The sequence below is a fragment of the Arctopsyche grandis genome, chromosome 11 (assembly GCF_051622035.1).
Source record: "Arctopsyche grandis isolate Sample6627 chromosome 11, ASM5162203v2, whole genome shotgun sequence".
Taxonomy (NCBI): Eukaryota; Metazoa; Arthropoda; class Insecta; order Trichoptera; family Hydropsychidae; genus Arctopsyche; species Arctopsyche grandis.
The window spans coordinates 24,636,258-24,780,436 of NC_135365.1; the positions used below are offsets into that span (position 1 = coordinate 24,636,258).

General features: G+C 33.6%; 8 protein-coding genes across 8 annotated transcripts; 4 read left to right on the forward strand and 4 right to left on the reverse strand.

The window, feature by feature from the left end:
- Positions 1 to 12,874: 12,874 nt before the first annotated feature.
- LOC143918609 (uncharacterized) lies at positions 12,875 to 14,014 on the forward strand. Its single transcript, XM_077440549.1, has 6 exons — positions 12,875 to 12,972; positions 13,162 to 13,353; positions 13,441 to 13,567; positions 13,634 to 13,702; positions 13,765 to 13,854; positions 13,936 to 14,014. Exons 1-6 carry the CDS (start codon positions 12,875 to 12,877, stop codon positions 13,990 to 13,992), a joined length of 633 nt encoding a protein of 210 aa, XP_077296675.1. The 3' UTR covers positions 13,993 to 14,014.
- Positions 14,015 to 16,496: 2,482 nt separating this feature from the next.
- On the forward strand, positions 16,497 to 17,355 carry LOC143918610 (putative gustatory receptor 28b). The gene is made up of 4 exons (XM_077440550.1): positions 16,497 to 16,784; positions 16,863 to 16,931; positions 17,072 to 17,161; positions 17,245 to 17,355. The coding sequence occupies exons 1-4, from the start codon at positions 16,497 to 16,499 to the stop codon at positions 17,353 to 17,355; spliced, it is 558 nt and encodes a 185-aa protein (XP_077296676.1).
- Positions 17,356 to 21,723: 4,368 nt separating this feature from the next.
- LOC143918611 (putative gustatory receptor 28b) lies at positions 21,724 to 22,587 on the forward strand. The gene is made up of 4 exons (XM_077440551.1): positions 21,724 to 22,011; positions 22,091 to 22,159; positions 22,304 to 22,393; positions 22,477 to 22,587. Exons 1-4 carry the CDS (start codon positions 21,724 to 21,726, stop codon positions 22,585 to 22,587), a joined length of 558 nt encoding a protein of 185 aa, XP_077296677.1.
- Positions 22,588 to 35,959: 13,372 nt separating this feature from the next.
- LOC143918840 (insulin-degrading enzyme-like) lies at positions 35,960 to 38,985 on the reverse strand. Its single transcript, XM_077440914.1, has 11 exons — positions 38,859 to 38,985; positions 38,571 to 38,780; positions 38,280 to 38,485; positions 38,064 to 38,208; positions 37,752 to 37,983; positions 37,527 to 37,653; positions 37,123 to 37,351; positions 36,914 to 37,048; positions 36,618 to 36,827; positions 36,387 to 36,545; positions 35,960 to 36,299 (listed from the first exon to the last, which is right to left on the reverse strand). The coding sequence occupies exons 2-11, from the start codon at positions 38,766 to 38,768 to the stop codon at positions 36,192 to 36,194; spliced, it is 1,749 nt and encodes a 582-aa protein (XP_077297040.1). The 5' UTR covers positions 38,769 to 38,780; positions 38,859 to 38,985; the 3' UTR covers positions 35,960 to 36,191.
- On the reverse strand, positions 38,910 to 47,742 carry LOC143918612 (insulin-degrading enzyme-like). The gene is made up of 10 exons (XM_077440553.1): positions 47,714 to 47,742; positions 47,452 to 47,640; positions 40,460 to 40,548; positions 40,283 to 40,368; positions 40,090 to 40,211; positions 39,843 to 40,012; positions 39,657 to 39,779; positions 39,366 to 39,568; positions 39,071 to 39,271; positions 38,910 to 38,996 (listed from the first exon to the last, which is right to left on the reverse strand). The coding sequence occupies exons 1-10, from the start codon at positions 47,740 to 47,742 to the stop codon at positions 38,910 to 38,912; spliced, it is 1,299 nt and encodes a 432-aa protein (XP_077296679.1).
- A 359-nt stretch (positions 47,743 to 48,101) lies between these two features.
- Positions 48,102 to 52,327, reverse strand: LOC143918613 (insulin-degrading enzyme-like). The gene is made up of 16 exons (XM_077440554.1): positions 52,287 to 52,327; positions 51,986 to 52,155; positions 51,801 to 51,923; positions 51,510 to 51,712; positions 51,215 to 51,415; positions 51,003 to 51,140; positions 50,715 to 50,924; positions 50,425 to 50,630; positions 50,207 to 50,351; positions 49,895 to 50,126; positions 49,670 to 49,796; positions 49,266 to 49,494; positions 49,057 to 49,191; positions 48,761 to 48,970; positions 48,530 to 48,688; positions 48,102 to 48,441 (listed from the first exon to the last, which is right to left on the reverse strand). The coding sequence occupies exons 1-16, from the start codon at positions 52,325 to 52,327 to the stop codon at positions 48,334 to 48,336; spliced, it is 2,637 nt and encodes an 878-aa protein (XP_077296680.1). The 3' UTR covers positions 48,102 to 48,333.
- Positions 52,328 to 57,745: 5,418 nt separating this feature from the next.
- On the forward strand, positions 57,746 to 59,664 carry LOC143918927 (uncharacterized). The gene is made up of 4 exons (XM_077441045.1): positions 57,746 to 58,006; positions 58,073 to 58,305; positions 58,381 to 58,597; positions 58,688 to 59,664. Exons 1-4 carry the CDS (start codon positions 57,746 to 57,748, stop codon positions 58,895 to 58,897), a joined length of 921 nt encoding a protein of 306 aa, XP_077297171.1. The 3' UTR covers positions 58,898 to 59,664.
- A 269-nt stretch (positions 59,665 to 59,933) lies between these two features.
- vri (nuclear factor interleukin-3-regulated vrille) lies at positions 59,934 to 83,528 on the reverse strand. Its single transcript, XM_077441044.1, has 2 exons — positions 82,782 to 83,528; positions 59,934 to 63,095 (listed from the first exon to the last, which is right to left on the reverse strand). The coding sequence occupies exons 1-2, from the start codon at positions 82,827 to 82,829 to the stop codon at positions 61,833 to 61,835; spliced, it is 1,311 nt and encodes a 436-aa protein (XP_077297170.1). The 5' UTR covers positions 82,830 to 83,528; the 3' UTR covers positions 59,934 to 61,832.
- Between the last annotated feature and the right edge of the window lie 60,651 nt (positions 83,529 to 144,179).

The window sequence follows — 144,179 nt, forward strand, 5'->3', positions numbered from 1 at the left end:
TCCTGAGAGACCAATCCCTTATAAGGCGATACTTAGGCGATATCAAGACATTCTGGACTGAGCACTGTGTGTGTATCTCCTTAATCATCAATAAATGCTGTGACACGATTTTGGCCTTTAACTTGGATCCTCCACCCACCCCTACGCAACAATATGTTAACTAGAATAATTTGAAGAATAATAAAATTATAAAAAAAAGTTATAAATAAAATTACTTATTTTTGGTACTTAGTACCACTGCTCTAAATGGCCGCAAATCAATGAATTAAATAATTCACATTAATATTCTATAATTTATTTCAAATTCCAATCATAAAAATGGAAGTTCATTATTGCTACCATCAAGTAAATTGCAATAATTAAACACTTAGTTATTATCAATATTCTTTTGTATGACGGTTACAGAGTATAATAAAATAGAACACTTTGTCGGAAATTCCAGTTGTATAATTCTCACAACCGTCATGGATTTCCAAGAAAAATTCCATAAAATTTTAAGAGCTGATACTCCATTTGAAGGACTATCACCGGTCATTATAATCGGTCGTTTTTATGGAATCCTTCCTTACACCTTTATTATGAAATATCCACATTCAGCAATAAAATTAAATACTTCGCTATTAATCTTGTCATTCACATACGGAATCATTTACACGTTCTGCTTAATAGTTTGGTCACAAACTGACGAAATTATTGTATCGCCGCAAAACTACTCTTTAGTTGAACAAGTGAGCACCTATTTTCCAATCATAACTAGTTTTGTTATTCTGTGTCTCCTTGGAGTGTCTTTTCAATATAAATATACATCATTTGCTAAAGCTTTTGACCTGTTTACTGCTGCCGACTTAATATTTAAAACTATTGGCAAACAGATAATTTACAACAGTATAAAGTTAAATCTGATAGCAGGCATTTTAACTCAGAATGCTTTCAATTTAATAAACATTCTAATCCATACACATTTAACCAGATCGTGGAAAGTCCCTCCGAGCTCATATATGGTGGTTGTCACATACGGCCCTGAATTTCTATTTACAATCATTCTTATGATATTTTGTGCTTTAAATCAAATGTGCACATTATATTTAAATGAAATAAGCAATGTTTTAATGACGATTGCGCAAAATCGCCTCAAGTATAACGTTGAGTGCTCCATACTGCCAGTGGACAGCCTATTGAAGATACAAGTTCAAAACTTCAAAAGTAAATATCGTCAGGTATCTGATGTTCAGAAGATACACGAGTTGTGGAGAGCTTATGATATGATCTGTGATGCTTCTAGCAATATAAATGAATTGTTCTCGTTCAAAGTATTGATCATATTTACTGGCTCCTTTGTATCTATAGTTTTCAATTTGTTCCACGCTCTAATGTCTATATCCAAGTTGAAAGATGAAAAAGCTTCAGTGATGCTCGTGTTGGCTTTACACCATTGTTTTGTTTATATGACTATAATTACAATACCGATAGTGATGTGCGATAGATTTAAACAAGCTGTAAGCTATTTTGTATATGTATTGGCATTCAAATGTTATTGCAATGTGTTTATTTCACATTATTTATATTTTCAGACTAAAAATGTTGCGGTTTTAGTGAATCATATAATGATACACGAATCTGATTTAGAATTGTCAACAAAAGTAAGTTAAATGTTTTATACATACATATATAATGTTTTGAACTGAATGTTGTCCTCAATTTTCTGAAGGATTAGATTTTGTTTGGTAGTCCAATAAAATAAATGTCACGGTAAAAATTGTATAGCTCAAATTATTTCCTGTAAGAAAATATAAAAAAAAACCCAAATGGACACTATTGTGTGTTAAAATTCTCATAAACATATTACAAACTACTATTTTTGATAAAATTTCATTCATGTTGTGCAGTGATTCAGTCTTATTGCACAAAAATTTCAGTTACATCGTTTCTCTTTGTATATGAATCAAAGAGTACCAAACTATACGGCTTCAGGATTATGTGTTATAGATAATTCTTTGCTTTTTACGGTTAGTGGCACAATATAAAAATTTATTATATATGTGTATGATATTTACTATTTAAAATAATTAGATTTTTATATTTATATCATTTCAGATTGTCGGGGCTACAACAACTTACATAGTTATACTTATACAACTTTCTGCATTAAAATCGATTGACTTGAGCTTTATTGTCTCTGAAAATGTTACTGGATCCTAATTTCATCAAAATTTTGATTCATTTATATTACTACAAATTTGATGCTTAATAAATTTTTAATTCTAAATGAACCACTTTTAATTCCCCACTTAATTTAATAAGAAAAATCAATTTATTTGCATTTCATTATGTATACATTAGTGCTAAATTTAATGCTAATCCACATTAATTATGTTACGATTATCAAAACAATATATTAAATAATATTAACTTCGTCTTATTCGTCTTTACCCACATTTCAATATAAAATTGGTGTCCTTACCTCTCGAAATGGGTATTTAAAGATTGCTAATTTAGTACCATGAAAGTATTTCTGTGTCATTAAAAATAATTGACAGCCTTTTTTTAAATCAAAATCATCATCAGGAATCTGAATTTATTTCCTTAAACTAAGTACATATGTACATACTAGGGTTTCTGTATTCCCGGACTTTTTCAATTCCCGGGACACGGGACGGAACCCGGGATAGTTCCCGGGATTCCCGGGATCCCGGGACACATGTAAAAAACTTTTTTTTTCAATTTAATATATTTTTTATTAATAAAAAAAATATTTATTTATTTACAAAATATAAAAAAGTAAACAATACATAATATATCTATTAACTGGTAAAAATGTAATTGTAAAAGTAAAATTATTTAAAGAAGCTTCTTAAGAATACTAAAATATTTAAATGAGAATCCGAAAGCCTATTTCTAGATTTGGTACAAAAATTTCCAGCAATGGAATAAACTCTTTCAGTTTCGGTCGAAGTTGAGAATATTTTACGATTCTTTGTGTATTTGATTTATTATTTCCCTTCGTGCAGTCTTGAAAATGTTGTATATTTTCAAGATTTTTTTAAATCCAATTCCCGGGATTCGAGATAAGAATTCCGGGACACGGGACAACAAAAAATCCATGAATTCCCGGGAATGTTTGTCCCGGGTCAGAAATCCTAGTACATACATAGATCAAAAATGGATTCAGAAACTTAAAAGCTGACGTGACAATTGATTCAATTCAATTCTTCAATTCTTCCATTTGACTTTAAGGTAAAGCCACTGCATTTATAAATAAAATAGAACAAACCTATGCTTATCGTTTAGTTCAATGTGCTATTAACTTATATATTCCATAAGTTTCCACATTGAAATCGAAGTTGATTATTTCATATTTAATTTTGGATCCTGGTCCTCTGTAAAGTGAGATTTTTTTATATACAATTGAATACAAATTAAAAATGTTTTATTGAGAATAAAGAATAAATCATATTAATATTATACATACATGTATATATATATATACATATGTAGATTCAATCAAACACAGAACACTCAAAGGTCGTTTAATTCGCAAATTGTAATCATACATAAATCATTCATGGGTCGTTTTTAGTAAATTGTATCAAAATTATCAAGTATGTCGTTGTGGCTCCAATAATCTGAATAAGTTAATGAATATTGTCCAATGATCAATATCGCATGAATCATTATATTAATAAACAGAATGCATAAAAATAATGTATTTTAGTAGTAGAATACACAGGAATGGCGTTCCTGCAACTGATGTGTGGTTTAATATTATTTTTTCTTTTTTTATATTTTATATAGATATATACCAGGAAGGCCTGACAGGTAGACCCCAATGCGCCTTTTTAGACAATTAATTATAAACATTGCAGCATTTTTATTATATAAATCACTGTATTTTGAGAGGCTAAAGAACACGAAATTCACAATTAATTCATTCATTCATTAATTATTTAATCCATTGAGACATGGATTTAGACTTGTACATAAATCAAATTCAGATATTTGTCACAGCGGGTAGGATGATTTTTGCCAGTTTGAGGAACCGTTTCAACAATGAAAATCAGATAAATTGGCAAACTCTGATAAGAAACGATTGACTTGGAGTCACAAATATCTAAGTCTAACCAGCAGTATTAAATATTAGCACGGGTTAGAACTCAGTAATCTCTCGGTGCTAAACATAAAGACAACCACCGAGCCATACTGCTGGCTAAATATGTGATTAAATAAATTTTTCAATTCAATATTAATAATTGATGAATCAGTAACCAAAAAACTGCTGTCATAGTGTATGTAAGATGCTGTATTGAAGGTATTGGAATGAATAAAAAGCTTAACAAAATGTGAGACCCAGCACCCCCTTTTCTATAAATAACGCAATGTATAAAACTAAGTAAAATACTCACAGTGAACATTAAAGTGCCATCAATATCAAATAAACCAAAAGCTGAGAAGGCCGGAGACGTGTGCAACATATGCATAGATATATGATCCAACTAAAAACTTTAAAATAGTAAAAATTATGCTGAAAGACAAGACGATGATAAAAAAATACACACCTTTATTGCAATTACTTCATTTGATTCATTCATCATCATCTGGCTGATCAAAATTGCAGTTTTTTTTTGCCTAAAATTATGAATTCAATTTTACAATCGATTAGGAAGACTATAACTTGTTTATATATATTAAATACCTCTCGCTTGCAACAGTTACAGATTAAAACTGGTATTGTCATCCATATAATCTGCAACATTGTTTGATGTATGGAATACACAAACATTATATTGTGCGAAGATTGGTAGGAATCTTTATCCGACAATCTGATTAGAATGAGCATGTGATACAAATTGAACACCAAAGAAATGAACGATGACATGAAAATTCCTAACAACTTAAGAGAGTAGGAGCTATCTATATTGCTACAAGCATCACATATCTTAGTGTAAATCTTACAATATAAGGATATCTTATCGATGAAATTCATGGTATTAACCGTGCGATGTTGTAATCCATCGCCCAAGGATACAACATAAACGTTTCCATTTAAGTTTCTAACATGAATGGCAACTTTAATCTCTTCGTTTAATAATTCAAGATATCTAATACAGACATTTATCAGCGACGTATATATCACTAGGAACACACCAGTCACCACAGCAGGTGTGTACATGGACATCCTCAGTTGAAAAGAAGGATTCTTTGTTCCAAGATTGTTCAAGAAATAGTGTACACACCCATAAGTCAACTGAAATAGGTATAGAGTGACCACAGCTAAGCAAAATCCGATCTTAATAGATCTGTAATTGATTTTCTTATCGAGATTCTTAAATAGAAAGTCCACACATTCATATTTTTCCAACACCGTGGCATACATATTCATCTTATGAAATGCGAGCGCGTAAATAAATAACATAAACGAGTAAGCAAGTTGAATTCGACAAAAATCACCAATTCTGTATAGTCCGTTATACTCTGCATCAGGCACAATGCTCTCGTTGCCGACGGTGACTGTAAATACACAGTATGAATATAATGCGAAATAAGACCATGAATATATGAAAATAGGAATGCTTATTTTGGCGCTTGAGTTTCCCTGTTGTATCGTGTAAACGAAAGGTGCCAATCCGAACAGTCTACCAACGAATAACAGTGGAGAAAAAGCGTTCAATATTGTATTGGTTTCAAACATTTTATCAAATACTCTTCTTAAAAACATATCTGAATAATTGTTTTTCCAGTTATTTGTAGTACTATCTTTTTATCAACCGTAATTCTATAAACTGAAGTCCTTCTATCAACTGAAACCATGAAGGTTATTATCGAAATCAAACTATAAATCATTATTAGTTCTATCAAATTTTCTAATGAACATTTTCATGATTACTTATAAACTAGTGTGGTGCTCGATGAAATATCATCGCATGGGTTATAGCTAGAGACACGTATTTTGGGCATCTATTTTTGTCAATTTTTGCATTTTAGCGTTTTAGGGAATTAAAAATGTTCAATTTTAGCATCTATTTTTATGAAGAGTTTAATTTTAAATAATAAAAAATTTCGATGAATTTTAATAAAATTTATATACATATATACAATTTAAAGACAACACAACGATTAAAAAATAATAGAAAAATTCAAAAATGTTTTGAAATTAAAATTACAATGAAAAAAACATGAATATAAAAATACAAAGACAAAAAATATGAAAATAAAAATATAATACCAATTAAAATTTATTAAAACTCAACATGGAGCATATTTCTACAGATTCTTTTTTGAGATTCGTGCGACGATCGGTAAAAATTATATTGTATTTACTAAAATACCTTTCAGTATCCACACCATTGACGGGATACGAAATAGTTTTTAGAGCTGCACAACCAAACTCTTAATATTTAATTTTTGTTGCCATCAATAATAGCAATATATCCGGCGTGGATTCACTTTTTATATTCTCTATTAATTGTCTAAAAAAGTGCTGATATTCTTCCAAACATTGAGCCTCTGTTAATACATTAAACAATGGCAGGTTTCTAAAAAAACAAAACTGTTTCTTTAACATTAATATTAGATTTTGTACCTGCCACAAATGGATTGAATAGTTTACTATAGATTGAATGTTTGGAGGAATAGATTTGTCTCATTTAGTCGTGAGTGCGTGTCTAGTTTTAAGACGCTCTTTTGAGCAGCCTTTTGGATACACAGCTCCAACTGTCTTCTTTTGTTTACAGTAGTAGACAAAAACAGTTGCTTGGTTTCGACACGAAAAACACTGTCTATGGTAAACTGCAAGCTCTGTTTTATCCCCTCAATTACTTCACATAATAAATGGGCAAAGGGATAGAAAGACCCTTTCTAAATTGTCTATTAATTTTATAAATTTTATGCAAATTTCAATTTTGTTTGTTATTTTAGCATCTATTCGCATATTATACGAATTTAGCATCTATTAGCAGATATTCCGAATTTTAGCATCAATTAAGCATTAATAGCAAAATGCCCAAAATACGTGTCTCTAATCATAACCCATGCGATGCTATTTCATCGGGCACAACACTAGTTTATAAATAATCATAAAAAAAACAATAGCATTATTAATAGTAGATAAAGTAAAAATATCAAATGAACAGAATACATAGTATGGAATGTCTTGCATGTATATATAATACATACATATGTGTGTACATACACTTAACCAGCAGCGTGGTCTAGTGGTGAATGTTGAATTATTTCGTACTTGATGTTACGAGTTCGATTCCCGCTAAGTCTCGCTATTGGCCTGACCTTGATTTGTCAAGGTCGATCGTTTCTTATCAGAATTTGCCAATTTTTCTGATTTTCATTGAAACGATTCCTGTAAAAATTGGCGTTTCCTTCCCAATTTTCTGTTGCGAACCTTTAGTTATTGTTATATCTTAGGTTTCGCCATATTGCTCACCATAGATGTCTCTGTGGTTGTTTATCGAATATAAAATTCGGATTGTTACATGAAAGTTATTCATCGTTATTTATCGTATTAATACGATGTTTGTAATATATGTATACTGACAATATATGTGAGATATTTAGATTTACATGTATCTATGTAATAATTATGTGGACCAGGAAGGCGCATTTGGGGTTTACCTGTTAAGCCTTCCTGGTATATTTGTATATATGTACGTGAAAATATGTATTTAAAATAAAAATAAAATAAAACAATTTTATTGGAAAATTGGAAATACCTATGTACATACTAAATATTGAAATTATTTAAATTAATATAACATAAATTTATTCCAACCAATGATTGTAATTATGTTCCACTTAATATCAAAAGAAATATCAGAAATCCCATTAAAAATAATTTCCGGCTAAGTCAATTTGGTTGTACATATTTCGTAATGAAAATGAACCCATTAGTAATCATTACAATAATTATCGTTGCGATCGTTTATATAAATTAAAATTGTGGGCTCAATGTATTCAATTACGTACATACTTTCTTCACCAATTAATAGTTACATACAATGTCGCATCGAAAATGGATACACAAACTATTCAAAACCGACACTGCTTTAGAAGGAATATCGCCAGTTATTTTATTTTGTCAATTGGGTGGATTTTTTCCATTTGAATTCGACATAAAACCTCCACATTCAGAAGTAAAAATCAACATACCCATGCTAGCCGTTTCATTATTATATGGAATATTTTACTCACTTAGTGTGGTTAACGTCCTACTGACCGGCGAACTTGGTGCAACGAGTCAAGATTACTCTATGATCTTAATAGCAAGCGACTACTGTCGGATTTATATCAGTTTCATCATCCTGTGTCTCCTCGGAATATCGTCATATTATAAACGTAAAATATACATTACAATTTTCGACTTGATTACCAAAGCAGAGTTAATATTTTCAACTATTGGAAAAAAGATAAATTACAACGTTATAAAGTTTAGGTTTGTGGTTGTTGTCCTCGTTTACAATGTTTACAACTTTGTAAATATTTTTATTTATTTTTATCTGACTAGTTCGTTAAAGAATTCGAATAGTTTATATTTTATCGGCGTTACTTATGTGCCCGGAACTGTTTTTACAATGCTCCTGTTTTTATTTTGCGCTCTGAATCGATTATGTATTTTATTTTTAAACGCAATTAACGATAATCTATTGACGATTTTGCACAAGCGTTCGAAGCAGAATCTTTCACCAAAAAAGGCTGTATTGAAAGTTCGACGATGTAATCACGGCAAGTTTCACGAGATGTCCGATGTACAAAATGTACACGAGCTTTGGAAAATATACGATATGATCTGTGATGCCTCTAACAAAGTAAACGAAATATTCGCCTTTAATGTGTTGATTATATATACAGATTCATTTATAGCTGTTGTTTTCAATTTATTCAACGCTATAATGTGTCTGGCGAAGATGAGTAGTGCAGATAACTTTTGGAATAATACATTGTTTTTTATGACTTTGCACCAGTGCGTTATTTATTTAAATATATTAACAATACCAATTATTTTATGTGAGACTAAGAAAAGAGCCGTAAGTTTTATATTATATTTTTTTTTATATTTACCTGTGTTTTATATATTTTTGAACATATGTCTTGCTTTCAGGCTAAAAATGTAGCAGTTTTAGTAAACCAAATAATGATTAACGAATTAGATGTCGAGTTGTCAACAAAAGTTAGTTATTTGTAGAATGCTTTCGATACATTTTATCATTATATGTATGTATGTACATGAAATGGTTTATTTAATTTTATTTTTAACATATTAGTCACGGTGACATTACAGAGTAATCTAATGCAGTGCTTCCCAATTACTTTCATGTCACGACCCTCTAAATTTGAAATAATTAATTCCCGGCCCCTAAAAAAACTTTTTTTCTAGTTAAAAGGTTTATTTGGCAGTAATTATTACAATTATAATACACATATTTATATTCAGTACAAAATTATAGGAACTTGCTTAAAATCATTTTTCTAATATACAATCTATACACACATGAAACAATTTAATGCGATAGATGAGGTCGCATGTTTTTACATAACAAATCGATATCGGGTTCAATGTCAGAAATGCTAACTCGCAAAGCATCTTCCAAAGTCTCCGTGGAAAGGCATGACCTTTGCTTATGTTTTAATATAAGAAATGACGAAAATGCTATTTCGCAAAGGTACGTAGTCGCGAAAGGAATAAGAGTTACCAGGGCTTCTTTTCCAATAGCAGGATATTCTTGCTGTCGCCTTAACCAAAATTCCGAAATACTTTTTTCATTAAATTCCACTTCAAGCAAATTATCTGATCTGATATCGATCAACTCTTCTTGGGCTGTCCACGTAATATGATCATATTTTAAGGACTTGGCAAATAGTCTTCTTATCCAATTGTTCCTTTCATCCTCATTCAAGTTTGGGAAATATTTCCTTAAATATATACATATATACATTCCCTAAATATGTAATGTGGAAAAATATTCATAAATGAATATTTGTACTTTCTATTGAATATTTTCGCGGCCCCCGCGAGAAATCCTACGGCCCCCCAGGGGGTCGCGACCCCCAATTTGGGAAGCACTACTCTAATGCGTCACTGTGACCAGTCACACAGTCATAACACAAATAAAGGTATATAAAATATCCGTGCTGGACATTTATAGTTGATGAAATCAACCACGAGCGTTGTTCCACAACCATTCAACCAGTTTAGCGCAACTTACACTAAACAGGTAAATTTTACCAGCAACCCGGTTGAGCAGATATATCGCTCTAGATATTGGAGACGTTGCCAAAATATTTGTGCGAGCCACAGGAGGAGAAAACAAATCACGATTCCTCAGGTCCCCGAACTTACTAGATGTATAAAACTAAAATTTATCAAGGAAATAGACTGTTCGGGATAATCCACTTCATTCAAAAAACTAGCAAATAGGTTCATCTAAACAAGTTCCATAATATATAGAAATAAATAAACATCTACAAACAAACAAATATAATCTTGAATTTTTATGCATGTTTTATCTCCCTAAAATAAAAAAAATAGTACAAAATTTTAGAATCGTCATCAAAAAAATTGTATCTGATTAATACAATATATGTATGTATATATTATACTCTTTCAGTCAACATTATATTTTCGAAATTTTTAAAATCTCATAGTTGAAATTATGTATGTATAAAATTTTTCACATTTGTACAGTGTAAACACATGTATTTTATAATTACATTAATTAACAAGATAGATACAGATACGAACAAATCTTCGGAGCCAACGCCGATTAATCTGACCAATCATTCTTATTTCAATCTGGCTGGGTTTGGAAGAATCAATCCGTATATTTGAAAAGAGGGATGCGGTGCATCCGCTCTAAAATCGCCAGACAAATTGAACGACAGATTAACGGACGGCTGTTTTAAATGCAATTCTCATCTTCTCGAATGATAGATTGCACATCAGATGACGGGTAACCTTTCGATGTGCACAGATGCAATTATTAAAATGGTAATTATTAAAATTGAGTTGGATCTTTCAGGCGAGTTTAATAAGGCAAGATTCGATAAGTTCCGAATCTTGCCTTATTAAACTCGCCAGAAAGATCCAACTCAATTTTAATAATTGCATCTGTGCACATCGAAAGGTTACTCGTCATCTGATGTGCAATTTATCATTTTAGAAAACGAGAATTACGTTTAAAGCTGCCGTTCTGTTAATTTGGCGATTTTAGAGCGGATGCACCAAACCCGAAAAGAGATATCAATCAAATAAAATATTTCTACATACAATATACATATACAGTATGGGGTAGAAATAATCTTGAAAATGAATACTTTAATTAAAAAGTAAATATCCACTAGCTACGTAAAAGCAAACTACACAATATATGTATATATGTAGAGGTAATAATTAGTTCATTTCCAAGATGCTAATCATCTAATCATTTGAACTCCATCTCATACATATTATATTACGGTCTCCCTCACGGGACAGATCTTAAGTTGAAAGTATATATAATATATATGAGTGGCATGCGGTGAAATTATCTCTCTTTTTGTCGTACAGCCTTGTTTAATGTGCGCGCGCAGAATACGGGAGGAAAAGCCTGTTCCTCTTGTTCCTGTTGTATCCTGCTCGCGCAAATTAAGTGAGGATGTACGACGGGGGGAGAGACCCTTTTTTTATCTTTCGACTTAAGATCTTTCGATTTTCGATCTTTGCCTTCCGATATTTGCGTTTTCGGGCGTTTCACTTTCGGTCCCGTGAGGTAGACCCATTATATTATATTACATTATTATTTTTCAAAATTTACTCTTAAATTTATAACGATTTTGCATACATATACCTATATGTACATATGTATGTATTTATAAAAATATGATTTAAAATTACAGTTACACAGATTCTCGCTATATTTAATTCACAGAACACCAAGCCATTCAGCTTCAGGATTATGCGCTCTTGACAACACTTTACTATTTACTGTTAGTATGTTTGTAATCTAATGTAATAATATTACATAATAATTTATACGTTTACATGAAAATAATTTACATTTGATTTTAGATTATCGGAGCAATAACGACATATATAATAATATTAATACAATTTTCTACAATAACTTTCAATCCAAAAAATGTGGATTATATTGTTTCTGATGGTTTGAATCAATCATAATTTAAAAAGTACTGGTTCCTAATTATATAGACAAAACCTTCAATGGGCTCCATTTCATTCAAACCGCATTGAATATTGCTACCCCCAAATATGATAGATTACTCTTTTGATATATTGACAATATAATTACAAACGTGGTTTCAATTTTCATGTTTTTTACAAATAATTGCCTATCGGCTTTGCTGCCTTCCCCATGTATTCTAATTTCCCATTATAGACGAACATTATACTATAATTATCTTACTAAATGTGTGTACATTTAATGTGTAAATTAATATAAAACAAAATTTATGACTTATAATTGACAATTATGTATGTAATTGAAATTCAAATATCACTCGAAAACCACCAAAAATACAAGTGCACTATTCAAACATGTTTATAAGAAGGGTTTTTGATAAAATATTCGAAACCAAAACAATATTAAACGCTTATTCTCCAGTCATATTCATTGGTAGATTGACTGGATTGGCACCGTTCATTTATACAATACAACAAGGCAACTCAAGCACCAAAATAAGCATTCCTCTTTTCATATATTCATGGACTTATCTCGCATTTTATTCGCACTGTGTATTTACAGTCACCTTCAATGTTGAAAGTATGGTACCTGTTGGCGAGAGTAACAATCTAAGCAGAATTGGAGATTTTTGTCGAATTCAACTTTCTTACTCGTTCATGCTACTTCTATACATATTGTCATATCATAGGATGAATTTATATCCAAGAATATTGGAAATATATGATCGTTTGGATTCTCTATTTAAAATCATTGATTTGAAAATCGACTACAGATATGTTAAGATCAGGTTTTGTTCAATTTTGTTGTCCCAATACCTGATTCAGGCCACTTATATGGGTGTGCATTTTTTCTTTGAGCATGTCACCCCTGGAACTCAGTCTCCTTCCTTTTCTCTGAGGATTTCCATGTACACACCTGCTGTAGTGACTGGTATTTTCCTTGCTATATATCTTTCGTTTATAAGTGTCGGTAATAGATATCTTGATTTATTAAACGAAGAAATCGAGACCACAGCCCGTACTAATAATTTAGACAGTAACGTGTCTACTTTGTCGTTGGGCGATGGATTAAAATATCATATTGTTAATAGAATGAAGATTACCGATAAGATATCATTATATTGGGAAATTTATAGTCAAATCTGCGAAGCTTGCAACTATATCAACAGGTCGTTCTCCGTGAAAGTTTTGGGAGTCATTTTATGTTCATTCATTTCATTAGTTTTCAATTTGTATAACTTGTTCACTCTAATCAGAGGGTTGAATGACGATTTGAACCGATCCTCGCATTATTCAATGTTCATATTTTCAATACATCAAATAATGTTGCAAATTATATCGATGACAATACCGGTTTTCATTTGCAATTGTAGTAAACTGAAGGTATTTTATTTAAATGAATTCTGAATGTGTTCTGAATTGATTATTGAAATGTATGAATAATTTTAGGCAAATAAAACCGCAGTTTTGATTAACAAGATGATGATGAATGAGTCAAATGACGCACTTGCAACAAAGGTGTGTATTATTTGTCGTCATAATATCTTCAGGCTTAAATATAACCATTTTTAAAAATTTAGTTGCATCAAATATCAACGCATATGTTGCATACGTCGCCGAACTTCTCAGCGTCTGGTTTATTTGCTATAGATAACTCTTTAATATTTACTGTGAGTATCTTACATTATTTTATGCATATGTACACTGTCAAGTAATCAATGATTCATTAGATGTAATGTCGCTCATTTCAGATCATAGGTGCCACAACAACATACTTGATTATTTTGATTCAATTTGCTGCAATGTAGTAGTTACAATTGACCACACATGAATGTTCTAGGTTTGATTAAATCCTTGAAATATGTATGTGATTAAAAATTATAAATATAATAAATGTTTTTTTTTTCTTCAAATTGTGTTCATAGTATTCTATGTTGTGTCGATGGTTCCGGAACCATTATTTATATTTAGTATTTACATAATTTGGAAGGAGGGGAGCTGAATGGATAAACAAATTTTCATTCCAGATTCAATAAAACCTATTAAAGGGGTATACAGTTTAATTTCAACTATACAATCTAGTTTTTTTTCATCATAAATCTCTTGAATTACATCATATACATATATAATATCAGAATCTGCTTACATACATATATGCGGCAACGCTCGCCTTACTACATATAATAGTCGTTTCGATTCGACTATTATATTATAAACAGTATCTCTCTTATTCATATTATGTTTACCTATATACATATGTATAAAAGTATTTGAAATGATTTGTTTCGAACGTTTCAGACGGACAAACTCATCGAAGTATGTGTGTTCTCGGCAAAACAAGACTTATTAAAGGGGTATACAATTTAATTTCAACTATTCAATCTAGTTTTTTTTTATCATAAATCTCTTGAATTACATCATATACATACATATATTATATCAGAATCTGTGTATATGCGGCAACGCTCTCTGTACTATAATAGTCGTTTCGATTCGACATACATACATACATATGTATGTACATTACAACTAAACCACTGTCAACAAAATGTAAGAATGTAATTACGAAAGAAAAAAACTTCTATATATACTGTTTGCTATTAATTTTCTTATAGGAAAATTAGTCTCTTGAGGGTTTAGTGCAATCTATTGAAAATTTATTTATTATTTTTTTTTTCTATTGGTGTTTTATATTGTTTATATTTATGTAGGTAGGTAGGTAGTTTTTACCATTTTTTTCATATTAAACAATTAAGTATAAATAATAAATTCAATATATTTAAAAGGTATGTATTTGAAAAAAAATCGACCGCGTGAGGATCAAACACAGCACCGACACATATGACAACATGCGATGATATTTCATCGGGTACAACACTAGCATACTCAGAGAAATGTAATAATAATATAAAGGCCCTTACGAATAAATAATTGTTGTCAATATTAAGCGGTACGTCTCTACATATAAATACGCTACAACGCAAGGAATACAATCGGATCAATTTACTTATAAAAATGTATCCCATGTTGTTTATTGTGTGTTTTTGAACGTATTGTGCAATTTTTACCGATGCTTGCCCATTTTGCGAGTAATATAAACAAACAGAGAAGTTTTTAACGCACATACATCGAGCACCAAGCATCAAATACGACTGATGCTAAAATTATTTAGGATTGTCTGTGGACAATCGTCACTTGACAACAATATGACGCCTAAAGCCACTTCTATTAATATAACATTTCTCTGAATATACTTCCATAATAATGATTATGAAAAATATTCTAGTTTTTTTGTCTTTTTTCTATGGAGGAAAGAGGTCAAGGCACTACTTATTATCTTTGATATAACAGAAATACTATCAATTAAATACATAATTTAATTTCAATTATAGTTTTGTTTAATTTCATAATGGATTCATTAGTATCGACCTTTTTATACTTATGGTATTTTTTATTTAGTAATGACTTTAATTGAATTATAATTATCATTTTACGGTGAATTTTTTATTCAGTTCTGTTAACCTATGTTTTAATATACACGACATCTAGAGTCACAGAAATGCTTCGAAGATGGATCCGCAAATTTACAAAAGCCGACACAGCACTAGACGCAATATCGCCAATTATATTTTTAAACCAATTGGCCGGCTTCCTTCCATTTGTCTTCAACATAAATCCTCCAAATTCACAAATGAAAATAAGCCTATTCTTATACATTTTGTCAATTACATTTGGTATGATCTACACATGTTGCACAATCAAAGTATCACTGTCTGGTGAAATGATTGTATCGGCTCGAAATTATTCTATGTTGCTTCGATTGGGTGATTATTCCCGCATTTACATCAGTTTCGTTATCATGATCATCACTGGATTATCACTGCAGTATAAAAATAAAACATACCTTAAAGTTTTTGATCTGTATGTCGGCATTGATTCCGGATTCCAAACCATCGATCACAAAATACAATACAGATTTTTAAAAATGCGATATATAGGATCTTTCTTTTTTCAAAACATTTTCAACTTAATAAATATTCTCTTTCACGCACATCTCACCAGCTCGTGGAAGGAGCCTCCTAGTTTTTCCATGATCATTGTAACTTATTGTCCTGGACTTTTTTTTGCTACCCTCTTAATAATCTTCACGTCTTTAATTAGAATTACAAATTTATATTTTAATGCAATGAGTGATATTTTAATTACTATTGCTCGAAAGCGATTCAAATACAGCTTTGACTGTTCAATACTATTGATAGATAATGTATTTAAAGATCATATTTGACAATTAAACCAGAGTACATCCAGAGAAATGTCTGATATACAGAAGATACACGAACTGTGGAAAATATACGATATGATCTGCGATGCTACAATTGGGATAAACGAATTATTCTCGTTTAAAGTATTAATCGTATTCACCGGCACATTCATATCGATCGTTTTCAATTTGTTCCACGCAATGATGTCTTTGACCGAGTTGAATGGGGAAGACGCCTCATTTCATACAATATTACTTGTGATGGCTTTGCACCATTGTTTGGTCTATTTATTGATAATGCTAGTACCAATTGCAGTCTGCAACGTATCTAAACAAGCTGTTAGAAATTTCAATATCATTTTTGACATGTATCTTAAATATTTTGTTTATTTTAATAGCTAGATCTTATAATTTCAGGCTAAAAATGTTGCAATATTAATAAACCAAATCATGATTCATGAATGGGATGTAAATTTGTCAACAAAGGTGAGTTAATTATATTGGTATCAAATAGTTTTGATTCCAATTGATAAGATTTGATTATGTGGAAGATAAAACAACATACTTATTTATGTTATGAAATGTGAAATGGTTTAGTACATATTCTTATTAAGCTTTAATTACAGTTGCATCATTTCTCAATGTACATGATTCACCGGAAACCAAATTACTCAGCTTCAGGATTGTGTGTTTTAGACAACTCTTTGCTTTTTACCGTAAGTAATACATTTAATACAATGTATTATATGACGTATCATAATTGTATGTATATATTAATTGCTATTTATATTATTTTTAGATAATTGGTGCTATTACTACATATATAGTAATATTAATACAATTCTCCACAATAAACTTCAATCCCAATGTTTTGAATTTCATAGTTTATGATAATACTACTCGATCATAATAAATATAAGTATTTACTAAACTTTGTAATGCCTTTTTCTTAATGTTAGAATAATAAAGAGTTCAAAAGTATATATATTTCAATTTGTACTAAATTTTCAGGGCAGTGGTTAAGCTAACTCTTAATGAGACGTAACGTCTACCATGAATTAAAATTTTTGGTTCAACTGATTGTCCGTTAATTCTGTCTAGTGTACACCCTTCTCAAGGAGAAATGTTTTAATTTCTGTCAATAAAGAAGCGAAACGTTTTTAAACGTTTCCTCTTGATAACCAACGTACCTTGTTATGTAGCAGATGTGCATACTCACTTTCTATTTTAACTAGCAAACACTCAAATCAAAGATAGGATATACTGTGTACAAAGATTTTAATATACTGTAATCTAAGCAAAAATATATATCGACACATTCCTGAAAATTTACCTCACTCTATTTCGATCACTGACGAAACAGTTGTTGAATGCTTGCCTAGTGACAAAACAAAGAGTTGTTATATAATTGAGTAAGCTCAGCTAAGCTAAACCGAATAATTAAATACTCATATATTGCATTAATATCTAATTGTCTCTTAATATAGGAATTAACCAGAAATTACATTGGCTACCATCGGACTGGGGTATGCTCAAGAGTGTGTCACGACATAAGGTCCAAAGCTATAAGATCCAACGACAAGGGCACCACGAAAGAAGATCCACCCGTTAGAATGCCCACCTGCTAAGTGATCCAGACAGTAAAAAGCCCAGATAATAAAACGTCCAACCGAAAAACATCCACCCTTTTAAAGGTCCAGCCACAAAAAGTCCGAAAACATAATATAAAGCATAGATAAAGTAATATTGTTTAATAAAACGCTCCATATTTACATAAATCGGATATCGAGTCAATTTGACTCGATACTCGATTGAATACTCGACGGGTTTAAATTTTTTAAAATTAATTTCCGAATATAATAATAATGTTTGATTAAATCATTGCAGCACCTGACATCGAGTCAGGATCGCAAACATTTATTTTTAAGCAGAGTTTCTAAACCGGGCAGCAATTTTTTTTTTCAAATAGTTTTTTTTAGCAATCCAAACTTTTACGTATGCAGGGCTCCTGAACTAAGGTTCGCAAATCGTCATTATGAAACTTTGCATTTGATAAAAATGAGCAATATGGCAAAGTATGAAAACGATCGGATTAGATATATGAGATATAAAAAATTACCACTAACACGAAAACCATGTGAAGTTAATAAGAGGTAAGTAAAAAATGGGAGATTCTTTGGTTTTCGATTTTTTCCCCAAAAATTATGTTTTCAAATCCTACGTATTCAGAGTTTCTCAACTGAGTTCCGCAAAAAATATTTCCTAAAAAGAGTAAAATCTTACGTATGAACGGATTCTAGACCAAGGTTCGCAAGCCCGTCTTCATGGGTTCTGCTATTCACTTTGTTTCACTTTGTGAACTATTGAAATTAGCTTAACCCTTTGGCTGCTACGAGGTTTTTCAATGTCCAAGCGAAAAATGCTAACATTTGTAATTATTTTGAAAAAAAAAAATATAATATTTTTATTACATACTTACTTCGCCGAACGCGCGTAATTTTTGAAATACTTTATATAAATTTTTAAGAAGCAGTTGTGGACTCGCGCTCTCTCTTTCTGTCTTGCTTTTACATGCGTGCGTACGAAAGAGATACCTACATATATACACTTAATAAGTTTTGACGATTGTTTTCCCGACGCATTATTTTTTTCAATAATCTATTTTTAGACATCGATGTCTCTTTACAACATGCAATACATATGAAACAGGTAGCGGTCTTTTTCTCTTTCTTTCTTGGTTTTAATTGTTTACGTGTGAGCGAGACACACAAGGATGCGAAGTTTCAAATAATCAAATAATTTTTCAACATGTATCATAAACATTTTGTATGCATTTCAGTTGCATTTGATTGATTGCACGAATTCGTGACGTCTCGTGACCTATATAATTGAAAGCGGATTTCTATTGTTTTTTGTTACTATTCCATTTATTTTAGCTCTGCAAAATGATAACGGTCAGTGAAAGTGACGAAAGCGAAATAATAGCTCCTCGCCGAGGAACTCGACAAATCAGCAGCTCTGATTCTGAAAATGAATTTATCGACAATAATCAATTCCCAAGTAATAACTCCTTATATGACAACGAACCCGAAATTGACATTGATTATGAACCCGAAATTGACTCTGATGATGAACCCGAAATTGAAGAAGCATTTACCGAAGTATTTTTGGATCAAGATTTATCCGATAATCCTCAACTACCACCATTTGTAGAAATCCCGGGCCCGAAATATCCACCACCAACTGATGCGTTGCCAATTTCGTACTTCAATTTATTTTTTACCGAAGAATTATGGCAGATTATTGTTATGGAAAGTAATCGATATGCCCAACAATATATCGATTCTAACACTTTGTCTCTTCATTCAAGAGTGAAAAAATGGCATCCGACAACAGTGGGAGAAATGAAAGCTTTTTTTGCTATAATCATGGAAATGGGTCTTACTGTAAGACCAAATATATTATCATACTGGTCCACAAATTCTAGATGCATTCCGTGGTTCGGAAAAATGATGGCAAGGGACAGATTTATACTTTTGCTAAAATTTTTACATTTTACGAATAATGCAAATTTGTATCCTTCCCAACATTTGTTAACTTTTTCGGGCGGAACAAACGAACATAAACGAAATAAAATCATTTTGAATTTTATCCCATTATCTATGTTTTCGTTATAGAACTGGGATAAACCCAGTTCTTTCATTTTTTTCATAATGTTTTGCTGTAGATGAAAAAAACAGCCCGTCATTTGAGCATTTGTCCATTGAGTATAACAGTTATCGCTAAATATCGATGGTAGTATTAATGTGCGCGCGCAGAATACGGGAGGAAAAGCATGTTCCTCTTGTTCCTGTTGTATCCTGCTCGCGCAAATTAATTGAGTATGTACGTGAGTATGTACCGTTTACCATGCACCATTTTTTTTTTGATCTTTCGACTTAAGATCTTTCGATTTTCGATCTTTGTCTTCCGATATTTGTTTTTTTCCGTAATTTAACATTCTGTCTCGTCACGTAGACCCATAAAAATCTGCCTACCTATGTAGTAGGTAGGCAGATTTTGCCATTTTTTTTTCATATTAAACAATTAAATATAAATATTAAGGAATTTGAAAAAATTCGACCGCGAGCGGATCGAACACAGGACCAGCACCTATCTTTTAATTGTTTCTTTATTTGATAACTTAATATGCCAACATCGATGCGATGATATTTCATCGGGTACAACACTAATACTACCACAATAATGATTATGAAAAAAAATTCTATTGTTTTTTCTTTTTTTTTGAGGAAAGAGGGAGGGGACAAGGCACTACTTATTATCTCGAAGATAGCAGAAATACTAATAATTTCAATTAAAATATATAATAATTTTGATTAATTTCATAATGGATTAATTAGTATCGATTTTTTATTTTTTATATAGTAATTACTTTAATTGAATTATAATTATCATTCTACTGTGAATATTTTATTCAGTTTTGTTAACCTATGCTCTAATATAAACGACATCAAGAGTCACAGAAATGCTACGAAGATGGATCCGCAAATTTACAAAAGCCGACACAGCACTAGACGCAATATCGCCGATTATATTTTTAAGCCAATTGGCCGGCTTCCTTCCATTTGTCTTCAACATAAATCCTCCAAATTCACAAATGAAAATAAGCGTATTCTTATACATCTTGTCCATTGCACTTGGTATGATCTACACATGTTGCACAATCAAAGTATTACTGTCTGGTGAAATGATTGTATCGGCTCGAAATTATTCTATGTTTCTTCGATTGGGTGGTTATTTCCGCATTTACATCAGTTTCGTTATCATGATCATCACTGGATTATCACTGCAGTATAGAAATAAAACATACCTTAAAGTTTTTGATGTGTATGTCGGCATTGATTCCGGATTTCAAACCATCGGTCACAAAATACAATACACATTTTTAAAAATGCGATATATAGGATCTTTCTTTTTTCAAAACATTTTCAACTTAATATATATTCTCTTTCACGCACACCTCACCAGCTCGTGGAAGGAGCCTCCTAGTTTTTCCATGATCATTGTAACTTATTGTCCTGGACTTTTTTTTGCTACCCTCTTATCAATTTTCACCTCTTTAATTAGAATGTCAAATTTATATTTTAACGCAATGAGTGATATTTTAACGACTATTGCTCGAAAGCGATTCAAATACAGCTTTGACTGTTCAATACTACTGATAGATAATGTATTGAAAGATCGAATTCGACAATTAAACCAGAGTACACTCGGAGAGATGTCCGATATACAGAAAATACACGAGCTGTGGAAAATATACGATATGATCTGCGATGCTACGATTGGGATAAATGAATTATTCTCGTTTAAAGTATTGATCATATTCACGGGCACGTTCATATCGATCGTTTTCAATTTGTTTCACGCCATGATGTCTTTGACCGAGTTGAACGGCGAAGACGCCTCATTTCATACAATATTACTTGTGTTGGCTTTACACCATTGTATTATGTATTTATTGATAATGCTAGTACCAATTGCAGTCTGCAATGGATCTAAGCAAATTGTGAGAAATTAAAAAATCTTTTTTGACTTGTATCTTCAATATTTTGTTTATTTTAATAGCTAGGATCTTACACTTTCAGATTAAAAATTTTGCAATATTAATAAACCAACTCATGGTTCATGAATGGGATGTAAATTTGTCAGCAAAGGTCAGTTAATTATATTGGTATCAAATAGTTTTGATTCCAATTGATGAGATTTGATTATGTGGAAGATAAAACAATATACACACTTACATATTTTATTTTGTGTGAAATGGTTTGGTACATATTCTTATTAAGCTTTAATTACAGTTGCATCATTTCTCTATGTACATGATTCACCGGAAACCAAATTACTCAGCTTCAGGATTGTGTGTTTTAGACAACTCTTTGCTTTTTACCGTAAGTAATACATTTAATACAATGTATTATATGACGTATCATAATTGTATGTATATATTAATTGCTATTTATATTATTTTTAGATAATTGGTGCTATTACTACATATATAGTAATATTAATGCAATTCTCCACAATAAACTCCAATACCAATGTTTTGAATTTCATAGTTTCTGATAATACTACTCGATCATAATAAATATAAGTATTTACTAAACTTTGTAATGCCTTTTTCTTACTGTTAGAATAATAAAGAGAATAATTCTGTCTAGTGTACACCCTTCTCAAGGAGAAATGTTTTAATTTCTGTCAATAAAGAAGCGAAACGTTTTTAAACGTTTCCTATTGATAACCAACCAGGGTTGTAGAATAGCCGGTACGGCGTCCCGCTACTATTTATCAGCACCGGTACGCGACCCGCCATAAAAAATTTCAAAAATCAAAATAGTATAAAACTTTAATTACCACTTTTGAAATATATTTTTCACCCAAGCTTGATGAGAAAGATCTCTGTCGTGCATAAAAATGCTGTCAGGATCAAGGATACCACATGTGAGGCACCAGATGTGTCTTTAGCACATTTTAATATTGGTCCCCATTCATGGACCCATTAACGAAATAAATGGGCTCTGGACCGTTTTTTTCGTTTATGACGGCTCAAACCATTGTCTAGGGTGGACGTTCAGTTGTACTATCGATACATGAGGGTAGGTAGGTACATAGTTCTCAAATTAATTAACAAACAAACGCCTTTGTGCCATGAACTGAATGATACATTCATCACTCGAAGATTGCTTTGAGGATACATTTGATGCATTTCTTGCATTATGCAAAAAAAGGGTCTGATTTTTTTTGCATGATCACGAATAGTTACGCAATAAATTAAGGAGTAATGGGTGCGTATAAAAAAAAAGCATTCGGTAGATATGTGAAAAATGTGAACGTTGGTAAATAAAAACGATGTCAATGTAGATGAACTCTGGAAGTTATTATACATATGTAGTTTTCTGAGTTTGTCACTAATCTTTGTTAAATTAAAGTAATAATGAATTGCATGTTTCTAATTTTTCTTTTTATTTGTAGTATCGTTATGTTTACTAATTTTTAATACCATTCCAGCTTCTAAATTAACTTCCCTTTTCCATTTGTTTCCTTTCCTGGTAAGGTGTTGGGCTTCCACCTTTTCGTGGTCCTCACCGAACAATACTTTTAAATCACCTTTAAAAGTACTGACAAAGAAGAGTCTTCCGGCATGTAGCGTTTTCGACCTTAGAGTCATTTAAGTAGAGTCGAAATTAATTATGTAAAAATGCATGTATTGTAAAAATTGTAAAAAAAATTGCAAAAAAAAACCTCAAAATTTAGCTCTACACCACTGTAACCAACGTACCTTGTTATGTAGCAGAAGATGTGCGTACTCGCTTTTTATTTCAACTAGCAAACACTCAAATCAAAGATAAGATATACTATATTTGCAAAGATTTTAATATACCTACTGTAATCTAAGCAAAAATATATATCGACATATTCCTGAAAATTTACCTCACTCTATTTCGATCACTGACGAAACAGTTGTTGCATGCTTGCCTAGTGACAAAGCAAATAGTTGTTATATAATTGAGTAAGCTAAGCCAAGCTTAACCGAATAATTAAATACTCATATATTGCATTAATACCTAATTGTCTCTTAATATAGGTATTATCCAGAAATTACATTGGCTACCATCGGACTGGGGTATGCTCAAGAGATTGTCGAATAGACAAACATTTTCCTATTCACTTGAATATTTTAAAACAATGTTATCTCTCGGTTCAGCCATAGGATTATTCAATGAGGATAGTAATGAGGTGGTGGATGGATATGTAGAAACCATTCGAGGTGCTTTACATGCGCTCTTTATAAAAAAAGTATGTTATCATTCAACTCTTATATATGCACATGCATACATATGTACATATGTATGTACTTTCTGTGTTAATTCTTATTTTTATCTAAATATAAATTTTTATTTTTGAAGACACTGGCTCAACTCTTAATTTAGGTTATGAGTAGAAAATTGACAAATTGTAATATTGATGACTTTCTGGCTTACATATGTCACCGTGACTAAATCTGAATATATGGATTTACTTTAAAAATCTGGTTTTCAGTTTAAAAATTATGTAATTCGACTTTCTTGGCTTTGTACGAACATACATAGCACATACTATCCCTTATCGCGGTCAATACACTCTCATACTCCCTCGTCAGACAGATGCCCGAACTCCTCTGGAATGCGCTCCTATTCAAGAGAAACACACCACGGCCCCTAGACAAGGACAACTAAACAATTTAAAAATGGAAATAGGGACATTAAGGAGATCGCACGAAAATAACATGATGATATCCCGAAGTCGATGGCGGGAAAAAACGACAAAAACAACGGGTTTCTTTCGGAAAATTACCTGTTTCAACCCCTTGACCATCACGAAGGTCCTTCTTTGTGTATGGTTGGATTTTTCTGAAGTGATACATTGTGAATTGCTTGAACCCGGTCCAACCGTTAAGTTTTTCAATGAAAAATCAAAGAACTATTTCAAAAAAGCCTTTACACTGGCGTATAAATGGTGTATACAGGCTCGTGATAGAAAATGATGGAAATTATTTTGTTGATTAGTATTTAAGTTTTTTGATGAATAAATCTTTTTCACTAGAAAAAAATTTTTTGACTACTTTCCGTACCCCTAATATTATATTATATCATTATATGTATTGATTTATCAAGGTAATAGACCGTTCGGGATAATCCACGTCATTCAAAAAACTAGCAAATACATACCTAGGTTCATTTAAAAAAGTTCCATAATATAATATATAGGAATAAATAAACTTCTACAATCAAACAAAAATAATCTTCATAAAAATAATGTTCTATCTCCTTAAAAGAAAAGAAAAGAAAATTTTAGAATCGTCATCAAAAAAATTGTATCTGAATAATACAATACATATGTATTCTTCAGTCAACATTACATTTTTGAAATTTTTATAATCTCATCGTTGAAATAGTGTATTTCTAAAATGATCCATCATATTTTTACAGTGTAAACACATCTATTTTATAATCATATTAATTAATATTTGTACTTATAAAATATTTAAAATTACAGTTGCATGAATTTTCATTATATTAGATTTGCAGAACACCAAGCCATTCAGCTTCAGGAATATGCGCTCTAGACAACACTTTACTATTTACTGTTAGTATGTTTGTAATCGAATGTAATAATTTTACATAATAATTTATAAGTTAGCATTAAAATAATTTACATTTGATATTAGATTATCGAAGCAATGAAGACATATATAGTAATATTAATACAATTCTCTACAATAAATTTCAATCCAAAAAATATGGATTATATTGTTTCTGATGGTTTGAATCAATCATAATTTAAAAAGTTCTGGTTCCTAATTATGTAGACAAAACCTTCAATGGGCTCCATTTGATTCAAACCGTATTGAATATTTCTAACCTCAAATGTGATAGATTACTGTGTTGATATATTGACAATATAATAACAAACATGGTTTGAATTTGATGTTTTTTACAAACAACTTCCCATTATAGACGAACATTATACTATAATTATCTTACTAAATGTGTGTTTGTCATAGTTATGTAAATTAATATAAAATAAAATTTATGACTTGTAATTGACAAATAAAAGACCAGAAATCAAAATATCACTCCAAAACCACCAAAATACAGGTGCACTATTCAAACATGTTTATAAGAAGCATTCTGAATTGATTATTGAAATGTATGGATAGTTTTAGGCAAATAAAACCACAGTTTTGATTAACAAGATAACGATGAATGAGTCAAATGACGCACTTTTGATATTTGTTATCATAATATGTTTAGACTTAAATATAACTATTTTTTACTAATTTAAAAATTTAATTGCATCAAATATTAGTTGCATACGTCGCCAAACTTCTCAGCGTCTGGTTTGTTTGCTATAGATAACACTTTAATGTTTACTGTGAGTATCTTACACTCTTTTATGCATAGGTACACTGTTAAGTATTCAATGATTCATATTAAGATGTAATTTCGCTCATTTCAGATCATATGTGCTACAACAACATACTCAATTATTTTGATTCAATTTGCTGCAATGTAGTAGTTACAATTAACCACCCATGATTGTTCTAGGTTTGATTCAATCCTTGAAATATGTATGTGATTAAAGATTATAAATATAATTAATGTTTTTTTTTTTAAATTTTATTTAATTGTCTATAAAAACATGCAATAGGTACTACCTACCTACATATAAAAAACCGGTCTCCGTGACGAGACAGAATGTTAAATTACAGAAAACGCAAATATCGGAAGGCAAAGATCGAAAATCGAAAGATCTTAAGGCGAAAGATCAAAAAAAAAATGGTGCATTGGAAACGGTACATACTCACTTAATTTGCGCGAGCAGGATACAACAGGAACAAGAGGAACAGGCTTTTCCTCCAGTATTAATGTGCGCGTGCAGAATACGGGAGGAAAAGCATGTTCCTCTTGTTCCTGTTGTATCCTGCTCGCGCAAATTAAGTGAGTATGTACGTGAGTATGTACCGTTTACCATGCACCATTTTTTTTTGATCTTTCGACTTAAGATCTTTCGATTTTCGATCTTTGCCTTCCGATATTTGTGTTTTCTGTAATTTAACATTCTGTCTCGTCACGTAGACCCATAAAAAACTGCCTACCTACTACATAGGTAGACAGATTTTACCATTTTTTTTTTCATATTAAACAATTAAATATAAATATTAAATTAAACATATTTAAAAGGAATTTGAAAAAATTCGACCGCGAGCGGATCGAACACAGGACCAACACCTATATTTTAATTATTTCTTTATTTGATAACTTAATATGCCAACACCCATGCGATGATATTTCATCGGGTACAACACTAATACTTCCACAATAATGATTATGAAAAAAAATTCTAATGTTTTTTCTTTTTTTTTTGAGGAAAGAGGGAGGGGACAAGGCACTACTTATTATCTCGAAGATAGCAGAAATACTAATAATTTCAATTAAAATACATAATAATTTTGATTAATTTCATAATGGATTAATTACATAGTATCGATTTTCTATTTTTTATATAGTAATTACTTTAATTGAATTATAATTATCATTCTACTGTGAATATTTTATTCAGTTTTGTTAACCTATGCTCTAATATAAACGACATCAAGAGTCACAGAAATGCTACGAAGATGGATCCGCAAATTTACAAAAGCCGACACAGCACTAGACGCAATATCGCCGATTATATTTTTAAGCCAATTGGCCGGCTTCCTTCCATTTGTCTTCAACATAAATCCTCCAAATTCACAAATGAAAATAAGCGTATTCTTATACATCTTGTCCATTGCATTTGGTATGATCTACACATGTTGCACAATCAAAGTATTACTCTCTGGTGAAATGATTGTATCGGCTCGAAATTATTCTATGTTTCTTCGATTGGGTGGTTATTTCCGCATTTACATCAGTTTCGTTATCATGATCATCACTGGATTATCACTGCAGTATAGAAATAAAACATACCTTAAAGTTTTTGATCTGTATGTCGGCATTGATTCCGGATTTCAAACCATCGGTCACAAAATACAATACACATTTTTAAAAATGCGATATATAGGATCTTTCTTTTTTCAAAACATTTTCAACTTAATATATATTCTCTTTCAAGCACATCTCACCAGCTCGTGGAAGGAGCCTCCTAGTTTTTCCATGATCATTGTAACTTATTGTCCTGGACTTTTTTTTGCTACCCTCTTATCAATTTTCACCTCTTTAATTATAATGTCAAATTTATATTTTAACGCAATGAGTGATATTTTAACGACTATTGCTCGAAAGCGATTCAAATACAGCTTTGACTGTTCAATACTACTGATAGATAATGTATTGAAAGATCGAATTCGACAATTAAACCAGAGTACACTCGGAGAGATGTCCGATATACAGAAAATACACGAGCTGTGGAAAATATACGATATGATCTGCGATGCTACGATTGGGATAAATGAATTATTCTCGTTTAAAGTATTGATCATATTCACGGGCACGTTCATATCGATCGTTTTCAATTTGTTTCACGCCATGATGTCTTTGACTGAGTTGAACGGCGAAGACGCCTCATTTCATACAATATTACTTGTGTTGGCTTTACGCCATTGTATTATGTATTTATTGATAATGCTAGTACCAATTGCAGTCTGCAATGGATCTAAGCAAATTGTGAGAAATTAAAAAATCATTTTTGACTTGTATCTTCAATATTTTCTTTATTTTAATAGCTAGGATCTTACACTTTCAGGTTAAAAATTTTGCAATATTAATAAACCAAATCATGGTTCATGAATGGGATGTAAATTTGTCAGCAAAGGTCAGTTAATTTTATTGGTATCAAATAGTTTTGATTCCAATTGATGAGATTTGATTATGTGGAAGATAAAACAATATACATACTTACATATTTTATTTTATGTGAAATGGTTTGGTACATATTCTTATTAAGCTTTAATTACAGTTGCATCATTTCTCAATATACATGATTCACCGGAAACCAAATTACTCAGCTTCAGGATTGTGTGTTTTAGACAACTCTTTGCTTTTTACCGTAAGTAATACATTTAATACAATGTATAACGTATCATAATTGTATCTATGTATTAATTGCTATTTATATTATTTTTAGATAATTGGTGCTATTACTACATATATAGTAATATTAATGCAATTCTCCACAATAAACTTCAATCCCAATGTTTTGAATTTCATAGTTTCTGATAATACTACTCGATCATAATACATATAAGTATTTACTTATATTTATTACGTATTTAATAAACTTTGTAATGTCTTTTTCTTATTGTTAGAATAATAAATAGTTCAAAAGTAAATATATTTCAATTTAAACTAAATTTTCGGTTAAGGCAAGGTTAACTTATTAGTCAACAGAGCTTATTAGTCAAATTTCAACAGTACAACGATTGAGATTTCATTCGAGAGCTAAATTTCTTTAACTTAAACTATATATGTACATAGGTTCACTGTTTATTAAAATGAAAGTTTTAAGTTTTAATTAAACTATATGAACACTGAATAAAACTCGATATTATACTTAAAAATAATCTTATTTATTAATACAAATTAAATTGTGATCATGACAATGATTGAAAAACACTTAATGTAAACAATGGCCTCTCCTTGGAAATTTGTAGTAAGTCAGGTTTATATGTTGTTGTTCTTAATTTTAGTCATGATTCCAGGTTCTCGTCAATAAGACGACTTCTCAGTTTACTTTTGATAAGGTTCATGCTTGAAAAATATTGTTCGCATGAATATGTAGAACCGAAAAGGGAAAGAATAGTAAACGCTAGTTCACATTTTTCTCCAATATTTCCATATCAACACTAAGGCGTTCAAATTTAGAGCGCCATAATTCTTTGTTTTTTAAATCCACCAATTGCATTTCAATTTGCCAGTGTCAACATTAAAGGTAGAACATTTTAATTCGGTTACAGTTGCATTAAGAGGTTTTTTAAAAGCTAGCGTCGCTTTGCTGTTTCTGAATTCCTGAAACGTGTTGAGAAAAGCTTCCCTCATATTTAAAATTATTGTTTTGAAATAGAAAAACTAGAATTATTTTCTTGGCGATGTTTCAGCAGGCATGAATGAAAGTTTCTCTTTCAAAATCTTGAAATTTTGTTTTCGAATGAAACAACTTCTTCTAACATCGAAAAAATTGTATTTCCAGTCCCTTGTAGTTTACGATTAAGCTGATTTAGATGAGACGTAACGTTTACCATGAAATAATTTTATTGGATCCACTGATTGTCCGTTAGTTCTGGATAGTGTACCCCCTTCTCAAGGAGAAATATTTTAATTTCTGTTAATAAGGAAGCGATACGTTTTAAATCGTTTCCTCTTGATAACCAACGTACCTTGTTATGCAGCAGAAGATTATTACAACTAAAAATTATTTAAATCGGCGATGATCAAGAGCATTAGGTTTAATGGAGTTAATAATCTTAATCATCAATTCCATAACTTTGCAAATTTCTTCTGGAAATTTCTGCGCACAAAGCGCTTCTTGATGTACCTCGTGATTCATTTTTCCTTTAAAAATAGCAAAAAACCCTTTACTTATGCCGGTCATAACATTTGACCCGTCTGCTGAAATTGATACAATTTTAGAGCACTTTCACTAAAGAGTCGCATGCGGCTCGCGAGCTACGGTTTGTCGACCCATGGGTAGAGGAAATATGAAGTATTTGGGCCTACGTGACGAGACAGAATGTTAAATTACAGAAAACGCAAATATCGGAAGGCAAAGATCGAAAATCTAAAGATCTTAAGTCGAAAGATCAAAAAAAATGGTGCATGGTAAACGGTACATACTCACTTAATTTTCGCGAGCAGGATACAACAGGAACAAGAGGAACAGGCTTTTCCTCCCGTATTAATGTGCGCGCGCAGAATACGGGAGGAAAACCATGTTCCTCTTGTTCCTGTTGTATCCTGCTCGCGCAAATTAAGTGAGTATGTACCGTTTACCATGCACCATTTTTTTTGATCTTTCGACATAAGATCTTTAGATTTTCGATCTTTGCCTTCCGATATTTGCGTTTTCTGTAATTTAACATTCTGTGTCGTCACGGAGACCGGAAGTATTTGTATTAGCAAACAAAAATGTGCACAAAATTATGATACTACCTTTGTAATCATATACATTTCAGAATTATTTAGAATCCTTAGTCACTACACCAATCCATATGTATGTACAGGATGAAGTATAAAAGTGAATTGACGAGAGATGTGTGTAGTATTCAGTTGTGATATAGATACTGTGTGGACAGGTTGTGTTGAAATTTGACATGTCGGAACCTTTTAAAGTTATAACACCAGCTAGTTGGCCTTCTTTATTATCATTATTTTCAGGAAATAATGGTATTATTGCAAGAGCGACCATTGCGATGCAAATCGTCAACGTTAAAAATCATCCCGATTATCCGATGACGGCATACGCTCCAGAAGGAGATCCACAAGAAGGACTCGTCTTCATATGGAAACCAGTATGTTCTCTATTCAAATTATGTTTCTCGGCAAAACAAGACATATCCACATTAAAGCAAGCTTTAACAAAAACTCAAATCAAAGATATGAATTCGATGTTAATATATGTACTGTAATCTAAGCAAAAATATATATCGACATATTCCTGAAAATTTACCTCACTCTATTTCGATCACTGACGAAACAGTTATTGCATGCTTGCCTAGTGACAAAGCAAGTAGTTGTTATATAATTGAGTAAGCTCAGCCAAGCTATACCGAATAATTAAATACTCATATATTGCATTAATACCTAATTTTCTCTTAATATAGGAATTATCCAGAAATTACATTGGCTACCATTGGACTGGAGTTTGCTCAACAGATTCTCGACTTGACGTGGCGGCAAACATTTTCCTATTCGCTTGAATATTTTAAAACATGTTATGTATCTCTCGGTTCAGCCTTTATAGGATTTATAGGATTATTCAATAAGGATTATTATTATTATTATTCAGTTTATAGGATTATTCAATAAGGATAGTAATGAGCTGGTAGGATGGATATTTACAACCATTCGAGGCGATTTACATGCGCTCTATATAAAAGAATTATGTTATCATTCAACTATTATATATATATATATATATATATATATATATATATATATATATTTATATATATATATATATATATATATATATATATATATATATATATATATATATTTATATATATATATATATATATATATATATATATATATATATATATATATATATATATATATATATATATATATATATATGTATATATATGCATACATATGTATGTATGTACTTCCTGTGTTAATTCTTATTTTTATCTAAATATAAATTTTTATTTTTGAAGACTTACAGGCGAATAGGATATTATCAACTCTTAATTAAGGTCATGAGTAGAAAATTGGCGGATTGTGGTATTGATGACATTCTGGCTTATGTCACCGTGACTAATTCTGCATCTATGGATTTATTTAAAAAATGTGGTTTTCAGTTTAAAAGTTATGTAAATTGGTTTTCCACTGGAAAGATTCTCGACGACACATTACAGTCGTGTGAATGTGATTGTAGTGTAATCGCATAATAAGTATGGAATTTTAATATTTCAATACAAATAAATAAAATAATTTAAAAAAAAACACATTCATTGAAAGCATAAACTTATTTATGAAACAATTGAAAAACAGATTTCTGGAAATTTTGAATTTTCAACAAATTAGGGCTAATTCTCCACATATGTATGTATTTAATCTCCACAGTAAACTTCAATCCTAATGTTTTAAACTCAATAGTTTCTCTTAATTTCTAATTTTATTTAATTTCTCCGTCAGCTCTGGATCGCCTCCTGGAAGTTTGCTCATGTTATGCTGCAGAACATAATATGCGGTATAATACGGGGAAATCCATGGTATTGATTTTCCGATAGGGTCGAGGTCCCCATTTCGTTTCCAACATAATTTTGGATGGACGTAATCTTGAAACCGTGAGGGAAGTCAGGTACCTGAGACACCTGCTGACGGAGGATCTCTCTGATGACCGTGACATCAGATATTTATAAAGCATATGCCGCACTAGGCAGCACTGCATGAAATTGCATTGTCTTGAAATGCATTGTCATGAAATTCATTGTCTGTATGAAATTTATGAGAAAGAACGCACTACGAATAGCGCAACACTGCACATCAAAGTCTGGAGCTGCATTCAATCTATTTCTATATTTCCCTTGAATAAAACGGTATTAATTGCTGGATAATGTTATATAAAAAATATTTCTATTTATGATTATAAATCATTCATTCTTGCATGTCCGCCATTACTGTTTTTTTTCGCGTACCACCAAGTAGTACGTTTACCACAGGTTGGGAACCGCTGCTATAAATAACCAGTAGAATAGACTAGTCATGGTTAGTCACCGGAGCCTGAGGGGGCCGTGTATTGTTCAACGGTTGTAAATGCATTGTTAAAGGTTTGCCGGACAATGGAAAGCACTGTGACTATCCTACCTCTAGTCATAGTGGTTAGCATATACATAATGCTTTGAACAAAGTGGTCACGGGTTCAAATCTCACTGGTTTCTGCTGGCCAGACCTTGGATTTGTGACTCCAGGTCGATCGTTTCCTATCAGAATTTGCCAATGTATCTGATTTTCATTGAAACTGTTCCAACAAATCGGCAACCTTATCCATTTTCTCGCAAATATCGAGTTTTCAGCAATCTCGAATTTCGATGAATTGTATAAAATGCTGCAAATTTACAAATTTGACCATAGATGTCTCTGTGGATGTTAATTGATATATATTTATTTTGTATAATACTATGAAATAATAATACTTGTATGAGGGGGGGGGGGGGGTATGGAGTGTCTTAACAATTAGAATTGTTGTGACGGGTGGGAAGGAAGTAAAGTAGCGACGAACCAACATGGCCGAATTGGTCTAAACTCCCAAAATGATGGCGGAAACTCGTCTATGTCGTAGATAACTACACTCAGTGGCGGATTGGCCATACAAGCGAACATGCCCGATGGCATGTGGGCCCCACTATCTGTTAGAAAATATGGGCCCTCAGTAAAATTAAATAACTTTTTAACTATTTCACGTGTGTAAAAATTTATAGGATATTGCACTTTGGGACCTAAAGTTTGGTTGTTTCAACAAAACAAATTTCTTACGATATACACAAACAACTAATACCTGCTTTAACAGCCCAAGGATCGGTTAGCTTTTTTTATTAGGCTCGAAATGTAAGTTTCAACATTTGCGTGGGCCCTTTTGCTGGGCCCATTTCTAACCTCAATATTATGTATATACCAATACCTATAAAACAACTACCTACTGAAATAAACAAATTTCCGCGAGTAATATAAACTGAATTGCTTAAAACAATTTTGATAGGACGATTCACCATCAACCAGCGATTTAAATTTACTTCATACTTTCAAAATAACATTTGATTATACTTTGACGATATAGTAAGATTTAAATACACAATTTTAAACAGTTTCCGAATATAAAATCTATTCGTAATCTAGACACATCCATGTATATAGAAATATAGGATAGGGGCCCCCTCCCCAAAATCCCGATTTTCGCATGATCACAAAACTTTATCTATTGTTATTACGTACATATGTATGTATATATGTATGTACATAGATAAAGTGAAAAGACAGTCGGTAGAAATTAAGTTAATTGATAGTTTTTTAGTGACTCAGTTTGATGGTCGATTTTTGTTGACCATGTGAAGATTTTTAGAAAAAAATTTTCGCCTGCGGCGCTTTTTTCGCTTTTTACGTAATATTTTTTTATAATTATTTTATAAAAAATAAGCTTATTTTCATATTTTATAACTCAATGTATGCATAGAATATTTTCCATTTTTATTCCGATATAAAAAAAAGTTTTTGAAAAAAAATTCAATTTGAACAATCTTTGCCTGCGCCCCCAAGAAAAAGCTGAAATGACGTTCCTGATTGTTTTCTACCGAAAGGAAAAGCCGCTTTTATGCCGCATTCTTTTATGATGCATTCTATTTACCTAGGACAAGGGTTAATAAGAAATATACAATGTAATTTATGGATCTATTTTGCTTTTGCCATTTTTCTTGTACTTAAATTTGTTTATTCCCATTTTTGAAAATTTTATTTTTTTTTACCCTTAATTTTTAGCGTGATGGAAAAAATATTTTTTTTATATGGGGGGGGGGCAATTTTTTTTATTCCTGGGTGGGCCCCCTTTGACTCCTGGCATGCACTAATTTCAGTCCCAGTCCGCCACTGACTACACTTGTATCAAATGTACAGATTTTAGCCAGGAAGGCGCATTGGGGTTACCTGTAAGGCCTTTCTGGTATAAATTAAAAATAAATAAATAAGTATCAGCTTAAGTAAATCGTGTTTTTCCTTTCTAAACATTAAGATAGCAGCATAGCTCAGGAAGCTTAACGTCCAGCAGCATAGCTCAGGACGTTAAGCTTCTGCTTACCGTCAAGAAGGTGCCGGGTTCTATCCCTGAATGAAAATGAATTTTTCAGAGTATGCTGTTGGTCAGACCTGGATTTGTGACTCCAGGTTGATCGTTTCCTATCGGAGTTTGCCAATTTTCTCTGATTTCATTGTTGAAACGGTTCCCGGATAAAAAAATTGGCTAAAAATCCTTCCTACCTACTATGTCACCACTATTTGAAAAATTTGATTGATGTACAATAAAAATTAATGTACATTTCATAGATGTCTCGTTAATTTACGAGTTTTTTCAGTGTCTCGCAATTCAACGACTTATAATAAAAATGCTGTATTTGTATTTGTAATTGGCCAGGAAGGCGCATTGGGATTTACCTGTAAGGCCTTCCTGGTATATATGTAAAAAAAAAAAAAAAAAAGATATAAAATAAATAAATAAAAAATAATATTGTATTAATCTTTTATTCATTCATTTTTATGATTCACAATTATTGTAACTTATTTTATATTAATTGTGCATAAATCGCCAAATCTCAATTGTATAATCTACATACAATGTAAAATTTATTAACTAACACAATCACACATTTTCCTCAAAATATGTGTCCAAATTAAATCTCAAACACAATTTTCACAAACGTGGTAAATTAAAATGAAAATTCACGTCCACCACCATCTAAAGTTTATCAAATGTACCTTTGCGTGGGATGTCCGTATAAGGCGGTACCATCTGGAACAATGACTGGCCTGATTTAAACGTAGCGACATCTTCTATTTTAATCATCTAAAAAAACCCAGTTCAGTACTCAATTCAATCAAAATATTCATACCTATAAAGTAAAAATATGTATGGATGCATATGTATATATACCACTGAATGGTCTTCCGGGACTGGGAGAAGCTCGGCATTGGAATTTTCTGACTTTATAATACCTATAACTGTGTCCGGATTACCAGCACCACCTTTAGCCGATGATATCATATGCACACTTAGTTTCCGTCGGCTAGGTGAGGATATTGACAGAATATCCTATATTGAATGAAAATATATATGTATTACTATCGTCACAATAAAGTAGTAAATAAATCTTAGCATACATACCTTGTATACATTGTATAATTGATTTTTAGTAACATCTCGCAGTGCCTTTACTTCAACGTTTTCCCTATCAAAGTGGTATTGCTGTGATTCAATTTCTGTCCAAAATTTGTCTGAACGACCCAACATCATTTCAGGACGTTTAAGTTTCTCTGCTATCAAAGCATTTCGGTGACTATCATATTCCTGGTCACTCAACTTGTTGATGTAATCCTGAAAGAAAGAAGAAAATTTCAAATTATAGTAGTAATAAACATTTATACAAATTATTATTATAGTTGAAAATAATTTCTACACACCTCCATATGCCAAAGGAAAGCTTCTATTCTAGATTCTACATAGCTTGGATGTCTATCTGACTGCACTATAATCCGAATACCTTGAACACCATTGAAACGACGGATTTGACTGAATACAATATAGCCAAGTTGTTCCTAAAAACAAAGCAAAGTATTATGTAAAATAAGACTGACATCGAATAATAAATAAATAGATTAGTCACACTCACTTTGGTTCTCAATATATTGAAACAGGGTTCAGATAAAATTTGTACTAGTAATTCAATTAAAACATTCGAAGACGTCGATTGTAGGCCACATTGTAAGTAAATTAATACACACGAACTACTGTGAACGGTATGGTCGATTTCCAATATATAATGACTGCCCTTTTTCAGTTGAATTTCCCTTATCAGTGTCAACTGTTGGGATAATAGGGGTATTATATTCTTGGGCATCCTAAAATTTATTTAAAAAGTGAGACATTGTTAATTTGACGGAGAGCCACAGCAAACTGATCGCTCACGCGTCACATCACAAGATGACAACTCAACGATATTTCAACCATGAATGCATTCTTCTAAGCTAGAATATTAAAATAAGTCCCACAATAATGTGTATAAGAATTGCATACTTTTGCTCGACGATGGATGCGAGTTCTACAGCTTTCTTCTTTGAAGCATTTCCATGTACAAAACACTCAATGTGAACTTTTGTTAGTAAATTTTTAATAAAATCTTGCAAGTTATCAATCGTAATAGCTGAAATGGATATTAAAAATAAATTAATTACCAGGGAACGACTTTTTAAATAATTTCATTATGATATACATAGCTACAATGTATGTATAACCAATTACCGTCTTTCATGTTCAAGCACTCCTTTTTGCTCCAAGAAACTTCTGAAAGCATCATAGTCAAATAAAAACAGCCGAGTTCATACGGCTGATCGGCATCGAAATTTCTCAATTGCCTTACATAATTTTCTTTAAGAATAGCAAATCTTTCTGGATTCACTTGAAGCGATGCCAGTTTTTCCATGATGCAATTGATAAGGACATGTTGTTTACAATTATAACCATCTATTTGAATCTAAAATAAACTCATTAAAAGTAATATAATTGAAGCTTACAAACATAATATATGTATGTATATCACATGACCACACCAACCGTAAATCCAGTTTTGGTATTAGAAATTTGATAATTGATTCCTGCCAATTCGGCTGCATAAGTTAGCTCATTGAGTGAATCGTTGAGCAAAGATATAAATAATGAATTCAAATTGTAATTTAGTGGGTCGAAATTTACGATTGGACTAAAAATATAATGAAAATTAGTGTTTTATAAAATTGCCTTAATTAAAAAAAAATAAAAACGATTATTCACCTAACGAATCGAAAGAATGTATTCATTTTGGGTAGTGAGTATTCATCATCTTGTTTGAACCAGACTCTTATCAATGGAGTATCGCAAACAATCGTCGGATATTCCTTTGATTCGGGATCTGATTCGATCAAATCTAAACTGTCCGGTAAGAAAGAGTTGACTGCTGGCAAATGCAAACCTTCGTTTAATCCACATTTATTCCATCTCTGGAAAATATATAATATAATAAATCACATAAAAATAGAAAAAAATTGACTATGACAAATTTAACAACAGTTTGATTTTACACACGTCAAGTTTTTCCTTTGATATTTTCTCCAAGTGATATTTTGTACCATACCATTTTTCAGTTTGATCGCAATTTGATGCAAATATTTTACCAACAACCTTTATACGAATTCGCTCTGGTGTCAACATTGACAAAAACTCTTGAATGAGTTGCGGCTTCCAATCCGTTAAATGAAAATCAGCACTCATGATTTCATCCATCGGATAATCCTTCTTAATATGGAATGAAATATAAAAAATATTAGAAATAAATTCAATTTGTAACTGAAATTAAGTTAGCATAAAATCCACCTGTAAATTGTTCACATATTTTTGAACAAAATCTCTGGGCTCCTCTTTATCTTAAAACTTGAACAATGTCAAACGAATATTTGCTATCTCGTCAAAGAACCACTTTTGAATACCTTCTTTGTTCAACAAATTTATATACTGCAAAATAACCAAACTCATTGCAAACCACAGTCAACTAACGAATTCAAAGTTATACATAATGGAATCTTTACTTGGAATACCAGCTCGACAATTTCATCAGTATGATTGATTCCGTTTTCAGATAAATCCACAGATATATTAAAAAAAGCAAATCCTCTGCCGCCAAGATAGCAATAGCTATATAAGCTATTACACCAACCTTTTACTTTCAATAGAGACAACAGACTCCCTGGACCTTCGTGGCCAATCAATTGACCAATGTAATTCAAAGGCTGAAATATTAAGTAAGTATTTGAAAAAATACTTCCGCTGGGACATTATAATCATAGCCAAATCTTATAAAAAAGTCCCTTTGATAATACTAACCTCAGTTTTATAATGTATTGTCGTATCAGGAATAGGAAATTCCAAATACAAACTTCGCACATCCTTAACAGGGACGACGTTCATTTGTAATCCTCGATAATCTTCACTATGAGGATGTTGAGCCCAAGACGGCTTCACAACATCCTTGTCCTCTATTTCAGAGAACTTTTCAACTGCCATCTTTTCAAGGTCGTCCAGTGATTCTAGAACATTGTTTCAAATATAATTCAACCGAATTATGATGTTTGTATATGTAAATGAATACATACAACAATTAGTTAGTTTGCTAACCTTTTCCAAGGATGACCAAAGTCATTATATTTGCAGAATACCATTTGGAATGGAATTCAAGCAGCTCCTGGCGTACATCGATTCCCATTTTTCTCGATGTCGTTTCCAATGTATCTCTATTTCCTATTTTCAGTAAATAATTTAAAATGTTGCTCGAATCCAATTTTTTATACTTTAATTACATACCTGTTCCAAATTTATTATATGGATGATTGGGATCTGACGTAGATTTATCCAGTAGATATAAACGCCAGGAATCATTGCATATGTTCTTTTCATTTTCTGAATTCACGGCATTCAATTCTCGATCTGTAGCACTTATAGTGAACAATGGCGAAATAAAAAATTGGGCAAATCTAAAATGAAAACAATTCAACTTCAATAAGAGTACAATTTTTCATAGTTGTCATTATTGATTCAAATGAAGAATTACATATCCAAAGCTGATGCAAAGTGCTCTGGAATGACATCAAAAAAATATACAGTTTTATCAGTGGATGTATAAGCATTATAGATGCCGCCATGTTCCGACAAAAATTTTGTATACATATTTTCCTATAACAATAAAACATTGTTTAAATCTAAACCTATAATAATATTGTGAAAAAATTACAATTTTTATATACCTGAGGATATTTTTTAGTTCCTAAAAAGAGCATGTGTTCACAAAAATGAGCCATTCCCGGTATATTGTCTGGATCACTGAGATGACCTGTATAAAATAAATTCACGCATTCAATATGCTAAACAAAACATGGTTTTGAAAAGAACCATAATATAATTAAATGTGATAAAATACAAACCAACGGCGACATTTAAAGCCGCTGCCGATTTCTCAGCCCTCGAATCACTGACGAGCAACACTTTCAATCTACTCTTCAATTGTATGCCTCTGAATTCAAATATAATAATTATATTAAAAAAAACTTCTTAAAAAGATTTTTTGATACTGTCCCTTCTATAAATTACATCCTTTCCAAATTCCACGGCTTGTTCTCGTTCAACCAGCATGATTATGATTTATGATTTGTGCAATACTTGGTTTATTTCAAATTTGTAAGCAGAAACCAAACGAAAACGGTTCAAATCTATGATTCAAATCAAGAAAGAATAAATTAACAACGTACATAAATATAATCCATATTCAAATTATGTCATGTTATCGATGTGTTTTCAGAATAAATAAATTATTCCAAACTGAGTCTTAATTTCAGACTTGCTAGGGCACAGCACACAACTGATAGTAATATCTTCTGTAAAACCCGACCCATACACGGTCAAACATGTTGGTGGTTCTCGATACACGTACTAACCAAAGTCGCCAAAATCAATTTACACGAGCCTCAACAACGATTTTGATTCTAGAATTTTTTCGTATCACAAAATTTCATAACAAAACATCATATTTTGTTATTTTGTACGGACATAGAATATAAAAAATTTGATGTCAGAAAATGCCTTGATTTGGAATTTGACCCAAGTGAAAGGCTTAAAACCCGATTGAATGCCGATTCAGGATTATCATTGATAAGCCTAAATCGGCATTGGCTATCTTTTTTTTGATTTTTAAATGCTTTTTATTATTACGAAATTATGTTCACAATACATCTTATATTTATTTTAATAGCTACTGATCTACTGATCATTTTCTATTTTACAATTTTAATTTAATTTGGTTAGTAATCACAGTATTATATTATTCTAATGTTAATCTAAAGCATAATAGGAAAAAGAGCTCAAAAACCTATTTACAATCCTTATAAATGTTCATAATACATCTAATACATAATATTAATTAAAGACTATCTAAAGTCGATGACCTAAAGCAGATTGTGTTTAGGTAATCTGTGTTTATACCTGAAGGGTATAGACATTTTATTGTAATCACCGAGACTCTTCACAAGTGTGTTAGTATGGTTATTAGTGATTCTTTCATAGAATCTACTGGTTAGTTTGTTAGTAATGTCTGTAACAAACGGAATATTATATATAGCATGCAGTTTTTTCAGGTTAGTATATATGGGTGTATTATAAATTATTTTAAGGGATTTATTTTGTATTACTTGGAGCTTGGAAAGGTTAGTATTCGAGGCGTTATTCCATACAGGTGAAGCATAGGTTAATAATGGTAATATGAGCGCGCGATATAATTTTATTTTATTTAGCGTTGATAAAGAACTATGGCGATTAAATATTGGATATATTGAGGATATACCCCGCATCGCCTTGCATTTCGCTGCCTCAATGTGAGGTGCCCATCTCATTCTTTTATCAAACGTTACTCCTAAATATTTTATTACTGACTGCCATTTCAGACTTTCTCCAGAGGGGATTTTCAGATCTGAACTTGGCTTATGTTTTCTAACACTAAAGAATATGGCGTCTGTTTTGGTTTGATTAATTTGAATTTTCCACTTAGTGAAGTGTTCAGTCATTGTTTTAATTGCAAATTCAAGATATTTAAGAATAGTGTCTGGTTTTTTGCTACTTGTGAAGCAAGCTGTATCATCTGCATAACATTGGCTATCTGATATGTATATCGTACTGAAAAATGTACAAAATAATATAGTTTATTGGATTTTCGATGTATGTACGTAATTATGTAAAATATCAGCACTTTAAAGCAAATATTTTAAGACTTGTTCATTTTGTCATGCCTACACAATTACAGTACGGTACGTACGCTACAAATACTGAGCTATTTGGTAATTTATCAGATAGCCAATGCCAACTTAGGCTTATCAGTGATAATTTTAAATCGGCATTTATTCGGGTTTTAAGGGTTACCTGACAACTCGTTCACAGATTTTCCGTAAACCGAGGATGCGCTCCAGGCATTATGTATACGGCCATCTCTTTCTCAGCCCGTCTGTTCACCAAGATCTCGTTTACTGACGCGGCGCGCTAGCCATTACGTGTTCGACCGTGTATGGGGGGTTTTAGACTTCGAGCGAATTACGTGTATACAGTTGCGATACATATTGAAGTACATTTAAAATATTTAATATTAAGAAATTTTCATCCAATTTTGACTGTCCAATGTGGAATAATTTGATATAAAATTGTGACAATTGAAATACATTTGGTTAACGTACATTTACATACATAGTATATTATGTCAGTGCTACTCAGACGCCGGTCCGCATCCAAAGAAGTAAATCTTCAGCTCTTTATTGAGTATTCGGCACTGAGTGAGATGAGTAATTCCGGGTTGACACGATTCAAGTTACCAAGACCGAGTTGCTCGAACGAGTAAAGTTGAACGCGGTCCGACTTAAAAGGGTTGGATCACATGTTGCCACGTTACAGGTAACGTCCGAGCTACTCGGTCTGGGCCACTAGTTTCCAACATATTTATATTCTCGTGTCAACCCAGTGTAATAATACCTCAAGTTTGAGTAGCACTGTATTTTGTAAGATTTGAGAAGATATATATATATATATATATATATATATATATATATATATATATATATATATATATATATATATATATGTATATATATATATATATATATATATATATATATATATATATATATATATATATACATATATATATGTATATAGTTTTTTGTTTTGGCTTAGTGGTAGCGTATATATTTAGCATCACTGAGGTCAAAGGTTCGAGTCCTCGCCACTGCTGGTTAGATTTGGGGGTTTTGTGACTCCAAATCGATCGTTTCTCTATCAGAGTTTGCTAATTTTATCTGATCATTGCTGAAACGGTTCCTGAAAATTGGTATTAGATCTAATCCTGTTGTCACAAAATCTGCCTGTGTATAATTTGTAATAATTATACACAGTAATCTGAAATCTATAGATATCTCTATCGACATCTCTATAATTTCGTATTTATTGTATGTATAAAAATTGTATACAAAAAAAAATCTAAAAATAATCCATAGATGTCACTATGATTATTATTTCTGATTAATTGTTATATGCTATATATTCTGATTGTATATGTATGTATTACTGTATTTCTGATTTCTGATTGTTTATGTATTGTGTATTTCGTTAACGTACACCCGTCGCATTGGAGCGAATCTGTAATGGCGAGTGTGTATTGATTTGTGACAATAAAATAAAAATAATATAAAATAAAATATATATACATATATATATATATATATATATATATATATATATATATATATATATATATATATATATATATATATTTTTTTTTTTTTTTTTTGTATATTTGTAACTGCTGCTGCCGCAGAAGAGTTTGAGGTCGGTGTATGAACATTTCTTAATTAATTAATCTTTTTCACCAGTAGTTGAACTTGTTCAAATCGCTAATAGCGATAAGCGAATGCAAATCTTAGGGAAATAATAATAAATTATATTAGATTTAATTCACGTTTTAATACTAATGAAATTGATATTCAATACATTTAATACGTTTAAAATAAAGTAATTCGACTACAAACGAAATTTAAAAGGTTTTGTTTACTTAGTACTTCGAATGTGAAATGGCTGTGAAAAAACGAAATTTGGTTTATCGCGTTTTTCATTCGATAAGCATTTATCAGTGCGAATAGATCTTGATAAATTTAACTGTTTTTTTTGTTTTTTGTTTCAAATATGGTACTTACATTATTTTTTTTTGTATTGTTGCGTGGACGTAAAGAGGGCTTTCCAGGATCGGAGAGAAAGACACAGCTAGTGTTGTAGAAGTGGTTTATTAGGTCCGCACCCGTCGGCTCTCCCACTCGGAATGCTTTCCAGTTCGAGAGTGCCCAATATTTATACCCATCGGGCGCAATCATAGTTATTCTATATCGATAATCGAGAATCTATTATGTATGATATGTTAGTCGATGAGTCAGGCGATCCTATTGGCCGTTACATATGGCTCCTCTATACGAGCTTTGGCCTGAACGAGATATCAGGTGATTAGCACTCGTAAGCCATCGTTCCACGATATCACGCCATCACCCATCTAATCTCTACGTTACAGTATTTTTATGAATTTACATAATCTTACAAACTTATAATTTTTTTTAAATCTTCATCATTTGAACCATTTACTCATCTTCAGTTTGCTCGTAAAATTAAAGTAAAAATTGAAAACACAAGCGATTGTTAAATAAAATCCCAATTCCGGTTTATTAAATTTAACGATTTATTTTTATTTTTATCACATTGATAAGAGCACACTTATTTGAACGGTCGAAAATAATACTGAAAAAAAATTGAACAAGAGTAAACTGCCGCTTCCGGTAGACGCGTGTTCAATCACTAGAGCGCGGATAGAGACCGTGCTTTTTCCAGGAATCGGGGTGGTTTGGTTCTATTTACAAAGCTAGAGAGCAAAAAAAAAGGTCCGGCCAACCTTTAACAAAGCATTTACAACAATTGAACAATAAACTGCGCGCTCTGGGTCCGCTCTTTAATCACATATAAGTTATTATTATAATTTTTATTATATTGTTTTGTTTATTTTTTATTCAAGTTGGTATTAAGCTTAAACTTCTAGTTAAATTTAATAAACCGGAATTGGGATACTACGGAATCATCACTCCGTTCACAACTTTGGGGACAGGCAGGGTTTAGGGCAAATTTCAGCACAATGGACCACCTCCAAGTAGTTGGCGAATTAATCGAGCGCGCCAACGAATATCGACGGCCATTGTGCCTAGGTTTCGTCGATCGCCTTCGATACAGTTAGTCATAATGCAGTACTTAACGCTCTACAAACACAGGGAGTGCCGGAACCCTATGTGGGACTGTTAGCTGCAATATATAAGAATGCCACAGCTTCGGTTAAAATTTTTTCAGGTACAGATAGATTTAGCATAGGAAAAGGAGTAAGACATGTAGATACAATATTGCCCAAGTTATTCAATGCAGTGCTTGAGGGAGTTTTCAGGAACTTGGAGTGGGACACAGCCGGAGTAAGCATCAACGGTCGTTTCTTGAGTCACCTTCGGTTCGCAAACGATATAGTTTTAACAGCTCGTGATTCAGCTAACCTAATTAACAGACTAACACAGCTGGACAGGGAAAGTAGAAAAGTAGGATTAAAAATTAACGTAGATAAGACCAAACTAATGTTCAATAGTTATTGCATGCCTGATAGCATCCCATTAGATGATAAACCAGTAGAAGTAGTAAATAATTATTTATATTTAGTAAATTGTCTGCTAGTAAAGATGAGGTGATAAAGAGGCGTATGAAGGAGTGCATTTGATGGAGTGCATTTGGACGGATGAATGCTGTTTTTAAATCAAAAATGCCGCTCTGCCTGAAGAAAAAGATCTTTGATCAATGCGTTTTGCCAGTGATGACGTATGAATGTGAAACTTGGACACTGAACGCCAAGATGCTACATAAAATCCAATGCACTCAAAGAAGTATGGAACACTGTATGCTTGGCAAAACGAGGAAAGACAGAAAGCGGAACACGTAGGTGAGAAGTATGACAAGAGTAGTGGACATAGTGGATAGAGTGAATAGATTGAAATGGAAATGGGCGGGTCACGTAGCTAGGAGGATGGACGAAAGGTGGACAAAAGAAGTGCTTGAATGGTACCCGAGAGAATGCAAAAGGGTAAAAGGAAGACCGCAAGGAAGATGGGTGAACGAAATTAGAAAAATGTGCGGGGTGAGATGGATGAGTGTTGCGCAAAACAGAGACGTGTGGAAGCGTGTTGAAAAGGCCTTCATCCAGCAGTGGATGGCGAATGGCTGTAAATGATGATGATATATATACATTGCCGGTCACTGAAATCGCAACCCCTTACAAAAACACGAAGAAACCATTTTACGCGTTTATTTAGATTTAAAGTCACGCCCAAATGATTTAAAATGATGGTAAATATCATTTTAGTTATTTGTGGGTTAATATGTATGTTAGAAAAATGTAATAAAAACGAACTACGACAAATTAAGCGTGAAGGATATTTTACGACCAATGTCTTCTTCACGCATTATTGCTGTAGAAAATAAAACCCAACACTTTTGAACATTTTTTTAATTGAATAACAATGTATAGACACATAAGAATAAGATAATAAAATATTTAATATTTAGTTGCTCCCCCTTTTGTTGTAATGACTACGACAAATCCCCAAAGCATGGAATTTACGAATTCCTCGAGCATTTGTAATGGAAATTTCTCAAATCATATTTTTTGGTAGTATTTTGTAATGATTGAAGGTTTAGAATGATGTTTTTGCTGATTTTTCGTTTAATTATACTCCATTGGTTCTTAATGGGGTTCAAATCGGGGCTTTTTCCAGGCCAAGTTAATGTTGGTACTCTGAGTTGTTGTAAATAAGTCTTCTCCTTTGAAAATCTTATTCAAATATCACATCTTTTTGTATTTATTATTATTGTACACATTCAAATGCATAAAATAAAGAAAAAAAAATACTATTGATAGTATGAGATGATCTTTTAAAATATTTTTGTAAATTTCAACATTCACGAACCCTTTCATAAATGTAATTTTTCCAACTCCATAGTAAAAAAACATCCCCAGATGATTATACTCTGAGGGTGCTTTGCTGTATTCCGGGTGCAATTTTTCTTGTAGCGTTCTCAACATTTACGCCGGAAATTCTGCAACCCACCCAAGCCAACCATGTTGAATTTGGATTCATTCGAGAATATGACTCTTCGCCAATCCATTTCAATCCAAATTTTGTGTGTTTTGGCCCATTCCAAGCGTGCACGCATCATTTTATTCATGAGGAGCGGTTTATTCATCGGTCTCCTTGCGAAAAGTCCACTATCTCTAAAGTGTCAACGTATAGTTTCCACATTAATGTCGATTGAAAACCTTTCAGGAGCATCTCGTCTAATTTCTGTAGCAGTTTTGAACCTGTCGTGTAATGATTCGCTTGTCAATAAACGATCTTCCCTCCTAGATGCCTGTCGTTTCGATCCAGTTCCCTTTTTTCGTTGTAACGTTCCAAATTCCCGTTCTTTCTTCAAGATTCTGAAGACAGTGGATTTGGAACATCCTACTCTAGCGGAAATTTCTCCAAATGATAAAAGGAAATTTCTCCACAACTCACCATATTCGATATAATTAGCCGCACTTCGTATGTGTTTTTCTGTTCTGCGGCATGTTTCTTCAAATTATATTGTTTTCACTCCGAAACCACACACGAAAATGAGCTCAAATCGAAGAAAGGTTGTGTATTTAAATAACTAAGTGGTAAAAAATCCTAATATATAACGATTATAGGTTTTATTACCCGAAAATCGTAAAATTTAAGGGGTTGCGATTTCAGTGACTGGCATTGTATATATATATATATATATATATATATATATATATATATATATATATATATATATATATATATATATATATATATATACTGTCGCATTCACTCAATATATATGTATATCGAAGAAAGGAACGGCAACAAAATTAAGGTTTCGGGTATACAGTCCTCATAAGATATAAAATTAATAAAAAATAATATTGTATTAATCTTTTATTAATTCATTTTTATGATTCACAATTATTGTAACTTATTTTATATTAATTGTGCATAAATCGCCAAATCTCAATTGTATAATCTACATACAATGTAAAATTTATTAACTAACACAATCACACATTTTCCTCAAAATATGTGTACAAATTAAATCTCAAACACAATTTTCATAAACGTGGTAAATTAAAATGAAAATTCACGTCCACCACCATCTAAAGTTTATCAAATGTACCTTTGCGTGGGATGTCCGTATAAGGCGGTACCATCTGGAACAATGACTGGCCTGATTTAAACGTAGCGACATCTTCTATTTTAATCATCTAAAAAAAACCCATTTCAGTACTCAATTCAATCAAAATATTCATACCTATAAAGTAAAAATATGTATGGATGCATATGTATATATACCACTGAATGGTCTTCCGGGACTGGGAGAAGCTCGGCATTGGAATTTTCTGACTTTATAATACCTATAACTGTGTCCGGATTACCAGCACCACCTTTAGCCGATGATATCATATGCACACTTAGTTTCCGTCGGCTAGGTGAGGATATTGACAGAATATCCTATATTGAATGAAAATATATATGTATTACTATCGTCACAATAAAGTAGTAAATAAATCTTAGCATACATACCTTGTATACATTGTATAATTGATTTTTAGTAACATCTCGCAGTGCCTTTACTTCAACGTTTTCCCTATCAAAGTGGTATTGCTGTGATTCAATTTCTGTCCAAAATTTGTCTGAACGACCCAACATCATTTCAGGACGTTTAAGTTTCTCTGCTATCAAAGCATTTCGGTGACTATCATATTCCTGGTCACTCAACTTGTTGATGTAATCCTGAAAGAAAGAAGAAAATTTCAAATTATAGTAGTAATAAACATTTATACAAATTATTATTATAGTTGAAAATAATTTCTACACACCTCCATATGCCAAAGGAAAGCTTCTATTCTAGATTCTACATAGCTTGGATGTCTATCTGACTGCACTATAATCCGAATACCTTGAACACCATTGAAACGACGGATTTGACTGAATACAATATAGCCAAGTTGTTCCTAAAAACAAAGCAAAGTATTATGTAAAATAAGACTGACATCGAATAATAAATAAATAGATTAGTCACACTCACTTTGGTTCTCAATATATTGAAACAGGGTTCAGATAAAATTTGTACTAGTAATTCAATTAAAACATTCGAAGACGTCGATTGTAGGCCACATTGTAAGTAAATTAATACACACGAACTACTGTGAACGGTATGGTCGATTTCCAATATATAATGACTGCCCTTTTTCAGTTGAATTTCCCTTATCAGTGTCAACTGTTGGGATAATAGGGGTATTATATTCTTGGGCATCCTAAAATTTATTTAAAAAGTGAGACATTGTTAATTTGACGGAGAGCCACAGCAAACTGATCGCTCACGCGTCACATCACAAGATGACAACTCAACGATATTTCAACCATGAATGCATTCTTCTAAGCTAGAATATTAAAATAAGTCCCACAATAATGTGTATAAGAATTGCATACTTTTGCTCGACGATGGATGCGAGTTCTACAGCTTTCTTCTTTGAAGCATTTCCATGTACAAAACACTCAATGTGAACTTTTGTTAGTAAATTTTTAATAAAATCTTGCAAGTTATCAATCGTAATAGCTGAAATGGATATTAAAAATAAATTAATTACCAGGGAACGACTTTTTAAATAATTTCATTATGATATACATAGCTACAATGTATGTATAACCAATTACCGTCTTTCATGTTCAAGCACTCCTTTTTGCTCCAAGAAACTTCTGAAAGCATCATAGTCAAATAAAAACAGCCGAGTTCATACGGCTGATCGGCATCGAAATTTCTCAATTGCCTTACATAATTTTCTTTAAGAATAGCAAATCTTTCTGGATTCACCTGTAGCGATGCCAGTTTTTCCATGATGCAATTGAGAAGGACATGTTGTTTACAATTATAACCATCTATTTTAATCTAAAATAAACTCATTAAAAGTAATATAATTGAAGCTTACAAACATAATATATGTATGTATATCACATGACCACACCAACCGTAAATCCAGTTTTGGTATTATAAATTTGATAATTGATTCCTGCCAATTCGGCTGCATAAGTTAGCTCATTGAGTGAATCGTTGAGCAAAGATATAAATAATGAATTCAAATTGTAATTTAGTGGATCGAAATTCACGATTGGACTAAAAATATAATGAAAATTAGTGTTTTATAAAATTGCCTTAGTTAAAAAAATAAATAAAAACGATTATTCACCTAACGAATCGAAAGAATGTATTCATTTTTGGTAGTGAGTATTCATCATCTTGTTTGAACCAGACTCTTATCAATGGAGTATCGTAAACAATCGTCGGATATTCCTTTGATTCGGGATCTGATTCGATCAAATCTAAACTGTCCGGTAAGAAAGAGTTGACTGCTGGCAAATGCAAACCTTCGTTTAATCCACATTTATTCCATCTCTGGAAAATATATAATATAATAAATCACATAAAAATAGAAAAAAATTGACTATGACAAATGTAACAACAGTTGATTTTACACACGTCAAGTTTTTCCTTTGATACTTTCTTCAAGTGATATTTTGTACCATACCATTTTTCAGTTTGATCGCAATTTGATGCAAATATTTTACCAAAAACCTTTATACGAATTCGCTCTGGTGTCAACATTGACAAAAACTCTTGAATGAGTTGCGGCTTCCAATCCGTTAAATGAAAATCAGCACTCATGATTTCATCCATCGGATAATCCTTCTTAATATGGAATGAAATATAAAAAATATTAGAAATAAATTCAATTCGTAACTGAAATTAAGTTAGCATAAAATCCACCTGTAAATTGTTCACATATTTTTGAACAAAATCTCTGGGCTCCTCTTTATCTTGAAACTTGAACAATGTCAAACGAATATTTGCTATCTCGTCAAAGAACCACTTTTGAATACCTTCTTTGTTCAACAAATTTATATACTGCAAAATAACCAAACTCATTGCAAACCACAGTCAACTAACGAATTCAAAGTTATACATAATGGAATCTTTACTTGGAATACCAGCTCGACAATTTCATCAGTATGATTGATTCCGTTTTCAGATAAATCCACAGATATATTAAAAAAAGCAAATCCTCTGCCGCCAAGATAGCAATAGCTATATAAGCTATTACACCAACCTTTTACTTTCAATAGAGACAACAGACTCCCTGGACCTTCGTGGCCAATAAATTGACTAATGTAATTCAAAGGCTGAAATATTAAGTAAGTATTTGATAAAATACTTCCGCTGGGACATTATATTCGTAGCCAAATCTTATACAAAAGTCCCTTTGATAATACTAACCGCAGTTTTATAATGTATTGTCATATCAGGAATAGGAAATTCCAAATACAAACTTCGCACATCCTTAACAGGGACGACGTCCATTTGTAATCCTCGATAATCTTCACTATGAGGATGTTGAGCCCAAGACGGCTTCACAACATTCTTGTCCTCTATTTCAGAAAACTTTTCAACTGCCATCTTTTCAAGGTCGTCCAGTGATTCTAGAATATTGTCTCAAAAATAATTCAACAGAATTTTGCTGTTTGTATATGTAAACGAATACATACAACAATTAGTTAGTTTGCTAACCTTTTCCAAGGATGACCAAAGTCATTATATTTGCAGAATACCATTTGGAATGGAATTCAAGCAGCTCCTGGCGTACATCGATTCCCATTTTTCTCGGTGTCGTTTCCAATGTATCTCTATTTCCTATTTCAGTAAATAATTTAAAATGTTGCTCAAATCCAGTTTTTCATACTTTAATTACATACCTGTTCCAAATTTATTATATGGATGATTGGGATCTGACGTAGATTTATCCAGTAGATATAAACGCCAGGAATCATTGCATATGTTCTTTTCATTTTCTGAATTCACGGCGTTCAATTCCCGATCTGTAGCACTTAAAGTGAACAATGGCGAAATAAAAAATTGGGCAAATCTAAAATGAAAACAATTTAACTTCAATAAAAGTAAAATTTTTTATAGTTGTCATCATAGATTCAAATGAAGAATTATGTACATATCCAAAGCTGATGCAAAGTGTTCTGGAATGACATCAAAAAAATATACAGTTTTATCAGTGAATGTAGAAGCATTATAGATGCCGCCATGTTCCGACAAAAATTTTGTATACATATTTTCCTATAACAATAAAATATTGTTTAAATCTAAACCTATCATAATATTGTGAAAAAATAACAAATTTTTATATACCTGAGGATATTTTTTAGTTCCTAAAAAGAGCATGTGTTCACAAAAATGAGCCATTCCCGGTATATTGTCTGGATCACTGAGATAACCTGTATAAAATAAATTCACGCATTCAATATGCTAAACAAAACATGGTTTTTAAAAGAACCATAATATAATTAAATGTGATAAAATACAAACCAACGGCGACACTCAAAGCCGCTGCCGATTTCTCAGCCCTCGAATCACTGACGAGCAACACTTTCAATCTATTCTTCAATTGTATGCCTCTGAATTCAAATATAATAATTAATAAAAAAAATTGTATTTATATATTAAATTGATCCATAAAACTTACCTATACTCCAGTCTATCTTCGGAAGATTTTTTGATACTGTCACATTTATAAATCACATCCTTTCCAAATTCCACGGCTTGTTCTCGTTCAACCAGCATGGTTATGATTTATGATTTGTGCAATGCTTAGTTTATTTCAAATTTGTCAGCAGAAACCAAACGAAAACGGTTCAAATCTATGATTCAAATCAAGAAAGAATAAATTAACAACGTACATTAATATAATTCATATTTAAATTATGTCATATTAATGAACTTTCATATAATAGTGCCTTGGACGAAAGAAAAAGTATAATATATTTATTTTTTCATAATAATTTTATTGCAAAAAAATTTGGAAACCCGTTGTTCAAAATTGGGGTGACGCCACTGATAATACCTCAAGTTACACTGTAACATTTGAGAAGATATATATTATTGTATATTCGTAATACAGTTGGTACATACCTTGGATTAATTTTCCTTGCTTATACCACTACTGCCGCAGAAGAGTTTGGGGTCGGTGTATGAACACTTCTTAATTAATGGATCTTTTTCACCAGTAGTTGACAAACGAATGCAAATCTTAGGGAAATAATAATAAATTATATTAGATTTAATTCACGTTTTAATACTAATGAAATTGATATTCAATTCATTTAATACGTTTAAAATATGGTACTATGGGGTGTATGGAGTGAAACGACGGATATGTTAACACTATAGAGGCCGCGTTAAACTGTTGAACGTCACCAGGGGCCAGTACAACTTTTTTTTAAATAATTAAAAAAAACTTTATATATATTCGCATGTATGTACATGCATATAAATGAAATAATAAAAAAAAAATGGAAAATATCCATGGTTCCGTATCTATATGAACACTCAACGAATTTTGTTTACGCAAATTACGAAATTATTGCGTTGCAATGACATTCATCCCCGTTTTTCCCGTTTCCGTTCCCGTTTTTGGGCTATTTTTTTTTCACAGTAATCTTTCCGGACATGCATAAAACAAATCCTGTCAGTTTCATCGTAATCGGTTGAGTGGTTTAGGAGCCCATACGAGACAAACAGACAGACAGATAGCCATTCAATTTTATATATAAATATAGGGGTTTGGTGCATCCGCTCTAAAATCGCCTAAATTCTAAAAATTAACGGACGGCTGCTTTAAATGCAATTCTCATCTTCTCGAATGATAGATTGCACATCAGATGACGGGTAACCTTTCGATGTACACAGATGCAATTATTAAAATTGAGTTGGATCTTTCAGGCGAGTTTAATAAGGCAAGATTCGATAAGTTCCGAATCTTGCCTTATTAAACTCGCCAGAAAGATCCAACTCAATTTTAATAATTGCATCTTTGCACATCGAAAGGTTACTCGTCATCTGATGTGCAATCTATCATTCTAGAAAACGAGAATTACGTTTAAAGCTGCCGTTCTGTTAATCTGTCGTTCAATTTGTCTGGCGATTTTAGAGCGGATCCAAATATAGATTAAAATAAAAAGAAAATAAATCTAATATAAAATAAAAAATGAAACATAATTGTATCATCGATCAGAAACGATTGACGAAAACGTAATACAAAAATATATCAGCGGACTGAAGCAGTTCTCGCAGTCGTGAATCATATATGCATCAGCGGCCAATAAGCGTTGGCACCAACATGATGCAAATATGAGTGAGTGGCCACCATTGTGTTAAGGCACGGCTGTTTAATCTGATGGGCGGGAAGAAAGTAAGGTAGCAACAGATAACTTGGCCGAGTTGGTCCCAACTCGCAGGATGGTGACCGAAACTCGACCATGTCGTATAGCCGCCACATCACTCCCCTCCCAGTGAAAAACGATACAAAAAGAAAAAAAAAATTACAAAAAAAAAACATACGCATATATTTTATTAGAACAAATATATATGGTTCTAGCTCTGGCAGCGAGTATGTACTCCAGGTGCGGAGCAGATTGCGGCAAAAGTTGAGGGTTGGGTAGCCACCAGCTGGGCAGCAGGGTAGTTACGCAGGTTGGTGGCTAGTTGGCTGGTTGGCTGGTTGCTGGTTGGCTGGTTGGCTGGTTGGCTGGTTGGCTGGTTGGCTGGTTGGCTGGTTGGCTGGTTGGCTGGTTGGCTGGTTGGCTGGTTGGCTGGTTGGCTGGTTGGCTGGTTGGCTGGTTGGCTGGTTGGCTGGATGGCCGTCTAGTGTGTGTTGAAGTGCCTGACTTCGTCCCCATCCATCACAGTCATCCGTTGTCTCGCTCACACCACTGCATTTTCGCTCCTCGTCGTCGGTCGTATGTATTGTTACAATTTCAGCGCGACACAGCTCGTCGATGTGGGTGTCATGGGATGAGGGAACCGGGTGGTTCATCGGTAAAAGTGAGAATTCTCGACAGGACCCTCTAGGCTCGGAAGCGAGGCTCGGTCGACCCGCTCCTTCCTCTCATTGGTTGCTCTTTGCGACTTCTCTAGTATTGCCGTGCCCTGAATTAACTCGACTTTTACCTGATGAAATACTCCGACATATACTGCCTGGTTCGCATATAATTTCGGACGGTTGGGCAGCGTACGGAAATATTCCGAATTCCGGTAAAAGTGGTTATAATTTCGTGGATCCAAATGATAGTGTAATGGTGCTTACGGACTAAACCAACGATGATTTTGGGCCAACTTTTTAACCAGCAGTAGCTTACAAAATATCGAAATAAAAATTAAATTTTAAAATTGAAATTAAATATCAAAGTCAAGCTAAAGAGCGAGATTGAGCTAAAATTAGATCATCGTTGATGTTTTGAATTACAACAATGTTTTGAATTACGACGATAGCGCATTTAAAACCAGAGAAATATTATAATTTCTCTGCGTACATATACACATAAACACATAAATAAAGATAAATTACTCATATATATAAAAATAAAAAATAGCATACATATATAAATAAAGATAAAACCAACATACATACACATTATGCTAAATAATAAAATTACAAAATGAAAACAACATGTGTATGTAGCTAGAAGTCATTTAAAATATGCTGCCTGGCAGAACTGTATGATGAAGTAAAAACATCAAGGCTCCCAGAAAGCAGGTTAAATAGTCGAATGGCTCTTGAAAGGGGTGAGTCATCAAGCACATTAGTTCTGGCCCGAATAGGCAGGAATAGAGTTCTGGAGCGAGATTCTCTCAGTTTCTCAGGTACCCTAAGTTTAAGATTACACAGAACAAAGAATTTGGCACAACGCGTGCCCGTTTTGATTCATATTTAGATGAATTTGTATTAAACCACAAACAAATGCGTGTATATTCCATTAGCAATGTGTGGAATATTTCCGTACGCTGCCCAACCGTCCGAAATTATATGCGAACCAGGCAGTATATGTCGGAGTATTTCATCAGGTAAAAGTCGAGTTAATTCAGGGCACGGCAACACTAGAGTAGTCGCAAAGAGCAACCAATGAGAGGAAGGAGCGGGTCGACCGAGCCTAGAGGGTCCGTCTTGTCGGTTTTTTTTTTACTTTTGCCGGTTCCTCCACCACTTGCAGGCCTGGATGCTGATTGTCATGTCGAAAATGGCGACGGTGCGGGTACTCCTGTGCCAGCCTCGATTCACGTTAGGGTCACCAATATGGGGCGTATGGAGTGAAACGACGGATATGTTAAGGCATGACTGTTTAATCTGATGGGCGGGAAGAAAGTAAGGTAGCAACAGATAACTTGGCCGAGTCGGTCCCAACTCGCAGGATGGTGACCGAAACTCGACCACAGTACTTACATTATTTTTGTATTTTTTATCGTCTAATCCCATTTTTTGTCCAAAACCACGCTTCCACGCCTATCTCTGGTAATGAATATAGCATTGTTCATTTTTATGGTGAACTTTTTTTTTTGCTTTCTAGCTTTGTAGTTTGCCCTTTTTCCTGGAAAAGCACCGTCCTTATCTAGTAATGAGCTGATAGGATGGATTTTTACTACCATTCGAGACGATATACATATGTATTTTATTTCTCTGGATCGCCTCCTGGAAGTTTGCTCGTGTTATGTTGCAGAAATAATATGCGGTATAATAGGGTAAATCCATGGTCTTGATTTTCCGATATGGTCGAGGTCTTCATTTCTTTCGAGTGTCTGGGACACCTGCTGACGAGGGATCTCTGATGACCGTGACAATGAAAGACAAAGGATGGCTATAATATTTGTGTAATGGCAAATATGCTGGCAAGATGGTTTTACCACTCTTGTGTAGAGGTTAAGAGACAATTATTCATGTCCTTTTGTACTAGCCTCTGTACTGAAGAACAGTGAGGAAGATAGAGGTTCAATATAACAACCACTATCGTGCTCTCTTCAGGCTACCAAGGGGTTGCAGTGCGTCGCAAATGTTCGTGGAGGGGCACGTGCCTAACTTTGAGGCCATTCTCAGGATGAGAGCGGCCTCCCTACGTCTTCGTGTAATTTTATCGTCTAATTGTCTTCTTTCTGCCGCGTCTTCTAATTTGCATTCTTCACTGTATGTTCGATGGATGGAACTACTCCACCGACTGCCTTAAATAGACATTATTAAATTGATTACATAATTAATTATTTTTATTATTATTTATATATTTATTTTTTCACTTAATTTTTTATTATTATTCAATACTGTTGTATTTATTATCTATATATTATTTTTATGGACAATTGGGATTACACTATAAGTTATTATTGTAATTATAATTCTCGGTTATAATAAATATATGCAAGTACTTATAATGCGTTTGTATTAATATTGAAATAATAAATAGTTTAAACGTAAATATACTTTAATTTATACTAAATTTCCAATTACAGAAATACATACATACATATGTAGTATCATATCTTGTTTGTATTACAAATATGTGTGGTAAGTGATGATACCTACATAGCATTGTAATTAATGTGATTTCAGAATTATTACTACAACAAAAAAGAGCATTAAAAAGATATGAAATATGTTTTTTTAATGATAAAATGTCATTCGAATGTTGGATGTTCATTCAGTTGTGATAGACATACCGTGTGGATACGTTGCTCTAAGATTTAATATGTCTGAACCTCTCGAAGTTGTATCACCGGGTAGTTGGTCTTATTTGTCATCATTATTTCCAGGAAATGATGGTATTATTGCAAGAGCTACCATTGCAATGCAAATTGTCAACATTCAAAATCATCCCGATTATCCGATGACGGCTTATGCTCCGGAAGGAGATCCACGAGAAGGACTCATCTTCATATGGAAACCAGTATGTTCTCAGTTAAAATTATGTTCGTTTGATGGTATTTGAAATGATTTATTCCCAACGTTCCAGACGGACAAACTGATTGAAGTATGTGTATTCTCGGCAAAACAAGACACATCTGTATTAAAGCGAGCTTTAGCAAACACCCGAATAATAAATAGGAATTCAATGTTAATATACTGCAATTTAAGCGCAGATATATATCGACATGTTGCTGAAATTTTAGGTCAATTCAATGCTATCACTGATGAAACAATCGTCGCATGCTTGCCTAGCGACAAAGCGAAGGATTATATAATTGAGTACGCTCAACCAAACTGAACCAATTAACTAAATAAACACATATTGGATTTATACATAATTATCTTTTAATATAGGATCTATCCGGGAATTAGACTGGCTACTATCGGACCGGAGTATGCTGAAGAGATCGATTCGACGTGGCCACACAGATATTCCGGCTCGGTTGATTATTTCAAAACAATGCTATCTCTCGGTTCAGCTCTGGGATTACTCACTGAGGAGAGTCATGAGCTGGTGGGATGGATCTTTACAACCATTCGGGGGGATTTACATGCACTTCATATAAAAGAAGTATGTACATATATGTTATCTTACCAGTCCTTGATGGTTTCATGTACTATTTTTTACTTTTATCTAATTATAATATATTTCTAATTGAAGAGTTACAGACGAAACGGATATGCCCAACTCTTAATTAAGATCATGAGTAAAAAATTGGCAGATTGTGGTATTGATGATATACTGGCTTATATAATTACGGATAATTCTTCATCCATGGATTTATTTCAAAAGAGCGGTTTTCATTTTAAGAACATTGTAAGCTGGCTTTCAACTGGGAATATGCTCGATAAAAAATTGAATGTGTATTGAATTAAGAAATTGAATTGGATAATGCGTATGGGATTATTTAATTTCTTAAAAATGTTTAATTATCTTGATATCTATTGATATTTTTGAAAAACTTTAATTTAAATGCACTTCCATAAATAAATTTTAAAAAGCTTTGAAAAAAACAACATAGATGTCACTGATAAAGTTCTTTTTTTTAAATAGAGTGCACTTATTCAATTGTTTCTCTCGTCGAAATAAATCAAATAATTAAATCATTTCAGAGGTAAAATTTATTGGATAATGTGATTATTAATTTTATTTCGACAAAAGAAAAAAAAACCCTTTGGCAAAACACCGACCGCGGTTTTTTGTCGTTTTTTTTTATCGATCATCGACGGCCAAATTCAGTAACATATCGTGACGACTTAAGAAATAATAACAATATTTTTTTTCGCTCGTAAGCAGAGAAATTATAATATTTCTCTGGTTTTAAATGCGTATCGTCGTAATTCAAAATATCAACGATGATCTAATTTTAGCTCAATCTCGCTCTTTAGCTTAATTTTGACGTTTAATTTCAATTTTTTAATTTCATTTTTATTTCAATATTTTGTACGCTACTGGTTTTATCCTGCTGGTTAAAAAAGTTGGCCCAAAATCGTCGTTGGTTTAGTCCGTACGCAGCATTATTATACACCTTTCATAGAAAACCGAATTCAATTCAAAAGAAAACTTTGAATTGTATAGTATGTATTTAAAAACTAAAAATAATGTGGGTAGTCTCAAATAAAATACGAAGTTTCTTTAATATTTTTTATTTATCTTAAGATAATAATATGCAAAGTATACTCACTATATATATATATACTTATTTAAACATGGTGTTTTTTGAAAAATAAATAAATATTTTACAATCTAATCTTTAAAAATCTACATCTACAAATTTTTATCATAAGCATACATATATAAATCTATATAATTACACGAATACAAGTTATTTTTTCATACTAAACAGCATTTATATATTTACAAAAAGACATAGTTCAGTATTACTGATCTTTTTTTTTTAGCTTTAATTACATTTCAAGATTTCAATGTTGTATTTTTGCAAAATAGAACTATTTCAAATTTGTATTCATAGTAAAAAGGCGTTTATTGAATGTAAAAAAAAAATCGATTGTAAAAAACAGACAAGTTATTTTAATATATACCACTGATATGGTTTTAAAAATCTAACATACAAAAGGCAAAATGTTAATACGCAATAAATATATCACTTTAGTAAGGCTTAAAACAAAAATGTAAAAGTAAAAAATAAATAGTTACGAATTCGAAATGGCATATATCGTGCATAATCATTTTTAAGAGGTGGGAAAAGTTCCAAAAAAAAGTCTAAAAATACTAGTTGATGATAAAGTAATCGGATGATTATGAAACTATTGAAATAGAATGGAATTTTATAAAGTTTAAAATAGATTTTTTTTTTTACCAAAAAGATATTTAAAAAAATACAAAATATACATACATATTTACAAAACTGTGATGGGATACATAATAAAATAAAAATAATGAGAGAAAATAACGACATTCTCTCAACGATGGCGCAGCTTAAAATTTAAATTCGAGGAACTGGAGACATCTACAATTCAAAAAATATTCGCTTTCATAACAATGATATATAGACTATATTATAATATACCAGTGCAGACCGAAGGCGCAAATTCTCAAGAAGATATAATCTGAAGAAACTTTGTGCAGACTCGTCCTCTATGAAGAGCAGGTGAGATACTTCAACAGAATCATAGTCCCCGAGTTTGCCCCTTGGTTGAAAACACCGTAAAATACCACAGCTTAGACTTACGTGGCCTGAATCATCTTTGGGCAAGTCAAAACCGTCAGTGAAATACTTTTAAGACGCGTTCAAAAAAATATGTACTTACGATTAATAAAAATACTGTATTTGGTCTTTTGTTTAACATGTATTTTTTTTCAATTATCATTAATTTATTAAAAATATATTGAAAATGTGATTTGTGGTCTACACTTAATAATCGTCTAAGGACACACTATCTGTGTTATCACATCCATTTATTTCACGGGTCGTGTTAATTGAAAACGTAGGGTCTAAACAAAAATTGTGAAAAATATTCAGCTACGCCATATTTACATGTAGCTAAACTATACTCAGTATATACATTGTCAAGGCCATCTTTTTGAATTTGACTTACAGACATACATACATATATGTTCGGTGTGTGAACCGACGGAGCAAATTCAATGTAAAATGATGGCATAAAGTGTTTGACTTGCTTCACCGGTTGACCACGGTATACAATATTATATAAACGAGATCTAAATCATGTTGAAAAATATATATAAAATTTAAATGTTCAATTTTTTTTTTGATCTCACACTACTTTTTCATATATGTACTGTACTTTCATGAATCTACTATACACTTTAATTGATCCCTTAAATCAATGCCGTACAAGGAATTCCAAATTCCAACGACAAATTGGTACGGATTACATATCATTTCATCGATGAGGAACATACACAGACTTAAAGTTATCATACAAATGTTTATTATGTACAAAATTACAATACAAAACGGTCTCACAGAAACATGTCAATAACTACTAATGTTTCACAAGTATGAAAAAGATTTTTTTTTTTTTTTTGCTTTTAAAACAAACAACAAATATATTTTTGGTTATGTTTCAATTGAATAGTCAATAACGTTCATAACATTCAACGCTTACATAAGTCCAATAATGGAATCACTTAGTCCACTTCGGTAACTACGACGTACATTTACACGTTATACGTGCATAATTTCTTTTAATAATAAAATAGTTCAATAGTTCTTTTCGTTTTAAATTAATAGAATAAATATTTATATTTAATGGGGCTTGGGGGGGGGAGGGGGGTAAAAAAATCACAGTTGCAATTGTAGCTCATTTGAATGGTGAGCTCACATGTTTTGATGATGTGACCCAATGGCCGCTCTGGCTTTGTTTTGGCTCATCATGTTCTTGAGGGAGGCTACTTCTGTGGCCAAGCGTGCCAGTTCTGCTTTTAAATGTGCGTCGTCTTCTGGTTCAGGTGCTGTCATCGTCGACGAAGCCATAGCTGGTCTCCTCTGGTACTCATGACCTAGAGATATGCCAGAGTCTCTCTCATCGCTGGAGCCTTCGCCATCCCAAGGAGGCGAAGCTCTCAAACCTGGTTCTTGTTTTATGTGTTGTAATGCTAGCAGTGCTCCAGCCACGTCCCTATCTCCTAAGTGGGATTTGTGCCTCAATTTTAAAGGCAGACTGTTGTTTGGTTCGTTCTGTCCGTATACACCGCTATCGCAGTGCTCATCGCCAGACCCTGAAAGACTCGAGACTTCGTAAGGACTCGGCGCTCTTCTCGATCGGGAAAGGTTTAAAACGCTACCGGCACTGGCTTCGAAGTGTCCACGGTAGGGTTGGTACTCACAGTTCTCTGGGTATGGCGTCTGCATGGGACTGCGATGGGGTGCCGGTGGTGGAGACAGTGGAGGAGGTGCTGACAGGTGAACAGAAGGTGTCTGGATGACTGCAGCAGGCGTAGGAGGAAACATTCCAGTTGGAGTTGGGTTATTTGATAGTTTCGCCCTCTTGGTCACGCACAGCACTTGATCACAGGTGGGCAAAGTTGCCATGACTTGCTCTATACTGACAAGTGATTCTCCACAAATTCCGTATTTTTCTTTGATCGCGTCTAGTTGGGCTTTCAAGACGTGGTTCTCTTTAGACAGTTCTACGACGCGTTGTTCTAAAACCATGTCGTTGAATCTTCGCTTCTCCCGGGAGCGCTTGGCGGCTTCGTTGTTCCTCCTCCGCCTGTCCCAGTAGCCGTCATCTTTTTTGTTGTCTGGGATGAACTCGCGCTGTTTGCGTTGCGAGAAGAAATCTTTGCGTTTGAAGTCAAAGCCAGGTGGATAGTTCCCATCGGAGTTGTGGGAATCTGTGCTGAGGGGACCCATATTGACCAACATCGAGGATTCGCGCAGGGGCATAGACCTGGGTGGGCTTGGAGGTGAAGCCAACAAGGGTGGGTAGTGGAGAGGACCCGAAGGCTGCTGGGGCGGTTGCAGCTGAGATTGCAGCTGGAGGGGTTGATGTTGGAGTTGAAGAGGTGACTGTTGCTGATGCATAAACTCGGCTACCATGATTCGGCGAGGACGCGCGAAGCGCAAAGACGTTGCCTCCTATAACAAAACAAAAACAAAACAGATTAGTCAACTGAACAACGACATCAAAACTTAAACATAGGAATTGCTCCAACTCATAGGACAAACATTCTCTCAATTTTCTCATGCGACAAGTATCAAACGTATCAAAATCATCACACATCATGTGCTCTCCTCAAACTTGGAGCACGTATAACATATCGAAGCAGTTGAAACGGGGCTTGGACCGGTGGGTTATTTTCTAGCTGGTCATCGAAGCACATCGGAGCCACGGCAGCCGTTACGTTTGCAGATCGTCTTTCGCGTATACAAAGCCGTTACTTGACTGCTTTCCTTTTGTGTGTCACGGCACATGGAGAAAGTATTTTATCTTAACGGAACCCGGTGAACCACCGTGAATGATTAAAACTATATTTTTTATATACCGATGCCGTTAATAATGCGTAGACTCGAAACGAATACCGTACATAGCTGAGCTAAACCGTCACACGTCTGAACATCCCCACTGCCGTTGGCCCTTACGGCATAAACTCCGAGTTGATGAAGACTTAATGAAACTGAAAAATGAAGAGTTGATGAAGAAGAGATTAGGAGTGGGCGCAGACGGTTCACCCGCACTCCTAATCTTAATGCTTTGGTACGAGTTCATTTTTCGGGTCTTCATCAACTCAAAGTTTGTGCCGTAAGGTGGACCCCTCACTGCAGATCTAGTGGGTAGGACCACAACTAAACGGGACCAGCAACATACTGCATTTCGAATAAGCACTTATCAATCAAACGGTTCGGTGATTATTCCGCAAAAAGCGATCTCGCGCACGTCACTAAAATTTCGACCACGGAACATCTAGCACCAAAAAATTCCATCAATCGAAAGCATATTGTACTAACGAGAACGCTTTTCGCGAAATAATCCATTTACCCAATCAAACAGATCACCGATGCAAATATCGATCGATCACTTCCGTTTCGCACTTCCAATCTAAACGTGACAAAGTCTGTCGCCTGGCTAATCAGACGAATTTAAAGATTGACAAATATATATATATGTATAATGTATAATCTTACGCAATACTCGATAAGGTGACAATTTATTTTTACGCAACTACGTGTGCGTAATACTCGCTTATCGCAGGTGCTCGTGTGTGTGTATGGCGTAACAAAGCAGTGCAATGTCGTATCATCCATTTCTTAAATGCGTAATTTTTGTATTGACAACTGTTGTAAATGCGTAAACGCGCAAAGTTTGCATGTTGACGTATCTTGACTTATGTTGCTGAATTGAAAATTTTGATTGCATAACAATTACAGCAAGAGTTTCAATCAATAGCAAAAAAAAAAGTTAAATTTCAATACACATCTTCAGACCAAGATGACTTCCAAAAAACGTCTACGGTTAAAATCGGAGTATACATATGTATGTATAAGTATACATCAAATTTAAACGTGTAGATTTCCATAACGAGCAAATGAACATTAATCGTAATAAATGTACGTATGTATGTAGATGTGTTTGCTATTTATTTGGGGGTCGATCTGTGGCGAAAATTTCTCACTTTAGATTTGGGTTAGGTTATGTTCGGATTAATCGTATCAATGTACTTTGCCTCCGAATCATAATCATCGAACAAAAACAAACCAAAGTCCGATTGATACGAAAAGAAAGAGGACGCGTTGATTTTTATCAAAAAAATGACATTGACGTTTTGAATTTCGATCCGCAAATTACGTAAACAGAAGATAATATAATTACAATATAGATAGCATAATATAATTACAAAAAAAATAAATATACTGAAATGTATATATTTAATGATGCAAAACTCGATTGGTGTACGTGTTCGAATCACGTAGTTCGTATTGTCGTGAAAACGTGATACGTTGACGGCTTTACGTAATCCTGGGCACTCTGAAGTCGAGCAATTGTCTCGGTCACGTGTCGAAAACGGCCTGTTTTGATCTTCTCAAAACGCAAATAGGATTCGAATCAAAGGGATGGCGAAAAAGTGGAAAACAAAATCCCCAGACCAGCCGAAATCCATTATGAAAACAATACAATCACGTGGCGTTTCGCTCATTCACGTGTTTTACGCAACGAATCTTATCCGAGTCACCTACACGTGACATTTACGCTCGGTTATAAACATTTTATTATATTATTATTTAAAAAAATATGAAAATATTGCAAAATTTTTACCTACTATATGATCAAATGCCGAGCGTCTTATTACGGAGTAATCCGTAGAATGATGTTTAAAATATATAATGCGCTATTATATACGTAACAATGCGAGTGTTTTATTATTATTTATAGCACGTTATTGTAATTAATAATAGCAAGGTTATGCATATACATATAGTGTTGTAATGATCAGTTGCACAATTAAACTATTTTTGTATTTTATATATTGATCAACGTGAATCATTGCATATACGTCGCAGCTCTGTGTAAGAAAAAGATGATTTTGAATGTAATATTTAACAATTACGTGACGTATTTACGTATTATATATTCGAGGTTGGGCCAACTTATCAGTCACATAAAAATTCTATCGATTATTATCAGTGAAATTTTATGCGTCACTTAAAAAATGGCTTCGGGAAATCAATGACGAGCATCCTCTCCGAAACAATGGCCAATGATAAAATATTTCAATGGAGTCGGATGAAACAAAATAAATTGATCAATGTCATATGATCATTTCAAGCTTTGGGGTAATAATGCGCTCGGTTGACGCCCACTTGTTCACCTGATTTAAATTTAAATTAATTTATTTATTGTTATTATTAAACGGAACTGACTTTTAAACATGCGGTTATATTATAACACGCATAGAAATCCAGTCGCATCGTGTTATAGAGAAGGGGAGGACTTTAGTAGAAAGGAATTTTCCGTTGACAAACAAAACGGTTTTATCATACCTTTATTATTAAATTCAATGAATAATTTACGGTGTGAAATAAATGAATATCCGTAGTTAAGTCGTCTTATCAACTACCGAAAAATTTTATTTAATCTATTTAATGTACACGTGAAAAAATCATATCAAATTGTTGAACTTTTTATATGCGTTAGTTTTAGAAGCAATCCTCAAATATAAATCTAAAAAATGGTTAAATCGAGGACATAAAAAAAAATTGCTGTAATATCGTCGCGTTGTATAAAAAGAAAAGCAATCAAAATAATTGCATAACAAATTTGTATCACTGTGTAAACACTTCTTATCAATTTTCCCCGTGCAATCGAACACTGCATTGAATGAGGCACGTTCACGATAAAACGCTGATTGCCCCATTCACATTTACACCTATTACAATTCAACAAACATTTAAATGTAAAAAAGAAGTTTCGTCCGGTTATGTGCACGTGACCCGTGCTGATACGTGTCGGATGACCCGTGCCGATTGTTTGCAAATAAAGCTAATTTAGAGCACGTGTTTTCGCAGGAGAAACGACACAACTCACATTGACCACTATATTTATCATGTGCACATTGTAAATAAGCAAAGTTGACTTTGTAACGTTGTTACATCAGCGGGTCGCCGACGTAACAGTAGTTGTCGGAGCACTCACGCGGACAGAAACGTGTACTCGTGACCGACGAGGATCTGAAAGTCGATAGGTCGATAAGATAATATCAGAATAATACTTGTGGGGAAAATGATTTTTCCCGATGATTTTCACCCACCTGCAACATGCAAAATCGGCTGGACGATTCGGGGAAATTGTGTTGCGATAACCAGTGCGATATCATCTCTCATGTATACAATTTGATCGAAAACGTACGTAATAGTGATAATGAATATTATAAACAAGGGCAAATTTAAATGCGTTTAGATCGATTACTTTGAAGGCGACATGATTTCATCAACGATTATAAATTGATGTGATATTTCATGTTAAAAAAAGTGATGCAAATCGCATACACTTTGATCGAAATGTTGCACAATGCGTTCGAGTAGGTAAGTGCAACGAATCATTGATATGATCATACGATTGAGAGGTCGATTAGATTCTTATATTACATTCCCTTCTTAACAACATAAAAACCTGTTTTGGCTTTTAAATTATTTAATTTAATATTTAATCATACAAAATAAATTACGGCACAGATATTCTGTTACTTTTTGTAATGTAATAAAAAACAGAAATATTATATTAACTCATCGACCGTTACGATTGACGGCCGCTGTATTTAATGACGCAACTACGATTTGTAATTTTACAGATATTTGACCAATTTTTCGATTCGGTCATTAATTAACAACTTACAACATTATGCGCTGTTTACTTTGTAAATAATTGATACAATATATGCGAGGAATTTAATTTAAATATTACTATCAAAAATGTTGCAAAAATTGCGTCAACACATTTTTAGAACAATGCGTGCAAAATTTAATTAAAACGTATTGAATTCGGAACGCCACTGTGCGAAGCGCGCATTACACATGCAGCTTCTATGTTTATTATTATTATATTAAATATTTATTAGTAAGTATGTGTGTATATTTATAAAGATGAATGTTTTGTATGTTTATTCGCTATGTAAATCTACAGTTTGAAATGAAATTGTAATTTGTATAAAAAAAAAGAATACGGTATTGAAAATTGCGCATTATTTTATCATAATTGTAACCGATAATGTGTTCATGTTCAACATTGTTGTATAACACGCGAATTGAATACGTGTCATCTGCAATTACGACACTGAACACGTGTTCACGTGTCTAACGACTGGACAACGTGACGCTTCTACACTAATCGCGTTACTTACATACATATATGCATTAGAATATGTACTTACTGTTTATTTATATTCGCACTCTATTTCAGCACTATTTATGTTGAGACGCAGTAGTATTTTGTTTTCAATTGCGTCGTTGCACCTTTGGCAATAAAGAAAAAAAATAATCGCAATTTCTCAATCCGTATTGTTTCATAACAGCAATTTAAGAAGCTGTGTTCCATTTCGATGACACAACCTGCCCCGGTGTGTTAGTCAACTTGACCCAGATGTGGGTCGTTGCTATTCTCGCCGGGTTTATTACACACTATGTACATGTGCCACAGATGCAACTGGTCTGTGGTCTATGAGTTCTTAAATCGCTATCTTAGGTGTCAAATGGCCTCTGGGATGTCGCAATCCGGGTCCACGTGCTCGTACACGTTGTATTTATGAGAGCTATCGAAAATATCGGTCAAAATTGTTGAAAAACTGGGTGCTATTTCACAATAGACCGGTTGGTTCAAAACTAGACCAATTCCAAGTCAAAGTTGAAGTGTTTTATTTATGCGCATGGATTTTAAAGCTGTTGTTACTGAATTTTTGTACGCAACAACTTTGTGCGCGTGGAGTTGACAATCAAAATTAGGCAATGTTTCAATATAATTCTTTTAATGCAATCGATTTCACAGCAGAGTGCAATATTTTGGTTGTATAAGATACCAAAAGGACGAATGCAGTTCTGCAAACCAGACTCTGAAAACTGAAACATTTGAAAAAGTTTAGGGTACCACTTGCTAAACCAATAATGATCTTTGTTTGAAGGTTTGAATCAAAAGCTTCTGAAAAGAGAGATAAAAGTTCTGAAAACCTAAAATATGGGTATGCTGGGTATTTTAGGGCGAAAGCACACAGCGATGAACGGCACGTGTGCTTGACTGCCCGCTGTGGGGGTTCTCCTACATTTCTTCAAATATGGATACACCGTTATTGATCACTGTCAAGCAAGGATAAATACAAGCATACAATTTTACCGAAAACACTCAAGGGGGTCATTTTGGGGCGGGGCGTGATGGGCGTACGTACAATGAATATGTGCAAAGAAAAGCCCACTTTTTTCGCATGTTTAAAAGTATTAAAAAAAACCCGTGCCACGTGCATCGCTGTGTGTTTTCTCGCTTAGAGTCATCCTACTATGATCTTGAACTCTTTAAAATGGCATGAAGTATCCTAAGACATAGATAGAAAATGATTTATAGCATGAAGACCCAAGTGAGCGTTCGATTAGTTTAATCTATGACCTTAAGCAGTGCCTCGAAGTCAAAACAAAAACCTTCAATTTCAGCCTCCGTTTGCCTAATCTGATTATACACACTCCTTTAAAGGTACTACGAAACTGACCCAAGTGGTTCAAATGTGTTGAGCTTCACTTTTTTTTTTATTGATTTTTACTATTTATATATGAGACTTAAGATTGTAAATACCTCATGAGACTTGCAGTGTAGGTCACCCCAATATGCTAAGGGTGACCCCAGTGGAGTACAAATTGTGTAAGCTATTGATTATAGCGACGACCGTGGCACTGATCTAATGGGTCTCGACGGCCATTTGGCATTGTCGTACCTTGGTGCCGTGTTACGTGATCGGACACCAGGAAGGGCCGCCATACAAAACGTGCCACATGAGCCGCCATTTTTTTCTGTCTAAACAACAACAAACATAGGCAGGCAAATCAATGACTGTCATAATTTATGTATTCCGTCGGCAGAATCGTTATATAAACATTTACATACACACACATGTGACGTTACGTGACGTGCGGCGCGGTGAATGTCACACACACGGAGCGAGCACAACACTTCTCGGTGACACCGAGGTCAGTTCCATAGAGTGACTTTACGCGGTGGTAAAACTTGCGGTGCGCGAAAAACTTGACGACTTCCGGTTTGACATAACAGCCGTATGCCGAATTCGACGAGATGAGGTCACGGCTAACGTGCGTACGATCAGATAGCGCGCTTTACATAAGCGAATCTCTCGCCACGGTAGATAAATCCAACTTCCGGTCAAGCGATTTCAATAAAATGTTTACCACAGATTAAGCACACCCTAACAATGATATCAAAACGAGAAAATTTCAGCTAAAGAATTTTCAATTCGAAATAGAAGAACTCAAAGTTCGAAATTTGAAAAATAATTTTTCGAATTCACATTATTATTGCGAAGCGATTTTGATTGGATCGGTTGAATCAACAGTCCTTTGTCTATGTATGTTTTCATCTACATACCAGAGTATTTACATCATAAAACTGTTATAAAAATATTCGTATAGGTACGCGTATCTTATCACTGTTTAATTTTCTCGTCTCGAGAATTTCAAGAATGTCACACTTTCAATAATGTCCCCTTTTGTTTGCACCCGTTACATTATACAGTTATACAACAGCAGAGATAACACATCTGTTCGAAACTCGTGCGACCTTCGCTTATAAGCTGTAACGTTCATTCAAAGGGAATCTCTAACTATTTACTTACTAATAAAACTCCTACTGGTTTAGTCGAGGTGGCCGTCGCCCTCTGATCTGAGAATAGCAGCAAAAACTATCTCGAAACGTCATTCGGGTAAACTAAGGTCAGTTACTGGGCGAGCTCCAAAACTAGCGTGGCCCGTTGCCAACACACCGTAAAACCAAAACGTGTCCAATCTCCATGTGCAGTTGCATAAATCATAAGCAAATATTGCACAATGAAAGATCTAACATCGAGGAAGAGGAAAACTAGTTAAGCACTGCTGCAAATAAGAGATGCAAAAGTGTAACGACACAATAAATGTCAATCATAATGCACTGAGCTGAGCTCAAACAATATTGCAACTAATAAATTAGCAACAGATTTAGCAATCAAGACAACAAAGTACCATAGTCAATATCACGTGTGCAACAACCACTGCCACGCCACTTCCTAGTCTTGGAGAAGCACACGGCCGAGACACGCGACTACGTGTGTACCGTTTCATCCAATGTCAATCTTTAGTACGTCTATTTGAATAAACGAACCTTGCTTTGAAATGTTCTCTGATAGCTTACAATGTGTGACCTCTAATCGATGACGCAACATAACACCACTATATGGTATTTATTGTTATTGCTATACATAGATAGTTCAGAAATTATACAATAGGACATGAAATAATTTCTGAACTCTCTATGTATGTATGTATATATATATATACATATACGCAAGAAGCAGTTGCACAATTCGGGTCGTTTTGGACAAGAACCAAATACGTAATATAAATTTCGATGCAACACTTTAGCGAGTTGGTCAATGAGATGACCTTATTACATTTTGCTCCAAGCTGTGTGAACTTTTGAGCTCGAGCACAGATCTAAGTTACATACATGAGACGTAGAATGATCTAAATTCTAGAATAGCAGCTATCCTTGAACCCAAAACACAGGGGAGAATGACAAAAGATCAAAAGAGTCTAGTTTTTAGAAGAGTTTAAGCCAAGGTGAGCAATTGAAGAAGAACTAATAGTGGGAATGATTGGGTTCTCACTGATCTAAGAGTCGTTTTGTGAGAATGATTCTAATGGAATTCGCTCGAGAACGTCATGAGGATCTGGACGAGTTTAGGTGTCTAGTTTGTCCCAGATGCTTCATCACTATATGTACCTATAGCCAGGAGTCAGTGGGACAAGAGCTGGTGCTGGAGGTGCTGCAGCTCCGTGTGGGTCACCTGGCGACACACTAACCAGTCGCACGCGGTACCGCTACATCAAATGGAGTAGGCCAGCTGTAGGCGGTACCTACGTACCCCTCTCTCGTAACACTTACCTCACTTGTGTAATGTTTGTGTATTGTATCATAATATCAGCCGAGACGTATCCGTCCGATCGAAAATTAGGCTCACCGCTATTCACGAGTGCGATACTTCCAAATATTGGGTCGAATTGTACGGTTGCGCTTCGAAGTCCCCTGTAGTTTTTTGTGCGAATGTTTCACTAGATCTGATTGCATATTCGGATAGCTGAGCACAGACTGTAATGGTGTCGTTAATGTTTTTACTTTCTGACTAATTTCAAGCGATTAAGTGAGACGTTTAACCCGCGTTTCACAAGAGTCGCCGATAACGAAGCGCACCTGTTTATTATCTTTAAGCTAATATTACGTACAAAAAGCGCTTGTTGCACAAGAATAATTCCAATTTAAAAAATAAAATAAAGATTACGCCGGTCAGATAAGCGGTGAACGGGTTATTTTTCTGTAGTTATGTATTTTAGTCTAGTCAGATTAGTAATGACGATGTAATTATTATGCATAATGGATTTGAGCGTTCAATTTACATTGTTAATTTTTTGTTGTTGTGAAAAATAGAGTAATAAACATGGCACACGTCATGAAATATGAATTCAATATGGCGATGAGCTATTACGCCATTTTGGCGCGAAACAAAGGGAAGCAACACGCAATGTGACCTATCAGACTCGGTTGCGCAATTGAATGGGTCGATATTGTTTGAAAAAGGCATGCAGTTGAATTGCCATAATTTAAAATGGAGTAATAGTTGTTTCATTTGAAATTCAGCAAATCAGAAAAGTACATATAAATTGCACAAAAATGATTTTAATAATGAAGTAAGTGCAGCACAAATTCGCCATTGCAACGGTTGATGTTTTAAAGGGAAAATTTCGACGGATTTTTTTCATTATTTTTTTAATAACACTAGAAAGGATTATAGTCAGTTTTAAAATGCAAAAGTTCATTGATTTTATTTGTAAAGTAAAATTAAAATTCCTTGAATCTATGCATCTGTTCTATTGCTTGTATGTATGTCTGCATATATTCTACAATTTGCACACAGTTTATATTACAATATCTATTCAATTCTAATATTCCAATGAAGGTATGTATATTAATTGCTAATGTATGCTGGAATTTCACAAATTAACAGAAGAAGTTTGCGAATGGAAAAGTTTTTGCGGTGACGAAAATTTGAATAGAGCGCAAGCCGTTTTGATTATATTATTATTGCATCGACACACAATGGGTGTACTTGCAAAACTCACCGGTTTATACCGGCCATTATGAAACAAACGCTCAGGTAAAATTGTGTCAAAGCGTACCGTAATAACAGTCAGTGAGGTGAGTAAGAAAATATAACAGATAATAACTATTTAGAAGCAGGAGAACTCAAGCTCGACTCCGTTGACCGGCGCTATTGTCATGAGAACCAAAAACAAATACCCGAGGAGTAGTTCACGCATGTAAAAGTTGACAATAGTGTCTAATTGCAGTTAACTGTTTCGGTTAAAATTAACCGACAGTCGCGAAGAGCGGATCCGGTACGGTTTAACCGGGCCGCGCGAGTCCAATCCCTGGTTTAAAAGTAAACCAACAGCTGAATGCTGTAATCCAACGGTAAATTTTGCTCTTAACCCAGTTATTTTTTTAACACCGTGTTCTGTTGTTCATAAAGGCATAACTCGTTGCCGTAAGAAGAGGCGTAAGTTATGCAATGATGCCGGGTAATCTCCGCAATAATGCGAACGGTAATAGTGCGTCATTATGCAAAGAATAAACGGTAAGCCGTATGCGCAAACTGTTCAGTATCAAATATAACATAAATTATCTCAAAATTGTGTAAAAATTAAAACGATATGATCGTTTCGCAAAAAAGCTCACTTACCACACACAAAGATTGCATCCGTATAAATAAACGATTGTGCAAAATTCAAAATGCAATATGTTTATATTTTATATACAGATAAACAGTGCATTGTTGTGACAATTACGAAAATTCTATATATGAAATAAAAGTGATGAAATGCGGTCATGTTTGATTTTATAATCACACTCTAATCGAATGCTCTGCAGTGCGTTGTACCACCCGGTGCGATTGGAGTGTGCTTCCATACTCACATTCCGATCGCATCTTCGATACATTGTAGTCTTGCGTCGTGCGATTAGAGTGTGATTGCGCAACTTTGCGTGCCGATTTGGATGTCATCTTTCAGATAATGTTATCCAATACATAATGGCATTAGTAATTGGATACGTATGCTTATTAGCATTGCAGCTCTGGGTATATAGAACGCGCGTTTAGGCAATAACTCGACTGCGTTGCAACGAAGGGTTATATCGATGTTGCAACTGACAATTTTGTTGCGAAATTCGGTCGCAAAGGTATGTAAGTAGTGTTTTATGATTTTTTTTCCGATTGATATTTTTGAGGTTACGAGCGCTTTCAATCGCGTTTCGTCGGCAAAATACGGTGATGTTTGGTGTCAAACGTTTGTGCAATCATCGGTGGTGACACTGCGCTGTAACAACAACGACCGATTAAAAGTCGTTGCATTATAATAATTGCGGCAAAGAAAATAAAAATGCAACGCAATTTTATTTCTATTTAGCTCTCAAATTCAATATGATGCGAAAATCAGTTGTTCCAACGCGGCAACTTGGCAACTTTGTATGGAGCTTTGACAGAAATTCGTCTTAAATCATCGATGATGCAATGCTAATCGATAATTCGATCGAGTCATACATCGAATAGTGACAATTGGCAAGTTTGTCATACGTGTGTCACAATAGAGCGGTCACGGCGATCGGTCGAAATTCGCGGTCACCACTGTTGCGCAATCGGTTGCAACCGCGATGCAGAAATTCGCACTGCCGTTCGAAAATCCTCCATAGTTCACACAGTGAGCGGGTTTTTAATAACAGTTGTTCAACTTAGATAATAATATGTTAATAGCCGCTGCTGCTATGGTAACTCGGTGTTGCAATTCCGCATGCTTGCGTCATTTGTTCAGGTTACCAACACGGTACACGGTCATTCGCTCGGTTTACCAATCCAAAATGCCTACTTAACTGCAACTTGTCGCAGACGGTATAGCACTCTGGTGTAACGACGACGAAACCAGATCGGAAGTGGGTTAAAATTTAACCGGGCAATCTAAATTTAACCGTTTGTTTTGTGGAGTTGCGCCAACAACTATGGAAACCCTCGTAAATAAATGCTAGCTATACTTAAGCTCTTGAGATATAGAAATCAATCAACCGATCCACAACAAACTATTAAAATTTTAATAGATTTTATGATTCAAAATTTAAAGCAAATTCTCACAAATCAACTTTGCGATTTAAATTCGCAACTTTCAGATCAAATTTTGGTTAATTGGTATTGAGCTATACCAATTGAGCTATACTTAGAATCAACCGATTGTCTCAAATAAAATACTATTTAGATTAACCGGAATCTATTCTACTTACGACATAATATGTAGCATCATTAACATTCTAGTATATTTAAAAACCTTTTCTCTACCATCTATACGAAAAATTTATACATACAATTGTATTGAAGTTGTCATTTGGTACATTTAGAGTTACTAATTAGCAAATAATATGATCCAAAGATTATTTTTATGCATGTACATATATATTTAAGATAATCAAATAAAACTTTAATGGATCATTATGCAAGGTGTACTTAGCGTCAAATTGGTATATGCAAACAATAGATCAACTCTTGCGCAGTATACCGATGCAATTATTACAGTGCATTTGTGCAGTGGGTAATTTCCTATCCTATTTAGAGCTTTCGAGAGACGTTATATATACATTAGCTCATACAAATACACACATACACTGATGAGTTTTCTAACGTTTCGAAGGCCAACAAGTCCTCGATTGCTGGTCGCAACACGTGAAACTCGAGTTTAGAAATTTTATAAGCCGTTCTCTATTATGCCATCGCAGGCCAAGTTAATACCCACAGTGCTGTGTATACATCGCAGAACTCTTGTGACTCATTTAAAAACGGGATATTATGTCTGTTGCGGTGTAAAAGTGACGCAATACTGGTCAGTTTCAGGACAGGAATTGTGCAGATCCGATTGTATGTACTTAATTAGACTTAGAATTTTCAAAGGGCAAAGACACTGAACACCCACGGATAATGTGACTCAACATTTGGCAACATTGTTTTCATACGAGCCCCCGGTTTTGGGTCAAATGAAACGTTTTGTAATTGTGTTCGTTCTCAACACTGGATATTGCCATAGCGATGGTTTTGTAATACCGTGTGTATACGTTTGTAGTATATGCACAATCTACAACACATATAGAAGAAATGCCCTGACATAATTCCGCGTCGAATTTGGTGTAACATCCCACCCTGGCGATTGCGCCATCAATAACGGTGCAATAGTTAGTTAGTCAGTTTATATGGCACGTAATGACCCGATTGAATTCGTATCCGCGTCATATCAACAGACCGAATGCCCCGAACAGTTACAAAACGGTAATCTTTGTTGTCTGTGGGTGATGCTGACTTCGACACCGTTTATCTCGGCTCAAAATTACTCGACGCTTTGAAACGATTTGTACCAGTTTCGGTATTGGGAGCTTTGAAACAGATCGGGGCGCTTTCGAACGGTATTCGGTTCAAAAGTGACAAAAGTAAACACTCAATCGATTTTTTCCGAATTTAAATATATACTACAAATCTTCATTTACATTTGCATTATACATACAATAAACGAATTTGCATTGAATCCAACTTAAAATGGACCGAATTAAACACGATTTAAGCACCGTAAAAATAGAGCGCCAATTTCGACGCCGCTCTTGAGCCATTCAAATCATTCCGAGTTGACTATGTAACAAATGCAAACATAAATCATACGCTCTCAATTATACACGCCAAATATGAATACATTTGAACGGTTAATTAATGTTTTAGAAGCGTTTGATCGTGACGTGACGCGCGGCATAAATCAAAGCGAAAGAACGGTACTCGGTTCACAGGTGAAAAACGGTATTTAATCCACCCGTTAAATAAAACATTAATAAAAGTATAAAATTTACAGATTATCGCATATTTTTATATATATGTATATATAATATAACACGTTTTATCATTATATAATTTGGAGTATTTGAAGGCCGTATATATTTCGAAAGCGCACACTTTGATACTATATTTAACTCAGATAAAAAAAACTAAATTGTATTTTAAATGTAATATATGCGAACATACATTCTCAAATTTTAATAATGAATATTAATAGATTTATAAGGTTGATTTTGGAAGCGTTTGATCGCGATGAGTTGTTTGAACTTCAAATTGACGATGTTTACTTTAAGTTGAGTTGTAAAACACGAACTAAACAAGATAATAAATACATAAGATCTTACTGTTTATCCATACGAAATGTTGACATTAGATCCGTATTAATTTCGCTTGCAAAAAAATCAAACAGCAGACGAATACGAAATTCGACAAATTCGAACGTTGACGAATCGAACTTAATCTTTCGCCGATCCAAATAACGAGCTTGTCAACGGCGATAGACGTTTAAAAATTGATAGAATTAGCAATTTACATTCTGCAGCGGTCGTGTCTGGTACTGTCGTATGTAATACAAATGAATCATCCGGTACGGTAAAAAATAATGCAGTTAAATAAACTAACTGCTCGCTTCCAACAGTAGGTTAAGCGGCTCGATCAACGGATGTTGGGTCGTTTTCTCAACACCACGAGAGAGACAGAGAGAAAGAGATTGTATCGAGATCGATCGAATACCGGTTGCATATATTTTCATTCTAAAATAAAAATATTGCACTGGATGAATCGAATTGCGCGTATAAATACAGATTTGCATACACAATGCAACAGTCCGGGCTTACATTTTGCGATGTACATATTATACGTGGAGATTAAATCTAAATATATCCCCCGTAGCTTAATATTAAATTACGAAATGCAGATTCATAATTCGATTGCCCATACAATTTAAATACAGTATTTTGTAGTAGAAGTGTACATATGTACTTAAGAAGATTACTGACCGGATAGAACTGCTCCTGGTACTTGGACTAATCACATATTGCTCATTTGACTTTCCTTAACGAAAGCCTTTTTCCAAAATTTTGATACTATTGTCACAAGTGAACAATAAGATGTCTTCACTGGTTTACAAAAACCTAAGACGAAGCGAAATGGATGATACAAAACAAATTCTACAAAGCAATTTATATGCTTAGATAAGCTTTATTTCCTTTGTCTTTCGATTAGTTATATTAAACACAGCTAAGATAGCTCATATCTCAAGATGATTACTACTAATAGCTCATTTAAATATAGAGAATCTCATTTGCATACGATTACTCAATGAATGAGTGATACTGTGACTAAAATCTGAGATCTTCACTCAATTGTACTGGCTCTTTGGCAACTGGGTTATGCACATTGCTTACCACAATCCGGTATTGCATACCGTAAAGTGGAATATGAGACGTGTGACGTTATAACAGGATTGTACCGTATCAACGACGATGGTAATAATTAACTCATGATCATATCAATACCCCAACCAAAGCAGACGATTCCGAAGAACAACAATACATAGTAGAAAACTGTTTTATAATATAATGTGGATAGTAAATAGTAAGTACTGGGCGAGACCTAGATAACCTGACCTCCATAGAGCACACACGTACACATCACTACTGATCTAGAGTTACGTGCACACCGGCGAATAACGGTTCCGCTAGTATTTCCACACACACATATTTACTAACTAATGACATAGTAAAAAGTAAAACAAGCACTAAATTGTCTTGTGTGACGTTTTCGCAGCAGCCCTGCTCGTGTAAATGAATAAATTTCCGATTGCGCAACGCGACTTCCTCGATTTTCGGTACTACACGTGTCAAAAGTTGCGCAAACTTGAGTCGTTCGTCCGATAATATTAAACTGGTACAAGTCGAAAAAAAAATATAATGTACGACGATTAGCTGCTATTAGTGTGTAATATGTATTTTTTAAATTTATTTTTAAGCGCCGTTTGAATCTCGCACTATTCGTTATTCCATCGACAAACACGTGCATACATAGTACGTAACTCGCGCGCGACCATGAAATACGAAATATGTGGATTTTTTTTAACATTCGTTATATAATGGATGGTGTTCGTATGTAATTTAAGCACTTTTGGAATGTGTGAAGAAAATTGTTTTTTATCGTCGATTGATTTTTTGTGCTGAAAAAATCGATCGAAAAAATATAGATCGAGTTAATTATTCATAATTTGTACGATATATATGTATATACTTTTTAATATGAGGTATTCATAATTAAGAGTTCGTAATTATAATAATTGGACACACATCGTGTGAAAAAATTATATTATATACAAAACTAATAAATTCAATGCTCATTTACATATTGTATATGTATTTACTAGAATAGTCGTCACATCGTAATTTTTTTATATTTTAATAATTAGAAGTAATTAAATATGTACCTTACCGTATAATTTTGTTATTTTAGGAATGTATAATAGAATAAACATAAAATAATATAAATTAAATTTCAAAGAAAGCCTTGTAAAAATTGCGCCCTTTTACATAGTTCGTCGTCTATTATGAACTTGTAAGGAATGTGCTAATGCAATTACTGATTGTATGCGTATCTTTATTTCCGACTTTATAAACGGTTCTACATATAACAAAGCATGAATAACATATATTAATATTTATTATCTATGCATGTTTAATGTTTCAAATCCATATGAACGCGCCATTCCGTTCGACTTAACAAGTGCATAACAAACAATAATGTAACATCACAATCATTGCATAACACAATAAAGGTTAAATTAATTAATCGATCAAAGGAATAATAATCGTAATAAACGAGCGGAGAGGAAATAGCGATTTGTGCTTAATGGAATAGGCATTGCGGAAACAAACTGTGATGTAAATTCATCATGATGTATTTTTTTATTCAAATATAGATATCGCTAGCGGTAGTCCTTGGTTTAAAAGGGCCACAGTGTTGGCGTAATGCTCGACGCGTTGCAAAACTAGTCTTTTTTTTTAAAATAAATATGTATTGAAAATTAAAACGCACGCCACTGGCGTCGGTGCAGTGGCGTCGTCGTCGAAATGCTGTTATTTTCGTGTAAAATCAATATTGAGCTGGAGGCTTTTTGTTGCGAAACTATTGCGCAATTTCCAAGGATAATTACGTATACTATTTATGTGTGTGTGTATATGTGTGGCGATAACGCGAGAACGTGAGCTAGTTGCGTCATCGTCATTATACGTGTTGCAACGCGACAATGGTGATTCCCAGTGAATCGACTTCATGGGAAATTCATCCCTTCCCACAACTTTTATGGAATACTAGGGAAACGATTCGATATACGTGCTCATGCCTCCGACCACGCAGTAGTATGGTACGTGCTTTTGTAGTATCCTTGACCTATTATATATGTATTTTTTATGTCCTGACTGATTTGATGGATTGTTTTTAAACATTTGATTTGTATCTTTGTGTTTATTGCTTCATCGTTTCGGTAATGCAATGTTATATGGGACGCAATACGATAGTGAGAAATGATATGCAATAGTGGTTTGATTAGATGGCGACATTTATATTGGTAAATGTTGAGGATTGATGATTTACTTGGTAGGTTCTGTTGATGTTTGATAGTGGCAATGAAATGGTATTTTATTTTTTAGAAAAGGTTTTTACATGTTTCAGATCTACAAAAGTTCAATCAAAAGCCAAAATTTGTAGTCAGTTCCTTGTTTAATTTGGATTCAATTCCGTGATATTGACATTGGAATTGAATAATATTCTTTGAAAGTAAGATTTGCCTTCAAAATTAAAAAAATATATATACAGAATCTGACGGTCAAAATTGATCTAACGAGTTCTTAAAAGCTTGCTTCAAAAAAAATCAATTTTGAATTGGTTTGAGTCATTAAGACGTGGGGGTCCAAATTCGTCATGTCAGTTTGATTATAACTCATTTATTACATATATATCACGTAGATATAAGAATTGAGTTCACAATGTCAGTTCAGTCTACATAATTGAAATGGAACGTTACATAGTAGTCCTTTGTGCGACAATCGGAGTCTTTTGTGACTTTGGGGTCAGTCGGGTGGTCTTTCATCCATCAAAAGACTCACCCACTCCCTCGTCGAGACTGGGATGTGTGCCTTCTTTGTTAGGTCGTTTCCTGGAATCTTCGTTTCTCATTTGGCTCGTTCCATCGATTTAAATTATGCTAAATACGACGTTGAAACAAGGAGGGCCTTGGTGGCACTCTTCCGGATTGCCGGCACCTCGAGTATTTCCTCAAGACGTAATTAAATTATGAACACGGTGTGACATAAAAGTAGCGTTCGATAAACAATGAGGAAGGTCGCCCTTATATTAACGATCATAGCGAGCCTATCAAAATTGTGTAGTTCAAGATCGCGCGAGCATTAGATACGCCGGTTTGAACTTGACATTTCGGACTGGAGAAAAAGAGAATCGTAGTTTTTAAATAGTACGAATTAAAGTCAGGTGGTATTAGTTGATAAAAAACCAAGTTTGGGTAAATGGGAATCTCTCGATTGCGATGTTTCGACGTGTGACACTTTTGGCGTCCACTTTTGGCACACGGCTCGACCTTCTCAGTCAAGGGAAAGGTCGATCCGACTACTTTCTGGGTCACTATCGATTCGCTCGTACTACTCGCCGCGAACTAGGTCACAACTCATTCAAATAAGGGCGGCGATAGTTTCAACTTTCTTTATATCTAAATATAAACGTGACCCAAGAATGGCAAAAGTAAACATCGCGAACAACATTCCTCGCCTAAACCTATGTCAAATATTTTTTCACATTTGCACAGAATTCCTCTTATCAGTAGCGAAAGGAATTCCCAGTGCAAACAAATTGCATGGTCGCTGTTATATCAAGATTTGATTTTGTCATTGCACAAACACGACATGCTCAATAATTGCTTTATATTATATGTATATTCGTACTTCCAGTTCGAAGTGTTGCGCAATTGCGATTCAGTGTAAATCGCTATGCAAACATATTTTTGAACTATATTACACATATAGAAGGTGTGTAATATAAAATGTGTATGTGTTACGGCAGAAACGTATAAATAGATGATATCGTATGTGGGTGACTTCCACTGACTCACAATGACTAATATGACTCCCCGTTGATACTTTCAGGAGTTTCAAACTTTTCCCTTTATCAATTAAGCGATATGGCAATTCAGTGCTAAAGTTCACGTGAGTAATTTATAACCATATATAATTTTATCAATATTTGATAAATTATATTTTGACGAAAACAATTTTATTTAAAATATTAATAAAATTCAAAATTAGATCATTTCATTCACATGCAACAAACATTCTATTTAAAAATAAATAAATTCGATACTTAAATTAGTGACACAAATTGTTAAGTCAAAAATAAATTGTGCAAAGTTTCGTAATCTAAATAAAAATCGCCAGTCTTCGAAATGTTTTCAATTTATGTTTTAAAATAATAATTTATATATATACGATTATATTCAATATTAAATATTATTTTGATGTTATTAATATATGAATTGCACTTTGAATTTTTTTCAGTTCTGAAAAATTCTCTAAGTCTTTTATTTTTAATTTTTATTTTTATAAAGACTAGAATTTAAGTCACAGTTATTAGATAATTAATATGGAGCATCTTCGTTCATTGAAAATATAATACAATATTGATAATCAAGACACGATTTTCATTCACGATTGCAAAGTTTCAGTCAACATCGTATTTTATGTTTGGATATTTTCAAGAAGTACAAGCAAATTACCAAAAATTTTAATCCTGAAAATCATAACTAACGGCTAGTTGCGCAATTTTCAACAGAACTTTTAAAAACATTCGATCGTCTGGTTTTCGCTCAACAACCAAATTATTATTCATGGAAAACGATTTTCAATTTTGTTTCGACTTCCAAGAAAATAGCTCCGTGAAAACATTTGTTTCAAAAACGATAACAACATATTTTTTACAATAAGCACACGATCGATGATATAACATCGGCGAGTACATTGCGTCACGGCTCGAACGAAAAAAAAAAACTTAAATTAATAAAATTTTTCCTCATTCTGAAACTGACCTTCTTGTGGAGACGATGAGCTTTCAGTTGAGTGTGGACGTCGAACATCCAAGACGACAACTCATGGCGTTAAAATATCCACTCGTATAATTGATTGAAAAAATCCACAGTTTAGTATATAAGTAACAGTAATGATAAACAACACTCGCGTATTCCAAAAGTATGCGTCGTCGAGAAGTTTGTTTTGTAAACACACAATTAGCAAGTTGTATTATAAACTGGTACACTTTGTTTCTATCGGTGATCACTTTTTGTTTTATTCAAATGTGTAAAAAAGTTGACACTGCACTATGTGTGTGTGTTGACTGCAAGTGAGTTGTGCTGAAGTGCGTGCAGAGTGGTTGGGGGCAACGCGCAGCAAACGTGTCGACTCCTCGAGCAGCGAGGAGCAACTGTGAGCGAGCGTAGTCGCTTTGCTGAATAACTGTGTTGTGGGTTTGCGCGTCGCGCGGGACTGCGCTGAGAACGTGGGGCAAGTTGCGCAGCTGAGCGCAGACTGGCTGGGAGTGGCACGAGTAGCAAGCGGGTCGGCTCGCAAACACACTTCGGTCTGTTGACAGCGCACAGTCAGACGGCGGCGTGGGGAGTGGGGGGTGTGAGGGGTGTGGGGGGTGTGTGGGGTGGGGTTTGTCGGTGAAAACGTCTGCGGTCACGTGTCGGCACTTTTACCGGCGCGTGTGACCGCGACCGCGAACTGCGCACGTGACGCCGGAAGCCAGTTGCATCTCCGTTGCTGCGGATCTGACTGCATGTTAAAAGTGGCAAAAGTGCAACTATGCCTAGGTCGGTGCTATCCGAGCGGGATTTTCGAACATGCACTCGGCCCAATCGTACGCTGCTGATGCGACCCGATTAGCCGGTGGCAAATGCCAAATGGACTGTGGTGCAAAGTTTGCACTAGGTGCTCACTTGTTCAACTAAAGAGTAGTTTTGCGGCGATACAATAATTTCGTCAGTTTGTGACCAAACTATTAAGCAGAACGTGTAAATGATTCCGTATGTGAATGACAAGATTAATAGCGAAGTATTTAATTTTATTGCTGAATGTGGATATTTCATAATAAAGGTGTAAGGAAGGATTCAATAAAAACGACCGATTATAATGACTAGTCACCGGAGCCTGAGGGGGCCGTGTATTGTTCAAAGGTTGTAAATGCATTGTTAAATGTTTGCCGAACAATGGATAGCACTGTGACTATCCTACCTCTAATAATGACCGGTGATAGTCCTTCAAATGGAGTATCAGCTCTTAAAATTTTATGGAATTTTTCTTGGAAATCCATGATGGTTGTGAGAATTATACAACTGGAATTTCCGACAAAGTGTTCTATTTTATTATACTCTGTAACCGTCATATAAAAGAATATTGATAATAACTAAGTTTTTAATTATTACAATTGACTTGATGGTACTAATAATAAACTTCCATTTTTATGATTGGAATTCGAAATAAACTATAGAATATTAATGTGAATTATTTAATTCATTGATTTGGGGCCATTTAGAGCAGTGGTACTAACAACCAAAAATACTCATACTCGATAGATTCAAATTAATTTGTATATATTTTTTAATTATATTCCTTTGTTTGTTTTTTTTTTCACTTTTTCAATATTATAAATCTGACCGATTGACTGACTGATGAAATGCGAGATTGCACCAATTTTAAATCAACATAAAATCTATCCAAAATACATACATAATACATATTAATAAAATCTATCCAAAATGCATATTAATAAGCTATAAATGATCCATATATAAGTAATTTTATTTATAACTTTTTTTTATAATTTTATTTTTCTTCAAAATATTCTAGTTAACATATTGTTGCGTAGGAGTGGGTGGAGGATCCAAGTAAAAGGCCAAAGTCGTTTCACAGCATTTATTGATGATTAAGGAGATACACGCACTGGCAGTGCTCAGTCCAGAATGACATGATATCGCCTAAGTATTGCCTTATAAGGGATAGATCTCTCAGGACATCTTAGAAGTCTAATCTGTTTACCTATTGTATAGTCACGTACGGATATGTCTTCCCACGACATTCGGTCTCATGGTACAGGTTAATTCTGAGAAAGGACCAATAACAGCCAACTCGGTCGCCATTGTTTAGCCTACATGCACTTAGGGTCTAGATATAATCCTTGAAACCAATTATCACGGTCGCACGGGGTTCAGGGATGCGCCTCGGCTTAATCCAACTACTCGGCGGCTCTTTTTAGTATACGTAACACTTACAACAAAAAATTAGTCTTTATGGTACTTGTGATTTACGTCGCAATCGGGGTGGGCTATGGAGTCCTGGATCAAAAATTACCGACTTCCATTGCAAACTCCAACCATTGATTTTTAAATTCTTTTTATTATTACTAAATTATGTTCGCAATAAGTTTTATATATATTTTAACCCTGCGTTACAAACCATTGCAAACCGAGCGGGCGCATGCTCATTTCGCTGCATGCTCATTTCATACTTTTGTCTCGGATTTTGCCATTTTAAACTTGCCAGAAAGATCCAACTCAATTTTAAGAATTGCCAACCATCAATGTACATCGAAATATCATCTGCGCAACCCCATGAATATCTCGTCTTTCGTACATGTATTTAAAATGTAAACGAAATGAGCATGGCGCCGAGTGGTTTGCAATCATTTGCAGCAAACCCAGAAATTATTAAATTTAATAATTCAATAAGATGAGAGACATACCATAACAGGTACTATTAATTGGAAAAAATAATAAAAAGGAGTCGGAGTCGGTTGATTTTTTACGACTCCGACTTCATAGTCCTGGTCACAATTGAAGCGTCCTCGTCGGTGGCCTGTTTTGAGATTGTAACTGCAACTATGTAGTTAAAGGCAGATGTAATTTTATAATAATATTGTTATTTGCGAATGATAGTAGGGACGATAGAAGTGGATTATCTGAAACTACATATTTACGTAGGTGTATGTAGTTTTGCACAAAATTCGAAAATTTTGCTTTTTAAATTATACATATAAGCTCGGGATGTATAAAATTGAAGCTTAGCTTCATTGAAACAAAAAAAGTTGTTGGATTTTGACTGTGTTTTTTTGTGCTTGATTAGTTCTGAATCACTTTTGGAGTTAGCTGTCATTGACAAATGACAAATCTACACACATAAAAGAAATATTTTGAACTTTGAAGTGAGGAAATATTATAATATGAAATTAAGTTTTAAAATGATTTTGCTAATATTTTTTTATAAAATAGTAATTTTGATTAATTCCAGAATTCCATTTAGACTTATGAAATTGAATACAAAAAGGCTTTTTAATGAATTTAAAAAAAAATACTTGTCGAACTACGTATAATTATATTGCGAAAAAAGTTACCTATCTTAACCTGATGAAAAATCAATGACATTAACATTTGACTCATCTGAAAATTGTAAGCTAAGTAAAAAGTAAATGCCATTTACATACATTTGACTCATCGGAAAATTTTAACCTAACCTAACCTGGCAAAAAAGTCAATGAAATGGTGGATAAACACATAGTAATAAATGACGTCACTTTTTAATTAAGCATTTACGTTCAGTCGTAAATGTAAGCAATAGTAAGCAATACAAATTGAAATAAAATATAATGTAACGAAATGTTGTTTGTATGTTAAGTGTAAGAAGCCGGAAAATAGTTGTCTGGAATGACATAAAACAATTTATGTATTCCTTCCTTCCTACGTCAAATTTTCTCAGCTTCTTGCGACTTACGTAAATTATTTTCATTCACCCCAACTTTTTCCAAGCCACCCTTTCCCACCCTCTTTTCCATTTCACCCAGCACGCACACATACACAAATGTATATGTATGTATAGTTGAACCTGACCATGCCGAATCATAAATACGGTGCGCGCGTCACACCGCTACTACATAATCTATCATTCGCTCTCCGACCGTCAGCCGGAGAACAACTAGGTGTTGTCTGTTCCACAGCTACGACAAATATAATCCAAAAATAGCAATTTTACAAATTTCAGGATGCGGAAAATATAATTCGGCAATTTCAATTAAAAATAAACCGTTGAAAATATTATTAAAAAATTGTTAAAAATAGCAAAAATAATTATGAATTATTCATACGTGTGTACTTCTATGAATTTTTAACATAATTATTTATCGACACAGATTCGCAAAATTTTGCAACACCTACGTTTATTATTCGAGTATAAACATTTCATTATTTGAATAGCGTTATCGATTTATGATTAACTTTCTGATCGATCATTTCCCGTATCGCGCGCGCTTATCGATCGCCATCAATCATCGGTGTTTTACAGTGTTGGTTTTACTGCATTATTACTATTAAAGTTGCACCGTTATGTTTTAATGAATAACATAATTAATTATTATCATCCGGTGTATGTATGCGTGTGTAAGATTGTTCAACGACTTGTCGCATTATTTATGTTTCAAATAATTAACGAAACTCTTAACTGTAACTGTACGTAATCGTAACGACGTCTCCAGTTACCGATTACGACTAATTGCGTATCATTTTTCACACAATAATAATGGGTAATATAAACTAATTGGAACAGTTATAATATTCCATGTACTTAATATTTGAAACTGTAATATTATATTTATATACATAATAATATTATATATGTAATCTTCGAATGAATCACGTCCATACAAATGTCAAATGTTTAATAGGTGAGCGAATATCTGCACAATTGAATCATCATTACATTTGTGGTTTCTTGTGCCTAATTTGGAGACCCATAAGCTTGCGGTAAATCCATTTTAATATCATCATACAGTGTCAACAACCTCTGTGGCCGCAAGAGCATTTAATAAGTTTATGTTGAATCCTTGAATTAAACACACTTTCAATGCGATGTCGTCGCGCTCAATTCGATTACGTAAAATTGAAAAATACACAAATATGTACTTACATACATGCAACGATAGAAATTTATCTAAATATCAATGCGAGGATAGTTACAATCCATTTGTCATACAACAGTCGATGTAGAATTGGTTGATTAGTTCTGAGAATTGATACTAATGGGTCAACATCAAAATCTTCTGAGAAAACTGGGTTACCCAATTATCTTTATATGTACTTTAAATCATATTGTACACATGCACTTGATCGAATAAAGTGTAGTTAAGATAAATAATCTTAGTAAATACTTGTTATTTAATAGAACAAAATATCCATATTTGCATTATGTAATCATTATTACACCACATTTTATGTGCATACATATGTATCTTGCATGTTCTATCAGTGACTTGCGTACGTGATCAAACAAATTTATTTTATTTATTCTGAATATATATGTACATAATATAATTTAAGTATATGTACATTATATATCGTTATATACATATGTACATTCTTACACATTTCAGTTTAATTTGTAATATATTTATGTGCATGTATATTATGGCGTTAATAATTCCCACATGTGATTACTAAAGAAACTGGTTTTACAAATTTGATGAATAAATTAAGTATTTAATAAACAAGCAAAACTTTTCATACACTACAAAGCTTTGAAAACCCAGGATATGCATTTTCATATACATGTCAGTATTGGCTACGTCCACACTACCGATATCTACACCCGATATTTACGAATTTTTCCATAACCAGTTCCTAAATAGCAACCACAGGTTGCAAAGGTTCAGTAGTTACTTTGAGTATTTGAAATATCGGAACTACAGAATATTATTGAAAAGTTTCAAATATATTTGTGAAATATATGACTTAAATTTAGCCTTGAAATTATCATGTTATATATATTGTTCAAAAAGAATAATGCAAAATTTGATCTTCAAAGCTTGGGCGGTATATGTATAATAATTATATAAAACCACAATTGTTTACCTTCTGATTATATCACCGCAACAATGTTTTTTTACTTTATTTTCCTTGTGAAGTTGACGTCAATTATTTACTGTCCTTCTTTGGCGGCAATAAAACGCACGCTTCTCAAATCGTTCATTAATATATACATTATATTATCTAATATTCAAATGAGAACATCGTTCCTAATCGTAACTTTCAATTGAAATCTCGTGACTGTCGTCACCAATATTGTGTCTACGCATCACAGTTTCAGCAACGCTGACTCCCGACTATCGAGATTTTATAATAGAGTTAACGTTTATAATGAAAAGAGCAAACGATTCTTGGCAAGTTCGAACGATTCGAGTAAAAGGAAAGCAAACTTTTCGTCCAAGCCCTCGATTGTTTCGATTCGGTTCCCGGAAAAATCGTTAAGTCTGACTCACACTTTCAAACGAATTTTCCTATTGCTTATTGCGCAACAGCTACTACGACACGTCATCGCTTCTCTGGAAAATTGGCGTGTTTACAAAACGTACGAATTTACCCCAATTTGTTCCTAATCTAAATACACGCTACGTGATGCACAAAAAACAATTATAATTTATTTTTCATTCATTATCTTATACGGTAACGATTATTTTGATATTTTACCACGTATACGTTTATCACTTTCGCTGCCTTTGATTTTTCGTATTAAATAACCGTTACTCATTCGACCTTATGCAATGTAATGACTCAATGATGTGACGATGATTCATACGACTCACTCAGATGGAGACCATTTCGAAAGAGGGGCAAACTCTTCTTGTTATTTATGACGATATTATAATGATGACTGATATTTCAGATTAGTCTTGCTATTTACGTGGCGTACGTGCTAATAAAGGAAATTATTTACCGATCATATCCGTTTAAAACTTTGTTTTATCGGAACATATTGACGTAAAGTTAATAATTATATGTATTAAAATAAATATTTATTTATTCAATATGGTTTTTATCATATTTGTGGAGTAATTTCTTTCTGTGAAAAGTTCAGTTGAATGATACGTATATCATATAATAATTGTATAAACATTGATGAGTAATATAATGTGGTGAAGAAATTCTAACTAACTATCATTACTATGTCTATAAATAACAGGAAAGAATACATACTCAAGTGCAGTATATGCATGGGTGTATGAATAAAAATCGATTGTTTGTGTGTTTAAATTATTTCTTAAGAATTAGTGACGTTACTGTTGCCCCCACAGGTCGAGGAAGGATGTTGGAATGTTTGCAATTATTAACTGCAATGTGTTAAAATAAAAAAAAATTGCGAATCGCCCAACTCATACTACGCCTCTTCGCTTTATTTATTTTGGAAACATAATTTTCATTGGAAAATATTAGCGAGAATTCCATTCATAATGCCAAGAATTAACATAAATATTTTCAATTCGCGCGTTTTTCAACACTACAATACGAAAGGCTAGTAAAGCTTGTATGATATGTATTTTGGAAAGTGCTCGTTTTCATAAGGTTAAGGCTTTTGTGAATACATACCTGCATAAATAACATTATATTATATAAACAAGCCTTTGAAAACTGTATTGAAATTTAGTCGTAACCTGAATTGGAGTGTGAGTTACATATAACTTGAGTTTAAGTCGAAGTCATAGCTTTGAATGATTTGAGACTATGTAAACTTTGAAAGATGCCATGATGACCATGACTCATGATTGGCACAAGTCTAAACATGCCAAATTGGCTTTTTAAGGCCACTGATCTATATAAATGAGAATATATGAGTCACCGCCGTTTCAATTTAATATAAGTTATACAGTTAAATGTAAATGGCGGGCATTGTGAATGATATTTCTTTAACAATGAAAACGCTTTGAATTTGGAATATTTTTTACATAAACAGATGATGGTGTTAAATTGGATAAGAAATATTAAACCGGTGCGTATTGTGAATTTCGTAACATCGAGTTAAATGAAATTATTAAGAACGGTTGAAATGCAATACAATCTTATGTCAAGTGTTGAATTATAATATTATATTATATAAAAATATTAAAAAAAATCATCACAGCCGTAATTTAAACCGAACCCCGATCGTATTCCACAAAAAAGTCTTAAAATGCGGTCGGAATTGAATCGCCAAACTGCACAGGTCGATAGCCTTTATATAGTTGAACGCGTTGCATTGTTCCCAAAAGGAAAAATGGAGATATTATATTTTATAATTCTTTTTTTACGAATACAATTGTTAAACTCTAAGGTCAGACAGTTGCACGTCTAGGGTCGACCCCAGCTGTGCCGACACAAAAATAGTTTACGTCAGTGTTAATAAGATGTGTGTGCGAGTGTGTGCATGTCCATGTACAATGTGCAGCCATCAAGTGCACCGCCTTGCATCGACGATGTGTATAATTGTGCAGTCGAGTCACGTTTATTTCTACGCAGACGTCTGGACAGAAGTGCATTTCCTTCGTTCGTCGGTCTCACTCTCCCTTTTATTCCGTTTCGGATGCATTCTGGTCAACCAGAGTTACCGCTCGCATGGAACGCTGTGGGACGCACTGGTATTTTTAATTAGCCGTAATAAATTCACCCGTATTGTATTCGGTGTATGGACTGAATGTTTATGGTTCGATTAAAGCCATGGGAGTGTTTCGAGCATTTTTGTAGACGGGATTAAGAGGGCTGAACAGCAGCGCATTGTCCATACAAACGTACTTTACTTCTCCCTTCCTCAATTATGGCACTAGAGAAATTATTTTTTAATATGCTATGGATATCCACCATTGGGGTGCATCTATCGTTTTATTTTTTTGATTAATTATTTTTTATAGGAGCTAGGAGCCGCCAAACATCTATAAAATCGCCTCTTTTTTACACCCACGAAACGAGTCCAGTGTGCTTATTTGACGATCGATTTAAAAAAAAATACGCCGATAGATGCACAGAAAGTATCTCTCTCATACCGATGATGATTTTTTTTTAATTAGTCCAGTTTTGGAGGAGAAAATAGGAGAATACGAAACCTCGATTTTGTCAATTTAAAATACGTTTTATCTGGTCGAAGCGCAACTGTCGCATTCACTCAATATATATATTGTCGCATTCACTCAATATATACATACACTCAATATATATATATATATCGAAGAAAGGAACGGTAACAAAATTAAGGTTTCGGGTGTACAGCCCTCTTAAGATTGATAGATCAAACTGATGGTTCGACTGGATAAGGACTTGACTGCGTATTCAACTGAGAGTTCAACTTGAACTTGAATTTAAATTAGACTCGAAGGCTTGTCGATAGATTGGCTGGAGACTGGATTTTACTACTGGATTTTACTACTGGATTTAACTATGTGATTTTTAAAATTATACACCCTATATTTATTGTATTCCTAGAATGAACTACGAGAAATTTATTTTAATAGATTTTGTATGATTTAGAAAAGGGGTACATCGTAAAAAAATACATTTATACAGTTCCAAAGTATGATTTAAAGGCGGTAGCGATAAGTCATGTTTTTAACTGTTCGCTTGCATATTCTTGTTGATCGATGAATCAATGCGAGAGAAAGAGACAGCTATATTTTCGTAAGCTATTGTTTTCGTCGCTTTTGGCACGTGGCTATTGATTCATGCAGTCGTCGGTTGGCCTTACCTATGTGCGTTTGCATGTTGATGCTTGTCGTTATTTTTTAATACAAAAATAGTCAAAAAAATGCTTTAGGACTAAAATTTTTTTATGTTGATGTATTAAATGATTAATAAGATATATATTGAACCTATTTGTATTGAGAAAAGCTGTATTTTGATTTAAAAATACTGGGGTCTTACTCGACCCCGGTTCGGGACACTCGTTCGATCTCGACGCTCCGTCCTTCAAAGGCTTAATACTCCCATGGACTAAGTATTGGATCGAGTATTCTACTAAAGGCTCGATTGATGGCGTACTTGAATAAAGATTGGACTTAACTGAGAGTTCGAGTGCATATTTGAGTACTTCACTCGACGCTAAATTTAATTTAATTTTTCATAGATATATACCAGGAAGGCCCAACAGGTATTGCAATCCCTAGTCTGTACTTAAATTAACTACAACCACAGATCTTTAAAAACTTCCATCAACTACAATTATTGAAAACATATTTGTAAAGTTGTATGCAAACTCCATCTTTTTTTATTTTAATTGTTTTTACATAGATACATACGTATATACCAGGGAGCTCTAACAGGTAGACCCCAATGCGCCTTCTTTGACAATTAGTTAAAAATATTGCAGCATTTTTAATAACTGGATCGAATATTCGACAGGGAACTATACTATATGTACAAAGATTTGACAGAAAGCTCGAATTATGAATTGAATGAGTATTCAATTGTAAGTTCTACTGAGTACTTCATCAAGGACTAAGCCGATTATTCGACTGATGACTCATCCCAAGACTTTTTGCCTGAGAAGTTTGATAATGGATTGAATGAGTATTTGACTGAAAACTTGATCGAATATTCGACACGGCTCTACCTTAGATTTGACAGATAGTTCAAACTATGGATAGAATGAGTATTCAATTGTAAGCTCGACTGAGAACTTCATCGAAGACTAAACCGAATATTTGACTGATGATTCTACTCAAGGCTGTAGATTTGACAGAAAGCTCGACTGATGAATTCGACTGAGTACTTGATCAAAGATTTGACTGATAGCTCAAATGATTGATCGAATAAGTATTCAATAAGTATTGAACTGTAAGCTCGACTGAATACTTCATAGAAGACTAAATCGAAAATTTGCTAGTGATTCTACTCAATACTGTAGGTTTGACTGAAAATTCAACTGAGGATTTGACCAATTACTTTTTCGAAAAATGGACTGAATATTTGACTGAGGACTACTCAATACTGTAAATTTGACTGAAAACTCAACCGTGGACTCTACTGAGTACTTCATCGAAGAATTAACTGAATATTTGACAGACGACTACTCAAGACTAGATTTTTCTGAGTATTGGACTGAGTACTTGATCGAAGACTTTACTGATGACTCTACTTAAGACTGTAGATTTGACTGAAAATCCAACTGAGGATTCGACCGAGTACTTATCGAAAAATTAACTGAATTGATTGAAAACTGTAATCATGGATTGAATGAGTGTTTGATTAAGTATTCAATTGTAAGCACGACTACTAAATTAAGGATTCAACCTAATGTCATTTTTATGACTTTAATTTTTGGATTTTTGACGTCTTTAAAAATTCGAAGGACATTAAGATATTTCTATGATCTTTCCACAAAAAAAAAGTTGCAATGTATTTGTGCGAAAAATATTATATAATCGATATTGAAATTATTGAAGCCAATGAGTCAAGTAAACAATGCATTTACCGTTGATGATTCCACAAGGTCTTGTCTAGACGTTACTGCAAGTTCCTAGTAATCTGAATCAAATTTAAGCAGTCGAATCAATTTTTAAGAAGAACAATTATCTCTTCGTACATACGTAGACATAAAACGATCGCACAATAAGCTAATAGGTTTTCCATGAATCGTACGACCGCTAGTTTTGTCCCACGCCAAGTCTGGATCCAATTTGTTCCGTTCCCGGAACGTGACCAGTCTACGAAACAGTTTAGTCGTCGTTTGTATTATATTAAATAATCGCGTGTATTTACACAATTCTATGAAATGGTGAAACATTGTTTCGCATTCGGATGGGCGTGTACGGTTTCGAGTTCGCGCCATCGAATGATTTAAACGGGTAAATTGTATGATGATGTTGATTAAACGTTTGAAATTACACGAGGAGTGTTCGTTGGGCCGTTTTAAATCATCTTTGTTATAAAATAATGCGTGTTTATTTTCGTACGAGTCATGGTTTTTATATCGTCGTCAGTTTTGTGTATTTGTGTCGTTATATCTAGAGAATACCTGGTCCTAGTGTCGCCCCTGTGTTATTACCAGTGCCGGTTTTAGGGGGGGGGGGCTGGGTCGGGCGGTATCCGAGGGCGCAAAATAAATTAGGGCGCCGCTCGATACGCCAAATGCGCTTTAAAATTTAAAATTAGAGCGCCAAAAGCCATAAATAATTTTAGATTAGAGCGCCAAAGGCGAATAAGAAAAAATTGCCCGAGGGCGCCATTGGGAGTTCATGGGGTATGTTCATATACACAAATTTACACAGTTAGGCAAAACCGTAGCCGGAGAAGGGGGGGGGGGGGGGGGCTATGGGGGCACTAGCACCCTCAAATAAAAAAAAATAATAATTATGATAATTATATCAAGATATATGAATAAAATTTTTACTCCTTGAATTAAACACACATATTTTATTTATATTATTGGATAAACAAGAAAACTGTATTAAAGCGCCACAGATGTAATTTTTTTTCGAAAAAATAACAAAATAATTTGATAATTTGGTCCGAAAAAATAAAAAAAATAGAAAAATAGAATATGTGTATATATAATAATTTTCCGCGAATTTCAAAAACGAAAAAAGCTTGTGAAATTTTTCATTTAAAATAAAAAAATGTTAGGGGGGGGGGTCTATGTTGGATCCCCCTCTCTGAAAAAAATCCTGGACTATGGTATAAGTACACAGGGCCGTGGAGAGGGGGAGTATTTTAAGGGCCCGGTCTTAAGAGGGCTGTACACCCGAAACCTTAATTTTGTTACCGTTCCTTTCTTCGATATATATATTGAGTGTATTTATATATTGAGTGAATGCGACAATATATATCAATATATATATTGAGTGAATGCGACAGTTGCACTTCGACCAGATAAAATGTATTTTAAATTGACAAAATCGAGGTTTCGTATTCAACTATTTTCTCCTCCAAAACTGGACCAATTTTTTAAAAAATTTCATCATCGGTATGAGAAAGATACTTTCTGTGCATCTATCGGCGTATTTTTTTTAAAATCGACCGTTAAATAAGCACGCTGGACTCGTTTTGTGGGTGTAAAAAAGAGGCGATTTTATAGATGTTTGGCGGCTCCTAGCTCCTATAAAAAATAATGAATCAAAAAAATAAAACGATAGATGCACCCCAATGGTGGATATCCATAGCATATTAAAAAATACTTTCTCTAGTGCCATAATTGAGGAAGGGAGAAGTATAGTACGTTTGTATGGACAAGGCGCTGCTGTCCAGCCCTCTTAAATGGTAAGCGATGTAAACGAAGCCTGCAAATTCTCGTCCGCCCAGTGGTGATGAATTCGTCGACAAAATTCGCAACTATTATTTTTATTTTAATCACTCTTTTTTCCCTGAATTTTCTCTCGGTGTCTATGCATGCATTATACGTACATACATATGCATATGAAAACAAAAAGTTGTTATTCATAGCAGGTTATCCAATGTTCTCCATTGCAAGTCATTTGTCTTTCATCGTATTTTTTCATCAGGTAATATTACCGAAATAATACATAGATAATATCACCCCACAGCATCAGATGTGATACATCATAATGTGAATTTCATCATAGCAGATACATCTGACACAAACATTTATTCTTCTGGAATAATCGCTCCAATGAGGACCTGATCCGTCGGCATAATTGGAGCAAGCCAGTGGGGAAGCAGGCCATGACGCACAACTGTGTCTGAGAGGGAGAGGGACGGATTCTCTTCCTAGAGAGGGACGAAAGTACAGAACGATGGGGAGGAGGAAAAGGGGGAGAGAGAGGGGTGAGGAGACGAGACGGACACATCCTGTCGGTGCAAACGGTGACCCGTTCCGAGCATGACCTTACATGAAATTCACTCAACCTATTCAAATGTAAATGAACGTACATATATATATATGTATGTATGTACATATAAACAAAAAAAAAAAAGAAATCCCCCGTACTAGCGATATATCATGACGTGTTCCATGCATACGTAATCGGCAATGTGCGATGTCGTTTTATAAAATAATATTTAGACAGTCTTAAGGTAATTAATGATTGAAATGAGAGTTGCATATATACATATGTGCATAAGTATGTGTCAGCAGTGCCAATAAAATTATACGAGTCTTAGCAGAAAAGTTTTACACCATGCACTTTTTGTATAACAAACTCACTTAAATAATACTGCTAGACCGAATTAATGATGCATGTACACAAACCTGACATTCAAGGTGAGTACATTTCATTCTTGACACTTTTACATGTCTTCCAGAAATCATAAAAAATTCATTGAAAAATTTCAAATGCGCAGTAGATTTTTTACAGAAGTCTAGGCGAGATCGTCTGGAATTTAAATTTGGATAAATTATGTATTCTTTGTTAGCATTGAAACTGTTATTGTGTAGTTAAAATGCGTCGCAGATGAAATATTGAGATGTTGATGAAAATTTTCCGTATATATGTACATATTTAGCTTTACACATTAGTTGAGCACTAGAAGTTGGATAAGTGATTTATGGGTACTAAAAATAAAAACATTAAAATTTGCTGCACGTGATATTTTTTATATTAATTCAAGAATGCTGATTGAGTGAGTATTGCTTTCATTTTCTTGTCTTTTAATGAGATGCAAAAAAATAAAGAAAAAAATGCGTCGCAGATGTAATGTTTGTCAATGTCAATATGTGAGTCTTTAGGTTTCCATGTTAACATGGTTTCAAGTTTATAAATCTTTTTAATTCAAATTTGTTTAAAAAATTATGGGAAAGCTGTTTTTAATATACATATAATTATATATTTTCTAAAAAATGTGCCGCAGTCCATATTTTTTTTTATCAAGTTAGCCCTTTTCCCAGCACATTATGTACATTAGGATAATAAACGAACTTTGTAATTTATGATTAATTACCGTTTCAAAACGCGCCGCAGATTAATATTTTTCCATACTGTCAATATAGTACTACCGACCGTCAGATTACTATTTTATCGATAGATTATATCAATATGTAAGGTAGTTTTATAATGAGAAAATTGAGATTTGCAAGCAATCGATTTATTTACTCAATCTACACACCACCTGTTGAAAATCCCTGGTGTTATTCCAGTACAATATTGATAAATCAACACATTGTTTACTACGCGTTCGGCCAATTGAAGTAAACAGAGCAATCCGCCCAAACATTTCCCGTCTAATAATAGTACCGAAACTTCTACGAAGCGCTTTTCCGCACTACGCAAAATTTCCCACGGCTTTTCCGCGAATGATGGCGATTTTATTAATTGCGCGAGCTTTCGCGCAAAAGCTCCCAACAGTGAGTCAGTGACGTGAATCAGCGCAACTCGCCAGCAAACTTTCCAGAATGTAATCCAACGTTTTGTGTGTTTACGAAATGGTAGAGCTTCTGGGAAGAGGTGTACAATGCACATGATCTCATCCTTGGTGTCTGCCCACGCGTCCCTTCTGGAATTCGAAAGCCCTTGAACCCATAGTCAGGTCGTCCTGGGTTGGGTAAGACTAACGTTACGCAATGGTGCGAAAATGCATCGTTGCATTCGAAGCACGCTCCTAAGATCTTAGCTGGAGATATGGAAAGCTCTCGAGGATGTTAAGTGGTTGTTATATCACCGCCACGTTCTCATGCTGATCTTCATCTCTATTTTTACTACGTGCTTTACCGTGTTGTTAGCAATTCAGTCGTTTCTAGTCAAGCAGTTAAGCTGTGAGGATAGTGGAAGGTTAATGACTATGCGTTTCGACCGGAAATTCGTGGCATTGTAAAGCGAATCCGATATAACTTTACATAAATGGAAGATCATCTTCTATTTTTACAATATTAGGGTCGGATTGTGCACATACATACGTATTGAGTTTCAAAATTTAGGACTACTACGCAACAGATGATGCAATATGTTGAAGTATTACATTTGAAATTATTAGGTGTTTTCTTAGAAATCTATCGTATCTTTAGTGAAGTTTTTATTTTGGATAAAAAGGAGATAACTTTTTGGTATGTGTTAGATAAAGAAGTAAAAATTAAGATAAAACATAAGCTTCTCGCTGAAGGAGTAAATGTAATCTTACTTCAACAATCAACAATCTTCAAGTCTAATTCTTCATGATTAGATCTTGTTTGCGAAAATTTCAGCAAGTATGTATGTATGTATATGCATATTTTTAGATTTAGAAGAGTTGTCCAGCTTGCTGAAGATTTGCTTCTTCTTCTACATGGTTGTTCTCTTCATATTACCAATCAAAATAGTCCAACAAGACTACCTTTTTTACTTTATTTCTCTTTGAGTTAGGATTACTTAAGTGATGCGACAGAATCATTTATGTAGATATGTATGATTTCCAAAAACTTGGAATATTCAACTCAGGCATAGTCATTATTTTTCTGAGGATAGAAGTGTTGATTAAATTTCTGCATTGAAGGTTTAATCATCAGTTCACGTTTATGCAAAAAAAATGGAATGATTCTGTGCAAAATTATTCAATATACAGACACAAACGAACAGTCGATTCCATAAATGAAAGCTTAAACATATATAAAATCTAATCAATGTGGTAAGCACAATAATAAGACACAAAAAAGTATGTATGCTTGAATTGTTCACGAAAGTTTCAACTCGATTTTAGATGTGAAACTTTACAACAATGATATAAAGTTTCAGTCTGCTTGGAAGCTTATTTACATATGTGGAGATATTGAAGCATGAATTTGTTGTATCTTTAAACCCAAAACAAATTCAACTTGTGTAGTTACAGGAAGATACTCTTGAACTTATGTAGATGTTAGAGTTGAAGTGTATCTTCCAGTTGTAATATATTTTGACTAGTTGGTATGTATTCCATCTAACCCGGTACCAACTACCGTAATAGTTGAAGTGTATTTTCAGTTGTAATACATATATTTTGACTAGTTGGAATATACTCCGTCTAACCCACGTAAGTTGATTCATATTGCGAGTTACATTCCAACTGGTCAAAATATATTACAACTGAAAATACAATTCAACTATAAGTTGGTACCAGGTTAGATGGAGAGGTTAGGTTTTCGTGAAAACGTCACTCGACTAGTAAATTGAGTTGGAAGGTCACATTTTTGTTTTGAACACATTCTTAGAGCTATCATAATATGATAATCATTACCTTTATTCGTAATACTTACGCATTATTGAATCCTATAGTATTTGTATTTGAATATGAATGACCTAAAACGCCAGTTGATATTTATATTTATTTGTATACAATCATAACATCATAATAATAATAACCTGTTATATCTTGATATTTATAATTGATAAAATCAACTGCTGGCGTTGCTCAACAACCACTCAACCAGTTTAGCACAGTTTACTTTTAAGAGGTCAATTTCACCAGAAACCCGGTTGAGCATATATGTATATCACTCTAGATATTGGAGACGTTGTCAAAATATTTGTGCGAGCCACAGGAGGAGAAAACAAACCACGATTACCCAGGTCCCTGGGTAATCGTGGTTTGTATTGTGTACTATCCCATTTAATAGCTTAAAAATTTGCTTTCCCAGAAACATAACACGACGAGACTCCAATGAGTTGAAGCCTAACACCCCTAATAGGAATGAACTAGGATAATAATATAAGAATATATGTATGTACTTACATATGTACATAGGTTATCAATTGAGTATGGTCTGTCGTAAATTAAGGGCAGAAAGTTAATAAAGTTTAAGAAACAAAGACATCTCAGAGCTCAGACTATTTGGACACAAAACACATCTCAGGGCAGACGCGATCTCACACACACACACACACACAGACATACCCACATGAACACAAAAGGATTTAAAACTCGCGTGCCGCACTGTACAAAGAATGCGCCAAAATCGCAGCCGGTTGAACAATGACCCAAAGAGCGCTCAAGGTGACCTGCAGGCCAATGCATGGTTGCACCGACGAACGGCTATGCCCGTGCCGATGCTTTGTTTTGGAGTTGCTCTTCTTTCTTTTTTTATTTATTTAATCGCAAATGAAGCAAATTGACGAGCGCGCACAAACACATCGCCACACACCCGAAGCTCGATCCGTCTGCTGAAACTGCACAAAGCGACCAGTTACGCACAAAAGAAACGACCTCAGGTTAAGGGTCAAGTCTCGAGTGTGCTCTCGAGCGCTTAAAATCCGATAGGATCAAATTTAACGGGCGTCGGGCGCAATCTGCGCGCGAATTCGGCGCGTCGCTAATCTTTAATTTTCTCCGTTTCGAGAGCTTTTCGAACATGGCTACCATCGATTTTATGCAGTTCGTGTGCATGTCGATGGTGGGATTTATTTTGATCGAAATCGTTTTGCGGTTATGGGGTGTAATCTTCGATTGTGTTCGGTGCGGTGGTGTTGCGTGCGGTTTCCGCATTGCTTGAACATACATATACAAGGAAGGGGGACAAGTGGTCCGAAAATAAATCAAAACATGATTTGCAAAATTTTGGCAAGTCCGTACTGTTTCGCGTATGTATTTTTACACACATACAATGTTCGGCGTATCATAAATTATCAATTCAAACGTTTAGACGAGTGGGGTGAACGCACCTACGTGCAATCGAACGAACTCTTCGTATTCGCGTTTGTTATTTGCAATAGTTGATTTTGTTGTTTTTTTTCACATTTAAATCGGTGATTTGCAAAATGTTTAAATTATATGATAAAAAAATGTGTTATTGATATGTGGAATTTTATAATACTCACTGACTTACACAATAATTCATAAATATGTATGTATATTCAAAAATTTTATTTACTGCTTTGTTTTCAAGAAGCCTTGAAGTGTACTTTTATTAAATTTTTAAATTACATTTACATATATTATATATAGATATTTATTATAATATAGTAAAAAAAAGTTGTAAAAATAATTAAAAAAAAAAAATAGAATTTTTTAGTCTACGGTCAAAGCATACCATTATATTCAAAACTTATTCATAATATAGGGGGGGGAAGTTGGGGGTTAAATTTCCAGGGCCCGGACTACTTAAGGGGCCCCGTGTTGGGACGTTGGACAGATCGATATTGATATTTGATATTATTCTACATAAAAGTACACATATTTATTTAATTCTAAATGTTAATTATTTTTCGATCTACGCTTTCGTTTGTAGGTCTTATTTGAAAGAGTTTACTTTGTGGAACCATTTTTTCTCAGTGTTTCTCATCGCGATGATTGAACGAATTGCGATTCGGGACATTGGAATTCGCCGAATTTTCGCAAGGCACCACCCCTTAGCCACAACTGCAGAGAATTCGATGCACTTTTGTCTCGCTTTGAGGTCAGTAGTCGATGCATTTCGACGTACCACAAAACCTCGTGAGAGAGTCTCGTTTTTTGAGTGTCGTGTCGGGTTTCTCGAATGTTCACACAGCGATGAGCAAAAAAGAAAAACAAAAAACAACTCAAGTTCTTTGTTGTCTCAGTTGGCCGTTACGTCAGTGACCTTCCAGCTCTTGAGGTAGGATTGTCGTCAAAAACCACAGAAGAAGTCCACTGATTAGCATATTTCAATAGAAAAAAGAGGAACAAAAAAAAAACAACTAGAATTTCCTCCACAACCCACAGATTTCACTTTCGAAGAATATTTGTTGCCGCTCGACTTTTGCACTGTCAGCAGTTGCATTCCTGTCTGCATCTGCTTTGCATATTCATTTTAGGATTCTAGATCGTCGTATCCAACGATGACCTGCCCTAAAGCGGTTCTGAGTCTCCCCCTGTCTGAACAAAACTGGTATCCAGTATCTCGAGGTCTTTTTCACATGGATTTTTTTGTCGGACCGATTGGCTGTGACAGAGTTGGGTCAGGTCATGGCTCGTATTTGCCCATCTAATCTAGTTGGGTTTTGTGCGATAATAATTAGATGATTAGTCGTTGTCAAGCACGATTACAAATGTTTGGTGCTGATAAGCAGCAAATGTGACCACTGACCTCTTTGAAAGTTACGGGATGTGCATGTAATCTTCAAGTGTTTAAATGCCCGTAGCTTCGAACCCTATAAATGTGATTTCAAAGGAGCTTCATAATAAAAGGGGCCAAGAATTTTATTTTTTGTTTTATTTTTATACATTTTCTTTGTATTGCCGTGTAAAAACGTATATGTACATACATATGTATGTATAATATAATTTTACATACGAGCCGTTATATTTTTTCGACCATTGTGGCGCATTAGGGAAGAACTAATAAATAAATATAATATTTGAAAGTGGTAGAAGTTCAATTTTCAGTTCCAAAAACACTTTTCTTTTTGATTTCATTAACAAATTGTTATCACTTCTTTCAATTCTACACAAGTATTTAAAGTTTTGCGACATATTTCTCGAAATAAAGAAACATAGACTTAATGGACGCCAATTTCAAATATAACGTCTCGTATATTGTAAAAAAATAACTAACGAAATATGTATTTATTTGGCAAAGCTTTCAGTTGACATGAAAAATTGAGATATAAAATAACAATTAGATTTTGTAACATTCGAAATATCTCTTTATTTATGAATAGTAAAGGCTACTTATTATAGACAATTTTCTTAAACCACATATGTATAGTGTGAAAATATGTGCCATAGCATAATTTTTTTTATGTGACTCAATAGCTTTTTATCTGCATATGTACTAGTTGAACCCGGCATGAGTTGCAATGCCACAGTTACGCATGCAATTCCCGTTCCCGTTCCCGTCTCTGTTCCCATTTATCAGAAAAACGCAGGCGGCGAACAAATTTAAAATTATTCAATTGTATGTTTATTTTACCCCAACAACGAAGGTGGCGACGAGAAAACATTTGAATTTATTGCGTTGTAATGGCACTCATTCGCGGACATGCACACAATAACTCATGTAAATTTCAGGAACGGATACGTGACAGACAGACAAACAAAACAGATAAAAAGACGGTCAAACATTGATTTTTATATATGTACATATATAGATATGTATGTACTATAAGTATTTACATTATACATATATGTATGTATAAAAAAAAATCATTGCCAACAGTATGTTCCATAATAATTCGAGCAATCAGTTTAACACTATTATTTCAACGGCATTTAACGGTTAACCTTATCAAGCGGATAAACTTATATAAGCACAAAATTTAGAATCAATTCCCATGCTGTCAACCGCCAACGAACAACTGTGGGGAGATAACGTACCATATTTTAAAGCTTTTGTGATAAATATGTTTTTTGTGGACTCGCCCACAAAAAATGGGTTTAGGTCTCACTAGATAGCATTAAGGTAGGTCGAGAAAATCAAATAGAAAAAGAAGAAACTAATACAGTCAAGTCAAACAGATCACGTAGTCGTAGACTTCGTATTATATAATGCAAACATGCATAGGATCGATAAAATATGTTACATGTGTATAATAATGCTTATCTATTTTAAATTCTACTTGTTTGTTCGTGAATATATGTATAATATAATATCGATGCACTGTACGTAAATATGTCTAATATAAAATTTATTTTCGTCAATTAAATAAATGTTGTAATCTGAAGTGTGTACGATATGCGACCGACTTGTTATATAACTCTTCTATCTATGTTTAATATGATGAAATAATATTTATATAAAACATGTGTCTTACTGTTGACATGATCTTTCTTATGTACATATAATATATGATAATATTATCTTATAGATTTTATGGCCCTTTTCCCCCCCGTTGGATAGGATAATGTTATGCATGCGATGCAATTTAATTCGCAAATCTTGTTCTCATACAAAATAAAACGAAAAGCGTCAGGTCTCAAGATCAACGAGTCTTTTATGGCGACTTCAAGGCTTTTCTTGTAATCTGCAAGTTCCTTATAAATTTCGCATGCACCGACGCAATTATATAAGTAAAAATATCAACAGACATGTGCACAATATTTATGTATTAAACAAGGACACCTTTCAGCGAACAACATCATAATTATTGCAAACGCGTTATTCTGTTATAAAAGTACAATACTTACGATTTTATCTCTCATATATAATATAATTTTAAGTTTAATTTTTTTTTATAGCGTATTACGTTTCCAGTGCGACAATATAATCAAAGACGTGTTAAAATGGTTGATTGTTCAATCGTTTTTGGTATTTAACGGGATTTTTTTTTAATTTCCGTAGAGTGTAAAACACTCTAAAAAAATTTATATTCAAATTTAAATATTATTCTAAAATGTTTTGAAATTTTAAATTGCAAGCGATTGTGTTTCTCATATGCACTTTATGCGATCTTGACCTTGAGAGTGCATTCACACTGCATAGCGTCTGGCACACTGAAATCGCACAACGGTTCTCAAGCTTTTCCTTTGTTATCGAATTCATGTTATCGAAATAAAGCGAATATTATTATGTATATGTATGCACAATGCAACAGGAAAAAGGGGACTTTTTATTCTTTTCAAATTAACGAACCTCTTGTTTTTATTTATCGCTTTAATTACTTTAATCCTTGTACGTTTGCCCTTCGACCTAAACTTTCCGATTACTCACTCGAGTGTTTAATCTTTTTACTGTATAGTATATAAATATTACATTACGTAAATACATAGAAACCGCTAAAGAAACCATAGCGAGAGAAAGATTATATATGTATGTAGTTCATATTATACAAAATTATCTTTATTTAAATGTCTAATGTTATTCATATTAACTATTAATCACATCCTGTGTTATAATATGACTATTAACAGCTCATGTTAATAATAAAAAAATCAAATTTTACAATATTTGTACTATAGAATGCAAAACTTTTATTAATTATCGGAATCAGTGCCGTAAATATGACGCGGGGTATGCGGTACATGCGAGCCTTTGGGGTTGAGAGGACTCTCGGGAAGACTTCTAAATATAATATTAATAAATATAAAGAAAATAAAAGCAATAAACAAAAAAAATTAGGAAAAACCATTTACATCACACTAGCTGAAAACAGTTGACTTAATGAACTTTTAATCTTGGTGAATTTCAACACGAAGACGTTCTGAAAATGACTTTTATGGATGTGATTGCATAATTTTCAAATTTACATATATAATATGTACATAAATATGTACCCATGAATTTATCCATAGGCTAGGAAGAACATTTAAAATTTGCAAGTTTATTTATTTCAATGAAAAAAATGGAGGTTGGTAACTTTTTTAGCTACGCCACTGACTAGAATGTTGGATTAAGTCCAATGCACTAAAATAAGTATGGAATATTGCATGCTCGGCATAAGGAGGAGGAAGAGAAATTTATTTTATTTTATTTTATCCTAAATTTATACCGGGAATGCCTAATAGGTAACCCCGATGCGCCTTTCTTGCCAGAAACATTGTACATTTGATGCAAATATTATTAGTACTATACAAAGTATGTACATAAATGCATATAAATTAATATCCACATAGACATCTATGGTCAAATTTGTAAATTTCCAGCATTTTTATACAATTCAGCGAAATTCGAGATTGCTGAAACCCATTTTATTTAAAAAAAAAAGATTTTGAAATAAAATGGGTAAGGTTGCCAAGTTGTTGGAAACGTTTCAACAAAAATCAGATAAATTGGCAAACTCTGATAGGAAACGATCGACCCGGAGTCACAAATCCAAGGTCTGGCCAGCAGAAACCAGTGGGATTTGAACCGGTGACCACTCTGTTCAAAGCATTATATGCTAACCATTAGTCTATTCTGCTGGAAATTGAATACATGGGTGATAATTATGACCAGAGCCGCCGAGAGGAATTCCGGGCCCTGGTAAAAAATTTTTCACTCCCCATGACAAACTAAAAAAAATCTTATATATTTTTAATATGCGAAAAATCTATCAGAACTATATACATATTAGAAAAATACCTACATATATGTTGGTTGTTATTTTTTTAAATAATTGAATAAGAAAGAATGATATAACAGGTATGATTACTGACACGGGGCCCTTTGAGTAGTTGGGCCCCTGTAACTTTACCCCAGCTCCCTCCCCCTCTCATTGTCTTTGAGTATAACAAGGGTGATTGATAGAGGTAGGACTGGAAGCGCGCCGTCTATTGTTCCATTATTGTAAATGCTTTGTAAAAAAGGTTCGGCAAACCTTTAACAATACATTTACAACATGTGAACAATGAACAGCGCGCTCTGGGTCCCCTCTTTAGTGATTATATAGTTGAGAGAGTGAAGGGATTGAAATGGCAATGCCAAGTCACGTAGCTAGAATGGACGAAAGAAGTGCTCGAATGGTACCCGAGAGAATTTAAAAGGGTGAAAGGATGGCTACAAAGGAGACGTGTAGATGAAATTAAAAAAAAATGTGTAGGATGAGATGGATAAGAGTTGCCCAAAGCAGAGATCAATGTAACGATTAATCAACTGCCAATTGATTCATAAATAAACAATAGTTAATTTTCACGTTTATATTTTTAATTTTAACACTAAAAAAGATTCAGAATACTTGGGTTTGGTGCATCCGCTCTAAAATCGCCAGATTAACAGAATGGCAGCTTTAAACGCAATTCTCGTCTTCTCGAATGATAGATTGCACATCAGATGACGAGTAACCTTTCGATGTGCACAGATGCAATTATTAAAATTGAGTTGGATCTTTCTGGCGAGTTTAATAAGGCAAGATTCGGAACTTATCGAATCTTCCCTTATTAAACTCGCCTGAAAGATCCAACTCAATTTTAATAATTACCATTTTAACAATTGCATCTGTGCACATCGAAAGGTTACCCGTCATCTGATGTGCAATCTATCATTCGAGAAGACGAGAATTGCATTGAAAGCAGCCATCCGTCAATCTGTCAAACTGTTCAATTTGTCTGGCGATTTTAGAGCGGATGCACCGCATCCAGAATACTTGTATGCTATATGACAGAAATGCGAAAAAACTAGAAAAATACATAAAAAAAACATACATTCAAAATCGAACACGTCTTTGAATTGCATCTGTGCACATCGAAAGGTTACCCGTCATCTAATGTGCAATCTATCATTCGAGAAGACGAGAATTGCATTGAAAGCAGCCATCCGTCAATCTGTCAAACTGTTCAATTTGTCTGGCGATTTTAGAGCGGATGCACCGCATCCAGAATACTTGTATGCTATATGACAGAAATGCGAAAAAACTAGAAAAATACATAAAAAAAAACATACATTCAAAATCGAACACGTCTTTGAATTGCATCTGTGCACATCGAAAGGTTACCCGTCATCTAATGTGCAATCTATCATTCGAGAAGACGAGAATTGCATTGAAAGCAGCCATCCGTCAATCTGTCAAACTGTTCAATTTGTCTGGCGATTTTAGAGCGGATGCACCGCATCCAGAATACATGTATGCTATATGACAGAAATGCGAAAAAACTAGAAAAATACATAAAAAAAAACATACATTCAAAATCGAACACGTCTTTGAATGTATGAATATTTATACTTTTTTTTTCCTGAAACAATTTTCATTTCTTGCTATCCCCTCACAGCGTTTCTAAAAATCCGATGTAATTTGAGAATGCCAGTTCTGCGGAACCGGCAGGGTGTGTTTCAGTACCGGGAAAACGAATTACAACAAGATAAAATCGACATCGACCCTTCAAGGCGAACTGCAAGTGCATAATAATAAATTGGCGTACGTTCAAAATTAACCCGTGTCAATTTGAAGAGTGAATTATTCCAGAATCAAATTGCCACAGCATGCAAATGAAGTCAGACGAACATTGCAGGACATGGTCGGGGACGACGAATGCATCAACGGGTGCATCCTGCGTGCGCATAATTTTATGCACAGCTCCATTGTTCTCCGTCGGAAAGAATGCGATTTCAAACATCCAAAATCGAGTGAGGACGATAAGAGATCTTCGATGTCCAAAACAAAACGAACGCGTAATTAGTATGGGCTGATGGACGTCGACGTGTCGTACGAACAAAGCCAACCTTTTCAAAAGGAACATATAAAATCAAATAAAACAAAACAAAAAACCAGCTATATATTATAATAGCATCATTTTGGTGCTATACTGAGAATTCAGTCTCGTATGCAGGTGTGTGTCGGTTCAAATTATTCAACCGAGTTAACCTCCAAAAACGGCAAACACGCAACCTCTGCGCTTACAATTGTGTTTACGTAATGTCTAGTGTGACCCACACGTAACTTTCTGTACGGTTTTGTGAACGATTTTTTTCATAGGCCGTCACCGTGTTGATTGTGCAGGCCTAAACCTTAAATTAGTAAGGAATGACTGGCATTTTGTGAAAACTTTCATTCAGGTAGATATAATCTAAGCTTTCATTGTAAAATGTCTATATCCTTCAGGTATAAACACATATTACCTTAACACAATCTGCTTTAGGTCATCGACTTAAGAGAGTCTTTAATTAATATTATGTATTAGATGTATTATGAACATTTATAAGGATTGTAAATAGGTTTTTGAGCTCTTTTTCCTATTATGCTTTAGATTAACATTAGAATAATATAATACTGTGATTACTAACCAAATTAAATTAAATTGTAAAATAGAAAATGATCAGTAGATCAGTAGCTATTAAAATATATATAAGATGTATTGTGAACATAATTTCGTAATAATAAAAAGCATCTAAAAATCAAAAAAAAGCTTTCATTGTCTTCTCATACAGGTAGATATAATGTAAACTTTACATTGTAAATGAATAGATGTAGAACCGCCAATGTTGCTTAGTGGGAAAATTTCAATTGCCTTAATAGGCAACAGAGTTTAATCTTTGGTATTAAATATCGTATAAGTCGTAGCAATGTCTGAATTTATTATTTTCTGAAATGTTAAAAAGATAAGAAGTTTACTGCATCAAATCAAATGCCACAATAACGCATGCAATTCCCGTTCCCGTTCCCGTTCCCATTTTTCGGAAAAACGCAGGCGGCGAACTTACTTGACTTGACTAAAAAAAAAAACAATAGAAGGCGGGGAACACTTTTTCAACTATTAATTTTTTTGTTTATTTTAACCTAACAACGTAGGTTGCGAACTGATTTGTAATTAATTGTAACAAATCAGAATATTCTTAGTGAAAATTCCAAAAATGCTTGAAGAGACGAGTAAATTAAAAAAATGTTCTATCTTCCACGTAACGCCTATACAAAACCATTCGCCAGTACCGCGAAGGGAGCAGAATTGTGACGAAGAGTCCGTGCAAGCGAACTATGCCGCGGACCATACCGCAACAATCCACATGACCATTACCACTACCTTAAGAGGGCTGTACACCCGAAATCGGGAAAATCGGGAATGAGTGGCATTGCAATGCAATAATTTCAAATGTTTTCGCGTCGCGACCTGCGTTGTTAGGGTAAAATTAACAAATAATTGAATAATTTAAAATGTGTTTGCTGCCTGCATTTTCCCGACAAATAGGAACGGGAACGGGAAAGAGAACGGGAACGGGAACGGGAACGGGAACAGGAACGCAACGGGAACGGGAATAGGAATTGCATGTGTTATTGCGGAATTGCAACGCATGCCGGGTTCAGCTAATATAATATAAAATTCATATTCATATTATTCGTCTTATATTATGTAAATATAGTAAAACAAATTTTTGAGATATTAATTTCTTTAATGACAAATGCATTGAAAAAATGATTACGGAAAAGGAGATAATAAAGGGGGGGGGGGGGGTAGCAACACCCCCCTACTTTTGCTACCCTCTCCCTCTTTCCGCCATCTTGTTTCATTTAGATTTCTTTTCATATCGAGGTAAATATTACGTAATAAACGTATTACACGTACATATTATGTAAAATATGTATTGCAAGGTTGTTCAATATCAAATACATCGTAATATTTCGACTTGTATGTTTTCGTAAATTTTTCCAGTATGTAAATATCACATTTAATGACCTAGACAAAATGAATTTATCCATAAAAAGCGATGAAATTTCAATAAATACATAATGTGTATTCTCCGATCGTATAGCGAGGGGCCGAACCCGCATAACGAGCGTTTAATATCCGCGTTGTGAATTAGTGTCGGTCATCGCGTTTTGCGTTTGGGCAGGTTATGGATAAATGACGCACATTGTATGTATGCACATGTGTAGTAGCATGGCTATATCGTTCGCTTACACAGGTGTGGCGAATGTGATATTTTCGCATTGCACGGTTGCTATTTTACGACTTCGATTTGCACGAGTTCGGCTGGAGCTGGAGACGGGCCTGGAGATGCGGTCTGACATTTAGTATTGCTACTAAAATATCCGGTAGAATCATGCGACCGATTGCGCAATAGTCATGAACGACAAAGTCATCCAGAACGTTCGGTCTGTTGAACCGACTACGCAATGTTTATTTGCCAAGTCGGAATTGCGACTCTCGGATTCTCAAATGTGTGCAAAAAAAATTAGCTGTTGTTGGATTTTGGTGTGGGGTTAAGAATCTTTGCGAGATGAGATTTGAATATTTCACGTTGAAATGGTTGTAATTTATTTTTGTATGTATTATAGTGGAGTTTAAAGCGTCATGAGCTAAACGACAGTAACGGCAATGATCCTATTGATGTAAATATTGACAATTCATGCGCTGCAGATGATATTTTTATATAATAAGATTTTTAAATGAAATCTGATATATAATTTCGAAAGAGACTTTGTATGTAAATATGTAAATATTGTTGGTTGGGAACTTCGAAAACAAGTCAAAATTTCCATGACGACATTGGGACGGGGGGGGTGAAGTCGGGGGGGGGGGGGCGCTGGGGGTGAAGGCCCCTGGGGCGTAGGGGGCGAAAGCCCCCGGGGGGTTTTCTGAGATTCACAAAACTAATCGCAAACCTATTTGCCATAGGTTTGTAGACCACACTTGAAATCAGTCGACTTAAATTATTTTCACAATATTGTTTTTCAATGTTTTTAAATTGTCAAAATAGTGTTTGCTCAAATACTTCAATTTCAATAAACTTACAGTGCATTTCTTTGCATAAGAATAGTATTTAGGTCAATTTATTTATACATCATAAATTTGTTTCACCTGTTTATTTATTTTTAAATAGATTTTGTTGATATTGTAACGTGTTAACATGAGAGAGAGATTATCCATTGTCTAAGTGCATTCATGGGTGAACAATAGAGACCCCCGGATTAGGCTAACGGGACTCAGTAAGTGCCCGAACAAAGGATACGCTGGAGTTCTCATAGACCCGAGCGAGTGCGTGCGACTCGCCAGGGTATACTACGTGTTTAGATAATAGACACATTAATGGATCGGGGAAGCTATGCTGTGCAACTCGTCCTTTATAGCCAGCAGTTTGGCTTAATTGTAGCGTGTATGTTTAGCACCATGTGATCAGTGGGTTCGATCCGCCAAACTGCTGGTTAGATTTGGGGATATTTATGACTCCAAATCGATCGTTTCTTATCAGAGTTTTCCAATAATATCTGATCATTGTTGAAACGGTTCCTCAATTTGGCAAAAAAAAATCCTGTCCTGTTGTCACAAATCTTCTGTATTTATAGTGTGTATAATTTGTAAAAATTATGTACACAATCTAAAATCCATAGATTTTAGATTGTGTACAGTGATTTATGTAATAATAAAAAATTGCTGATTTGTCTGTAATTAATTGTCCAGGAAGGCGCATTGGGGTCTTCCTGTCTTCGGGTCTTCCAAGCCTTCCTGGTATATATCTATGTGAAAAATAAATAAGGCGGTACATACGGTAAATCAAATTATTCTGGAGTGAGCGGTGGTTACATGTGGACCTCCTGAATCGTTGAATAAATGCTGTGAAACGACTTTGGCCTTTCATTTGGATCCTGAACCCACCCCCTACGTAACAATATACCATCATTTTAAAAATGAATATGGATTCGTACAATTTCATATTAAATAAGACGACGAGAACTTCCCAATTGAAGTAATAATAATTGGTTTATATCGAGTCATAATTTATATGTTATATATTAATATAAAGATTGGAGTACTCTTATCTTACATATATTGAATGTTCAGTTCACAGAAAATAGCATGCAGGAATTATTAAATTGGTCCAAATAGTAATTTTATTAAAATGGTATTAAATCTTCAAAAACAGTATAAAAACGAAGCTGATGTTTTCCATTTAAAACACTTAGTCTTATCTGTAATAATCGCTGTGATGAAACTTTGTACAGGATGTACATACATATGTGTGTAAGGTCAGTGCAGTGCCTTTCCACAATTTAGATCTAATCTAAGGTTAGGGTTAAGGAAAATCTCCTTGAGTTTATTTTCTTATCCGAGTGTCACTGTTTTTTTTTTTTTATTAATAAATATATACTACATAGTATCTCGAAAATGTTATTTTGGACTTAGTTCACCGTGAGATGACACTGTCAAAATTATTTTAATGTCGAATATGTTCGGATTATGCAATGGTTTGTTGGTTGAGTGACCTTACGACGACATCACTATCGCATTAATTTCGAAATAGATATGTGCGCGTATTTATATCATACGTATATATAATACGTATATATATACATATGTAATATAAGTTTTGAGGAAAATTGAGAATTAATATTGTAAATATTCATAGGTGTAATTACGTTTAAGGAAATTTGTTTCGTGGAATTGGTTTCAAACAAAGAAGTACACATTGTTTCGTCATTTTTTAGCGCCATATTGTGAACTGGGCGTATTAAAAGGGTTATAGCCCTTTCTTTCTTTACTCGTTTGAATGAAAAGTTAGCGTTCAAAATGCATTCAACACTCAAAAATTATTTTGAAAATGTTTAATTTACAGCCAATTTATTCCCACTCGCTCAGTCGTATCCATTTTTTTCCTCTTATTCGTATTTTTTTTTAAATCTTTTCCTTTTTTTGTCATTATATATTCAATTTTGTTATAATCTTAAAAAATGATTTGTATTTTTATAAATATATAAATCGAATCATATAATATAATATAGTTTTATATGTACATATAATATATGTAAGTTTTTATGAATATATACGTATAACTATGTTTATATGTACATATACTTGAAATCAATATTACTATATACATACATAAATGTATATGTATGTATGTATGTAGATCTGGTGTTTTAAAAAATTATTTTGATATCTTCTATATTTAACATCGATTTTATATAACCAACCTCTTCAGTTTCTTGTGTTGCTTATTTTTCACAGTAAATGTTATTACACAATAATAAAAGAAATGAAAAAAACAATTTGAAAATTAATATAGAATAGTTTAATATTTAAGGTGGTCGGTGAAGTAGTTCCATCCATCGAACATACAGCGAAGAATGCAAATGAAAAGATGCAACAGTAAGAATAAAATTAGACGATAAAAATATACGAAGACGTAGAGAGGCCGCTCTCATCCTGAGAATGGCTTCAAAGTGAGGCACATGCCCTTCCACAAACATTTGCGACCCGTTGCAGCCCCCAGGTAGCCTGAATAGAGCACGGTAGCAGTTGTTATATTTAGAGGTAGGATAGCCAAGGTGCCGCTCATTGTTCCATTGTTGTAAATCCTTTGTAAAAAAGGTTCGGCAAACCTTTAACAATGCATTTACAACATTTGAACAATACGCGGCACCCTCTGGGTCCGGGCTTTAGCTTATATTGTCCCTTTATCGTCTCCCGTTTGTATTGGTCCGAGTGGTAAAACCGTCTTGCCAGCATATTTGCCCTTACACAAATAGCTCTCCTTTGTCTTTCCATGTCACGGTCATCAGAGAGATCCTCCGTCAGCAGATGTCCCAGGCATTTGACTTCCCTAACTGTTTCAAGATAACGTCCATCTAAAATGAGGTTGGGGACGAAATGTGGATCTCGACCGTATGGGAAAATCAATACCATATTATGTTCTGCAGCATAACGCGAGGAAACTTCCAGGAGGTGATTCAGAGCTGACGGAGAAGGCGCCAAGATCACCATGTCATGCGCATAGCTGATGTGGTTCCTCCTATGTAGCAACCAACTCCAGTATGTCGAAGGCGAAAGTTTATCCATGTACAAGTTGTATTAAAGATTAGCACGGGATCGAACCCGGTAACTTCTCGGTGCTAAATATAAAACGCAAACACCGAGCCATACTGCTGGCTAACTTATCAGAAGACTATTACAAATCCAGTTCAGAAGTTTGAATATTTAAAATGTAAGCGAACGTAATACCATTGATCTCGTCGAAGAATATGATGCATTCAAATTTTTTTCTCCGAGTCGCCTCACCTCAGACAGCATAGTAGTACTACGAATGACTTGCACTAGCGAAATTATGACACTCGAATTATGTTTGGGACGGCGACGATGGCATTCAATGAACCATCTGGTCTGACGAGTTGTCAACCAGCATCATCATCAGGTCGGCGGCCGCTCGTCCTCGGAGAGTCCTGGCGACCTCTGCGGTGCGACCGGCCACCGACATTTTAGATTAAAAAAAAATATATATATAAAAAAAAAACACACAGAAAAGTGCACTGCGCCAGTTGCAAAATGCACCGGTTCACTCTGGGTCACAAAAACAAACCGAGAGCGAAGTCATCTCGGTCAGTGGTACCATCGCGCGCACACCAATTGTCCAACAACCCGTGTCCTTCGCGTTAAATGCATCCTGTGCGGGGGTGTATCTGCATGCATTTTTAGACTGCATTCCGGTGTGAATGTACACTATCGTCTATGTCTACTCAGGATGACGGTGAATGATTATTCTTTCCTTGTGATACAAATGCGATGGGTCATTGTGGGTTAAAGACGCAGAGATTCACCAACATTGCATGCACCTATTACACTGTTCGACACGAAAAATGTTTCAGAGACGAGATATTACTTTTCTTATAGATCTATGCCCAGTAAACACGAATCTGTTAATAACAAATGTTGATTGGCTCGAGATTCGGAGATGTATGTGTTTTTTAAATCGCGCGATTTTTCTATATCTTGGTGTTGTTCGGTCGATGTCTTAAAATCTATCAATTTTCTGTTCAAAATGAATATTGTAATCTATAGTCGGGTATTTTATCTTTTATTTTTAGTACATTTCAGCTTTCAAATCTCTCTAAGTTGTCGTCCAATTCAAATCAAAAGTCAAAAGTACGTATTTTTACTTGGGATTTTTTCCCACTGTTAATACTATTTTATATTGAGTATCTTCTATTGAAATGTTTATTGAGATAGTGGTCTGGTCACATTATTTTTTGTTTTCGTTTAAAAGGATTAATTGGAAGTGGGCTGAATTTTAAATCGGTAAAGTTGCGAGCTAAAAGCTCTTACTAGTATTTACACGAATCTGAATTGAATTAATAGGGATAATATATTAAATTGTCTTTATATGAGAATTTAATAAAATTCCACTTAGAAAAATCATATTTCGACTATTCTTGTCGATTAATAACAAAAATTCGTGTATTTTATCAAGGTAAGCCAGTTATCTGCTGTGCCTCAATATGATAGTTTACATTTCAGTGAGCGTAAGGTTATTGGAGATTATTTTAACCTATTTATCTGGTAGCCTGCGCTCATCATTATTTTTACAAACCTCCTTTACATTTCACATTAAGACGTCTTTTTTATATGTCTTATCTCTTATCCGATCGTTTTCATACTTTGCCATATTGCTCATTTTGGTCATCAATATACGTTAATGTATCGTCTGCCATTACGTTGGAGATAAAATATCGTATACAACGCGTTTCAAATTTCCGATTTTTATAATTGGATATGATGTATGAATGGAATTTTGATCTTCTCTCGTCCATTTAGACCTCGCACGGATGTTTTGTATTTTCGGATGGTTCTTATGTATTGATGTTGGCTGTAGATGCAAGACAATCTCTACTATGTATTTTGTTATTTGATATTTTTACCTTTTGTGCTATTATAATAATTTATTTTTTATTTTTTATTTTTTTTTACATATATACCAGGAAGGCCTAGTAGGTAAACTCCAATGCGCCTTCCTGGCCAATTACAAACAATGCAGCATTTTTATTACATAAGCCGCTGAATGACGAGATACTGAAAACTCGAATTAACGAGACATCTATGAATTTGAACTTGTGCATAAATTTTATTGTACATTAATCATACTCAAGTAGTTATGACATAGTAGGTAGGAAGGTTTTTTTAGCCAATTTAATTGAGGAACCGTTTCAACAATGATATCAGATAAATTGGCAAACTCTGATAGGAAACGATGAGTCACAAATATTCAAGTCTGACCAGCAGCATTACAGATATACTCAGAATAAATTATTTTCAATCAAGGTCAACTCACGGGATCGAAACCGGCGCCTCTCGGGGTTAGGCCAAAGCCCGACCACCGAGCCATGCTGCTGGCTAATTAATTAAATAAAAAATTATTAAATGAAATTATAATAATGATTTTGTTTTTTATGTACTTATATATGTAAATGTATTTTGTCTGTATATGTACATATATTTTTTTCTCCGTATTTTTTGGACCATTGTAGTGCATTAGGGACTCCAGTAATGCCTCAATTGTCCAAACTTAAACGTATACTTAAAATTACAAAATTTATAAGATAAAACTCAAAAGCTAAGTGAAGAGCTGTAGCCAGGATCTGTCGTTTTTGTGAAGTTAATTTTGGGCATTAAAACGATGCGATTTGTCACCATATTTTTCAGTAGTAGAGATTACTATTTATGCATAAGCATTCATTTGTAGAACTAATCAACTGTTCTAGGCATAACTTTGGAATATTCAAAGGAACGCATTCAAACTTTGACTGCTAAAAGTAGATAAAAATTATCACAAAGCATCGCTCCAATCAAATATTGATTTTTGCCACTCCAAAGTCGATGTTTGAATAAAAAAAATAACACGAAATCATTTATTGTGATTTCAACCGCTTTACATCTACAGTCTGCGTTGTAGACGCCGTTCAAAGACCCCAATGAAAATCATGTGATATCACACAAAAAGAACATTTTTTCACTGTCTATTTAAAACGATTTCAATGACTAAAGAGATTGCTTATCGGAGCACACGCAATATCTTTCGATTGCATTCTATCTATCTTGGAATTTAATTGCTTTTGCACGTCGAGACGGACGTCTGCGCACATTTTGAGATAAAAAGGTTTTAATTCGACGCTTTGACTCATGGTATAATAATACGATGCAATCATTTTCTTCTTCGTTTATATCTGTTACGAGTCTGGATCAATTGTATGTACATATTTTACATCGGTAGCGATATTTGTACAAGGCAAATGTTATACACTGCAGACGCACTACAGCGAATGGGTGCGGTTGAAACACGGATGATTTCTTAACTTTGATAACCTTCAAAGAAGTCGAACGGCTTTTTATCAAAGATTTTTTTTAACCGTTTTCAATAACTTGATAAATTAAAATAACTATCTAAGCTAAATTAAATAAATTTAACTTAAATAATGACGCAAGAACGGCCAACGTTACCGGACCATGACATGCACGTAAATAGCGTTATATTTTAAACGAGCAAAGTTTATGACAAGTTTGACAATTAAACTCAAATTATTACTAAATAATATAATAATGTAAAGTAGATATATTTATATTTTTTTATTTATTATCAATTTGGATGACTTTTGTTTAAACATTTTGCAAACTTTAAATCGCCCATTTTTATGCCGCACATAATAATATACATACATACATACTGCTTGCAGTTTGGATTTGTAAAATATGTGCAATAATAACTACAACAAATTTAAAAAATTTGTACATATAAAGAGGTATAGATTATATATTTGATAACCGCTACCTATTGTAAGGTACCGGTTATCAAATATTTTATCAGACAGGTTGTTGGCTTTATTCAAAGGGGAGACATCACTGACCTGTGTCACGTCATATTCTATTGACTAAAACGTCTGCACGGATGAATATCATATCAAATTTATTATCATCAACTGAATGTATGTATATGTATGTGCATATGACAATAATTTCGAAATGTCGATGTACATATGATGTGTCATTTCATTGTGTTATTGAAACTTTCTCCTTGAAATGCCCTTTGTTTCAATTGCAATATTGAGGGCAATGGCCTACTTAAACAAGATAACGTAAAAAATATGTTTCAATTGAAGCGAACATTTGCGAAAAAAGCAAATATGTAAACGAAACAAGTGTTTGTGTGCGTTTGTAATAATAAAAAAAAATGTTTCGTCAGTGTGGTTGCAACTGATAAAATGCACTCGCGCAACTGAACACTCCTCATAATAACGATAAAAAAAAAATATTATATGTAATTTAAATAAATTAAGTCGACGAACCGCATCGCTCGGTATCATTTACTAGTAAATTTCAAATCAGTAATATAAAAATTTTGAATTTTATTATTATTTGTTATATAATGTTAATGTATAATGGCATTTATGACATTATAGTTAATGTATAATGACATTAAATGCTTTTAATTATTACTAAATTATGTTCACAATACATCTTATATATATTTTAATAGTTACTGATCTACTGATCATTTTCTATTTTAAAATTTTAATTTAATTTTGTTATTAATCATTGTATTATATTATTCTAATGTTAATGTACAGCATAATAGGAAAAAGAGCTCAAAAACCTATTTACAATTCTCATAAATGCTCATAATACATCTAAAATCATAATATTAATTAAAGACTCTCTAAAGTCGACGATCAAAAGCAGATTGTTGTGTTTAGGTAATCTGTGTTTATACCTGAAGGGTATAGACATTTTGTTGTAATCACCGGGACTCTTCACAATTTAACAATTTGCAATTTGCAAAAACAAATTTACAAAAAAAATTACAATAGTGTTAGTATGGTTATTAATGATTCTGTCATAGAATCCACTGGTTAGTTTGTTATTAATATAATGACATTAAACTTGATTTTTGATACGATTTTTGTTCAGACAGTTTTCAGCAGCAGTAAAACCCTCTGTAATGATAGCTGATATTGTATTAGTAATATTATTGCCAAAGTTGGACGCAATGTCGGTAATTATATGGGTTTCATCACTGGAAATCAGTTACAATTAACTCATCTACTCATATAATAGTTTCCGAGTTGCACACTCAGATAAGAATGCGTCGGAGAAGTGGAAATTTGCAGCTTTTCTAAATACGAAAGTTTACCGGTAATTCAGTACATATACAGGCATATTGTATTAAAAATCGTATTACGGATTAGGTGGCCTGAACTTTTTATATTTTCAGTATTAAATGTCCAAAATGGCTAAAATTTTGAACGTGATGAATTGGTTAACTCATCAAATATAAGGTCTTATAGTAACTCATTTTAATAAGTTGTAACTAGTAGCGAGCCTCTTGTCAGCTTGACAGTTTTCTTGCAGCAGTAGGGATCCATTTGTAAGAGTGGCTACACTGATGCATGATTTAGGGTAATTGGATTATTCGTCACATTGCGATCGCCCAAAAGACAATTTTTCCCATGAAAATCGCGAATACGGAATATTTGGCACTGAGTTTTCATTAGTATGATATTGATAGTTATCGTTAGTATGATGGATGGAGATTTTAGTGACTTTTGGGCGAGCGCTTTGTGACCAATAATCACCGAACCTGATTTACAGTGGCAACACAAAGCAACCAAGTCGTAATAAATGCGATCAGACGGTTGCTTCAATTGTGATTATAAATTATTATTACAAATGGAATATTCACCTGAGATTTATTTTTAATTATTTATGGTTCAACCTACATACATAGGTTTACGTTTTTAGTAAAAGTAACCACATGCATTTCCCAATCCACGTTGTTTATTTATTTTCAAACCGGTATGAGAGAAATTATTTACCGATTACCGATAAATTAAATTTGACGGTAAATATTGCAATCCTTGGTGGAGATCTGTAATGCTTTTATACAACATAATTACTTTATCTATGTACGTTGTAACAATATATGAAGTTTTGTGATCATGGGAAAATTCGAACTTGAGATTTTGACTGATTTGAACTCAGAATCGATTACTGATCACGTTTTCATGATCTAGACAAAATATGTGTGTATTTTGAGGATTTTTTAAACACCGTTAGTCCTATCGAACTGAAACTTAGTATCAGTTACTGAAATTATTATCGACACGACGTAAATTTTTTTTAATGATTTTTAAAATTTGCCTTACTGATTTAAAAATATCGGCTAGCCACAGTGATGGACGCCAAGCGTCCAGTTAAAATTGTGTATTTTAAGTTAAAATAATGAAAAATCTGCGAGGTTAATTATTGTCATAAGCTATAGAAATCATATATTGAACGTCGAATAATATAAAAAAGTGCAAGAAATGAAAAAAAAATTGCGATTGAAGTAGAGCCACCATTTCTAGGCGGATATCATTCTCACGGCACGTACTGAATTGCCCCTTCTATACAGAGCTCCCGCGAAAATAATTATTTCTGTTGTTATTGATCAATGTTTTTATATCGTATTGACATAATTCGAACCATAGAGATTTTTAAAAATAATACATAACATATGAAGATCTTGAATTAGGTATATTTGGAGAAATAAACTGAATTATAAGTCCTGGCCACTCGCTATCCATCACAGTTCGGCAGGTGTTAACGACGAAGACAATTGTGGCTTGAGCGCTAAGATTGACGCCGAGTATGAGAGCGAAAACACACTAAGTGGTATGGGACGTCATGTGACCGTGACAGTGGGTGTTCCCCAAATCGAATTCGGATGTAATTGCACGTGCAGAATGTATTTATTTGGGAGGTCGCTCGAGTATACATATCCATATGCAACCGATGGCAAACAGATTATTGCGCAAATTGCGATCGCGCGCACGACAATCGTTGCCAAACTGTTTACTTTTAGAAAATATTTTGCTTACGAAGTTGCCAATCAAAGATACAAACTTACAAAGTTTCTTTATACTAAGCCCGCTTTAAAGGTCAAGGAATTCGACCCTTAAAGCCCTCAACATGAGGCCACCACCCCCCCAACGAATACAGTCTAAGAGACCATTTCGTCGGAGAACGAGACGGTTGTTCATGAATATCGCACAAGAACAACCGCACATCACTGCTCTAATGAAAAAAACCACACTGTACATAACCAAGTACAAAATAAACAATAACGCATGAACACATAAAGCGCACATGCGTTAGGAATTGATACCTGAAATGTGTCGTGCAATGCACGCACACCTCGAGTAAACATACATGTATGTATATGCGTACATAAGCACACACACACACCACAAATACATACACACAACTAAAAAGCAAACGCACATTCACAGATTATAAAAAAATATATATATATAAAAATAAACTCATTAATGCTTTTGTAATTAAGTGGAGTAGTAGCATCCAGGAGAACACAGCTTCCCAAAGCATTCTGCGAACTTTTCGAAAGCTCTAAAGTCTCAAAGTCTCTTTCGAAATTATATATTAGATGTATTATATATTATACCAGAATCCGGCGCCCCCCCCGGGCGCTTCTCGGGGCCTTCGCCATCGGCACCCCTGAATTTATTTGAAACGAAAAAAATATATATCAAATCGTCATAGAAACTGTTTGTTTTCGATGTTACGAACCAACATTACATATTTACATAATTACAAAGTCTCTTTCAAAATTATATATTAGATTACAATTCAGGTTTAAATTCAAGATTAAGAGGGCTGTACACCCGAAACCTTAATTTTGTTACTGTTCCTTTCTTCGATATATATATTGAGTGTATGTATATATTGAGCGAATGCGACAATATATATCAATATATATATTGAGTGAATGCGATAGTTGCGCTTCGACTAGATAAAACGTATTTTAAATTGACAAAATCGAGGTTTCGTATTCTACTATTTTCACCTCCAAAACTGGACCAATTTAAAAAAAAAATCATCATCGGTATGAGAAAGATATTTTCTGTGCAACTATACGCGTATTTTTTTTTAAATCGACCGTTAAATAAGCACGCTGGACTCTTTTCGTGGGTGTAAAGAAGAGGCGATTTTATTGATGTGTGGCGGCTCCTAGCTCCTATAAAAAATAACTAATCAAAAAAATTAAACGATAGATGCAATCCAATGGTAGATATCCATAGCATATTAAAAAATAATTTCTCTAGTGCCATAATTGAGGAAGGGAGAAGTCTAATACGTTTGTATGGACAAGGCGCTGGTGTTCAGCCCCCTTAAGAGGGCTGTACACCCGAAACCTTAATTTTGTTACCGTTCCTTTCTTCGATATATATATTGAGTGTATGTATATATTGAGTGAATGCGACAATATATATCAATATATATATTGAGTGAATGCGACAGTTGCGCTTCGACTAGATAAAACGTATTTTAAATTGACAAAATCGAGGTTTCGTATTCTACTATTTTCACCTCCAAAACTGGACCAATTTAAAAAAAAAAAATCATCATCGGTATGAGAAAGATACTTTCTGTGCATCTATCGGCGTATTTTTTTTAAAATCGACCGTTAAATAAGCACGCTGGACCCGTTTAGTGGATGTAAAAAAGAGGCGTTTTTTATGTTTGGCGGCTCCTATATCCTATAAAAAATAATTAATCAAAAAAAATAAAACGATAGATGCACCCCAATGGTGAATATCCATAGCATATTAAAAAAAATTTCTCTAGTGCCATAATTGAGGAAGGGAGAAGTACATATAGTACGTTTGTATGGACAAGGTGCTGCTGTTCAGCCCTCTTAAGGCCGAGAACGTTGGATAGTTTCATAGCGTAGGATCATGCCGTTTTTTTATTATTATAAACGAGTTCGACGCACCGCATCGAGAGATGTTCCGCGTCCAGCGCAAGTTGCTAAACATTGCGTCCTGCTCCATGACGCATCTGCCATTGTTGGTCTAGGTCGTTTCTATTTGCGCCAATGACAGCGTGTAGACGACCGCGAGACTCGGTGCATCAGCACTTGACCGGACACCGGCTCAAAACGAAAAAAAACCATCGACCGGGACAAAGATCCCGCCGACGCCCAATAAAAAATAAATAAAAATTCACACTTTGCAAGAAAAAAAGTGACGCGAAGTCGAACGGTTCACCTTGAGGCTGCGCGCAATAGGTTATTCGGTTAATGGCATCCCTTACGTCATGGCGGATGCGACAGTGGCGCCATCTAGTGGTTGCGCAACGCGAATGTGTGCACTTTGGTGGGAATTCGCGTTCGGGAAACTGTCTCGATTGTCAAGTGGCCATACCGGATGTTGTTGTGCAGTAATTTTTCACAATGGAACCCCTGAGTATCCTTTTTGACTTTCGAGGACCTTCGCTAGTCATTGAAGCGTGTGTAGTTTTTCCTCTTTTTATTGTTACTAAACGCCGACAATTCTATTCGTTTACTTGAATGCTAATTCTAAAATTTGATACATCCGTCGTTTGTATTGACATTGATAGTTTGTGTGTGTGTGTGTGTTTGTGATTGAATTTCTAGACTGTAGTGCTGTTTAGGAATCTAAATGAGATTTGAATCGAAGCTCGAACGTTTGGGTACGTTTTGAATGCAATTTTGTCACTATTGGTTATATGCAGGGCGGTGGCGTAATCATCAAGAACCCCACCCTCGAATTTTAAAATCGAAATACCAAATTTTCGTTTATTTTATCGAGGTAAGCCAGTTATCAATAGAATTTTTGTTATTAATCCACAAGAATAGTCGAAATATGATTTTTCTAAGTGGAATTTTATTTAATTCCTATATAAAGATAATTTAATATATAATCCCGATTAATTCAATTCAGATTCGTGTAAATACGAGTAAACACTAGTACGAGCTTTTTGCTCGCAATTTTTCCGATTTTAAGTTCATCACACTTCCAATTAACCTTTTTAAACTAAAACAAAAAATAGTGTGGTCAGAACACTATCTAAATAAACATGTTTTTATAGAAAAAACTTAATATAAAATAGTATTAACAGTGGGAAAAAATCCCAAGTGAAAATACGTACTTTTGACTTTTGATTTGAACTGGATGACTACTTAGAGAGATTTGAAAGCTGAAAAGTACTACAAATGGAAGATAAAATACCCGATTATAGATTCCAATATTCATTTTGAACAGAAAATTGATAGATATTAAGACATCGACCGAACAGCACCAAGATATAGAAAAATCACGCGATTTAAAAAACACATATATCTCCGAATCTCGAGCCAATCAACATTTTTTATTACCAGATTCGTGTTCACTGGGCATAATTCTACAAGAAAAGTCATATCTCGTCTCTGAACCAAAAAAAAGTCGTCATTTGTCGAACTGTGTTATTTGAAGATATCCCACATCGGTCTTCAGCGGCTCGGAACAGTTCTTCGGCGCTTATACCGGTCCACATGCGCATGTTTCGAAGCCAAGACATCTTTTTCCTTCTATTTTCCCCATGGTTATCAAACGGAGAAATTCATATTTTGGACCCCGCATCATGTGTCCGAGGTATTCCATCTTTCTCCGCTTGAGAAAGATGGAATTGACAGAAACAATTTCTCTGCCTCTCCCTATCATGGCGAGGATGGCTTCATTTGATATTTTCTTGGTCCACGGGATCTTCAGCAGGGGCCTGTAGACCCAGATCTCAAAAGTTTCGATGCGGCTGATCATCCTGGTCTTCAGAGTTCACGTTTCACATCCATGTAGTATGTAACACTGTCCAGACGTACGTAGCTCTTCGCGAATCTCAAACGTGTACGAAGATTGAGATGCTTGTTTGTAAGCGCCGCCTTCATTTTGATATATAAATATAATTATTGCTAATATGTAGATACTTAATATAATTTTCTTAATTTAACTCGCCTATTTTAAAATTACTTCTTTCGAGCCTCACTGTCATGAATTAGTTGTTTGAAGTCCATTTTGGTTGCTTCTTTGTAAGTTCATAGTTAATAGAATTTATTTAATATTCATTTGTTTTTTTATTAAATTTAACGACACGGATTCTACGAATCAAAACTTACATACATACATACAAAGTCTCTTTCGAAATTATATATTAGATTGAACATAACACGTGCTTATTTTGAATAAAAATTGTACCTTTTATAAAATGTATTGTTTAAATAAAAATGGGAAGGGGCGCTGAAAACCAATTTGCCTAGGGGCGCCATATACTCTCGGGCCGGGCCTGGTTATATGATTGTATTCTTAATAAGAATTGCTATATTAAACGAAGGTTTTACTCCATATCCTTTTCTTATTTCAAGGAAATTGTGTAAAATAAATGTTGACAGGCAGAGAGAGAGGAGGCAGGCCCAGCCTGAGGGTTGATGTCACTACTAGGTAAATTTGTTTTGAGTCCCCCTCCCTTAAAATTTTAAACAATAAATTGTATAAAAAGGTAAAAGGCTTTTCTTCCAATTTGAAGAAAAATATATTAAGAGAAATTACAAATTTCTATTTAAAATAGGCAAATTTTGTGTTCAATATATATTATGACAAGGGTATAGTGGATATAGTGGATAGAGTGAAGAGATTGAAATGGAAATGGGAAATACCCCTCCTCCTACAAAAAGGCTCAGAATTATTATTCACTCTGGGCTCGGATTTGAAAGGTTACAAACTAGGTTAGGGTAAGTTAAAATGAGCTAATATAGTCCCTCCCAATATCCTCCCGTTAGACTACATAATTTCCTGGGTATAAAATATTAGAAGTATAGGTAAAAAGGTCGACCTAGAAGGAGATTGACATGTATACTATACATTCAAAGTTATCTAAAGGCTGAGAGATTCGAAAGGGAGTAGAATTCAGTAGCAGTCAAAGTTTGGTTCAACAAAAATTCAGGTAAAAGTGGAGTGGTAAAGAAGAACTTCTATTACTCTGAAGCTTTATCGCTGGAATAAGAATTATTTTCTAAGCGTTGGGGGTGTATTGCGCATAGTATTCGTGACTCATACATATGTATGTACATACATATGCACTTGCATATATACAAAATTAAATATAGACTAGTCTGTAGTCAAGTCAAACCAAAATCAATCTACGGCAGCAGTTGCAAATGAAATCGAATGATTCACAAAGCTTTTGGTTCGCATTCAATGAGTTTAGGACCCTGTGAAATTTTTAGTACTTCCCAGTTGCCAAAAATAGTTAACTTTCATATTGAATTTCTACTTTGGATTAGAAAACTTCTCAGTGGCTACTTAATTCCAGGAAGCAAGGTCAATTAGAAATTTTACATTGGCTTACGTCCGTTTTTGGTATCTCTGGTCTGATTTTATATTTCCGGCGGATCTTCTGGAATCGTTGCACTCGTTTCGTCGAAACGGAAAGCAGATGGTGTGGTACTTGGCTCGCGTGGAGCGCATTTTTGTGTAAATACTGCGATCACCGAAATAACTGCTGCAAGGTTAAGGGTCGACGGTCTCTAACCTTCAACCGAGAATATCGAGAATAGACGTTGTATAATTTTGTTCAAGATTTTGGGCTCTAAGGGCCGTTTGTCTGAGATGAGATATTATTCGAGAAATATGTATAACTATATAGTGCGTAGTATTCAAGTGAACCGTTCATAGTACACATTGGATTTTAATCCTTCATAAATATTTTATTTATTTTTATTTTATTTTTTACATATATACCAGGAAGGCCTGACAGGTAGACCCCAATGCGCCTTCCTACAAAATTAATTACAAACATTGCAGCATTTTTATTATTTATTTATTTATTTATTTATTTATTTTAAACAGACCATTGTGGCATAACAGGAATTCCTAAAGCGCCACAATGGTCAAAAAATATAACACAAAAAAGAAAAAAAACAAAATAACAATTAAACATAAACATAAATACATCTACATACATAAAAAATAGCATTTATAATAACAGATAAAGTAAAAATATCAAATAAAATATAGCATAAGGAATGCCTTGCACCTACAGCCAGTTTCAATAAATATGTAAGAAACAACTACAAATACAAAACATCCCTGTAAGGCCCAAATGGAAGAGAGTTAATCAAAATTTCACTCATAAATCACAATCAATCATGAAAACAATGATGAGCGCAGACTACCAGATAAATGGGTTAGAGTAATTTCCGACAATTTACGCTCACTAAGGTGGAAAATATCACATTCAGTCTCGGCAGCAACGATTTCATTAAGAAGTCGGATAGCTCTTGGAATAGGAGCCATTCGAAAAAGGACTGTGCGGGCAGGAGGTACAGCCAGCAAATGATGATGTCTACCACGCACATAGTGAATAGGGACATAAAGCCCCAACTGCTCCAGCAACAACGGGCATGACGTATTACCACGTAAGAGCAGGAGAACGAAACGAATTAATGAGAAGTTTCTCCGAAGTTCAAGGGAATTATACCCAAGCATGCCCAAAAGGAAAGGAGTGGGGTAGAGATATGGGTAATACCCATATTCTTTCCTATATAGGAAACGAAGAAATGCTTTTTGCACTTTCTCAATCATCAGAGAGTAATTTGCTTCATGCGGATTCCACACAATCGCATTATACTCTAGCTTACTTCTCACAAGCGAATTGAAAAGCAAGCGAGAAGACAAAGGATTGGAGAATAATCTTGCATATCTCAAAACAAATCCAAGTCGACGAAAGGAAACGTCAGCGACTTTTTTGATATGGTTGTGAAAGGTGAGCTGAGGATCAAAAGTGATACCCAAATCGACAATAGATTCCACACGCTTCAACAAGACGGATCTAATGGAATATCCGTGACAATAGAGTGAATGTGCACGTCCATAGCTCATAATTGCACATTTGTTTAAATTATATAAATCACTGTATTTCGAGAGGCTGAAGAACAATAAATTATCAATTAATTAATTATATAATCCATTGAGACATCTGTGGATTTAGGCTTGTACATAAATTTTTACATATTGTACATAAATCAAATTCAGATATTTGTGACAGCGGGTAGGATGATTTTTGTCAATTTAAGTAACCGCTTCAGCAATGAAAAACAGATAAATAAGCAAACTCTGATAAGAAACGATCAACTTGGAGTCACAGATATCCAGCTAGTCTAACCAGCAGACATTTCATATACATAATATGTATTTATATATATGGAATCAATATGAAGGAAAGTATTTTGCACCTAAAGTAGTGCAAAATATCTCCAGAACGTTTTAACAGAAAGTAAATTTTATGGTAGAAAATTCAAACATGGTAGAACGGACCAGAATTTTGGCACATCCACAGAAACCTTCTCGACATTACTATATTTAATACATTTAAACCGAAAGCTTGGGTGGTTATAATTTTATATTAAAGAAGGTTTGAGAAATATGAGAAAATATTTTACATGATTTGCTATAGTACTCGGAGAGGTCCTTTTATGAAGGCCCACCCCTACTTTTTTAATTTATACATGCTTCTAATGTACACAAATATTCGGAGTGGGGGTGAGCCTTTTTAAATGGAACTATACTTTTGTAATAATAAAGCAACTTCAATTTCGATAAGAAGTAAAATTTTAGTTCACAGTTTAGGAGGTTGGATCATATTTCTCATCGTTGGATAATATTGTATGTACATATATACATATGCCGAAGTATGGAATGCTGTACGCTGTATGCTCGGTATAACGAGGAAAGAAATGAAGCGGAATACGTGGATGAGAAGTATGATAAGGGTCAGAGTAAAGAGATTGAAATGGCAATGGGCGGGCCACGTGGCTAGAAGAATGGACGAAAGGTGGGCAAAATAAGTGCTCTAGGTAACCCAGAGAATGTAAAAGGATAAAAGGAAGACCGTAAGGAAGATGGGTAGACGAAATTAGGAAAATCTGTGGTGTGAGATGGATGAGAGTTGCGCAAAACAGAGACGAGTGGAAGCGTGTTGGAGAGGCATTCATCCAGCAGTGGATGGTGATTGGTGAGCGGCTGTAGATGATGATGATGATAATGATACATATGTATGTCATTATAAAATGTTAATAATATATGTATGTAAATATAATATAAATGTGAAATTGGCATCATTTGATAAATTCTGAACGATTTATGCATAACATGACCGCCACATCTTGGATATACATATATACATATGTATGATAACACTTTTATTTTATTTATATAATTCATAGATGCATTCTCCAGACTGAGAGTATTATAAGTACATATATTAGTCACCGTCTGCATATTTATCAAACGGATTCATGACCGCTGTGTCCTATCTGTTCGATGGTTTTCTCCATCGCGTTTTTGTAATGATGCAGACAGAAGATTGTATCAACTTATGTAGATATTGATCTGTTTTATAAACGTCCTTACTGTCTACCGTGTCATGAACTGTCTTTAGAAGGCCACTGTTGCTGAATTTTTCCAGGGCTTGTGTCTATAATATAAGAACCAAATTAAATTTTTACACTCGGTGATGTAGTGGCGATGTTATAGTACAATTTTATTTATGAGGGCGAAAATGAGCTTTGAGCCATTAGTTAACGTTTCTATAATACATATAACGACCCATTTATAATATTGAATTTGCAATTAAAACAATGACTGAACACTTCACTAAGTGGAAAATTCAAATTTATCAAACAAAAACAGACGCCATATTCTTTAGTGTTAGAAAGCATAAGCCAAGTTCAGATCTGAAAATCCCCTCTGGAGAAAGTCTGAAATGGCAGTCAGTAATAAAATATTTAGGAGTAACGTTCGATAAAAGAATGAGATGGGCACCTCACATTGAGGCAGCGAATTGCAAGGCGATGCGGGGTATATCCTCAATATATCCAATATTTAATCGCCATAGTTCTTTATCAACTCAAAATAAAATAAAATTATATCGCGCGCTCATATTACCATTATTAACCTATGCTTCACCTGTATGGAATAACGCCTCGAATACTAATCTTTCCAAGCTCCAAGTAATACAAAATAAATGCCTAAAAAAAATTTATAATACACCCATATATACTAACTTGAAAAAACTGCATGCCATATATAATATTCCGTTTGTTACAGACATTACTAACAAACTAACCAGTAGATTCTATGACAGAATCACTAATAGCCATACTAACACACTTGTGAAGAGTCTCGGTGATTACAACAAAAAGTCTATACCCTTCAGGTATATAACACACAGATTACCTAAACACAATCTGCTTTAGGTGATCGACTTTAGAGAGTGTTTAATTAATATTATGTATTAGATATATTATGAACATTTATAAGGATTGTAAATAGGTTTTTGAGCTCTTTTTATTTTTTATTCCTATTATGCTATTATAATAATATAATACTATGATTACTAACCAAATTAAATTAAATTGTAAAATAGAAAATGATCAGTAAATCAGTAGCTATTAAAATAGATATAAGATGTATTGTGAACATGATTTCGTAATGATAAAAAGCATTTAAAAATCAAAAAAATTTATAATATTGCTATTTTTATAATATTTTTATTTTTATTACTTTTTTATTTTTATGTTTTTTCTAATTATCTTCCTTTATTGTTATTTTTATTATTTATGTTTAAATTTTCTTTTTCTTTCATCTATATGCGAAAATTTTTAAAATGGCTTTTCTTTTAATAATTTTTTTTGTTATCAATTTTGTAATTTAATAAAACTGTAAGTTTTCTTAACAAAATAAAATAAAATATTTGATAAAAATTGAATTCAATTAATTTATGTTCCACTAACATTTTGATGTTTTCTGCGCTTGCTTTGCCTTTTATATTCACCAATCCCAATACGTGGCATTCAATCGACGAATATACATGTAATACATATTTAACACGCATGATGTTAAATACTGTGCATTCATTTAAAATACATTTATGTATACGAATATGATGTAAATTTACATGTATTGTAAGATCGCGAAATTTATATATTATTTTATAATAATAATAACAATAAAATGATCAGTGTGACCTGACAGGTTGCCCCAAAGCGTCACACCAGTTTTACAAAAAAATAAATAACAAAGAAAGAAAATAAAAATTAACAATCATTCATTTCATTCGAATAGTCTCGTGTTAAATCTAAAGAAACTGACCAGCTCATCAATATGACAATTGAACAGGCCCAAATGTTCATCTATCACATCAAGGAACCGGATAGTCCTTACAAGAGACAAGTTATTGAAAGCAGACGTTTTCGCAGGAATAGGTTGGATAAGTAAATGATGACGCAAAGCTCTACCGCATTCAGGCGCCGAAAATTTAAATTCTAATAAAATCGAAGGGTTGTCGAGTCTTCCCTTTAATACTCCAAAGAAATATTTGGAAATGGCAATAATTCTTCTCGAAGATAGTGAGTCAAAGCCTAACATACCTTGTAAAAAGGCAGTGGGAAATAAATAGGGGTAATATTTATATTTCCTCATATAAAGACATCTAAGAATTTTTGAACTCTTTCTAACAAGAGAGAGAATTTATTGGGACTCCAAATTACAGACCCAAACTCTAATATGCTCCGGATCAGCGAACAATAAAGTAACACCATTATACTTGGATCTTGGAAGTAGTGAGCATTGCGCAAAACAAATCCAAGCATTTTGGTAGTCCTACAGCACATATCTGAAATATGAGTCGAAAATTTGAAGTCACCCCTAAACAGATCAACAGTTGAGTCAGTTCATGTTAACTAATAGTTCTGAAGGCTATAAGCGAACTCAACCTTGAGAAGGAAATAACATGGCATTTAGTCAAGCTGAATAGTAGATTATTATTTAAAGACCATTCAAATAGTAATTCTAAGTCATCCTGCAATCCCACCCAGTCGGAATTACAACCGATCGCTCTAAAAATCTTCAAATCATCAGCAAAAAGGAGAAATCCATAGCGAACAATCGACATACAAAAACAGAGCAAACAATTGAAAACAATAATGGACCAAGGTTGAACCCTTGCGGTACACCAGATAAAGCGTGATATTCATCCGATCGATGAATACCGCAAGAAACATACTGCTTTCTGTTTGCCAAATAATCTGTGAAAAAACGCACTCAATTACTAGATAACCCAAATTTAGAAAGTTTTTAGCGAAATATAGCTTGTTTATGAAATGTTTTAAAAAAAATAATAGTTGATGAAATATTTGAATAATGAATGGCTGAAAAATCAGATAAATAATTCTAATACTCGAATATCCGATTGGGATCCCTAATGTGCTCTAGGGTACAAAAAGGTTGGGAAGCCGTGGTCCAGACGATTGCTTTTGAATAAGCGATCGATGTGTGAATAGAATAACATGAATTTCAAAATTTTACATTTTCAGCTGCCATCTCAGGACATATGTATGTACGTACATATGTATGTACGTGTGTATTCTGTTAGTACGTTCCGTCACATGTTATGTAACAAATTTTTTAAATCGGATTTTTTTGTAAGCATTTTATTATTGGTAGTTAATCGGGAATATACTGTACTAGTGTACTACCACTGGCCTATTTGCTACTGTGAAACGAAACGAAGTAGTATAGGTATAGTGCGTTCCGTTAGTTGGGGAGATGCGCCAATTGTTGTTCGTCAGACGAGACCCAGACTAGTGGGCAGGTGTGGCTCATCTATCGTCGTCTCGCTCAGATGCACGCAAACGACCATCGCTCTGTCTCTGTTTCGGGCGTCCGTAGAGCTGGTCAGTAACTGTCGCCCTTGAAAAGTCAAACCGATTACGCTACGTTGCTCTGCTTGTTGCTTGCCGCTTGTTCGCTTGTTGCGCGCCATGAAAACGAAAATCAACGATTACACTACAAATACCAGTGTATAATATAACCGGTCTGCATCACTATACATACGCCTATCCGACCTCATCCCATTCATCAATGCATATACGTGCTACGGAGCCTACTATGCATGTGTAGGCGTGCTGCACTATGTGCATTCTTCGTGGATAGTTTTCCTCTATTACGTACAGCTATTGTTTATAGTTCGTATCGTCCATTCTACATACATACATAGTTGGAGGAGTGATAGATTCATAATATATTTGTTTCCGGCTGATATACAGAATTTGGCTTATTTATTTATTTTTTTACATATATACCAGGAAGGCCTTACAGGTAAACCCATAGATATATAATACACATAGATCCGCCCTCACGCTTTATACTGGTCTCCCTTTTGGCGCATGCAAAATACATGGCGCATGCACAGTTTCTCTCAGTAGGTAGGTAGGTACCGCTGCGTCGTAGCGAAAAAAACCTTTTTTTTTCCCAACTTCCCCGCTAGTTAAACCCCCCGCACCCCTCAGTTAGTGAAGACAATATCTCTGACCAAAATCACACGTCAGGGCCCATCAAGTGTATTATACATCAATGGGTCAATAGGAATTACGAGACACTGAAAACTCGTAATTATGGAAACATCTATGAATTGTACATTAATCATACTCAAATAGTGGTGACATAGTAGGTAGAAAGGTTTTTAGCTAATTTAATTGGGAACCGTTTCAATAACGAAATCAGAAAAATTGGCAAACTCTGGTAGGAAACGATCGACTTGGAGTCACAAATATCCAAGTCTGACCAGCAGCACTACAGATATACTCAGAAAAATTCTTTTCAATCAAGGTCAGCTCATGGGATCGAACCCGGCGCCTCTCGGTGCTAGGCAGAAGCTTAACGACCGAGCTATACTGCTGGCTATATGTAATAAGTAGGGCTGTGGAATCGTTTATATATGTATGTTTGTATATCTGGAGTGCCAATACATAGTGACATATAAATACATATAGTAAGCTGATTTAAATCTTTTGAAACTTTTTTTTTCATATTTTGTATTTTTGATACATTTGATTTTTACATACATTTGATTTTTAAATGCTTTTTATTATTACTAAATTATGTTCACAATACATATTATATATATATTTTAATAGCTACTTATCTACTGATCATTTTCTATTTTATAATTGGGATTTTTTTCCTCTTAGAAAAGTCAAAAATGTTGTGAACACGATCTCTTCCACACCCCTGTACGTATCAAGCTGAAAATGTATATTTATATTTTTATTGTACTAAATTAAAATGAGTTGATAAGGTTTTAGTCAGAATTCATAAACCGGAAGTATGTAGTGTTTTTTTTAAAACAATATTTTATTTTGACCTTATGAATTATTTTTATTTTCTTGATATAAAATCCGACAACCGGAAGTACATAGATCTTTAGTTTTGTGTAAGTTTCCCTACATTTGCGTTCAATTTTTTTTATTGTTCTGCATATGTGTTATTTGTTATTCTATGTATTATTATTATGTATGTTATTATTATTGTCCAATGGTCCTTGCGGCCGTATATAAAATAAAATAAAATAAAATTTGTATCGAAAATGTTCTCATAACTGGTATTTTTCTTTAAATGCTTTTTATTATTACTAAATCATGTTCACAATACATATTATATCTATTTTAATAGCTGCTGATTTACTGATCATTTTCTATTTTACAATTTTAATTTAATTTTGTTACTAATCATAGTATTATATGATTCTAATTTTAATGTACAGCATAATACGAAAAATAGCGCAAAAATCTATTTACAATTCTTATAAATGCTCATAATACATTATGCTTGCACCCTACAATAATAGCTTGCACCTAAAATATTACGCGATACAACCATATACACAACGAAAGCATTTAAATTGCAATTACCGCTTGAGTTAGTACGTTTAGATAAAAAAAAATATATTGAGATAGAAAACCAATCCTTATAAACGTGGTGAAATAAAAAAATTTCCAAATAAATGAAAAATAGGACGGGAAAAAAATCCGTAAAAAATATATATATTTTTGACTTTTAAAATTTGCTAGACAATTAATTAGAAGTATTTTAAAGCAATGAAATATAACAATTAATAATAAAAATATCTGACTATTGATTCCAATACTCACTTTGAGCGTAACAATCCTAAATTTTGAGTTAAAGACCGCAAAAGCCAAAAAACTGTAAAAATCGCGGATTTTTTAAACGCTCATATCTCGTAAACCATCACCCACCAACAAAAATCAATATCATATTCGAATTCAGTGGGTCAAACTTAGTAAAGATTGGTTAGTCTCCGCTCTGGTAACTCAAAAACGTGATTTTTTGTTGCTCAGTGTAATTTCTCTTTGCGAATTTGGAAATCCTGCTTTAGGGGGGAGGGGGTGATTGCAGTCATCGCCCCTCCCCTTGGATCTGTCCCTTATTTGGCGTAACGAATTCGTCAAATATTGAGCCTCTTCTCAATTTGACCCCCTCATGAGATAAAGGCAAAGTTAGAAACACTGGGTTTCAGATCTACTTTTATTTTTATCATCTCTCCGTATTTTTTCGACCATTGTGGCGCATTAGGTACTCTTGTAGTGTCACAATGGTATACATTTAAACTTAAATAAATAATTTCCAAATATAACCTAACTATAGTTCTGATAATATTATCAATGTTGATGTACATTGTTAGTACTGATATCTGTACTAGTGTCGATATCTGTACCGTAGTTGATATTTATTTCGTTGCTGATATCTTTGTAAGGGTTGATACCTGTGAATAGGTTTTTGAGCTCTTTTTCCTATTACGCTGTACATATTAACATTATGATAATATAATACTATGATTACTAATAAAATAAAATAAAAATTGTAAAATAGAAAATGATCAGTAGATCAGTAGCTATTAAAATATATATAAGATGTATTGTGAATATAATTTAATAATAATAAAAAGCATGTAAAAATCAAAATACCTGTGACAATTCTGAAAAGTCTGAAAAAACTGTCCTAATTTGAAAAAAGATGCAGGTATTGGCATTACGTTTAATTGTATCAATAATGTGCAGAATTGGTGTCAGTAAATGGAATCAAATGACTGCTAGAGACTCTAGATAAATTGATAGGTTCATAAAGGTGCGAAAAAGATAAAAGACAATTAAATAAAATTAATTTCTAGTAAAAGGAATTTGATTTTGAATTTTATGCATTTTATCAGTGTTTACATATGTACATTATATAAAATTTTCAGACCTTCGGGTGTATGTATGTATGTGTGTACATAACTATATAATTTGTTGACACTATTCAAATGAAATGATCAATCATCTAGAATGATTGTCTCGATTAAAACACATCGATTATACAGACATATTTTAATTAATCAATATTATAGTGTATTCGTTATCGCCGTACCGCAACGAATGCAGTTCAACGACTCTGAACTTTTCCACTCGTTGCGCAATATACATATGTATGTATTACAAATATATAAATAAATCAAATATTGTGGAAATTGTTATCGACGAATACTAATTAACTGTGCCTACTCTTGCACTTGTACCATTTTCTTTGGTTGATCTTTGGCCCGAACGCTACACTTGGGTAATACACTGTTTTGATCGCAGCATTTATTAGCATTCCCCCCCCCCCCCCCCGCCCCCCAACTTTATAAAATGGTAAATAAATCACATAATCACGTGACGAAAGTGTGCGCTGCAATCGAACTTGCATTGTGCATATGCAAATTTGAGTGTTGCGTGTGGCGTTTGCGAGTAGTAAAAATTCGTGTCGAATATGCGATCGGAACGGCAATTGACAAGATTGACAATCGATTGTCGTAAATTGAAATATAAACAAGAAAACAAACAATTTTTAAACACCCTGTCTGAATACTAAATCGATTGCACTTTTGCAATTCGAATTACACTGTTCGACACGAAAAATGGTTCAGAGACGTATGTAATATGACTTTTCTTATAGATCTATGCCCAGTGAACACGAATATGGTAATAAAAAATGTTGATTATTTCGAGATTCGGAGATATACATACATATGTGTTTTTTAAATCGTGCAATTTTTCTATATCTTGGTGTTGTTCGGTCAATGTCTCAAAATCTGTCAATTTTCTGTTCAAAATGAATATTGTAATCTATAGTCGGGTATTTTATCTTTCATTTTTAGTACTATTCAGCTTTCAAATCTCTCTAAGTAGTCGTTCAGTTCAAATCAAAAGTCAAAAGTACGTGTTTTCATTTGGGATTTTTTCCCACTGTTAATACTATTTTATATTGAGTATTTTCTATTGAAACATGTTTATTGCGATAGTGTTCTGACCACACTATTTTTTTTTCGTATAAAAGGGTTAATTGGAAGTAGGCTGAATTTTAAATCGGTAAAATTGCGAGCTAAAAGCTCCTACTAGTATTTACACGAATCTGAATTGAATTAATAGGGATAACATATTAAATTGTCTTTATATGAGAACTTAATAAAATTCCACTTCATATTTCGACTATTCTTGTGGATAAATAACAAAAGTTCGTTTATTTTATCGAGGTAAGCCAGTTATCAATAGAATCTATAAGAAAAGTTATATTTCGTCTCTGAACCAAAAAAACTATTAAGCAAATTCTTGAAGAGCTTATAAGATTTTAAACTTTTGATTTGATAAGTATTTAAAATACGTAAAATTTTGCAAAAGCATCTATCATACTGCGAAATTGAATTTTATTACAATTTGAGTAGGTACTGATTACTTTAAAAAAAAAAATTTCATTTATATATTTTTTCATTTTTAAATGCTTTTTATTATTATGAAATTATGTTCGCAATACATCTTATATCTATTTTAATAGCTACTGATCTACTGATCATTTTCTATTTTAGAATTTTAATTTAATTTTGTTAATAACCTTAGTATTATATTATTCTAATGTTAATGTACAGCATAATAGGAAAAAGAGCTGAAAAACTTATTTACAATTCTTATAAATGCTCATAATACATCTAATACATAATATTAATTAAAGACGATGACCTAAAGCAGATTGTGTTTAGGTAATCAGTGTTTATACCTGTAGGGTATAGACATTTTGTTGTAATCACCGAGACTCTTCACAAGTGTGTTAGTATGGTTATTAGTGATTTTGTCATAGAATCTACTGGTTAGTTTGTTAGTTATGTACATATGTAACAAACGGAATATTATATATGGCATGCAGTTTTTTCAAGTTAGTATATATGGGTGTATTATAAATTATTTTTAGGGATCATTTATATAAAATACTGAAAGCATTCATATAAATGAAAATATTCATATAATTTATGTATATCCACATCAGTGCGAATCGCCCAATGCACCGAATTAATCAACCCCTATGATGTCACGCTGTAAGCAACGCTTCCCAATATTTACACAAGTGAAAATTTACAACTTATAATCACACAAAATCGAGCTAATGCGCAAGCGAGTGTACGTAACATGCGATGATTCAAGTGCATACGAACCGAAGAAAAAATACGCGCCGAGCTTAGTTTATTCGGAGAAGCGCGGCGCAGTATTATGAAAAAATAATGCAAGCGCGCTATATCTGTACCAACGAAAGAGATGCAAGATGTATGATGATATGTGGGTGTGACAGAGATAGAAACACACAAAGTGGGGGTGATAGTGTGCGTGATAGGGCTTGGAGGTGTTTGTGTGCGCCGGCGACCTCTGTCGGGTTAACGAACCGGGCCGGGTTCATTTTTCGAGCGGACTTCTGGAGGACACCCTGGCCACAACGCGTTTTCGGCGTGCTCTGTCAGGGTTGCCACATGTTGCACTATCTCAAATTATTTTTTTTATTTTTTTCCTATGGTCGGTTTGAGAAGTGGTGGTACTGCTGAAAATTGCCTGTTTATATAAGTTTTTCTCGCGAAAATTTGGATGTGTATTTTTTTATGTTTGATGAATGACGTTGGTTCATATTATCTATTTTGGTTTCAAAACTATGTCTGCACTTGATATACTACCTCAGAATATTTTTTTAAAAATTTTCCTATCACGTTTTTGGGAAGTGGTGGTACAGCTGAAAAATGTCTGTGTAGATCAGTTTTTCTCGTGAAAATTTTGATATATTTTTTCGTTTAATTTGTTTATATTATTTTGGACTATATTATATATTTTGGTTTCAAAACAGTGTCTGCACTTGTTCTACTACCACAAAAAATTCCTAGGGCGTGTTTGAGAAGTGGTGGTACTGCTGAAATTTGTCTGTATAGATAAGTTTTTCTCGTGAAAAATTATATGTGTATTTTTTCGTTTAGTTTGTTTGTATGATTTTGGACTGTATTATATGTATATTTTGGTTTCAAAACAGTGTGTGCACTTGACCTACTACCTCAGAGTATTTTTAATTTTTTTTTCCTATGACGTATTTGGGAAGTGGTGGTACAGCTGAAAAATGCCTGTTTACATCAGTTTTTCTCGTGAAAATTTTGATTTGTATTTTTTCGTTTAGTTTGTTTATATTATTTTGGACTGTATTATATATTTTGGTTTCAAAACAGTGTCTGCACTTGATCTACTACCTCAGAGTATTTTTAAAATTGTTTTCCTATGACGTATTTGGGAAGTGGTGGTACAGCTGAAAAATGTCTGTGTAGATCAGTTTTTCTCGTGAAAATTTTGATATATTTTTTCGTTTAATTTGTTTATATTATTTTGGACTATATTATATATTTTGGTTTCAAAACAGTGTCTGCACTTGTTCTACTACCACAAAAAAATTCGTAGGGCGTGTTTGAGAAGTGGGGGTACTGCTGAAAAATGCCTGTTTACATCAGTTTTTCTCGTGAAAATTTTGATGTGTATTTTTTCGTTTAGTTTTTTATATTATTTTGGACTGTATTATATGTATATTGGTTGGTTTAAAAACAGTGTGTGCACTTGATCTACTACCTCGAGTATTTTTAAAATTGTTTTCCTATGACGTATTTGGGAAGTGGTGGTACAGCTGAAAAATGCCTGTTTAGATCAGTTTTTCTCGTGAAAATTTTGATGTGTATTTTTTCGTTTAGTTTTTTTATATTATTTTGGACTGTATTATATATTTTGGTGTCAAAACAGTGTCTGCACTTGTTCTACTACCTCAAAAATATTTTTTTCTAGATTGAGTTTGAGAAGTGGCCTTATTGCTGAGAAATGTCTGTTTAGTTTTTTCGTTAAGTTTGTTTGAATAATAACAGTATAACATATGTATTTTGGTTGCAAAACTGTTGCAGCATTTGTTTTAATACCTCAAAATATTACTGTTAAAAAATGTCTTTTTATGTACATCAGTTTTTATAGTGAAATTTTTTATGTCAATTGTGTTTGTTTTTTTTATCGGATGTATTTGGATCGTTTTATGTATTTTTGTTGCAAAACTGCTGCTGCTTATTTTATCATTTCGAATTTTTTTATGATTGTACTTTTGAAAAATGTCTGTTTTGTTCAGTTTTATGTTGGTGAAATTTTTTATGTCTATTTTTCAAGTTTATTGAACGCCTTAAGTTGCCTGTACTTTTTCTGTCTTGAAATATTTTAAGCTGTACTGCTGAAAAATGTCTGTTTAGATGCGTATTGATATGAATGTGTTTTCAAAACTTTCTCTATACCTCAAAATATTTTATGATTTTATTTCCCAAGGTTTGAGGCGGTAGTATTGTTGAAAAATGTCTTCTAAAATAAAATTCTGTGTTGAATTTTGAATGAAATTGAACCGTATTATGTATTTATTTTTATATTTTTACTGTTTTCCTAGTGCGGTTTTTGGGAATTTAGATATTGCTGAAAAATGTGTGTTTATATTTTAATTTTGCAATAAAAAAATGCGTACTTCGGTTGTAAAAATGTTACTTCACTTGCTGCATTATTTCAATATATATACATTTAAATACACATTTTTTTCTAGGGTGAGTTTGGGAAGTAGAAAAATTGCTTTATTTCGAAAAGTAGTAAATCGATCAATATACAATAAAAATTTGATCAAATAAAAATCGATCAATAAACAATAAACAAAATAAAATTTAACTGTCGATAACAGTCACCAAACAGCCATCAATACTTACATATCATTATCACTAAAAACCGATCACTGATAGGTGACGAGTTTATGCCGAGTTTTTTGCATATTTTCGATGCACTTTTTTCCCCCTTTTCAACAGACTTGTTCTTTGTTCGATGATGCATTTTGCAATGTGTCGTCGCTATCGCTAAAAGAATAAAAAATAAATAAAAATAAAATGGCGTCGGCATTCCGGGTGGTCTGGTCCACTTCCGTCGTCAAAGTCATCCGACGTGGATTGATCAGCCGAATGCATTATCTGATTTGCTGATTCGTAAGTTACGTCAGGTCATCGGTGAACTCACTGCAGATCGATTTGGTGACCTCTGTGGCGTCTGTTACGTAACAGATGAGACGTCGTAACATTCGTTATCAATTACCATATGTACTCGTACGAGTGTGTTGCGCAGTAGTGGATATGTTTTTAAAGCCCTTGTCGGATTGGGAAGGGTTTTTTTAGTTCGTTTTGTAGGATTTGCATGTGTGTGTGTGTGTTTAGGGTTGTATAGTATGCCGAATGGTCGTCGGTCTAATCGACCAGACGTATCCCCTACTTTTGTGTAAGTCCAGACGCGAAAAAAATGCATTCGATCGGTGCATGCTCAAGACGCGTCCTGTCGTATTATGTTCAGACTGATTTTTGCACGTTTTTATTTAAAATTTTGATATTATTAACATTTAGTACGAGATTTGCATTGTATTTTTAATAGTTGTATACATTTCGAAAATCATTCAGTAGGCCATCGTAATGACAGTTATCGGCCCGTTAGAAATAATAGTGCTGATCTGATGCCAAAAACATCATTATTTATCTAAAGTTTGGACTATTATGGCATTACGGGAATTACTAATGAGCCACAATGGTCGGCAATAACATACAAAAAATATCCATGTAACATAAAAAAACAATAGCAGCACAAGTTTCAACAATAATAGAAGTAGTCACAAAACAAATAGATTTTTAAATTCTTTTTATTATTACGAAATTATGTTCACAATATATCTTATATAATATATATTTTAATAGCTACTGATCTACTGATCATTTTCTATTTTACAATTTTAATTTAATTTTGTATGTAATCATAATATTATATTATTCTAATGTTAATGTACAGCATAATAGGAAAAAGGGCTCAAAAACCTATTTACAATTCTTATAAATGCTCATAATACACCTAATACATAATATTAATTAAAGACTCTCTAAATTCGATAACCTAAAGCAGATTCTGTTTAGGTAATCTGTGTGTTATACCTGAAGGGTATAGACATTTTGTTGTAATCACCGAGACTCTTCACAAGTGTGTTAGTATGGTTATTAGTGATTCTGTCATAGAATCTACTGGTTAGTTTGTTAGTAATGTCTGTAACAAACGGAATATTATTTATGGCATGCAGTTTTTCAAGTTAGTATTTGTACATTTATGGGTACAAAACAAAAAATAATGGTTAAATATAAGGATAAAAATTGGGAATCTCGTGCATCAACAGTCAGAATCAATAGTCTTCAACAGTCATACATCTATATACAGTGGCGGACTGGGACTGAAATCAGTGCATGCCAGGAGTCAAAGGGGGCCCCACCCAGGGTTAAAAAAATTTGTCCCCCCCCCCCCCATATAACAAAATTTTCTTCTTTCCATCACGCTAAAAATCAAGGGCAAAAAATAAATAAAATTTTCAAAAATGGGAATAAACAAATTTAGGTACAAGAAAAATGGCAAAAGCAAAATAGATCCATAAATTACATTGTATATTTCGTTTTAATCCTTGTCCTAGGTAAATAGAATGCATCATAAAAGAATGCGGCATAAAAGCGGCTTTTACTTTCGGTAGAAAACAATCAGGGACGTCATTTCAGCTTTTTCTTGGGGGGGGGGGGCAGGCAAAGATTGGTCAAATAGAATTTTTTTTCAAAAAATCTTTTTTATATCGGAATAAAAATGGAAAATATACAATATGAAAAAAATAAGCTTATTTTTGAAAAAATATATATAAAAATATCTTATGTAAAAAGCTAAAAAAGCGAAAATTTTTTTCCAAAAATTTTCACATGGTCGCAAAATGGTTAACAAAAGTCGACCATCAAAATGTATCACTATATCAAAAAATTTACAAACTTTCGGAAAAATAAACGATACACATCTGTTTTTGAGACAAAATAAAGTAAAGGCGAACTTTCTAACGATTCGCTCAATGGGACGAACAATTTCCAAGAATGTTACCCAAGGCATACCACTTAAAAACCAAAATATATTTGCTTCAAAATAATAAAATCTTTTTTTTTCAAAGCACATAGCAGCGATTATTTTATTAGTTACACAAAAGTAACATAATATAAGAAATAAACGCAGCATTCATAGATCCATAGTATCTCATTAATCATTAAATTCATAATATTTTCTAAATTCGCCTATTCCTTAATTTAGGGGGGCGAGTGCCCCCCCCAAATTACGTCCCTGAAAACAAAAAATGCATAATATTTTCAATTAATGTTAATCGAAAATCGAGATTTTGGGGAGGGGCCCCTATCCTATGTTTCTATATACATGGATGTGTCTAGATTAGGAATAGATTTTATATTCGGAAACTGTTTAAAATTGTGTATTTAAATCTTACTATATCGTCGAAGTATAATCAAATATTATTTTGAAAGTATGTATGAAGTAAATTTAAATCGCTGGTTGATGATGAATCGTCCTATCAAAATTGATTTAAGCAATTCAGTTTATATTATTCACGGAAATTTGTTTATTCCCATTTTTACTTCATTAGGTAGTTGTTACATAGGTTGGAAATATTACATAACCTTGAGGTTGGAAATGGGCCCGGTAAAAGGGCCCACGCAAATGTTGAAACTTACATTTCGAGCCTAGTAAAAAAAGTTAACCGATCCTTGGGCTGTTAAAGCAGG

Excerpts from the sequence above, each read along its gene's own strand:
- LOC143918609 (XM_077440549.1), top strand. The coding sequence starts at position 12,875 with ATGAATTTATATCCAAGAATATTGGAAATATATGATCGTTTGGATTCT. Across the intron at positions 13,354-13,440 it reads GCTTGCAACTATATCAACAG|AGGGTTGAATGACGATTTGA; the intron begins GTCGTTCTCCGT and ends CACTCTAATCAG. Across the intron at positions 13,855-13,935 it reads ATAACTCTTTAATATTTACT|ATCATAGGTGCCACAACAAC; the intron begins GTGAGTATCTTA and ends CGCTCATTTCAG.
- LOC143918610 (XM_077440550.1), top strand. The coding sequence starts at position 16,497 with ATGTCTGATATACAGAAGATACACGAACTGTGGAAAATATACGATATG. Across the intron at positions 16,785-16,862 it reads GCAACGTATCTAAACAAGCT|GCTAAAAATGTTGCAATATT; the intron begins GTTAGAAATTTC and ends TTATAATTTCAG. Across the intron at positions 17,162-17,244 it reads ACAACTCTTTGCTTTTTACC|ATAATTGGTGCTATTACTAC; the intron begins GTAAGTAATACA and ends TATTATTTTTAG.
- LOC143918611 (XM_077440551.1), top strand. The coding sequence starts at position 21,724 with ATGTCCGATATACAGAAAATACACGAGCTGTGGAAAATATACGATATG. Across the intron at positions 22,012-22,090 it reads GCAATGGATCTAAGCAAATT|ATTAAAAATTTTGCAATATT; the intron begins GTGAGAAATTAA and ends TTACACTTTCAG. Across the intron at positions 22,160-22,303 it reads ATGTAAATTTGTCAGCAAAG|TTGCATCATTTCTCTATGTA; the intron begins GTCAGTTAATTA and ends CTTTAATTACAG.
- LOC143918840 (XM_077440914.1), bottom strand. The coding sequence starts at position 38,768 with ATGGATGAAATCATGAGTGCTGATTTTCATTTAACGGATTGGAAGCCG. Across the intron at positions 38,486-38,570 it reads TATCAAAGGAAAAACTTGAC|AGATGGAATAAATGTGGATT; the intron begins GTGTGTAAAATC and ends TATATTTTCCAG. Across the intron at positions 38,209-38,279 it reads ACATTCTTTCGATTCGTTAG|TCCAATCGTAAATTTCGACC; the intron begins GTGAATAATCGT and ends TTATATTTTTAG.
- LOC143918612 (XM_077440553.1), bottom strand. The coding sequence starts at position 47,742 with ATGCCGCAGAACAGAAAAACACATACGAA. Across the intron at positions 40,369-40,459 it reads GGCTTTAAATGTCGCCGTTG|GTCATCTCAGTGATCCAGAC; the intron begins GTTTGTATTTTA and ends TATTTTATACAG. Across the intron at positions 39,272-39,365 it reads CAATACATTATAAAACTGAG|CCTTTGAATTACATTGGTCA; the intron begins GTTAGTATTATC and ends TTAATATTTCAG.
- LOC143918613 (XM_077440554.1), bottom strand. The coding sequence starts at position 52,327 with ATGGCGGCATCTATAATGCTTCTACATTCACTGATAAAACT. Across the intron at positions 51,141-51,214 it reads TTGTCGAGCTGGTATTCCAA|TATATAAATTTGTTGAACAA; the intron begins GTAAAGATTCCA and ends GTTATTTTGCAG. Across the intron at positions 50,925-51,002 it reads AATATGTGAACAATTTACAG|AAGGATTATCCGATGGATGA; the intron begins GTGGATTTTATG and ends TTCCATATTAAG.
- LOC143918927 (XM_077441045.1), top strand. The coding sequence starts at position 57,746 with ATGTTGGATGTTCATTCAGTTGTGATAGACATACCGTGTGGATACGTT. Across the intron at positions 58,007-58,072 it reads TCATCTTCATATGGAAACCA|ACGGACAAACTGATTGAAGT; the intron begins GTATGTTCTCAG and ends CCAACGTTCCAG. Across the intron at positions 58,598-58,687 it reads ATGCACTTCATATAAAAGAA|AGTTACAGACGAAACGGATA; the intron begins GTATGTACATAT and ends TTCTAATTGAAG.
- vri (XM_077441044.1), bottom strand. The coding sequence starts at position 82,829 with ATGTTCGACGTCCACACTCAACTGAAAGCTCATCGTCTCCACAAGAAG. Across the intron at positions 63,096-82,781 it reads CTCATCGTCTCCACAAGAAG|GAGGCAACGTCTTTGCGCTT; the intron begins GTCAGTTTCAGA and ends GTTTTGTTATAG.